This window comes from Asterias rubens, chromosome 21 (genome assembly GCF_902459465.1).
Source record: "Asterias rubens chromosome 21, eAstRub1.3, whole genome shotgun sequence".
Classification (NCBI taxonomy): domain Eukaryota; kingdom Metazoa; phylum Echinodermata; class Asteroidea; order Forcipulatida; family Asteriidae; genus Asterias; species Asterias rubens.
Window position 1 is genome coordinate 8,643,681 of NC_047082.1, and position 140,603 is coordinate 8,784,283.

The window sequence follows — 140,603 nt, forward strand, 5'->3', positions numbered from 1 at the left end:
TGTTTTTTGTTTTTTTTTTACTAATAGTTAAGATCAACTTCAGAGCTACTCTGCAATATGGGGTGTTCTATATGGTTTTTTCTACATTTTCTTACCAAATTGATCCTAGTCATACTGTAACTGAGATCCATTTGGTAAGAAAATGTAGATAAAACTATATAGAACACCCCATATTGCAGAGTAGGGTTGTCAAAACCAAAGATAAATGTATGTAAGCAGGCTTCACACTCGGAAGCTTTGGGCTCGCAAGCTTTCACGCTTTGCGCTCATAGTTCAGTGGGTTTATTCAACGGCCAATCACATCCCTGTTTTAATCACCCGATGAAATCTGGTCTGTTCCTTTTAACCTTGCGTGTGATATTGAAAAGCCAGATTTCGCCATTTGATTGTATTCTGCGACAATGCGCAAACAAAATGCATTCAATGTTTGTTTTTTAAAACACACATAAATCCTTGTCATTCGAGAAAACAAATTGATTGAAATTTAATTTGTCTTGTTTTGCCATCACTCAATTAAACATGACATTATGAAGATCTTGTTAAAAAGTTCTGGATTTGTTTGATTTTATTAACGCATAGATGGAAATAATAATCATTAAAATTCATACTATTTTCTAGGAATAAGTATTACATTCTCTTTGTACAATGATCTTTAAACTCTTGAGTATACATTAAAGAATTAACTTTCCTTTTTTGTAACAGGACAAACAAGATAGGCAGGGTACCCCCTATCAACAACAGCAGGAAACCATGCTTGGTAGCTCCTTTGCATTCACACCAGGGGGAACCACTCCTATGCACCAGCCAACAATAAGCACCTGGGGATCGACATTTGATACAACCCAGTACAAAAAACAGGTGAGTTAGGTTTGTTGTTGTAAATAATAATAAACAGCATTTTAAAAACACAGATTCCTCAATAAGCTTTACAATAGAAGCAAAATGCAAAAGATTTATTACAAAAAGATTAAAGATATTGACAAAAAAGGGAGACTGCTAGATAGCACTTTAACCTGGAGGTTGCAAGTTTCAGTCCTGCTCAAGTAAATTTGCCCTTGTAAACAATATTAGAAAGACTTGCAATGCGCACGTTTCCAACCTGTTGGGTGTTCAAGGCGCAGTATAAAAAAAAAATATAACTTAGTCCTTGAAAACCTGTGACATAATTTTGAGAAGAGATTTGAATTTTGTGGTACAAAGACAAGATATAAGATTAAGTGGTAGAGAGTTCCAGATGCGTGCTTGTTCAAGGCATGATTGTTCATTAATTACTACTGACATGAATATTGTTCATAACAGTATGTTACGATTGTACTCTGACTGGAAACAAAGCAAGAAATCTGCATGAGATACAAATGTAGACTGCTTGTAATGTGATGGCATTGTCGCACGAGGCAACTTTTCCAGACAACTTGTACGTAACCAACTTCAGTGCATGCTAAAGGACCACTAAAAGCCCGGTTCATACTTCCTGCGAATACATTACAACTTATGACGTCACAGGACTGTTTTTGCAGCAGGAGTTGAGCACAAAGTCAACTGACGTGAATTATTCATTGCGAATTTGTGTCATCAAAATTCGTATTGCATTCGCAGGGAGTATGAACCAGGCTTTTAGGCAGCACACGGGTACAGTCTTACAATCCCCAAGAAAATGTTTAACAATCCAAATGTGACTGCCTTTTTTTCTTGGCGATTGCCTGTAACTGGTTGCCTGTAACTGGTTGCCTGTAACTGGTTGCCTGGAACATGGCCCTTACATGTATGTTTTAAGAGGGGATTGCACATTTTTTAGAAGTACAAATCTCTGGCACTAATTGGATTTTGCTTGCTGGTATGTATATGTGTGTGTGTACAATTTGTAGCTGAACGTTTCGTTTCCGAACCAGCCCCAGGGCCCACAGATGCCCACACCGACCCCTGCCCAACTTGAATCCCCCGGCGTGGTATGTATTCAATGCCGAGCCAGAGAGCAGGCATCAAACCTTCGTTGTGTGACTAACCTTCGCAGTGACAACTTGTTACACCTAACCATCACACCCCTTCATCCATAAACCACCTAAGATTGTAGCTGAATTGGCGGTTACAACTAAACTTCTTTTTTTTTTCTTTTCTTTTTTCTTTTTTTACTACTCATCAAGTAAACAAGAAGCTAGTACCTAGTGAACTACTTTTTATCAACTTTTGACATAAAGAAAGTCAGCACATCTCAAAACTTGCGCTACTGTTACTTTTCGTAACTCTTGAACTTATGTGGAAATTATACCACAAAATGTAACTCATTCAATATGACCATTGTACATAGTGTCTTGTCTGCCAGAAAGATACTGAGTGGTACAAGAGTCACTGTTTTTGTAGTAAGTTATTTGGTCTATACAAACAATGTTTGTAAGTATAGTGCAATCTCCAAACTTAAAAAAAACACATTATTACTTGAGATGAGGGACCATCGACCCATGGTAACAAATACGGCTGGTCCCGAGAAGACCCGGCGATCAAGCTCTAGCCCTAGCCGTAGCCGCCAATTCAGCCACAGCCCAACTTGTTGAGTTCTAGATTTTGTTTGATTTCAGTGGCCACGGTGCTGTATACCCAGTCAACTTTTGAAACATCGGTTCACTTCATTAACCCCACTTCTTTTGTTATTTATTTATAATCAAAGTGGGTGAAATTTACCAACCACCTTTATTGTGTTTCTGGTAAGCTTTGTTTTTTTATGATGCAGCATTTATGTGGCATGTTGTACCCCCCTCCCCCATATCTTCTATTGTGTCTTCATGGTGCTCTACGAACCCTGGGAACTCTATAGAGGAAAAGAGTACTTTGCGGTACACTAAAGCCTGGTTCATACTTCCTGCAAATGCGATGCGACTTTGACGTCACAACTCCGTTTTTTTTGCAATATTCGCAAGAGGGTTGAGCACAACTCAACCCCTGCGAATTATTTCTTGCGAATTTGTGACGTCATTATTTGTATCTCATTTGCAGGAAGTATGAACCAAGCTTAACATTGTGGGGAGACCACCCTCTGGTAGGATGCAGCGCCTAACAATTCCACCTGCAATGCACAAATTTATTAAACTAAACTGTATACCAAGAATATGATTAAGAAAGAGTCACAGTATTAACGAATAACATTGGTGTTGTGTCTAATACATCTGTATTTGTAACTAACTTTCATTTACTAAAGACATTTTTTTTTTAAATACTCTTTGCATACATCATGAAGTGTAATTAATTTTATGTTTTCTACTACTTTATTATGAATTTTCTTCAACCACCATTTTCTGATTTTGTTTTTGGTTCACATGATAAAGAAAGTTTCATTATTGTGGTAAATAAATAGTTCTTAAATCTCATCTTTAGTAAGCAAATTAACATAAGTCTCTAATTAGGACTGCTCCAGACTGGGCCGAATTTTATAAAGCTGCTTAATGCTCAAGTACGAAAAGCAGCTAAGCACACCAAAATTATGGTTACTAAAGTCACCAGCTATTGTTGCTATTTCATAGGGCTGATTAAGTTTAAAATGTTGCTAAGCACAACAAATTTGTGCTTACCAGAGTAAGGTTACCATTGAACCACCAGGTCACTTGTACAATTTGTGAGTGCTATTCTGCTCATTTCCGCTAAGCAGGTGTTATCCTGCTCATTTCTGCTGAGCAGAAAGTTGTTTAAAAATTTTTGTTTTAAGGTCTTTGAGAAAGACTCTGCTAGTAATAAAAAATAATAATATTAAAGACTTGTAATGCGCCCATATCCACCCTGATGGGTGTTCATTGCGCGGTAAACCAAAAACAAACGAAAGAAAATAGACACAACTAAATTAGTCTTTGAAATGTCAGGCCATTAATTATTTCTTTGCATAGATGACAAACATTATTTTGATTTTGTTTTAGATTTCCTTCTTGGCTAACCGATCGGCAAAGGGTGTACGAAGCCTCGGTATGTCCATGAATGGGACAGGTTGGACTCCACCTGGGGCTTACTTCCCCAGAGCGTCTACTCCAAGTATTGCACTGCAAGCAGTAAGTTCACAAATTCACCCTTTCAGGCATGACATTCTTCTGATTTCCAATCCCCTCACATGTCAGAAAATTAGCAAGATTATTGCTCAATATCCCAAACGGGCTAGCTTGGTTGGTTAGTGGCTAGACATTAGCTATAGCAATGAGCAAGTTCGAGTGCACACATTTAGTCGACCCATGTTCTGAGCAGCAATGTACGTGCGCAGTGACGAACTCACTTGAAAGACTCGTTTGGAAATCTAGTCAACCATGGTATTCAACACTTCCATTGCCTTCTGCCTTTTCGCTAAAGAGTCACTGGTTCCCCTCTGTACTTTACACATGTTAGCATGGAACAGGCTATCGGGACCACTCAAGAAACCAAATGTTCGACCACAGTAGTCAGCAATGGTCGACCAGCCTGAGTTGGAGTAAAAATAGTCAACCTTTATTTAACCACCGAGCGCACTCGAACCTGCTAATTGTACAGCTGACCATTTTGAGCAATTTGATCTGTATTACACTGGCATTAAGTAGTACTTCTGGAATTGTTCATAGCTCATTGTTTTTTGGGAAATGATTTAAAAAGTTGATTTGTCATGAAACTTCCCCCATCCAACAGAGTAAGGGTGGCACGGCCAACTTCACGTTCAACCCGCCGGCATCGCAGAAGAAGTCTACCGACCACCGGCGTGTGGTGGCGCTCTACGATTACACCTCGCAACGATCTGACGAGCTGAACCTCTGCCAGGGCGACTGGATCGTGGTTCTCCACGAAGACAATGAAAATTGGTGGATGGGGCAGCTGGAAAACGGACAGCAGGGTTACTTTCCGGCCAACTACGTCACTGAAGAACGTAAGAGTGTAGGAGCAGAGATGTGATTCTTCCATTTTCATTTTTCTTTTAACCCCCCCCCCCCAAAAAAAAAAAAATTAAATAAATAAATAAATAAATAAATAAATAAGAAAAAAATACACTTATAAATAAAAATAATATAATAAAGTAAAGTAACATAAAAAAATAAAAAAATAATAGATAAATAAAATAACAAAATTCTGCTTATGTAATGGGGAAGACATAACAGCCGTTTTTGCTGCTCTGAGCATACGTACAGATGCTCAGTATTGCGCACCTAGTGCTGAGCACTACTGGCGAGCACTTCTTGCAAGAACTGCCAGGACAGTCCAACAGTATCCCATTGAGGTCAAATTTATAAAATAGGTAGAACGCCCCCAGATTGCAGAGTAGGGTTTTTAAAACAAGCTTTCATGCTCGCAGGCTTTCACACTTTGCGCTCACAGTTCAGGATTTTTTTTTTAGCAGCCTGTCACATCCCTGAGTTGGGAAGCGAAAGGAATAATATTTAGGCTAAGTTTGATTTGAAAATGTGTTAATCACAAAACTGAATTTGACCTTAGGGGCCTTTGAAAGGGAAAGTTGACCTTTGGTTTTGGGAAGTTACTTGAAAGGGCAAAATTTAGATTATTCTTTTGAAATCTTGATCTACATGTAGATCTTCAAGAGGACAACCCGGAGGAGAGAGGGAGTTACACTGAGATGAGGGAGGAGGGAGTGGATGAGATGGATGGTGACACCACACCACGAAGGAAGACCAAGACAAAGAAAGGAAAGAAGGTGAGTCGGATAAAGACATTGTCTTCCTGTCAGTGTTTTTGCAGTATTTTTAATAAACCATTAATAATAATAACAATAATTAAAGTAATAATAATATAAAATGTATCCGCATCAATTTGACCCACACTGGTGATTCCTGTGATTAATTGGTTGTCGTGGTTACTTACTCCCTAGATGACGGCGGTAGTGAGTAGAAGTGGTCAACTGAAGATCTTGTCGGCGCCGGAGGACAGTGATTTGGATCTCACCCCAGCAACAAGGTCAGTAAGAAAGCAGAAGCTGCTAGAGGAAGTTTAAAGCAATGCAATGGCCGTGGGTTCAAATCCCATCCCAGGGGAAATCCCACTTCCAGAAACTCGGGAAAGTCCTGAGTAAACGGTGCTTTTAAGATACACATTGGCGTATGGGTAAATGCAATAATATTATATTCTTCATCCCCGATGCAAAAACCAACATCTTTTACAACAATTGTTTATTCATGTTACTTTTGATTTAGCCAAAGAAAAAAGAAGAGAAAACCGTTGGCGCGGGAGCTCGCTCTCGACATGAGCGAAAACACCGACGAAGCGGACACGCCTCGTCGTCGACGGTCGAGAACACGGTCAAACAGCACGCAACGAAAATTACCATCTACTGTTGATGGGTCGGACGTAGGGATCCCACCGAAGCCACGGAAGAAACGATCAAAGAGCGCCGAGGGTTTGCTCTCAAATGATGAGACTGTGGTGGGTTCGAGGTCGGCTCCACGCCTTGCCAAGACGTCCTCGAGGGAAAGACTGTTAGACCAAGAGGAGGGGGTAGAAGGAAGATCACCGAGGGATAAGAAAGGGGGAAAGAGGAAACAGAAGACAAATCATACTGAGAGAACTGTCTAGACTTCTGTCCAATTAAACGCCTTGAGTTTTGCAAATTTGTGATGGAGTTCAACATCTCGAAAATCAATGGAAAGACTCTCAGACCCAAGAGGAGGGGTTGGAGGGGAGAGGTTTCCGAAGGATAACAACGGGGGAAAGAGGAATCATACTGAGAAAATAGTTTAGACTTCTGTCCAATTAAACGTCTTCAAGAAAAGAAGTTTTTTTTTAATTTATCAAGGGCAGTGGACAATCTTGGAAGTTGATGGAAAGACTCCGACCAAGAGGACAGGAGGATTGAAGGCAGATCAATGAAAGAAAGGAATAAAAGGGGAAAGAGAGAAAATATGAAGTCTTAATTTCTGTTATAATATTTGCTTAGCAGAAATTTGTTAAGCAGTATTTTCTGCTTAGCAGCTCTATGAATTTTTTTCCCCGTAAAAATCATAAGATTAAAGCGGTTTAATTAATAGCTTGCATGATGGTATTCTGCAACATCAAACATTTTATTTAAAAAACAAAATTCTGATTTTATTTTGTATTTATTGTGTTAATTTTGAGTTAATTGCGAAGTGTATTCTGGAAATTTATTCATTTTGCTTTTTAGAATGGACCATTATCTGAAATAATTTGGTCTGAAAATTTGGAAGGTCTCAAAATGGTTTAGGGTTTAGTCGATTTTTGTAAAGAATTTTCCCTCAGCCGTCAGAATACGTTGAACTATTACCAAGGCCACCACCAAAAGCTTGTGATTAACGCAGTGTAAATATTGTAAATATTTGTAAAAGATCATGTACTTTTTATTTATTGTTTTCATCATTTACTATATTTTATTTTAACAAAGTTTGATTCACCGAAGGGTTACGTATGTAGAAACGGTGAGAGTGCTCGGTTTGAGGCATATCTTTGTTTTTATACGGACATTTTGGATGTCTTGCCTTTTCTTACATTTGCCCAGCGTTGCAGAAAAATAGTTTGTGTCTCACTTGTGTAAACGACTGGTTTTGCTTTTCTGGACAAAGTTTAAATTCTCAGACCGATTTATACTCCATGTAAATGGATTATACATCCACACAACCATTCCATCGAACCCACATAGATAAAAAGCCCTACCTCCTGTAAAACTTTATGGTAAAGTTATTTGTTATCAATGATAAACTTGCTAAGCAAGAAATGAGTAGGGTACCAGCCGATAATATGGTAACTATATGGTATTCTGGCTGGTAACCTATTTTTGCTTAGCAATTTTTATTTTTTTATTTTTTTTTGCCCTGCAAGTGAGGATAGTTAGCCTTCCAAATGATGTCATAAGGTCAAAGGTAGACCTCTTATTGGCCGAGTGATAGCTATGCGCGGCGCGTACACCGGCACAATTCCTTTTTTTCTTTGGCAATAGTTCTGATTCCATGGTACATTCTACTTAGTACTTCGACACAGCAACTAAATAAACAAACACAATTTTTCGTGCTATATTTTTTGTTAATTAGAAACGTTTTATTATATACACCATGAACAATTTTATACACATTTTTTAAAACTTTGTTAAAGGCATTAATTATTGCAGTGTGCTACTATATAAAGTCAAAGTTAAGATGTTGCAAAAGGTTGTTTTTTTTTGTACACAAATCTGGCCTTAAATAAATGCTTAATAAATAAAATAACCAATTAAATATGCCTCTAAAGTAAAAAATCACTTGATAAGTTCTGCATACGATAAACACATTGGCATGTCTGGGGAAAAATGTTGCTTTTTTAAGAGGAAGTTTTTGAATTTTAAAAAGTATCAATTTATTATCAAAGGCACTTAATTAGCTGCTTTCAAAGCTGAATTGTCACGGAACTCGAGAAAGTACTGAGTGTATTTTACATATCGGTGCAAGGGTAACATGGGTAAAAACCAAATTGTATAAAGTTAAATTATTTACTTTCCTTACGTTTAAAAGTGATTCTAACAAGGGTTGCTTTATCAAAGGGAGTATACCGGAATGGTAACGATAAAAATCATCATTGTTTAATTTGAGTCTGAAGTCTCACTGACTATGTAAGAAATGATAATCTTTTACTACTGTGCAATTAGTTGTGTGCTTTTTTGTCTCTCTAGAAAATTCTACATTGTACTTTTGCGTAGTCTTGCGAAGTTTGGCTGAACTTCATGGCTTTGCTTACCATGAGCAAATAACTGACGCTTATATCAAGCTTATTTCACAAGTTAACAGGGAACTTTTGCTTGTGTGCGTGCATACTCCAAGTTACTAGGCATTCTTTTCTTACACAGTTAGTGTAAAAATTTGGTGTGGTGAAAGTAAGCGCAGAATTCAACGGTAAGCAGAGCCACGAAATTAGGCACTATACAGAGCCTAATTCCATAGCGCTGGCCACAACTGAAAGATGCACAAATTTACGGCACAAAGAATAGACTGTAAATCTAGCATGTGTTCCAACATTGAGTCCCATTAGAGTTTGTTTCCTTCACACCTCAAAGCAACAAATGTGGGACCCAAATGGTCCCAAAATGTTTGAATTCCTGGCGAGACATGAACAGTCTACTTTGACATTTACAAAGCCATAAAAATAAGCTGAGTAAAGACAAGGTACCGATACACTTCTTTTGTGTGTACGTGTATTTTATTCATCTGTTTTGTATTATTACCTACCGTTAAATGGGACATTTGTTTCCACTGCCTACAGACTGTTGTCATGTTTTCATTTATCTGTGACTAATAAACTTTTCTGGTATTAAATTTCAATATACCAACTCTTCATTTTAGTAGAATCTGACAAAAACTATTGTTTTTTATTTAAACCCAATGTAATGGGTCACATTATTGTTAAATTTCATCGTTAGATTTAGTTATGAACTAATAAGTTTTTTAAAAAAGATGCACATTTTGTACAAATGTGCTGATTGATAGTGTAATTTCAAACGATTCAATGCGACAGTTTGACAATCAAAATAGATCCGAAGTGACAAAAGAGCAGAGAAAACTCTGCCTCATCTTTTAGATGTGACCTGTATGAAACAAAGTCTTTAGTTAAAAACACAAATATAAACCCTGTAAACAAAGGGAGATTTTGATTCCACAACTTGGACGAATTCTGTCCTAGTACTCGATAAAGCATTTTTTGTCTAATACCGAACAAGAAACTAAAATGGTCAAACGCTCCTCTGACCCAACTCGAATCTTCCTGTTGTCTATGTAGTACGAAATGCCACAGATTGTGTGCCATCTAATTATAGACAACAATACTGTGGAAACATGCACACTCATACCAGGGCCCAATTTAATAGAGCTGCTAAGCACCAAAATTTGCTTAGCATTAAATTTCTGCCTCGATAAAAACTGGATTACCCACAAAATTTTCACATGGTTTTCATGATGAGCAAACATCAGTTGAATACCAGTAACAAGCAAAATGCAACAAATGGAAATTTGGTTGGTAATCCTGTTTTTATCAAGGAAGAAATGTCATGCTAAGCAAATTGTTGTGCTTAGCAGCGCTATGAAATTGAGCCCTGATGCTTTGTTGTTTCTGAATGGGCAAGGGCACCGAGGCATGATCTCATTGGTAAAGGGCACCTCTATGAAGAAATGAGAACATTTCAAGGGGCACCAAGTCAATGACATGGGGGCAATTGCCTCTGTGAAGTATCAAGCTTGCACACTAGCACTAGCAGTAGGGCTTTAATTACACATGCTGTGAATATCAACAAAACCACTATAGAAAACGGGCAATTAGCCCACTATGTTGTCCTGAGCTCACAACAAAAACTTGTTTCAGTTGAACCCATGAACGACATTAAATAAGCTACTGGACGGAGGACACTCATTTCAATTTCATCTTTAAATTGTTGAATATCTGACAGACAAACAGTGTACATACATAATGTGGCATGTCATTGCCAAGCCGTTAAGAGCAACGGATTTTAACTCTGGTGTTTCTGATCAGCAGAGTGTGGGTTCGAGTCCCAGTCGTGACACTTGTGTTCTATAAGCAAGACAATTGACCATGATGCTTCTTCCTTCAGATGGGACGTAAAAACGTTGGTCCTGTGTGCTGTGTAACGCACAAAAAATGACCCAGTGCACTTATCGAAAAAGAGAAGGGGTCCGCCCGGTGTTCTTGGTTTGATTGGCAGCATATTGCGCCAAAGCACCTCGTTTTTTTTGCGAAAGTCCACACTTACAGCTCAAATCAAATAGCACACAGTATTGATGACACAAGTCTGAACCATAGGTTGCGATCTTTTAAGGGGGTTCATCAAAGATCTACAAGAGTACAGTCGTTGGCACTGTGTGGTTACCGTTCATAATCAGGTGAGAAGCATCACCGTTGGATAGACCAAGAGACGTCGTCTCTCGATGATGAACAGGATGTCGTGAGTCGTGCATCATCATTACTCTACGGAGGAAGAAAACAAGAGATGAAGAAATTGTTTCGTTCTTGAAGGGGCACGGCAACTTCTTGTAGGAATATTTTATCAAGTACAAGGGCTAACCAACATGTACATAATGGTGTAGGCTTTAAAAGACATTTCAGGCTGTTTAATCACAATTTTTCAGATTTTTCTAAGAAAAAAAAAAATGGCAAATCAGACTTTTAGTAGGACGAATATTATCATGTCTGCATCTCATGCCGCTAAAAATTAGTTCTCACCTCGCTGATCGTTCCAAGTCACTCTGACTCTTCCTTAGTAGTCCAGGGGCCACTATTTGCCTCATGGGGACCGTATAACTTTGAGAATCCTTCAGTTTGGACGCCGAGCTCGGTAGACTCTGAGACTTGGCCAAGACGGCCTCGAAACGTTTCTTCCCGCCGACCATACTTGGCATGATGTAGATGTTCTTTAGTCCACTATGCTTGGATTTGGAACCTTTGGGTGGCATGACCGGAGGTAGCTCACGCCCTGAAGGAAGTTTATTTGGAGAAATTTAATTTTATTTCATTTATTGATTATGATTGTTAAACAAATGACGCTCCAAAATTCTAACTTAATCACTTTACTAGAGAAGAACCAAATGGAGAGAAGACAATGAAGAAGTTTCAGTTTTAGATGTGAGAGGCAATCTCCAGATAATTATTTCAGGGAAAACCCATGCAGTCAGGTAGGGAAAGAAACCCAATCCACGTAGTGCCCTTGATGGGATTTGAACCGGGGTCACAGAGGTGAAAAGCGAGGCAAGACATTACTATACCAACCTGCAAAGTGCCATTGTTTGTGATTGGGCCAATGTGAAGAAGACAACTCAAATTGAGAACAGTGCAACATTTTTGGAAAGGTAAAAAGAAGGCAAAGTGGTGCGCTCATGTGATGAGACAGGGAGGCCTACCCGGCGCAGTATGGTCTGCCTACAGGTCGGCTCGGGTGCCAATTGGCCGGTCGGGTGTACAAAACACCTATGGATCCCGCCACAGCAAGCAACAAATGTATAATGTACAGGGTTTGGGTAGCAGCAGTTACCTGAGCCACTGATAGGTAGTGGTGGTTGACCGACGCCATCAAGATCTGGTCTCCTCTGCTCTAACTCTTCTCTCTGTTTCCTCTTCATCTCCTTTGCTTCTTTCCAACTCATTAAGAAAGCCTTCTCAGTCTGGTTGATCTCCTTCCCATCCAAGACAGCTTCAAAGAATAATAATAACTATAACTTTTAGGTTCTAATATAGCGCTTTATCACACCACTAGGGGCGTATCAAAGTGCTTAGTATTTTTTCCTGCAAGGTATGCGGAAACAATATGGAGCTCATTCCCTAAGGAGGTGAATCTTTCTCCATCTTAGCCAAGTTTCAAGAAGAACTTCAAACCTTCTTGTGATTTAGTTGGGAACTTATATTGTTATCTTTCTTTGCATTTATTAGATACCAGTGTGGTTGTTATTTGCAGAATGTCCTAATGAACGTTAATAACAAAAATTGTCTTCGTGTTCCATGTTTTTATCGTAGGTCTTTTGTGGCCTTTGTGCCTTTTTTATATAAATATTTAAATGTTAATGTTTGTTATTCAAATACAATTCAGCTTTTTGCTGTGACTTTTGAAATGTTTTTAATAAACCATAAAAATAAAAACAAGTTCATTGGTACTTAGGTGTTGGAAAAACAATGTTATAAACTATAACTGTATAAAAAGTTTCAGCAAGTTAAGGAATGATAGCCTGACAGCCAGACTTACCCAGCGACTCATTCATAACAATCACCCTGTCCCTGTACTTTGCCTTTTGACACAGTGGATTCCCCGTGAGGTCCAGCCTCCAAAGGTGTGGCCACCAGGCAAGCACATTGCCGAGTGTCTTAAGGTCTCGCAGCTTGTTGTCTGTGCAGACAAACTGCGTCAGGTTCTGAAGGAGACGCAAGTCGGTGATGTCATCGAGACGGTTTCCGGAAACGTTGAACACCTGAAGACATGACTGGAAAATTTACGAAGCAGAATTAATTATTGAAAGTATTCAGTTCGACAAAGAAATAATCCAGGAAAGAGAAGGAGAGGTCATCCAGCATCATCATCGACGAATGACATAAAGAAGTGGACTGGAAAGGGTATGGCAGCTGAAGACTGCTATGGGCTTAACACAAACTCTCAACTTGCCCTGTGGGCTACTAAAAACTGTTCAACCTACTTGTTTAGAATGCTCGTAATTTTATTCCATGCAGATGTGAATAATACAATTTTTAAATGTGTTATTTTTTTTTTTTTTTTTTAGTGTAACTTTATTTGCCTACACTTTAGAGCTGGTTTTGATTGCTACCATTAATACATCAGCAAGATACTGAAACTTCCTGTGGGCAAGCTAATCCCAGAGCCTAGTTGACTATTTAACAAAAAGCTTAAGAGCAAGGCCTGCTTACCGAGAGTGCGGCAAGAGACCGTGGGTCGAATAGAAGCTTTTCTCCCTTGGGTATCCTCTGTTGTTCTACATGAAGTTCCGTCAGTTGCTGCAATTTCTCAAAACCTTCAAGAACTGTTATGCAATTACCTCCAAGATACCTGTCAATATAAGAATACAAAAAAAACAGTATGTTAAATTTACACCAGGGATAAAGAATAGTAATTTGGGTTTATTAAAATTGAACACCTATTAATGGTGTGTCATGGTCTAGCGGTTCAGAGCACCGGATTCAAGCTCTAGTTTTTCTGATCAGCAAAGTGTGGGTTCGAATCCCGATCGTGACGTCCTTTTGCAAGACACTTAATATGATGGCTTCATAAAAGTTTGGGAGGTAGTGCTCTCTGCTCTACCAGCCAGGCTACTGATGGATGGGCCCCTGGAAAAAAAATTTGATTTGTAGCCCACACCGTGGCCTTCAGGCCTTCTATGTCTGACGACTTGCTTAAAAAAATAAAAAATAATAGAAAACAAAATGAGGAGTTTGATTTGCTTACAATTTTGAGAGTTTTTGCAGCGGTGATAACAGTTCGATCTGTGAGATGAGATTATTCTGCAGGTACAGATGGGTGAGGTTGGCGGCAAAGCCCAAGTTGGGGACTTTGTTAATATTGTTGTCATAGAGATACAGCACCGAGAGATTCCGACATTGTGAAAGGTCATCCTGTAAAAAAAGGGAGAAACATTTTTTTTTTTTTTACTTTTTAAATTTTATGTACAATTTAAATTTTGGTCAGAGTTGCATTGTGATTGAACTAAGTTAGTCCATGGGTATGTTTTTAACTTTTAAGTAACCCTTTATAAGGCACTGGTTACTATTGGTAATTACTCAAAATAATTGTTAGCATAAAACGTTTACTTGGTATTGAGCAACGGTGAGCTGTTGATAGTATACAGCATTGTGAGAAACGGCTTTCTCTGAAATAGCATAGTTTTTAGTAAGACTCAAGAATTTGTATATTGTTTTAGTGTTTTCTCAAAAAGTATAAGCATTTCATGGAATCATATTTCAAGAGAAGTCTTTCACCATTACCTTCTGTAAACCCTGTAAGTTATTGTAAATCTGTGAACTTTTATTCTTGTTTCAGTACCGAAAGGGAATGGCTAAGGGAAGGATCGAGGAAAAAGTGGGAAAAGTAGAAGCCACTTCTATTAACCTGATTAATAGTAATATTATCTTTAAAATCATACATGTTATCTTAATACTATCATGTAGTCCATACATTTGAATTATAAAAGATCTATTAACTTATTGACAAATCCAATACAACGCATTTGATTTGCTACTTTGCCCATTCACTCCTGATGTTACCTAGGAACCAGATTCTTTCCTCAGTCATTTATAACAAACAGCTCACCCAGGTCAATAGAGCCTTTATTTACATAAACTAGAAACACAAACACAGGTAGACTATAAAACCAGCCTGTATAAAACCTAATGTAAATATCTGCCCGTATAAATGCTTGTAACAGATTGCACCCGTAACAGATACTATGTACTTGTTTAAACTCTTTTCTACCATCCCATTCCAATCGTATTTTTACTGGCAGCCAGTAACTTTTTCTCTTGTTCTTTCTTGTGGTCTTTTATGAGGATTATTTTGGGATATGCGCTTTTGTAAATTATACAATTATATATCATAGGGTAAATATTGTTTACTTAAAAGAGCATATAAAGAGGCTGAACTTTTAAAATTTGTTTTTACTGTTTTAGCATGTTCGGCAAAGCAAATTTCCATTTTATGGCCCATTTGGTGTGGTCCAGACACTATTTCACTCCTGACAAACAAAGTTAGCAATGTAACATAAAACTTAAGAATTTTAAAGCTCATATGTCGGCAATTAGTCAATATCCTTGCTAAACAGCTCTTTCAAAAGTAGTGTTTATTTCAAAAACTGTTACTTAGATCATGGAGGAAGGAGTACCTCCATGCTTTGATTTATAAGTTTTCCCAAAGCATACAAAGTTTCCATTGGCAGTTGTGTAACTAGGAGGGAGGTGGGGGGGGGGGGGGGGTGATTAAAAACAAGCGTGTGTTCCATTGGCAGAGGTTTCCTAGCTTGATAAATTGGGAGCCTCTTTGAGTAGAAATTCAATCACAAATCCTAAACACTATCAGATTCAAAAACAGCTTGCGACTGGAAAGAAAACTTTCTAACGTTTACTTTAACAGTCTCCATTGTTAGCAGAGGTTTACTCAGATTTAGGTTTCTTACACTTATGTACACAAACTAAATACTGTGGACAAAACCCGACTGAAAGTGGCATGAAGGGAAATGTAAACATTAAATGAATCCATTGTTATTAGATGCTATAAAGGTAACCTGCACAATAATTGTGGTAAAAAAAACACGGTGTGAAATAAAAAGTTGCCTGGTTGCCCGGGGAAACCAAAAAATAATCCGGGCAACCCGTTGTTGCCCTTCAGGCATACCCTGCTTATTATTGTCCCAGGGCTCAAAAGAATTTTCCACATAAAGCACAAAACTTGAATAGAAGCTTCAATCAAAGACCAGAGTGGTGTAGCTGGCTAGTTCAGTGTTTTGTTTAAAAGCATCCCTGTTTCATTTAAATTATGGACAATTGAAAGATCTAATGTACTAGTAAAAAGACAAGTTTTAACTGGTCCTGCAGGCCAGTCACTAAAGAGGTTAAGGGCAAACCCTGAGGTAGACAAGTTTTTAAACATCTGTCGCAGTGATAGCGTTCCGACTCTCTCGGCGATTCCCGCAACACTGGCAATATTCTTACGAGACTGCCGGCCCCTGCGAGACAACTGCTCTCGCGTTCTCAGCCAGCAGCCAGCAGCCTCGGGTGAGAGCAGTGATCTCGCAAAAGTAGTATTCGATCGCGGAGACCTGAATCTTTACGCCACCATTATGACTCGACTATCACTGCGACAAACCATTAACGACTTGTCCAGTGTCCACCACAAGAAACCGCTGAGGTCAAGACAACTTACAATTTCATGGATGTTCCTTTCTGCGAATGATAAGTGCGTTAACCTCTTGAGATATTGCGGCACACCCTCTTCTCGTTTCTTCCTCGTGCTACTCGACGCCCTTGCAATCAAATCTATGGTCAGCTTTACCATGATGTCAAACTGGTTTAATCCGGTCCGATCTTGTTGAAACCGGCTTCCATGTGATAAGTGGCATCTGGTTCATCTAGGAATGTTTTGTTTTAAAATGCAGGTCCACCAATTTTTATTTGCCAATGAGCATGACGTTGTTCGGAGATGACAACTGGATCTCAAGAAGTGTTTCTCATCCCAGCTGTTGCAGTAGATCTCGTCTTCCTAAAACTCAATCAAAATATTGAAATTAAACATAACACTTTAAAAAATTAACAGATCCATTCAGTATCAATTCAAAGCCTGATCCCCTTGACTTTTTTGCTTTTTATAAATTAATCATGTATTAATTAAAACAAATGCTTGAAATGAATGCCAATGAGCCAATGATTGTTTTTTTTTTTTTTTTTTTTTTTTTTACAATTTAATTTATTAATAACATAATTCATAAAGCTGTCTGCGCTGAGGAAATTGACTGTATCATTCAATTCAAAGAATCAAGGAAAGTAACACTGCTTTCATGAAGTGCAAGATTATTTTATGGCAAAATCATTCTCAGGTAAAACAAAACAATCATAAGTTGATGTTTAACTTTAATTTTAAAAGTAAAACTACCTCCATCATGATCATGTCCATCATGATGGATGAGCAACAAATACAATTAATTGTTCGTTGACCAGTAAATACAGAATATTAGCAAAAAGTTTCATTCTATTACATGATTGATTTGAAAAAATGTCGATTTTAGCTTACCTTTTTGAACTAATTTCCTTCAGTAAATTCAGTAAACACACATTATCAAAAGAACTCATCAAGCTAGCTCCAACTAAAATTCCTTACTTTTTTATCATGGTTCATTACACTGCTCCCGGTTGATTTAAATCCATTACCTTACGTACGTGTCTGTTGACCGGATACCAGGCGAGCTGCTGCGCAGTCAGTCACGTGACATATGTAAACGTTGCTACGGAAATGGGTTATCTTCAGAAACTTTAATATTAAACCATATCTATTGTATAAATGCATTTTTAATAATGTTAAGTAACTCTTTGATATATTATTTACCTCTAAAACTGTATTTATACATTTGTTAAGATAATAAAAAACAAACCACAAATTTATTAAACGCTGAAAGAGGAGAACGGACTTTTTAGCTGGTAAACACTCAGTAAACTGCGTCATTGCAGTTGAAATAAAATTTTCTCTGCGTACCAGTGCAGTGATGTAATCGTGGCGAAAGCAAGATGGCGACCCACTTAGCTGACCTGGATTTTCCTCCCTATGTCATAAAATGCGTCGACGAAACACACTTTCTGGTTGCCGGAGGAGGTGGTCAAGCACGAACGGGTGTTCCCAATGCAATAGTGAGTTAGTTGTTGTTAAGATTTGAAAGAAATCACTTTTTTAAAGTTTCAATTTGAGCATCAAAAGGGAGCTCTTTTTGACAGTTTATCATGTGTTTAACCCAAACGCCTCTTTTTCCGACACTTGTATGAGGATCGAATGACGATCGAGGTGGGCGGGGCGTACTCCAATGCCAAGGCGGTCAGTTGTCCCTGGCTGGATCCGTCCCAAGTCCCTCGCCTTCCACCTCTGGGACCCGGTTCGATTTCCACCGGGGGCACTGTGTGCATTAATTTTGGATAACTTTTCGTATGGCGCCACCACTTTTTCACTCATTTTTACAAAATGGGATATCTCATTGAGGTAAATTAAATTATAATTAGATATTATTTCATGATACGAAATGACTATTGATGAGGGTTGTTTCACTACCGTCTCCATGCTGACCTCTCACTACCGTCTCCATGCTGACCTCTCATAAAAGTCATAGAAACTGTAATGTCATTGTCAATGTCAGGAATGCCATCAAAGGATTTTTGACATCGGCAGTCGGAACTTCATACATCTAACCCATTTACATTATTCAGTCATCAGTAGTATGTCGGAACTTCATACATCTAACCCATTTACATTATTCAGTCATCAGGGTGCACCCCCAATGGTTCAGTGGGTCTGCTTCCCCCCTCTCCCCCCAAAAAGAAAAATTAATAAATTAATAAATAAATAAAATTTAAAAAATTACACTTTTTTTAGAACCATGGTGTAATAAATATCTCTTTCATTATTAAAGGAAATATTGGAGGTGCAGCGAAAGGGTCACCGTTTGTTAACCGAGAGCAAGTTGAGATATGATACAGACAATGGGGAAGACAGAAGTGCCATCATGAATGCTGCTTTACGGTAAGTAAAGTAAGGCTTAAATTGACAAGTTAATTTGTCAGGTATGAAGTCTTTTAATATTATTTGAGTGAGAAATTGCCTCTTTCTCAAAAACTACGTTACTTCAGAGGGAGCCATTTCTCACAATGGTATATAATATCAACACCTCTCATTTTTTTGTTACCAAGTAAGTTTTTATGCTAACAATTATTTTGAGTAATTACCAATAGTGTCCAGTGCCTTTAATTTACTCTACAGGTTTGATGGCAAGGAGTACCTTCTAGCAACGGGAAAAGAAGAAAACTGTCAATTCTATAAATTTGTCAAAGCTACAAAAGTGTTGGAAGAAGATGGGGAAGACGTAGGGGTTTCTCAAACAAGCCATAAAAACGATAAAGGAAACGATGCAGGTGAGAGACAACATTTTGATTCAGGGATGAGAATTTTCAGACTTTTATCTGTATTTTAGATCTTTTCATGCTTAGATCTTTTCAAGCCTGCCTGGTCAACATTAAAATGCTGTATTTTTCTCCTTGTTAAAGGGTTTTGATACCTTTCGTAGATCAAGTTTTTGACCATGACGTGATTCCCTACTTCCTGTGAATGAAGATGTATGTAATATAATTTACCTCTAAAAGTTTCAGGGTGAAAATTACAGGTCAATATTTTCATGGAAATAAACTGTTCACATGTAAATTAAGCATTATGGCTGAACGCAAAGCAATAGTTTCAAATGTGTATACTGCCCAATAAGTATTGAGATTGCTTTCTTTACCTGTCCACATTTTTTTACCAGGAACAAGAAAACGAAAGAAGGGAAAGGATTCCAAACAACCCACCAACGCAAACAACTCCAAGCCAAGTACTAAGCCCCAAGAGACAGAGGAAGACTCTAAACCATCGGACAATAATTCCAAAGAGCCCACCCTTGTGACAACGTTTGAGGTTGAGAGGTTAGAGTCGGTCCAGACGGACTTCACAGAGGGTGAGAAGTACCAGAAGACAGTCTGCTTCTCTCCAAATGGACTTTTTTTCACAGCGGCTGGAGCCGATGGGCACATACGAATGTGGTCTGTAAGTAACATGTATTTTATTTACTACACACCACCAGCACAATTAGCGCCAATAACAGGATGAGTATGATACGGGAAGAAACGCTCAGTATTAGATGCGGGAGGAAAACGCCAAACGGGGAGAACCCACAATCTAGGCCCAATTTTCACAAAGCTGTCAAGTAGAAAATACTGCTGGACAAATTTCTTTGCTAAGCGAAAAACAAATGAGTGGGGCACCAGTCACAACAAATGTAAACCTAATGTAAGTTGGCTGGTAACCTGTTTCTGTTAAGCAACACTTTTCTGTGCTTAGCAATTTGTTTTTGCTAACAGGCTTTATTAAATTCTGCCCAGGAGGATAAGGAATTTTTTTACAAGATGATTTTCAATTAATGTCTTCTTCTTGCTCCTCTTAAGTATCCTTCTTGTGAGCAGCAGTACGAGATCAAGGCTCACTCCAAAGAGGTTGATGACATCATCATTAATCCCCTAGGAAACAGGGTAAGGACAAACAATCGTTTTTCTAGGAATTCCCATACTTCACCTGTAAACCTCAAACGCTATTCGTTTTTGAAAGTTATAATTCCTTTCACACTACAATATCTAACACAGAGAAAACTTAACCCAGTTCCATACTAACGCCAAAAGTAGTGGCTTAACCCTATAACAGGGTTAGATTTTAGCCCGGTATATAAATGATGGCGCTGTCTCGTTAGGTGACCCTCCAACACTGTTGACTTGAGCTTTACACAAATTAAATTTGTACAGGTTCTATCGGTGGTTGTCAACGTCTGGGTATTATGTTTGTAATTTTGTCAGGTTGACAGGAGTAGTCGACAAACATAAAGTCTAAAGAGGACAAGAGGAACCGAGTGACAAATGTGTCAGTAAATGCATTTTTATGAGAGACCGCATTGATATTTTTTCTGATCCTCTCTTTTGTAGGGCCACTGATTTTCCGTTTCAGAAAAGTGCAAATTCCGTTTGGCAAAAACATGAATTCCGTTTCAGGCACAACAAATTCCGTTTCATGTTTTTTTAATTAGATAAAAGGTTGTTTAATACCCAGGGACACACTTATAAAAATCAATTTGAGATAAGTTGCACTGTTGACTTCGTAAAATGTTCATTTGAACTGACAAAAGTTCAAAAAAATACTTTTTTTATAATTGTGGATTATTTTGTATACTGCTGTTCTAAAAAGGTTGCACTGTGACTGCAGTATCAATGCACATGATATGATAGACTTGATTCCAAGTCTAAAACTGCAGTTGATTCTCTGCATCAGCCACATTGTAGGCTAATGACAGGAGTGTATCCACAAGAGGGCGCTGTTTCAGCATGATCAAAGACTTGGGAACAAGTCTATGGACGTGACCATTCTCCATCCACAAACAAAATGTCAGCCATTTTGTTTTCGCTTTGGCGACAGAATGTTGACAGTTTACGGTTTTATTTTAGACCTTTCCGAGATGAAAAAACATTGTATGTGTTCTTATAGATCATAGGTAAGCTAGTTTGTGTATTATTGTTGGTAAAAGAGAGGGAGAAAATGCAATTTGGGTGAACAAAAAATGTTTGAAACGTGCCGCGAATAATGCCCTTCGCTTAACCATGTTAACAACGTGTGTACATCATGTGTGTAAACATTGAGGATGGTGTGAAGTAGAACAGAATGATCCACGGTTACGATCTCGTACTTTTTAATGGTCTGATTTCTGATGCCTTTTTAGTTTAACAAAAAGAATCTTAATAAAGAATGCAATTTCAATAGTTTTGGCGTCAAGAAAAAAAAAAAATCAAATTTTCTGAAATCCCGTTTTCCGTTTCAAAGGGCGGATTCCGCGAATTCCGTCCGTTTTCCGCGATCGCGGAAAATCAGTGGCCCTACTTTTGTAGCAAAAATAGAACAGTTGTTGGCCACTTTAAATTGTGATACTACTGGCGGCCAGCTTTTAAGGAAAGAAGATAAAATTCCCAGAAGAAAGGCCCTTTTTATAGAACCCAGACCGTCAACAGATCTTTTTGTTTACTTGGCCCTATAGCTGGTATCTGTGTCTAGAGATTCAACCGCTTCAGTGTGGAAAACAATAGACGGAAGCAAAGTTTGCGATCTGATATGGGATGGGTTACCTGCCGAGCAAGCCAGTGGGTACAGGGTCAGATGTTGTAGGTGAGTACAGTTGGCTAGGCAAATTTTATCTAATACAGCTAAGCAAATTTTATCTAATACAGCTACGCAAATTTTATGTTCTCTGTTCAAATCATGTCATGCTCCCAATAAGTTTCCCTCGTTGTTAATAATTAAACTTTTATCTTGCTTTCTTACTTGCTTGTCGAGTAATGTCCTTGAATCCGATGGTTCCCCAAGCCTTACTGTCCCCCATTGCCGACTTGAAATCTGTTGATTTCAGACCCGTGTCCATTTTAAGAATGTCAGTGTATGTTATTACAGGTCTAACAGGTTTCCTCCTCCCATCCATGAAATATATAACTCTAGGGGTTACCAAAAGGTGGAAATGTCATTTCAACATACCTCCTAAAATTTTGACCCCTCATTTTAGACCTTTTATGGTACTTGTTTTTTCTAGGTTTGGCTTCATAGAGAATGACCCCAGTAAGTCCAGTATGTACACAATTCACGTCCCTCGAGTCCAAGGCAAGAAGAAAAGCTCCTATCTTACACGATGGAATTCCCTCAAGTTCACCACGGAGAAGACAGTCTGTACAGGAACAGATGCACTGTCAGCAATAAACATTAGGTAAGACATCAATAGACTGGACTGAATCACTGACCTAGATCGTTGGTTATAGACCCCTTGCGATACGCGCTGTGTACTCACATGTCCCTATCCTGGGTGTCATTTTGGGTGTCAAACTCATATACAAACATGCACAAAAGAGAGTTTACACCATAGAGTTATATATAAGAACTACAGGGCGCAATGGTCTATGTACGCGACCCGGCATGCGCGCAGTTCAAGTTGAACAAACAGGCATTGCTTAGCGTGTGTTTGTGCGGCCATTTTGCTGACAAAACAGCATCGCGTAGCGTTCAATAAACACAAACTCCAACATGTGTTTCATATTCAACGCGCATGCAGAATGATGCGCGCGTGTCTCCTTGCGCTCCTGTCGCGTTTGTGCAAGAAGTATCACCAGTGCGCCCTCTAGTTCTTATATATAACTCTATGGTTGACACCCAAAAGTATGCGCATTGTTCGGAAGCGCGTTCTGTATTGCGTAACAAATCATCAGCTCCCCCCTTGGATAACGCGAAACTCTCCATTACTCAGTACCAAGTAAGTTTTTATGCTAACAATTATTTTGAGTAACTTACCAGTAGTGTCAAGTGCCTTTAATACTAATACTTGTGTTCTAACCCTCTGCAGTCATAGTGGTAACTATGTAGGCGTGGGAACAATGGGAGGTTCTATTGGAATCTACATCTCTTTCAGTTTAAAAGTAAGTTGGTACGAACTCATTTAAAAACAGTACTTTAAAATAAACATCTCTTTAAGTTTAAAAGTAAGTTGATACTAACTCATTTAAAAACAGTACTTTAAAAATAAACGCACACAAGGCTGGTACAAGCAGATTGTGTAAGCCTTGTGTGTATTTGAGCATTTGAATTGTCCATTGTGTTTGTGATTTTTATTTGCTTTTTGACTATGATTTTGACATTTTGATTTTGACTATTTTCTAACGGTATTGGAAAAAACCTCCCGATGCTCTTGTTTATTATCTCCTATCTTATAGCTTGGAATAAAATGTATTATTATTGTTATTATTTCTTGACATTTCTATTTTGCAGAAACTCCGCCTAGTGAGGGATGTTCATGGGATATTCGTGACGGGTCTGTGTTTTATTCCAATGACCAAGACGACCAGAGAGCTACTTGGTGATTTGGAAACGGCTGTCTTGAGTGTTTCAGCCGATAAAAAAGTATCAATTGTTGCTATCGAGCCCTCAAGTAAGTTTTTTAAGAGAACATATACCTTTAGATTTTAGAACCGTTCAATTGTTTTTTAGGCGCCTTGTCAAAACCTCCTGGGCATTCCTCCGCTGACAGTCTGCGGACTGGACAGCAAATACCGCCGTTGCTAAGGACCTCGGACAGTCTGCGGAAGAACGGCGATGTGCGTTGAAGCGCGGCGAAGTTAATGAGCTATCCTTGCCGGGCGCTATTGTTAGTATAACAATAAGTTTTATGAATAAACAAGTTGTATTTTCAGGTCATAAATATCAGCGGCTTGGACGCGGACCGGCCGTGCTCTTCCAGAACAATACATTTTCTACTCATGAATAACATCCTCCTGGAAGCGGACAGGCCGCACCGACAAGACAATTACACCATCCAGCGCTTGTGATAATCAGGGAACGATTTCGCCTGTATCACATCGCAATTTGTGATGCAATTTTGATGATTTGCTATGCAATTGTAAAAAGTGCATCGCAAATGTTGCGATCCAATTTGCGAAGCATAATTTGCAACATTTATGCTTGATACAAAAATATCGATTTTTAACTTGAAACCATTCACATTTAATCGATTTTCCCGCAAGAAAAACGATGCTAAATTAATAAGAAATCACCGCCGCCGCGACTACTTAACGTTTTCTTCCATGATGTTGAATACAATATGCTGCTCTGGCAGTAGGGCAAAATCGACCAATGAAAACATTCGTTACGCGCTATATGTACATTCAACAGCCAATAGAAACACCGGTCTCTAAAACTGTGGCTCCCCCCCCCAGACATTGGACAAACCAGACTATCTGGTTGTTTTGACATGTAGACACACTCGCACAGGTGTGTAGATTTGTTTATTGGTGACGGTGACTTGGGATTTTATAAATAAGAAACTAATGTTTTCCGCTTGGAAAGTAAGAACGAACAGTTAAAATTGTCCCCTGGATACTCTGACAACCCTCTAGTCACTGCACCGCCGGAGTTTCTGAAAACCAATTTTTCCAATCGTCATTAGCTTCGATGAAATAATTTAGCTCATACAAATTAGTAAACACAACGGAAACTGTATTTATTCATCATTAATATTGATATTGTCGAAAACTAACGCCTTCGCATTTAATTAGTATGAGCATTGAGCCAGATAAAAGCCTTGAAAAGCTATTGTGTCCATTTTATCCTTACAAAAAAATATTCGAGAGCCGATTATTGTTCCCAATGGGAGCTTGTACTTTTATACAAACATTACCAAAAGGGTAAAAAAATGTGCATAAATATTAAGCTATCTTTTAAAAATTGAACTACGATTCCAGTTGTTTACTGCAAGAATCTTGAAAAATTGGTTTTCAGAAACTCGGGCGGTGCAGTGACTAGAGGGGTTTGCACGTAGCCTGGAACTTTTGTCGAATCCGGGAATAAAGACAACCATTTTTAAAATTCATGTTTTGGTAATGTAGGCCCAACCAAGTCTTAAAAATCACACATTGGAGGAAATGGATTTTAGTTACACATCCACCCTCGCTTTGCTTTTTAATCTGCAAATTAAGGTAAAACCATTGTTAACCACCTACGTTCTTTCGCGGTTCCGCCGGTCAGCTCATAAGCTGGACCTTACAATGGCCGACCGGTCGCTCCGCGGAGCCCCCGGAATATTCATGTTTATTGACATGTAAATGAGCCGTCGTGGCCGTGGACATGCCCGGTTGCTACGGGTTCTTTTGTTACAAAAATCCGCAGACTCCCGCAGAATGCACGCGGAATGGAACAGCTTGGAGGTTTTGACAAGGCGCCTTAATACTTTTTAACTGTAATAGATGGAAATTTGCAACAGGGATAAAGAATATATTTATAGCACTGTATACTCAGTACTCTCCGGAGCTCTGTGAAAAACATCACCAGTATAATATTACTCTAGTTGGTACGATACTGCTCTAGAATTGCAAGGGTCGTGGGTTCGAATCCCACCGGAGTAATATGCTTGTGATTTTTTTCACAGAGCTCGGGAAAGTATTGAGTTTATAGTGCTAACACACATCGGTGGGTAAAACAAAAATTAATATATATTAATGTAGATAAAATTAAATACAATAGAACTAACATGTGAAAATTTCATTTTAAAAGGTGGGAGGTTTTTTTTTTAGATATCGCTGAAACTCCAGAGTGGTTCTGTCCCTGCAGGAAGAATAATCCGCTGGTGGAATACACAATCTGAGAAACTTTTTTTTATTTTTTTTTTTATTTTCATTGACGTTAAAGCCATTATACACTTTCGGCACAGGAAAAAAAAAAAGGTTCGCAGATTTACAAATAACTTACAGGGTTTACAGAAGGTAATAGTGAAAGACTTCTCTTGAAAAATTATTCCATGAAATGCTTTACTTTTCGAGAAAACATTAAAACAATTATCAATTCTTGTTGACGAGAATTACGGATTTATTTTAAACACATGTCATGACATGGCGAAACGTGCGGAAACAAGGATGGGTTTTCCTCGTTATTTTCTACCGACTCCGATGACCGATTGAGCCTAAATTTTCACAGGTTTGTTGTTTTTTATATCAGTTGTGATACACGAAGTGTGTGCCTTTGGACAATACTGTTTACCGAAAGTGTCCAATGGCTTTAACAAATGTTTCTATCTTTCGTTAATTTTTCTCCGCAGTGGAGTTTCCAGCTTGGCTGGTGTTCGTAGGTGCATTCCTTCTCATCGTGCTCATCATCACCGGACTAGGTGCTCTGGGTTTTAACCTTTGAACTCTGACCTCTTAAGGTTCCAGCAGATTATTGTTGATGATTCAGGTGACTTTCAATTTCAAGAATAAGACTACTTGGTACCTGAGACTTAGCTCCTTGGGACAAGGTGTCCCTTAGCCTCCTTTGGTAACGGTCCCCATTCAAGTCTGTTTGGCGCTAGTTGCTCCGCCTCAGGAAGTGGAATTTGGACATCTTCCTGGACTTGATCTTTCCAGCGCAATGGTGGGCGTCCTTGTTGGTCTGGTGTGATGAAATGTTGAAGTAGAATTGGTACCTCGTTAATTAATGTGCTGTTTGAATACCAGCGCAATGGTGGGCGCAATGGTGGGCGTCCTTGTTGGTCTGGTGTGATGAAATATTGAAGTAGAATTGGTACCTCATTAAATAATGTGCTGTTTGAATACCACCTGAGTAACCCTAGGGTTTTTTCGTGCCGGCCTCGCAAAGCAGTGAGTGTTGGGCTCTTGTACCATCGTCATACATAAACACTTGATGAACAAAATCTATAAGTGTTTAGGCTAAAGGCGTTGAAGTACATGTTTAAATTTGAATCTGTTTGTCAAGGTGTAACTTCAGAATGTGACCTTCTTAACTGCCGTTTCTGTTACGCACTCAAGGGGTCACACAGCAGGCCATTGCCCTCAAAAAGAACATAAATATTTCCAGGAATCCAGAATTAGTAGTGTATTGATGAAAGTCGTGTTTTTATGATTTTTTTTTCTCTTCTGTTTAAAACAGAAAGTGTCTCTCAATCAATCCCGTGGCGACAACCAATTCTTGTTGTTGTCTGGATTTTCAGAACAGAAGTGTGTTATGTGGGGATTGGATTGGTCATGATAAGAGTGTGCTGTTAACTATTTCATGTTTATTTATTGTATTTGTTATAAATAGAACAACTTTATAAGTTAATAAGCACTATTGCATAGTTGGGCCAAGTATAACAGTGCTGTTTAAAGGGGGATGTGTGGTCATGATTATAGCAGGCTTTTGGTTGCACATAAAATTATGACCTGTCACAAAGAACAATATTATTGATTTACTCCTTTCCTAAAAACTATGGCATTTTAAGCAAAACTATTTCAAGGAGGTTTCCCACCATTAGGCCTAATATTTATACCATTTAAGTAAGGTCCAAATCTGTGAACATTTATATTTTCATCTTATAAATGTTGTACACACCCTGTGAGTTCGATTTCTTATTTTCATTTTTACTTGGGAAAAACTTTTCTGGAATTTATATTTAAAGTCAATATCATGTGTACATGTATGTCAGTCCATGTACAGTAGGCCTACTCGATAAAATGTTCCTACTTTTTTCCCAAATGACCAAACACCATGCTAAAAACACATACCATTGTTGTGGCAATTTCGTGTGCCCTTTACAATTTTCTTCACCAAGCAATTACGTGGTTGCCAACCTAAAGTCTACTCCAGTGAGTCTATACTTATTGATTGGCGAGGCAAGGCCGCTATTAATAATTACACAAAATATTCACGGTGAAGGAGAAATAATATGCACTCTTTCTAAGAAGCGGACATGTTTTCTTTCCCATTTAAAATCAATCAAACTAAAGTGAGGCTCAGAGGAAAAAATAGACTGGCACCTTTGTTCATATGATGAGAATCAACATTTAAAATCGATGGGTGTATTCAGGGAACCTGACATCGATAGTTGCAGCTTCTCATTTCTCCACACTGATGTAATGTTTCAAATGCTTGTGGTAGTTGCCCTTTTATGCATTTTTCAAAACCTTTTTGAATCCCTGTAGACATGCACATCTGTCAAATTCTCACGCCAAATTAGCAGTACTATGAAACATGTATGGGTTTATTGATTTAAATGAGAACAAACGTCTTAAGCCATGTAAAGAGACTTGCAAGTTTTTCATTAGTACAGCTACATCATTGGTAATTAAAAGGCCATGGTAGAGGAGGAATTCATTAATGATGCATTGAGCTAGGTTGTTTGTGAGAATTTATGTGCAGAACATATTTGTGGACTTACTTTACACATTATGAAGTATTTATGGGGTTGACTCAAATGAGGACAGACATTTTGAATTGAAAAGGGAGACTTGCAACATAAGAGTCTCGAAATCAAGCATCTGAAAGCACACAACTTCGTGTGACGGGTGTTTTTTCTTTGATTATTATCTCACAACTTCGATGACCAATTGAGCTCAAATTTTCACAGGTTATCTTATGCATACACTTTTTTGAGATACACCAATTAGTGGTGAGACTGGTCTTAGTGTCCAGTGTCTTTATGTTATTTGTTGTTAAAACAAAACATACAACATACAAAACATGAGCCATCTTTGTAACTTTAAGTTACAAACCGGACAAGCGAAAACATTGCGCGCACAGTTTTTAGTTTCAGGCGCGGGTGTGATGCAAAGCATCATCATTATAGAATGAAACGATTTAATATGTCGGTGCTTTTTTCCACAGAACTCGGGTAGTGAGTAGTGCTAACACACATCGGTGTATATGGGTAGAAACCAAAATGAATAGAATGAAACGTTTACCCTTTATTTAATACTGACAGGTTTCATTTACAAGAAGTAACGAGTGAAGACGACTAACTAGAAACATTCCTGCTGTGCGATTCTGTAAGCATTTCAACTTTTTAAATGTTGGCGCCCTTTTGATAGCATTCCAGGGCAGTTTTCTTTTCAGAGAAAAGTATTTCAGAAACGTCAAATGTTTCTTAGTGTTTTCTGTTGTATGAGGTGTAGTGCCCATATTATTACCACCCCACCCTATCCATGAACTGTAAATACAAAAATAAAGGACAACTGTTGTACATATTATTTCATCGTAAAATTACTCAAAATATTATTATGTATACGCTAATGTTGTAGCAGACATTACTAGTTTAAAACAGTACTAATTAACTGTTAATTATTTGAATGTGATTATGCTTTATTGATCATGAGTGAGTTCAATGATTTCGGAACAAGATAGTAACTCCAACTGTGTTTATATCTCTGATTATTTTGATTTGATTGATTAAAAACATGATTGTAATAAAGATTTTGCTATGGTGCAAAATGTTCTATGAAGTAACTGCCATTGTCCACAGTGAATCGTTATTTCGTAAGACCACCCCCCCCCCCCCCCCCCTTGGTGCAGTAGACCATACGTTAAAGGAACACGTTGCCTTGGATCGGTCGAGTTGGTCTTTGAAACGCGTTTGTAACTGTTTTTTATAAAATGCATATGAGTAGAAAGATGTTGTAAAAGTAGAATACAATGATCCACACAAACATGCCTCGAAATTGCACGGTTTTCCTTTTACCTCGTCGACTAACACGGTCGGCCATTTATGAGAGTCAAATTTTTGACTCCATAAATGGCCGACTGTGTTAGTTCGCGCAGTAAAAGGGATACCACGCAATTTCGAGGCAAACTTGTGTGGATAATTGTATTCTACTTTTAAAACATCTTTCCAACCATATGCATTTTATTAAAAAAAACGGTTACAAACGCTCAGTTACAGACCAACTCGTCCGATCCAAGGCAACGTGTTCCTTTAAGGTTAAATAGAAGCCTAAAGGCAGTGGACACTTGGTAATATTACTCAAAACAATTATTAGCATAAAACCTTACTTGGTGACGAGTAATGGGGAGAGGTATAGTAGTACAGTATAAAACATTGTGAGAAACGGCTCCATCTGAAGTGTGGTAGTTTTCTAGAAAGAAGTAATTTGATTTCGAGACCACAGAATTTGATGTCCCTCAATCAAGCATCTGAAATCTCACAACTTCGTGTGTTTTTTCTTTTATTTTCGCAACTTCGACGACCGATTGAGCTCAATTGTTCACATGTTTGTTATTTTATGCATATATTGAGATACACTAACTGTGAAAGATAGTCATCTACAATTACCGATGAAAGGTTTAAACTTTCTCAAGTCAACCAAATACCTTTTCAAAATGTAATTAAATATCTCTATGGCAACCTGGATAGCCAGTCATGTGCCCAGTTTATTGTTGATATTGTTGTTGATTGATGTTATGCCGAAACCAGCCTTGCCCCGCATCAATTGTTTTATTCTCCATTTGACTCTGTCTGCGAACGCTCAATAAACATACAAGGATCCGGATGAGTGATGCATAATTGACCCTCGACTCCAGCAATTAGCTTTTGCAATTAATTTGATTGATTTAGCATTGTTGCAGGAAACTGCTATTAAATTCATAATTGATGAGATACTGTAAGTGGCTATAACAACCATTGAAAGGACGTCCATTTAATTAAAGGCAAGGTAGTTCATATTGATATTTTTATTATTCTTAATTATCACAAGAAAATTTGAATAGTCTTCATAAGACGTATCCACATAATTTGATGACATTTCCAGAAAGCCAGTATGTTTTGTGTATTGTGAACCAACGAGCGGAACAATAAACTGTTTGTGCACTCTCCTGGCACTCTACCGAAAACCAATTAATATTACCCTACTCGGTGGGCGTTTTATACGGGGAGGCTTTGAAACCTTCCAGGTGAAGGGTGACATTGAGGCAAGGCATTGAGGGTTGTTTATCGTGGTTTATTGATCGAGCTATAGTCCCTCACCCCTTGGTGTCCACAGACAGGTTTGTTTCTGTAGTATAGATCTGCCATCCTCAAAAATTTCCGGATTTTTTGTTGAAGGACTTCCTTTTTTTGGATCGATTTAGAAGAACAAAATAATTTCCCCATTGAAAAGCAGTGGCAATTTCGTAGTGAGAACAAAAATCTTACTGCAGAAAAAAATATTAGTGGCGGAAAAAATACACCCCCTCCCCACAGCGGTGAAGGAGTGACATTGAGCGTTGTTCAGCGTGGCTTATTGATCGAGCTGCAGGGTCCCTCCTCACCCTTGAGTGTGATCGACCCCCCCTCCGACCCTAAGTGGGTGGATCAAGACCTGCCCCAAGATATAAAATAAAGTGAACATTTTAAAAACGACAGAACATTGTCTTTAACCATCCGACTATAGTTCACAGTGTGTTTAAGATCAACAAAAACGACACAACTTAGACTAGAGAGTGACGGTTTCGAGAGGTATGTGGGTTTTTAATTTCGTTTCAGTGTTTTGAGTTTGTCTGATGTGATGTATCCCTAAAAATTTCACAGATTTGTATATGTATTATGTTGGGATGAACCGAGTGAGAATACTGGTCTTTGGCAACTTTTACCAAAGGTGTCCAGTGTCTTAAAATTGAATAAGTCTCATTGAAAGTAGCCGAGGAAAACTGAGTTTAAATAGAAATAGTTAAATGAGATTGTCCGCAGTAAGTTGTCAAAGAGACGGAAATTGGACAAACTCACAACAATATGCGTTCTTTATTTTGTATTTATTAATTGTTTGGGTTTTTATTTCTACCTTTTGTTCTTTCACTATAAAGCATGAAGAAGTTCGGAACAATCACGTATTTGACAGTTCTGCATTTCATCTTATTGACTGCACCAGGTATAAACTCTTAAATTAAACAATATTCTTTCAGACTCGGACTAATTAATCACTGTTTCATATTTTTTGTGAAATAATAATATTTAAAGTGGCATTAGAATTACACAAATAACGCAAACATGCAAGCAATCATGATAAGTACAGTCTTTCAAAACAGCATAATATAAGTCTGTTTCGAACTTTATGGTGTATTTTCGAGGCTTTTCTACGTTTCATTTGCAGGATTGTTTGCCTTTTAGAAATAACCAAATAACGCAATCATACACGCAATTACATGATAAGTATATCTTTCAAAACAGCATAACAAATTATTATAAGACTGTTTAGAACTTTATGATGTATTTTCGAGGCTTTTCTACTTTTCATTTGCAGGATCATTTGCCTTTTGTCAAAAACCCGGTCTATGTTAGAAATTCGTGGATTTATTTGGGGCATGAAGTCGTTTAGTGAGATACAGATTGTTATTGTTTTTCTTAATTCCTAACTTCTTGGGGTTGGGTTGGGGGTGGGGGTGGGAGAGTGGGTCCCCTGTTGTATTTGTTTAGCGTAATTTAAACATTTTTGGAGACTTTCTGTCCACCTTTTATTTGCAGGATGTTTTGCCATTGGTCCAATATACAACCTGACCAACAACGAAACAGGACTTCGGTTTATGGTCCTGGACAAGGCAGACGACGCCGACACTGTGACCGAGGCGAGAGTGAAATGCAGGGCGATTCACATCCTAGCGGACGTGGCAGAACTCACCAATGCTAGCGATGACGTCATTGTTCAACGACTAATTAATATTGCTGATGATATGTATGTAGTTAACTATGTTATCTTTTAAAAACTAATGAAAACAAAACTTTTTCATTAAACTTTCATGGCCCTGAAAGAAATTTGCTGAAAGAAATTTGTTTCAATCAGTTTTTTGTATGTTTTATTAGTCTGAACGAATTTGATGGTTGTACACCAACAAATGTATAAAAAAATACTCCAAAAATTACAAAAAAACTTACTTGGTAACGAGCAATGGAGAGCTATTGATAATGTGATAAATGTCTCCCTCTGATGTAACGTAGTTTTTGAGAAAAATGTAATTTCTCACTTAACTACTAAAGGCCTTTTCAGGCCTAAAGTCTTTCATAGGCATCTGAAAGCATACCACAAAAATCGCTCATTATTCTCTTGCAACTTCGATGACTTTTACTGAGTCCAAACTCACAGATTTTTTATTTCGTGCATAATATGTTGGCATACACCAAGTGGGAATAAAACTGGTTCGGTGCCTTTAAAAGTCTCGGCTTATTGAAAGCTGACGACTTTTTGAATTGCTTATTGTCTGTTTTTAGATCTGGCAACCACTGGCTCGGTATTTCCGATGTCTTCACCGAAGGGAAGTTCCTCTCTCTCCGGACCGGACAACGCTTGACCTACACCGCCTGGAAGGACGGCACACCACCCGAAGACATTAACAAGAACTGCGCTATCCGAAACTCCGTTAACGGGGAGTGGGATCACGAGAGTTGCCACGCCGGGAGAGGCGTGCTCTGCAGTCTTCCTGACCCGATCCCCCCGATCGGTGAGGCTCTGATACCTGGCGGAGATAATCCACGAGGTATTAGAAACCATGAATACATTGACTTCATTTCATGGTTCTTTTTTTATAGTGTAAAGGGGTGAAAAAACACTAATTTTGTCCGCCGTACCACTCTTGCAAAGGGCATGATGGCGGACAACTCGGGTGAGAGTGAAAGACGGGTGATAGTGAAAGACGGGTACTTTCAACTCGATAAGAGTTAAGTTTGTTCAAATTTCACTCAAAAGGAGTGACACTGATTGACTTTCATTCTCAAAAAAGTGCAAACTGACACCACTGGTGGTTTAATACGGGCCTGGAAGCTTTAGCATTTCGAGAAACAATGATTTCACTCCAAAGGAATGTGGTTTCAGACAGAGGGATTCAGAAATATTTGAATCTGTCAAAAGTTTCGGCATGAAACGTTTGTACGCCTCACAAAAATCCTTTATTTCAGTGTGGAGGATGTATAGAATTTGGAGCATATGCATGGGTTAAATCTACTGCGGGTCATTGTACAACTTAACTATTATTCTCAACTTGGCCGGTAGGCTATTGCTAAAATACTAAGTAGTGAATCACTCGTGACTTGAAATCTTTTTAAAGGCACACCCGCACAAAATGTTGACAAACAGTGAGACCGTCACATTTATAGCGCAGTTTGGCGTTGGTTCAATCCCGCGCCAGTCAATTGTCTTTGTTCAACCCCAAACTGTCTTCGTGTATAAGGTACACCAATATCAATGAGAACTTTCTGTGGATATAATTATTTATTTCTAGAAACATTGTCAATTTCTTACAGATTGCCTACCAACATGGATACCCTACAACAATTCATGTTATCTTTTCCATCCACACGGGGATAAGATGAACTTTAATGAGGTCATTTCAGAATGTCAGGGTGGTGAAATGATGGTCCCGTACTCGCCTGACGATGTCAACTTTCTGCAGCTGAATGGACAGTTGTCTGGGTAAATAAAGAATAACAATTTAAGGTAGTGGACACTATTGGTAATTACTCAAAATAATGTTTAGCATAAAACCTTTCTTGGTGACGAGTAATGGGGAGAGGTTGGTGGTATAAAACATTGTGAGAAACGGTTCCCTCTGCCTGAAGTGCCATAGTTTTCGAGAGAGAAGTAATTTTCAACGAATTTGTGTCCACTGCCTTTAAAATAGAGAAAATAATTATTAGCTGTTGCAAACACTAACTATTTTTTATAAGAATGGACTATTGTGATTTTGTTCTTTCTTAACAGCATCTCAAGTATCTGGCTTGGTATTTGGGATAAAGGACATGGTACAGGAAACTACAGAAGCGTCTATTTGTCCGGGGGAGCTACTCCTTATTTAAACTGGGCTAGCGACGAGCCCAAAACTAACGATGGCCACGATAACTGCGTCGTCATGGAAACTGACATCAGTCTCTTCAAAGCAAAATCATGTACCGAAAATCACGGCATTGTGTGTAAGGATTTCCAAGGTATGTTTGGTTGCAAATATTATATGAGTTCGTTCTGTTTGTTTGTTTATTTCGTATAGTTTGTTGTTCTTGAACGTCAGATGCGCTGATCAAAACAAATTGGAGCGCTTTGGGCGTTTGAAGTATGCGCGATTGCGCGGCACCCCGGCGTCTTATTCACCCAAAACAGGTTCTTTACACGGAGGAGCACAGACTAGTGGTGCATCAGATACATACAGCCTCGTCCCCACAATATAGCTTGGTCGAACAAACTGATCGATGTCGACAGCATGCAAGGCGACTGTGATGTTGGCGTCCCTGGACGGTACTCAAGAATAAAGGTAGGCCAAAAGTTGTAATTTTCGAACTTGAATTTGTGTGCGTTTTCTTGTGAAAACATACACAAACCAGCGCTTGTGTTGATCATGGATCATGCTGTAATTTGAAAATTTGCAGTATTTTTTTAAATTCCATTAAAATCATTTTGCTGGGTGCTCACTGGTCGTCTAATATTAGTGTCTGATCTGATCTCACTGGTGGATAATATTAATAAAGGAAACCACCAGTCGTACTTGTGTGATCTATAATTAGTGTGATTAGTAGATCCTAATCGAATTAACAAAAATACTTCAGTTATGGTGTTGTTAGAATAAAAAATCACTGCGGAAAAACACGTCTCTGCACATGGAGGGAGGTCAGAAATAAAATATTTGCCCTACTTGCCCCAAGAAATAAAACATGTGTGGTGTGCGTCACTGCGAAAGAGGAACAAGGTTCCTCGATTGGGCCCGGCCAACCGCTCTGCAACGCAAGCCGGTGCGCACGGTCATCAGTGGCGGCCGTGACCTAAACTTTGCCGAGAGAAGCTTGACTTGAGCTATACAAATGTATGATAAGGAACTGTCAAATTTAGACCCAATTCCTCACCAAAATAAACAATTTCATGCGGCGACTAGATTTTGTAAACGGTTTTATTCAATACTTTGTCTAAGACATCTCCCCGCGGCCCCACTCTTACACCCAATATTGTCCCCGGTGAATTATTTTTATTATGTAAAGTATAGAATTGCCAACCTGAGATTATTGTTCCTGATTTTTGTTTTCAAGGATTCCCTTTTTTAATTGGCTCAGAAGAACAAATTCCACATTGAAAAGCACTATACGACACATTTTGATGTGCACACATTACAGAACAAAAAATTGTTCTCTCTGACCTTCTCGTCAACAGGTCAGGCTGACCTCCCATGCCCGCTTTCTGTCCATCTCTTTATCAATTATCCGGTAATTATATCACATAGATCGGAGAAAATTGCAATGAATGAGTTATCTGAGATAAATAATAAGTTGAGACAAATAGGCCTAAGGTCTGGCCTTTTTTAAACTGATTGTGCCTAGACCTGGCACCGGGCCGAGAATATTATATACAACAAATTTCCGGCGACAGATTATTGAGCTCACTATATTATAAAACTATGGCTCTTTCAGTACTACATCATCCAGAGGCATATCGGCTGATTTACCCACAAAAGCCTCATAATTCCTGCAAATAGAATGGATGTTCTAATATTTATAAATATTATAGCCATTATGAATGTTGCTTGCTTCCACTTTAGTCTATAAATAACCAAAAGCCAATGATAAACTCGGGACGTGACTTTGTTCAGTTGGCCGAGGCCAAATTAAAGAAACAGAAAATCAAAGTTAGGTGTTGGGGTCCTCCACATTTCCCTTTGTTCAAACCAATATGAATGTGAATCAAACAAGAAATTAATGTTTTTATTTTATTTCTTAAATCGGTAAGTATTTTGGAAATTAATCTTGGATTCCATCTGGCTAATTTGGGGATTGTATGAGTGATCTGGGATGGTTCGGGGAGTTTTCAACCGGGGAGGGAAACTTTATTTCCCGGGTGCACCAAGTCGCCGGTTGTGACTCCTTCCGGTCGTCGTTCGTTGAGCCTGGAAATTATTAGTGTCAAAAACTACTTTCAAAACTATGAATTAAACGATATTTGAAAACATCCATTGAGGTCATGCAACTTCAAAATACTAATTTGTGAGTATTTTGGTCATTTAATAGTTCATGTAAACTAAAAATCAACGATTTTCTGGAATAATGTTTTGGAGTTGAACAAAAACAATAACGAAACTTAAAAAAATCATGGCGTCGGCTGGAGAATTTGTTACTTTGACCATCAAGTTGATACTCTAAATTCCGCCTGAAGTCGATGTTGTTTTTTGACGTTTTTCTCAAAAATTTAAGATTACATATCAAGTTTTAATTGTGTCAACGTAAATAAAATGAAAACGTATGGATTTTGTAGTAAAACTCAGTTAATTTTAGGTTGTGATTATTTTTTTTCTGATTTTTAGTTGCACGTAAATTTTCCAATTGAACGTGAATAAATCCACTGGAAATCTTTACACCAGAAAACGCATTGAAGCCTATTGTATCGAATTGGACTAAAAAATGCCCCTTTTGCAATTTAATTTAGTAGAAAATCTGGCCCCAAAAGAAGGTACTAACACATCAATTTCTAAAAACGCCATTTTACATTGTAAATTGCGGCAGGTTCAAGGGTAGTGCGAGTGCCTAATTGGGTGATTTCCCACACGTCCGCAACCAACGTATAAGTGGAGAGGGTTGCGTTTCCCTGGCATTACTCCCTGAACTACGTGTACGACAAGTTGAAATTGGTGTGAATAAGTGAAAATTTGATCGCCATGGCCGAACAAACCCCAGCAAAGACGAAGAAGGCCCCCAAGCCAAAGGCACCGGCTTCTCACCCTCCACCACAGCAAATGGTCACCGCAGCCGTCACTGCTCTGAAGGATCGCAAAGGCTCTTCACTTCAGGCAATCAAGAAGTACGTGAAAGCCAACTACAAAGTTGGAGACAACTACGACATCCATGTGAAGAGGTGCGTGAAGAACATGGTCGCCGCTGGCAAACTGTCCCAGACTAGGGGCAAGGGTGCAAGCGGTTCCTTCAAGCTGGACAGCAAGTCCGCTAAGGCCGATGCCGCCGCCAAGAAGAAGTCAACCACCGACAAGGCAAAGAAGGTTGCCCAGAAAGAGAAGGACAAGGCCAAGAAAGCTGCAAAGAAGGCCAAGGCAGCCGCCAAGAAAGCTGCCAAGACCACGAAGAAACCAAAGTCTCCAAAGAAGAAAACCCCAAAGAAGGCCAAGAAATCACCCGCCAAGAAACCAGCAGCGAAATCCTCCAAGAAGACGGCCAAGTCGCCGGCAAAGAAGCCTGCTGCCAAGAAAACCACCAAGTCACCAGCCAAGAAAGCTGCCAAGCCAGCGGCCAAGAAGGCAGCCGGGAAAAAGAAGGCCAGCAAGGGCGCCAAAAAGTCGAGCAAGAAGTAGACGATGCGTCAACCAAACAACAAACCCAACGGCTCTTCTCAGAGCCACCACAATTTCCAAAGAGAGATGATTACCACTTGTCTGAAAAGTTATCTTTTTGTTTTCTGGGCTAATTATTAAACAAAACGAAAATGTTAATTTAAAGATAATTCCCAAATGCAATTATGTTGATTACCAATCTAATTTAAAGATAATTAACAAATGCAATTACCGTGATTACCAATCTTCACTGGGCATTATTAACGGTTGAAGAGGAAACTTGATGGGTTCGCAATTGCAAGAATATTGGAAATAATATTTCAAAATCCGTTCTTTTTGGGGGAAAAAAGCTGGAATTATGAAAACCTTCCTACTTGAAGTCTGTTTGCATTTTTTTTTGCGCCCTAGGGAGAAAACTTATGAAAAAAGCATGACAAAAATAAAAATAATTGCCATAAAAATAAATGCTTAACACAGCATGGGTGTGTATTAGGTCGACCCTTTTACTCACGGTAGCAAATATCATGCATAGAAAATTCGTAACGCGGAACTCTGGTATTGTTCTTAAATCAATTAAATGGTGGGCTTTATTTCATACGGAACATGCGCACCACTCCTTTAATTTTAATGAATTGACGATACATCCACATGGCGGCTGTTGTTCTCGCATGATACTATAATTATTTCCACCATCGATTGCGGTATTTCATTTGGTTCATTGGTTATAAAAAAAATAATGATTTTCTGGCTTGGCTTTTATTGACATTCCTAGTTTTATTATAAAAACAGTTGGGGCCGCATGAAAGCTACAGTCGATGTTCTGGCGATACAGCGGATAGTTCAACAATTAAACAAACCTCTGGTTTTAACCTTCGCGCAGGTTTTGTTCATTTCGTAGTCTTACAAAAAACACAGGAATGTGCCTGTGTCACGGGGCTTAAAATGGGCAGACTGGTTTGCTGTTTGTTTGTTATCGTCGGCTCTCTCTTTATGTCAGGTAGGTAGTTCCATTTCTTTGTTTTAGGGTAGGAAGAACAACTTCAAAGCGGCGTTCCATAGCCGTTCTAAACATGGCATGGTGTCACCACAAATTTTAGACTTAAATTTATGAAAAGATAATAGGATGATACAAAATTGACTGTCGGATGTTAAAATACAGTCTTTTCCCACTTGTGTGACTTTTTTAGCAACACGGTGTTTTGCGTGGTGACGACTCAGCAGCAGGTGACAAATTCCGCGAGCCTGACTCGGTAATGAACTTCCCGCCTACCACAAATTCTGTGTTCTTGCAATTGTATTTCAACATTTGTTTACATTGATGTTTGTTCAAGCACTGTATACAAAGAACTCAATATTATACGTTCCCGAACTCTGTTAAAACGATTCACAGGCAAATCACTCGTGTTCGAACCCACGACCTTTGCACTGCTCGATCACATAACTACATGTATTTTGTTTTATAGACCATCGAGCTACGCAGGTGGCTGGAGGCAGTTCTAATGTATTTAGCAGCGGGTTCCGCAACGATCCTTGACCAAATGTCTTGGGTTCGAATCCCATCTGAGTGATTTTCATATGGGAAAAGTACTGAGTATAGATTTTCCTTTAGAATTTCTTTTTCACAGAGTTTGGGAAAAAGTACTGAGTATACAGTACACGAGTAGATTATACTTTTATCCATCAGATCCAAAACTAACATTATATCAATTTGTATTTTTTAATTATAGGCGTGAAGTCTTTCACTTCGCTAAACAACAGTGCCACTGGATACACCTTTGTAGTGTTCGAAGATAGTCTGTACGACACAGACTCCTGGTTTGATGCTAGGAAACTATGCCGCACGGACGTGTCCCCGTTCGCCGACCTGGCAGAAATAACGGACGAAAGTGACGTCACGACGGTGGAAAATCTTCTCTCGTCTTCGGGCGCCTCGTAAGTGAATTATTAATTTGCTCAAAGTAAAGCACACATTTTGGGTTTTTGGTGAATAGTAAACTAGTAAATGGAACTATTTATGTTCATTCACCAAAACGGCATTGATTATGGGAGGCCTGCCGAGCGGCTTAAGTTCTGATGGCAAATACATCAGGGTGTGGGATCGAATCCTGGTCAAGACACGTGTGTCATTAGCATTTCAGACAGCATAAACTTCTCTTTCTCTCTAAGTCCATACACGTATCTTATGGGGTTGTCGTGGCCGTTGAACAGGTAAAAGAGCACCGAACTCAAGCACTGGTGTTTCTGTTGAGCAGAGTGTGGGTGCGAGTCCACTTCGTGACACTTCTGTTATTAAACTATTATTGCTTCTCCCCATCCCCATGGGGTACCTGTGAGTGAGGGCATGCTGTGATTGATACAGCTTTGCGCATCTAATTGTTGCACAGGCTCTCTCCAGGGAGACGGGATGGTTTAAAACAATTGCACAACATCGGTAAACAGTATTGTCCAAAGGCCCACACTTCGTGTATCACAACTGATAAAATATGAAATAACAAACCTGTACAAATTTAGGCTCAATCGGTCATCGGAGTCGGGAGAAAATATCGAGAAAAAACTCTTGTTTCAGCACGTTTCGCCGTGTCATGACATGTGTTAAAAATGAATCTGTAATTTTCGCTATCGAGAATTGATATTGTTTCAATGTTTTCTCAAAAAGTAAAGCATTTCATGGAATAATATTTAAAGAGAAGTCTTTCATTATTACCTTCTGTAAACCCTGTAAGTTATTTGTAAATCTGTGTGAACTTTTAATTTTTGTTCTGTTCAGAAAGTGTCCTTTAAGGACTGAACTAATTCCCAAGTGACAAGTGTATAATATGATGTTGGAGTGCCGCTTTGGAGCAAAGAAGCCCTTCGGCTGTTTAAAGTGCGAAACCGATTATTATTATTTATTGATCTTCAGGAACCCAGCCTATTGGCTCGGAATCCACAACTTGGAGGTATATCCATCGGCACGCTTCACCGCGTCCCTTCAAACAGGGCAGCCCTTAACGTTTGACAAGTGGGATACTGGTAGACCCAAGTCTGACGGCGTCAGATGTGGTACCGTGAAAAAAGACAACAACAATTGGAGAGACGAGAGGTGCCACCTGGGATCCCAGTTATATGGTGTTCTCTGCCGTCTCCCAATGCAACCTTCCCCTATTGACTCAAACACAGGTAAAACAGAAACAAACTTTTTTTTCCGCGCTTCTTTTAGAAACGTCTCAATTTTCACATAGTAAATTTTTGAGAGAAGTCATATTATTTTACATGGTGAATTAGAAAAATTCACAGAACTTTCACGAAGTAATTTAGAAAATTCCAATTTTCGCAAAAGTGATTAACAGTGGTTAATTTAATACTATTGGATGCATGCAAGTGCGTAATGAAGATCGACTGCACATGACGTCATTGACCGCCATCTTGGAAGGAAACGTGCACGTGATACGCGCCGCGCACGACTCTATTATTTTCAAGGAACTTTCTGTAGAATCAGGGAGAGTTTGCAGTTTAGTTTAACAACATCTGTTTTGTGCACGAAATTCAGGTTGTCCACCAACAATGGTACCATTCGAAGGGAAGTGCTACGATTTTCACATTCTATCGAATGCTTGGGTCAACTTTACCACGGCGAGATCAACCTGTGAAGGGTTACCAGGGGGCAGGATGGTAGTACCAACGAGCACCATGCAGGAATTTGTGGCGCGCTACGCCATTCTGTCAGGGTAGGTCAACGGCACGACAGAGGGAGGGGGGGAGGGCTGGGTTTGGACACTATTGGTTTTGTCAAAGACCAGTCTTCTCAGTTGGTGTATCTCAACATATGCATAAAATAACTAACCTGTGAACATTTGAGCTCAATTGGTCGTCGAAGTTGCGAGATAATAATGACAGAAAAAACACCCTTGTCACACGAAGTTGTGTGCGTTTAGATGGTTGATTTCGAGACCTCAAGTTTTAAATCTGAGGTCTCGAAATCAAATTCGTGGAAAATTACTCCTTTCTCGAAAAACAATGGCACTTCAGAGGGAGCCGTTTCTCACAATGTTTTATACCATCAACCTCTCCCCATTACTCGTCACCAAGAAAGGTTTTATGCTGACAATTATTTTGAGTAATTACCAATAGTGTCAACTGCCTTAAACAAAGTAATAAAATCCATTGTAAGACAAATTGTCAGTACCACCATCCATAGTGAGTTTTATTGTGACAGTGACGTCACACATTATAACAACGATTGATTTTCAGTTAAGATCAATCTTAGCTTTTTAAGAAATCGGCCCCTGGTCGGCCATATCATGAAAAAACAGCCAAAATGTTGGTTTCTAAAATGAAATCATTTCTTGGTAAAATTGAGGGCGGTTCGAAGGCTTATGTGAATAAAGCTTTTCCTAGCTTTGCCACTATATGTTATTTTGCCTTTGAATCTCCTTAAACACAGGGGTCGATTTTACAAAGAGTTGATACTAAAAAACGTAAGTCAGGATGAGTAACTCGTCCTAACTCGAGATAAGACTAGTCTTACCTCTTTGGGACCACGAAAAAAAAATTATATTTGTTTTATCATGACGTACAATGTTTAAAGCCATTATACACTTTCGGTAAACAGTATTGTCCAAGTCCCACACTTCGTGTATCACAACTTATATATAAAATAACAATTCTGTGGAAATTTAGGCTCAATCGGACATCGGAATCGGGAGAAAATAACGGGGAAAACCCACTCCTGTTTTCGCGCGTTTCGCCGTGTCATGACACGTGTTAACAAATTAATCCGTAATTCTCGCTAACGAGAATTTATATTGTTTTACCGTTTTCTCAAAAAGTAAAGCATTTCATGGACTAATATTTCAAGAGAAGTCTTTCACCATTACCTTCTGTAAACCCTGTAAATTATTTGTAAATCTGTGAACTTTTTTTTTTCTGTACCGAAAGGGTCCAATGGCTTTAATCTTTAATAATATTTTGTTTCCAATCCCAGCGTGCTTAACTTCTGGCTTGGGGTTACAGACCAGGAAGTTGACAGGGAATTTAAGGGTGTTTACGGGGAGGCCCTCGACAACCCGAAATGGGACACAACAGATTGGGACTATGGCGGACAGGACGGCGAGGTAGATTGCGTATTTTTCGATACCAGTGATGGATACTGGCTCACCAACGATTGTAACGCAGATCTCCATGGAATTTTGTGTGTCGTGGATCCGCTTGTCTATGCAGGTGGGTTTCTGAAGCCATTTGCTGAAGTTAGATTTGAATAAATGCTGGACAAAGACACTGGACACCATTGGTAATGGTCAAAGACCAGTCTTCACACTTCGTGTATCTCAAGATATGCATACAATAACAAACCTGTGAAAATTTGAACTCAATAATAAAATTGGTCATCGAAGTTGCGAGATTTAATAATGGAAGAAAAAAACACCCTTGCCACAAGACGTTGTGTGCTTTTAGACGCTAGATTTCGGGACCTCAAAATCTAATTCTGTCGTTTCGGAATCAATTCAAGTTATTTTAGTGGAAAATTACTATTATTAATGTTTTCTCCTATCAACAGCTTTCGATATCGAGAATACTTAGGTTTTTTTTTTTCTGTTGTCCTATCCTCAGCAAGTACTCCTGGGCAGTTTTCTCCCTCGGCGGTCTCCTCGGCGGCCTCAGCAACTGTAACCCCAAGCGTGGGCTGTAAGGAAATCCGTAGATTGTTAATAAATCAAGAACCGTCCTTCTGTCCGTTAATATGTTGGGCTGTCTGTCTGTCTGCTTGTCTTTCTGTTCATGTAGCAACAACACGGTGATCGATGATTTGTGAAATTCCTCTTTTGCATGCGCCGCTTTTGCGTTTTTTAGGGATTTTTTTAAGTTTTTAGTTCTGAGTGGTTCGGCAAGATCTGGATCATCTTGTGATTATTCATACAGGGAAGTTACATCTTGAAGACGATTGGTATGAAGGTAAGATGTTAGGGTGAATAAGGCCAGTGTCAAACGCAATTGTGTCCGCCATGCAATACTGTCCGCTCCGGACACTTTTGCATATGCAACCGTGTCCGGGGCTATGCAAAAACCGTCAGGTGGACATGTACATGACTGTACATGTATAGTGCGCGCGTAGTAAGCGAGCGTGCATGCACGCGTATTATGCAGCATGAATATTCACGTATTTTATGATTGCAGCGAATACCCAATGGCCAAACACTTAGCTTGTAAAAAAATGGCGAACGTGTTCCGTCGACCAAGGGCGTTTAAGTACTGCAAGGACGGTTTTGCACGGGGCGGACACAACTGCATGTATGCACACACAAAATGTGTCCGGGCGGACACAATTGCATTATGCAGCAGCGTCCGGGCGGACACGATTGCATATGCAAAACCGTCCGGCGAACATTATTGCATATGCAATAATGTCCTCCGGATAGTATTGCATAGATGACATAATTGCATGCGACACCTGTCTCCAATGGAAATCTGTCCTCTGGAGATTCTGTCCCCCCAATGGGAGACTTTGGAACGCTAGGTGGCAGCAGACTTACCAGGTAAATTTCCATTGTTTACGTAGTTCTGAGCGTGCGCACATAACCGAGAACAATGGATTTTACCTGGTAAGTCTGCTGCCACCAAGCGTCCCAAAAGTCTCCCATTGAAAAGTAACGTGGGCTACAGGAGGATGTTTCAAAAGAGGGCGCTATGAGAAGTAGTTGTGTACACAGTTAACCACTTAATTTTTGGGGGAGGGGCGGGGACAGAATCATTCGGGAACAGAATCTCCTGCCACACCATTATCCGAATAGTTGGCGTCTACAGCTGTTTACGGTTACAGAAGGGTTATGCTTAGGACGTGCAGTACCTCAATGCATGATGATGCGGAAATGTAGCTGTAGTCATAAAGCTGTATAGTCGCCAATTAGTACACAGATAGGAACCTGTCTTGGATTACTAATTTGTGTCGAGAAGTGCCTCTTTTCTTGTAAACTGTTAAAGATGATCACTCAAACTTTGGAAGAGACACCGATCTGATGGGGTTGTTGTCTTGAGCCACAACAAGCTGTGATGATGGTGGAAACTCCATTTTGGGCTTCCTTGGCACTTCGATTTCATCAATGTTTCGGTCGGATTGTCCGTAAAGTCACCTTCTCCCCCAGCCTTGCAATACAGGGGGACGGGAGAATTGGACCGTTGATGGGGCATGCATCAGCCTATGCCAAAAGACCAACCATGGAACACTCAATCAGGGAGTGAGAGGAATAGCACAATACTCGTCGGCATACTACCAACTTCAATCAGGTATAACTCCTTTGGTAACGTAGACTAGACGTGTGGACAACTCGTTGAAAACGGCGAGAGAAACGATTTTCACTCGCCATACTGCTGGGCCCAATTTCATCAATAGCAGGAAGTACTGCGTGACAAACTTCTTTGCTAAGTAAAAATTGAGTGGACACCAGTCACAACAATGCAAACTTAGTTTTTGGCTGGTAACCTGTTTGTGTTAAGCAATACTTTTCTTTGCTTAGCAAGTTTTCGTGCTGACAGGCTTTATGTTCTCATAAGATAGCAGTAGTGTGAGCAGCAGTCCCGCGCAATCCCGTAGTCTTGCGAGATTTGCAAAAGAGCCGTTTCAGACCGCGACAGACATTACGACTTGTCCACAAGTCTATAAAACGACGCGTGTAAAATAAAGTTTTCGTTTATAAGCTAATTAATTAGGCTCTTTAAACAAGTTCAAAGTATATGCAAACATTTTGGTGGCATGCGTCAAAAGAAAACTTTTTCAAGAAATCATGATTTTTTTATATTATTGTTATTAACGAAATTTTTCGTTTTGCAACCTTTTAGGGCAGATCTCCATGAATAAGAATTAAAATACGTAATTTCCGATTTGTTTTCCCGCTCCGTATAGATCGACTGGCGCCTTTTGTTCTTTGTGGATAGGTTCCTCGCATGACGACTGGGGGCTTACTCCATGCACTCAAGCGGCCATGACGCTCGGTGGACTCAAGGAGGATAGAAGCCATTTTCGACGAACAATAGTTTTGAACCTTTGTCGAGACTAAAACCTTATCAAGATCATTCATGCCTTGTACTATTTTATACAGCGATAATCTGTCGTTTTGTCGATCCGATGGACCCATCGGATGAATTGATAGTCTTAGCAACTTATTGACAATGTGAGTTTGGATTAAATAGGCGATTTGATTGGATTTATTAAAATAATTCAGATTTTTATTTCCATGATCAAGCTATTAAATCAAATGCTCCACTTCACAGTGAGGGGGTCCATTAATTTATTTTTTAAATACTTTATAATTCTTAAAGGCAGTGGACACTATTGGTAATTGTCAAAGACTAGCCTTCACAGTTGGTGTATCTCAACATGTGCATAAAATAACAAACCTGAGAAAATTTGAGCTCAATCGGTCATCGAACTTGCGAGATAATAATGAAAGAAAAAAACACCCTTGTCACACAAAGTTGTGTGCGTTTAGATGGTTGATTTCGAGACTTCAAGTTCTAAATCTGAGGTCTCGAAATCAAATTCGTGGAAAGTCACTTCTTTCTCAAAAACTATGGCACTTTAGAGGGAGCCGTTTTTCACAATGTTTTATACCATCAACCTCTCCCATTTACTTGTTACCAAGAAAGGTTTTATGGCAATAATTATTTTTAGTAATTACCAATAGTGTCCACTGCCTTTAAATAGTTTCAGGTATTGTCAAAACATGTCGAGTAGTACAAGTCAAGCGTTTTAAAGGGACACGTTGCCTTGGATCGGTCGAGTTGGTCCATGAAAAGCGTTTGAATCCATTGTTATAACTGGCTGTTTTATACACACAAACATGGCTCAAAATTGCGTTGTTTTCATTTTACTTTGCGAACTAACACGGTCGGCAAAACCATGCAATTTCGAGGCATATTGTAATGTAGATCATTATTTTTTATTCTACTTTTGCGGTTATTATAGGACTATGAAAGAGTAAATAAAGTGAAATCTGCTTTTCCGGTAGCAGAAAAGCAGAAAACAAAATGGAAGTTAATGCACTTTCACAAACGTTCAATATCATTTCCAGGTAGCAAAAAAATAGAAAAGTGCAAACATTTCAACGTTAAATCTGTCTTTTTCTGGCAATTCTGATAGCACTTTTTGGTCTTCATGTGGCGTAACGTATACTATTACGCGTGTGTATACGTCTAGTGGATGATGCGCAGTTATATAAAACAAATAATTGAGTGGCTTTAATTCGTGGAAGGATTATTATCGCTCGGTAAAATTTGGACTGTACCATTTCACTCGGCTTCGCCTCGTGAAATGGAACAGTCCAAATTTTACCTTGCGATATTCCTCCCATTCCACTCTGAGCCACTCAATAATTATTTTTGTATACTATAAAAGGCCGAGTAAAAAACAAAACATGTTTAGCGTCAGGGTTTCTGAAAAAGAAAAAAAAAGTTTTTTTATTAATTTATTATTATACCTTTTTAAGAAAAATATTTTGCTCAAAAGAAAAGGTGGGAAAAGTGGCCTCTGAAGGAAGTGGGCGGGGCGGTAAACATGTTTCTTCTTAAAATTTACTTGCCATTATAATGTCATGGAAATAATATTGTAAATAATTTTAGTTATGCGAAATGAAATTACAATAATATTTGACTTTTGAAATTGATCATGGTTTGTTATAAGTTCAATTTTGTTTACAATAAAAACATGACTTTTTTATGAATGAAACATTAATGTCAATAACTGTTTATTAGTAATTTCATAGTTCGTCCTCTGCTAAAAAAAACATGAATTTAACGCTTTAATTAGACGTGTAGTTTTAACTTGGAAACGAGAGAGGGCGGAGGAAATGGGCTGTTGCTGACGACATGTGTGTTTTGTAGTTTTCTTAACCCTGTCCCAATAATTAAAAACTAAAAGACAAACAAAAAATACCAGTTGATCGCCCCCCCCCCCCAACCACTCCCTCATCCTTTTTTTTTTTTGAGGCCGCATCCTTTTTGTACTTATTTTACGTTTTGTTTGTTAAAAAGACACATTTACTGATGAGTAGATTTCTCAATAAACTTACTTATCTTTGAAGAACAAACATTAGTAAGCGATGACTGAAGAATATTGGTATAGCAGTTTGAATAAAAAAAACAGTGGTGGCCACCTTTAAACTAAAAAAAATAAAAAGGCCCCCATCCACTCCTCTAATCCCGGACGATCAACTGGTGTTTTTTGTTGTTTTTTGTTGTTGTTGTTGTTGTTGTTGTTGTTGTTGTTGTTGTTGTTGTTGTTGTTGTTGTTTTTTTCCACTTGACCTAAGCAAGTTCCCAAGTGATCCCACAAAGTAGACTAAAAACATCTAAAGCCAAGGACCAAAGATCATCTGTTGAAAACACGAAGCAGGAATTTAAAAAAAAGCGTGTTCAAAACACCAGCAGTAACATAATGAGCCCATTATTTAATTATGCACAAAAAAACTTGCTTGGCACCCAATTCTAACAGTAGAAACAGTTTACCAGCCCAATTAAAACAATTATTGTAATCGACCCGACATTTTGGCTAAAATCTGTGTTCAAAAATAGAGAACCAGGAGTGCTAGAATTAAAAAAAAAACTTGTGTGCTGAACTGCTTGACACAATAGTAGTAGTTCTTTGCTGAGCAAATAATTACATTTTTTTTAGTCGGGTAAAAAAATAATGTCGGGTCGGGACGATCACAATAATAGTGTCAAATCAAGTCACCATCTAGATGAAGTATTCAGAAAAACTGAGGGAAAGGAAGACAATTATTTGTTAATAATTTGTTTTTGCATTGCCTATAATATTATTCTTCAGAATATTCTCGGTTTCATGAATTCGGGCGGGGGGGGGGGGGGGGGGGGGCTTGCACTGTTCAGTCCGACTCACTGGAGGGCGCTATAACCAATCACCGGTAACTAGTTGCTGCTTGAGTTTTGTGCTCATGAATCGAATCTCCACACACACACAGGCCGTCCGTGGACGATTTTAACTGCCTGTGTTTTTCCACGCAAAAAAAAATGTGCAATTTATACAACCAGTAACTCAATTTACTCTTCCAAAGATATGGTAACTGTGAGACAGTGTAGTGGTACGACGTTCCATGTAAGTAGTATTGTCTTTTCCACCCAATTCTAAGAGTTTTTTAATATTTTCTGTGCTTCGAGTAGTTACTACGGACCGGGTTAAACTGTTTGTTTTTTGTTTGGGCGGGGTCGTTCAGTTCAGTACCACACTGTGCAACATGTATTTACCATGAGTACTGAACGTTGTTTGCTAATGCTAGTATTTTGATATGTTTGGCGCTATACAAAGTTGTAGAATTCTTTGAACATCCATGGATGAGTGTTTACAATTGGTGTTTTTGTTTCCATGTCGAATGTTCATTTACCGTCCTTTATTTAGGCAGGATAGGCTTAGCTAAGGCTTAGTGAATTGTCTAGAATTTAATTAAATTTATAAATGGAGTCAGACAGTTCATTGACCTGTCTGCTGATATAAAAATATGGTATGATTGATGGATGATGAACTGAGACCCTGCTCTACTTTCCGGATCACGCCACCACTTTTCACCCATGGCCATTTGTACACAAAACGTAAAAATATGTAAAAAGGATATCTCATTCTCATTGAGGTTAATTAGATACTTTATATTATTATTTCAAATCGATGAAAAAGTGGTGGCGCCATACGTAAACTTTCCCTTTCCGGAAAAGTTTCCGTATGGCGCCACCACTTTTTCATTCGATATAAAATAATATAGTATCTAATTTACCTCGATGAGATATCCCTTTATGTAAAAATTTGTGAAAAAGTGGTGGCGCCATTTGTCAAACTTTCCCATTTCCCTTTGTGTTTCTATCTTCTTGTGGTTTTGGTCAAACCAGTCCCTTCCCTTCACCCCCCCACCCTTTTGTCTTCCTATTCATTGTCTACCCCTGCTTTTTCTGCATGATTTCTGACTCCATTCATGTATTTCCACTTCACTGCTTATTTTATGTTAGACTTAGCTACTGCTAGAACTATGCGGTTTTGATTCGCTATATTGTCTCCCCGTAACCTCATAGTCATAGACGTACATCTCTCACGAAAATAACGAGTCTGCTTTTTTCCGGTTCTTTTATAACAAAAAATTTTAATTTTGGCAATGCAAATCTTTTGTTTTCTTTGTTTATTCATCTCGCCAAAATTAGGCTCTGTGTCCTTTGAACTCTCATTGGCCCTGGGGGCTACAGAAAATCCACTCCGCAATCTCAAAAATTTTTAAAAATGATAAATTCTTACCGTAACTCAGTCCCCTACTTCTCCGTTTTACCACTACTACACTACAAATGTCGATTGTCCCCGACCATGCGCGTATTTTTTCCCACAGGACAAACGTGGAGAATTATCTGCACACATTCGTCCTGGAAAAAAAAAATACCTGATCCGTAGTTTGTGTAAAAAACATATTATGGACATGTGTCTGGGAACACACTCTTCGTGGTTCCCAGACGCGTGTTGATAGGCCTACCACCTTACAGGTATGTTAAAAAGTTGTGAAAGTACAAAAAAACACAAAGAAATGCAAGAAAATAAAACTGGGTTTTATGTTAAGTTGTTTATTTTCAATGATTAACCACTTTCGGATGTAACTTATCAGGAAGGAAGTTTCCAAAATAAAATGCAATATATTTCAGCATTTATTTATTTTTTTTTTTCCCATTTTTTTTTCACCCTTATTGGCTTGTTTGGGCTTGTTTGGGCATGTTTCTCCACTGGTATCAAAATAAATCATTTTTCCTGATCGCATCACGTACATGTCAGCACAAATGGCTGTGCCTTTGTTTAGCGCCAAGGTCGAACGTGTGTACAATCTATTTTATGTTTTCCAAAAGGGCCACTATCGTAATCTGTTTTATGTACGGTACTCAGAAAGAGTGTCATCAACAGTACATTATATGACTCATAGATTTTGTTTGTTTGTTTGTTTGTTTGTTTGTTTGTTTGTTTGTTTGAATGATCTTCACATCAAGGGAACTCGGCAAACTCCTACAAGGGATATAAACACCAAGCTGGCAACAGCCAATCTCTCTCTTACAAACATTGGTTTAACTTCTATGATTATGAATTACACAAATCAAGAAACTGTGATTCATTAACGAGACGACAATATTCATTCTAGTCAGTGTGAAATCAGAGGTTAGCTTTGGGGATTCGAACCCACAACCTTGTGATTGCAAGTCCTACAGTCCAACCACTTGACCACGGTGACTTAATGATATACTGTCGGCCTACTTGCACAAGACGGCATTATCACACAATAATTACTAAAATAACTATTTTCCAAGAACACCCAAAACAGTAAGTTACATTTTGTTTTGTGAGAAAGCCTTGTTAATATTTTAATAATATAGGTTGTTTATTTCATGTTGTATCCAAGGCTACCCCTTTTTACAGTCTCGGTTATTGTTGTGGGGGAAAAAATGTAATAAATATTATCCAACCTTTGCTTGAATCTTTAATATTTCATTTCGCAACGACTAAAAATAATGAAGACAGGTGCATCTTTGCAAATTTTCAAGCCAAGTTTCTAATGCACAGACTCTAATATAAGAACTGTACAGCGTATGTTTGTCAATTGTCCAACACCCCAAGAACCACATCCATACCATTGAGTCACTGTCAACAGACATGACAGATTGTTTTAAATGTAAAGTAAGCTTTACTTTGTAAATCATCAATCATGAGGAAAGATTTTGTTTGTTTAGTCCGCTGTTACCAAGTGAACTTGTATTGAGCTAAACTGTAGGGCCTATTGCAGCGTGTCCTGATCAAACAATACACATGGCATATGGTTCAGGCTATGGCTTATGGGTCCCTACAATCATAATACAGTACATGAATACAGTCCCTACCTGATTGAGTGGGTTTTCCAATTGGGGTTCAGCGCTTGAAATTAACGCTGGAGGGCAGTGATTTTAGAGTTAATAATAATAATAATAATATCAAAGTCTTATTTATAGCGCACGTATCTACCAGACAAGGTACTCAAGGCGCTGAGTATAGAATACAAACTTCCAGAAAGATAGGTTAAATTGCAGTGATGAATTCTGAGACTCAATTATTTAGCACCTTATAAGGGTTAACAAGGTGCTACAGCCAGGAACACTGAGACAAACCCCTTCTTTTTTCGATGAGGGCACTGGGTTCTTTTCTATGCGTTAAACAACACTTGGGATCAATGGCTTTACATCCCAATTTACCTCGACTTCGTCTTGGTAAAATTCTCAAGAACCAGGCCTCGTTGGGATTAAACCGCTAGTTTGATTCACCACACATTGATTCCCTTATTATAGTTAGAAGTGCATTGAAGCTCTTCATGAAGAATTATTTTTTGTTTTTTTGTTTTTTTTTAAATCTGTTTTCTTTTTGCAGTTCCTCATTAGATGACAGTCAGTTGATAAGTGGAAAGATGAAAATCTCCATCGGTTACCGAGATGACAACCAGCCGCCCGGCCTACGCGCTGAAGAGGTGCCTCTCCAGTTCAGGGAGCCGTACGTGGAGGTCGGCTACCGGAAGCCCTACCAGCCTCTCACCTTCTACCTTAAGAGCTTCTTCCAGATTCACAACGAAAGCCTAAATGTGTGGACCCACGCCATCGCCTGCATCGCAATCGTATTCCAAGGAATCCGTTTGTGCTCCATGATCGACATGGAGAGGGATCCGTACGCTCCAATGTTCCGGATGTTCCTGATCAGCAGCGTGACGTACCTGTTCCTCAGTGCATGCGCACACTTGTTCCAGTCCATCAACGAGATCGGCCACCACGTGTGTTTCTTCATCGACTACATGGGAGTCAGCATCTACTGTTTCGCCGCCGGGATGGCTCAAGTTCATTTCTGCTCTCTGCCCTGGGTCTACAACCTCCTCCAGGGGTTTTACGTACCGCTGCATTGGCTGCTGTCGTTCCTCGTCTGTTTCTGCTGTAGTTACTCAAAGTATCGCTACAAGCGTCCGTACCCCTTTGCCCGAAAAGTCTGGCAAATGTCGTCGGTCGCGGCGGGGTACATCGTCGCCATTCTACCTATCTTTACGCGTCTTCTCTTCCAGGGTTTCTCGATTTTTCATGATATCGCGATGTTTTACCACGTAATCCAGGTCGCCTGTTTTCTGATTGGATCATTCTTCTTCGCCGCGCCCTTCCCGCAGAAGTTCTCGCCTGGTAACTTTGACATCGTCGGTCATGGCCATCAGCTCTTTCATATTTTCATGGCGCTGGTGTCGTACACGGAAGCAGAGGCTGTGTATCGAGATTACATCGACCGGAGGAACGTCTACTCAAGTCTTTTTACCCCCACACCGTCACTTGTGTATGGTTATTTTGTTCTACTTGTGGTCGCTAATTTCACCGTTGTTATTGTATTAGGACATAAAGTTAAGGCTAGGTTAGACAGGGAAAAAGAAGAATGAAAACTGGCCAAGTTGAATGGGAAAATGGTTTCCACAATGTAAGCAAAAAGATTACGCTAAGCACATGTCTGAAAACAAAACAACAGCGAGGGCCTTATTTCATAAAGAGATGCTTTTAAGCATGAAACATCTTCTGCTTACAGGAAAATGATTTCCACATTATCATCTACTGACTAACATGTAAGCAAGAAGATTGTGCTAAGCGTGTCTGATATGAAAACAAAACAAAATCCAGGGCCTTATTGCACAGAGATGCTTTTAAGCATAAAACAATTCTCTGCTTAGTAAAATAAGCAGGAAGGCAGACATGTGAAATTGTGGAATTCATTTTTTTCTTTCACTTTAGCATTTTTTTATTATTCAAGTTATTATTGTACATGTATGTAGAATGTACAATATGCATTCACCATGCATATAGTCCTTGTAATAATTACCATCGACTGGTTTGACATTTAATTATGTGAGATCATTAGCAGTACTGCATTGCATCAGGCCAGACCTATCAATCTTAAAGTTGTGAGAGTAAAAACAAATGTTGGTTGGATTTTGTCAGCAAGATGATAATTTCCTAGCGCAGTTTAATATAATAGTGAAAGCTTTAAGGTTCTTGTACTATAATAAATAAGTGCAATTCTTTTGACGCAGCGAGTTACATACATGCAGGGAAATTTACGACACAGGGACATAAGAGATATCCTGCACGCACTTTTTATTACAAAATAAAAAATTGTAACTAACGTAGGGTGCGTCGTGCATAAAGCTGTGTTTTGTCTCGGGCCAATAATATTATCTAGACAAGAAGGCTGCCTTAGCCTAATCAGCAAAACTAACTCTGGAAAAAAAATTGTGTTTTGTCATATTTTTTTTGTATCAAAACAACGATCACCGTTATCAATATATTACCTTGGAGAAATTTTGTTTTGACTGCAGCCTCTACATGAATGGTTAATTATGTGAAAATGTACAATGTACAGTGTATGTGGACAGTTTTTGTTCTTAAATACGATTGTCCAAGCTTGTATCAATGCTTTAAGGTCCGGACTGGAACTCTCAGTATGCTGATCGGAAATAACACCAGGGCCAAATTTCATAGAATCGCTTCTAAATGCGAAAAATATTCCTTTTAAAAACAATTGTGTTCTAAGGAGAAATTTAGTATTTTATCAGTTCCATTTGTACACGCGACATGATACAATGTAGTTTGGCTGGTAACCTTATTCTGGTAAGCATAGTTTTGTTGTCCTGAGCTACTCTTTAGTAGGATTTGAAACTTGGGAGGTTTGCGGTAACCCCATGTGAACACCATGTGAATATCTCTTTTTGAGTAGTTTTGGTTCTGCAAAGAACAGTTGGTTAACGGCTCTAATTTTTGTGCTTTCAAAGCAACTCAGTAACTCAGAGCCTAAGTCTAGTGCGCTAGACCACTCGGCCACGACACGACACGCCACTGGAGGTTCCACGCCTATGCCATCTCACCATCCACACATAATTATGTTAACCAACTATTTCTTACTTGGCAGTTGTGCGATGAAATTTAACCAAAGGTGTTTGCCTAGTGTTAGATATAAGTGTCAGATCAAACACTTTGTCATGAAGTCTCTCCGACAGACAAACCATGTAAATGAGAAATGTTAATTTTCCCCATTTGCTATCACCTTGAAAATATCATTTAAAGGCATTGGACACTATTGGTAATTACTCAAAATAATTGTTGGCATACAAATTTACTTGGTAACGAGCACTGGAGAGCTGGTGATCAGTTGATAGTAAAAGTACATTGTGAGAAACGGCTCCCTCTGAAGTAACATAGTTTTTGAGAAAGTAAGTAGTTTCTCATGCAACTACTTGGGCACACTCCATGGCTGTTTAGGAGTTATCCCTTTACATCGTTGCACTGAATTTCCTTTACTTTAGCCACGGGCTGTTTGTGTAGTAAAAGCTTAGTGATATCAGTCATTTGTATGTGCTCACTAGCACTAGCAGTGTTCTACTCTTGACTTGTTTATCGGCAATCCCGCTGTAAACTTGTATCTGCAGGATGGAAACTAATGGCTGCCTAGTAACCCTAAATTGTCTCGCAGGAAATCAGTCGCGGTCACCAGCTGTTCCTTGTAGACACGATACATTTGTCGTTGCTTCGTAACAAAGCATGTTTTTTTGTGTTACTTATGAATTCATATACCATGATCAGTCAAAGTTCCATGAACATGTTTGTTTGAGTATAGGCTATGCTTGACTGCTTGCCGCGCTTGACTGATGAATTATTCTAAACCTAAAAATGGTGAATGATGTATTACTTCATGTTGCTGAGGTTTTGGGTATTGGGGTTTTCATCATGAAATACTTCACTGCATAATGGTTGTCTGAATTTGCATTATACATTAATACAGAGATTTGTTTCATCATTTTGGTACTTCAGATTCCCACTGCTTGTACGTATTTAACATAGTGCACAAGACGCCTGTTCATATGTTTTGATTTGTGTCGGAATTTGAAAAATGTCTTTAATTGCTGTCACAGTGTGTTGAGTTACTCTCCGGTATGAGGAAGTTGCACAGGGGGATGTTTTTCATTTCCAGTGGAGATTCACAAAATGAAAATCATAGAAAAATTAAATTGGCAAAAAACTTATCTTGGCAAAAAATAGGTTACCAGCCTGAGCCAGAACATCATACATAATAATAATAATAATAATAATAATAATAATAAGATTTATAACGCGCACGTATTCACCCTGACCTGGGTGTTCAAGACACAGAAACCATTGCTGCGACTGGTACCCCGGTGGAAACTTGCTTAGCTGAGAAATTTGCTATAAAGCAGAATGTTCTGCTCGAACAGCGATATGAAAATTGGCCCTGGGCTGGACGACTGCACAACTTATAAATATTTGTCATTAAAAAAGTGAATGCATAGTTCTAATGCAAACGCAGTCACCTTTATTCCACACACACACACACACAGAGCAAACCAATTCCACATGAAAAAATAAAAATGAGTTAAATCCTTCAGGCTATGTGCGAGCCATTCTCAATCCCTTGAAGTGATTTCACGGGATTTTCATTTCTATATTCCAGAAATAATGTTCTCAATGAATGGTTTACTCCTGTATTTTATTTAAAGACACTGATCACTATTGGTAATTTATTGTCAAAGGAAAGACTAGTCTTCTCACTTTGTGTATCTCAACATCTATATGCATAAAATAACAAACCTGTGAAAATTTCATCTCAATTGCGAGTAATAATGAAAGAAAAAACACCCTTGTCATGCGAAGTTGTGTGCTTTCAGATGCTTGATTTTGAGACTTCAAAATCTAATTCTGAGGTCTCAGAATCAAATTCGTAGAGTTTATTTCTCAAAAACTACATTACTTCAGAGGGAGCCGCTTCTCACAATGTTTTATACTATCAACCACTCCCCATTACTCGTTACTAAGTAAGGTTTTACGCTTATAATATTTTTGAGTAATTACAAATAGTGTCCCCTGCATTTAACAGATGCTGCTGTTTGCTGAACCCTGTCTTTTAAAACGGACGGCCTTCTTGGAGTTACTTACCCCTGGGAAAATAATGTAATCTAAACGGCCAAATCACAAAAATCTAATTATAGAAGAAAAAGAAGAAAAAAACAATACCCGGGAACCATCACCTCTGAAGTTTAGTTTTCATGTTTTTATTTTTGTTGCAAGGTCTGTTGGTTCATTAATACTAGAGTAGTTTTCTTTGCAGGTATTGTGTCTATAAATCAGCATTAAATTGACAAAACCAAACAACTCTACCTTTGACATAGTGTAAAATCTACGCACTTTCTTTTGAGCGAACCTTTTTTTTTAATTGTCTGTAGCAAGTCCTTTTAAACCCAACATCCTGAGTTCCGTAAAATATTCAGAAACTGTGACTTGTTTTTGAATTCAAATCTCTATTTAAAAAGCGCCCGAAATGGTTTAGAAATGGTGTGTACACACATCACAATGTCAGTGCTTCATTTGTAATGTAAATTATACAAGTGCCAAGTTCACTGTAGTACCCTCAAATATTATAGAACCATCGACAAATTCCGAAAGATTCTGAAAACCCCTGAAGTCTTTTTTGTTAAAAGATTTGAGAAATCCATGTAAAAAATCGCCTGTACATTGTTAAAGTGCAAAATTCACTCTCTGTAGTACCTTCAAATATCAAATAAATAAAAATATAAAAAAACCTGAAATCTATTTTGTTAAAAGATTTGAGCAATCCAAGTCTTAAATCCGAAATTTGCTGACTAATGTGGCATTGTTTGTCTGCGTGCGGTTCACATGTACGTGTATCAATTATCGTCTACTCTGCTCCTAATACTACTGATTGAACGATGAAGCGTGCATCCATATCTAGGCACAAGAGAAATAATTGAATTTGCAGACAGTGTAAGTAAATCAGGCACGATAAATCACTCTACACTCTACACACAGTTGGTTTTTCAATAGAAGCGTACACACTGAACCATCTAATAGCAGGATACGTATGTCTTTGTATTTTTAGATATTATTGAGATTATTAGATGAGATATAATGTCAAAGTTAATTTTCTTTCGAGAAGAATGTATAAGATATTAAATTATTGCGTATATTTTTTTGTGAGTAAGGAAAGAATTAACTAATTTATTTGTAGTCGTAACGGTATTTGAAGTAGTACTTTCACAGCTTATTGAGTCAAGATCTTTACCACATACATCAGCCATCTTGTTTGCTTCCCATAGGAATGTACACAAACCAAAGTGAGGCTGGGAGGGATTTTGTTTAGTCTGTTCCCATTTGTGTGCATGCTTATGGTACCTCCTGATTGTGTTGTGTATACAGGGAGCTTGACTTTGATGGACACAGTGTGAGTTAACTCGGCTGTAAACTAAAAAATAGTACTTTTCAGTTGGAGCAGTGGCGGAGCCCGACTACTTCAGCCATGTCTGAATTGGCGGCTTTGGCTATGTATGGCTATGGCTGTTCCTATGGCTGATGCTAAAGGCATTTTATGCTTCAAAACAAAGTGACCTAGCCGCAGTCACCAATTCAAAGGCAGCCAGAAACAGCTTTTTGGCTGTGGCTACAAAACAACATACTAATGAAGAGAGTGGTTTATTCATGTTGCAGTAGTGCTGGCCTCTAGTGCATAATCCGACTGAAATAATCAAAGTATAATTTATAAAGATTGTCTGCCCACTGAAATTATGGAAACTATGGTCAGTTATCGCTGAAACTGAAAAAAAAAAATGTGATAAAAATACTCTCCCGAAATAAGACAAAGAAAGCAACTGAATTAAAGAAAAAACTTTAATTTATTGTATAAATATAAATTGTATTTGGATAATATTACACATTTTCAATGCTACGATTATGATGATAATATTAATAACCATCTATTTTTGTTAATTTAGTGGTGATGGTTCTTTGAAAATATATAAATTCATGGTGTGAATTTTAGATTTCTTCTCTTAGTGCTAGTGTTAAGTGTGTTTAGAAATTTAGTGCAATTGTGTTTTGAGTCGGGAGTGCGAATCGTTTTGCAGTCACTTTCGTAGCTTTCTTTAGAGTTCAGAGCAAAAAAAAATGCAGATATAACCTATGGGAAGAAATTGATTGTAGAATTTAAAATAAGATGGTGGTTTTGTAACATCAGGCAGAAAGCATTGTGTGTCATTTTGAAGGGCTTTGCAGAGGAGCCAACTTCTGTAAGCAAATTGTCATATTATTTGCTCAATTGGGACGCCCACGTTTGGGTTGAACACCCATGTGTGACAAAAACAAAATAGCATCTTGGCTAGATTTTTCAAACTAATTTGGTGAAATTTTGAACCAAATCCTTGTTTGATTTGACTCATATTTAAATGACTTTTTGGTATAATTCATATCCTCATTTGACATGTACAAAAGATTTAATTGTCCTATTTTCTGTAAGTTTAGGGTTTTTGATACTGATAACTTAATCGATCATACAGGTGTGAAAGGAATAGGGGTGGAGGTTGAGGTACATGTATAAAATGTGATAGTTACATGTACTGCTGCGAATGGACTGGTTGTGGGAGGAGGTTGAAGTACAGTGTGATGAATGACACGTACTGCTGACGTCCCCTCCCCTTCCCCATCCTTCATCCCATATTTTATAGGATTACACTTGGTAACTATCCAAAGTAGAAAAAGGGAACTACTTTCAAGCAGCTTTACATCCAGCCGAATTGATTTGATGTGCAAACGCAATTATCATCGTGGTGTTTGTATAATTGACAATCATATTTTGGCCAAAAGCTTGCAATGTGGTTAAAATTCCATTGTTGTCGCTTCTATTGTGAGTCTGCATGTAATGCCCTTAAGTGGCAAGTAAAGGTTAGTTTTCTACGCAAAGACAAGTTTGACGCATTTTTTTAAAAGCAAATACATACAGATACTTGTAGCTTTTCTATTTTTTATTTCTATTTTTGTTAAAGGTGTCCCAGTAAATGTCAGAGGATCATGAGTGGGAAACAAAATGTCTGTGAATAGTAAAGGCCCGGTCACACAGGCCCTGATAACGAGAACGAAAACAAGAACGATCAAAATGCATGCCCTCGATTGGTTGAACGAGCGTGGGTGAATTCTGCGTGGAGCATTTCAACCAATAGGATGTGTTTCTTTGCGTCGTTGTTGTTATTGTTTTTTGTTACTGCTCCAGTGTAACTTGGCCTTAAGTCTGGTTTAATCACTTAAAAAATAATGAAGATACATCATTATAGAGCCAACAGGAAACATCAATCAAGATATTGTCAGTTCTTTGAAGGTCAAAAAGAGTTTTCAATACTTTCTTTCTACTTGCCTCTTCAATCTTATCAGGCCTGTTTTCTGTTAAATTCAAAAGTTATGTCAGTATTATAGTTTCCCATTATGTTTAACGACTCAAGACTATTAATGATCCTCTGATATTTTAATATCTCATTGACCTTTATAGAAGGTATATACATCATGTAGTTAAAAGTGTAAAATGTTAAGATGTGACTATTCGTGTCTGGATATTTGATGTTATATTCTTTATACTTAAAGATGAAAGCCTTCTGAAAAAAATAATATGCAATTTGTAAAAAAAATTATAATAATAGCATCCACAGCGCTTGAATGTTATTTTGCCTTTGTAAGACTTTTTGTTACAAAACATCAGGCCACTATTCTTTTGCATTTATTGTGGTTCGGTTGGATGGTAAGCATTTTGCCACAGCTAATTCTATTTTCTCACTATTTTGTCAAACACGTTACTTGTTATCTTTTTTGTGACAAAAATGAATCATCACACATGCAGATTGTATTTTAAGTGTGGGTAGAAGCTCTCTGGAATAGACCTTTATCATGGTTCAGCCATCTTGAATTTTTGTTTCAAATTGGTATCAATGTAATCAAACCGAGGCTGAAAGAACAACATAGTCTGGTTCCTATTCTCAAAATGATTATGCAATTGTTATTCGATACAAGGAACATGACCAAGATGGAGACAGCCTGATTGAGGTCTATTGACCTTACTCATTTACATAAACATTCAAAAACATAACTTTTGTTACCTTATATTTTATTTTGAAACAGTGATATAAACATAAAATACATCAGTATGTACATTTTGTCAAGTCAGGTGTATATTTTAGTAAAAATTTAAGTTGATCTTAGTATATCAAAAGGTAGTTTTATTTTGTTTATCCTTTGTTTTCTTCAACTATAGTAGGCATAAACAACTTGTGAAATTTATGAAGTTTTTACAAAATTTGAAAGAATCCTTTACACTCCAGACACTTTCCTTGAAGTCATTTGGGTTCCCCTGAATGTTATTGCTGATAACTTTGTACTTGGGACACATTAAGTTATGTGATTGTTTAAAGTGTGTGTACTTGTTGTGTCACTTGGGTTTGTATAATTGTGTGTCTAATAAAACAGATTTCAAGTTGAATGCTGTGATAAATTTGTGTTACTTTGTACTATGTGTTGCTTTTTTATACGACTGTTTTGTGTTTGATTGTATTCAGACATGCAATGTTTTAGATAGTCAGCTATTTACCTTTTGTTGGCGTTTATAGAATAGCGCCATAGAAAACTGAAGGGTGAAAAAAAAACATTGGAAATGTTATCATGGTCGTTTTAGCTTTCACAGTCTAACAAAATAGCATTGTTTTTCGTTTCCGGATAATAATTCAAACATAGGGCGCTTGGAGTTACAACAAAGAGTTCAAAGTTTAGACCTAGACAAAAGGCTAAGTGCATTCATTTTAAACTTACTATATAGTTAAATAGTACTTGAAAGCAGATAACAATGTTTTTGTAGTTTCCATTTAATAACACACATTCCTGAGAGGTCATACAAAAAGAAAAATTACCTCCCGAGATTTTAGTCGTACAAATTCTATATTTTGCGTTACTTTTATACAAAGTAGGCTAGTCTTATGTTCAGGCCTGTAATGATTCGTTGTTGACGGAAGGTCAAGCACCAAGTCATTTTCTCTTCGGTAAAGGGCACCCTATGAGGAATTTGTACTAGAACATTTCATGGGCACCAAGGCGATGACCAGGGGGCATCGAGGCATTTACCTTTATTGTCTACGTGATGTATGAAAGATAAACATTGGACAAGAATAATTTTAGATTGCATTATATCTTTACATCTTCCCAAAATAATCAATCAAGTTGGCAAACTCGTTACTTGTGTCTGTATTTTTTTTTTTTTTTTTTTTTAACGAAATCGTGGCGCAGAAGTATTTTCAATCAACATTTTTGAGACTGCATCTGCTCGGAGGTTTTTATGAAATTAGCCCCGTAAGACTTCACGATCGAATGGCGCCTCTTCCTGTCATTAGGAATTCATAACCTCGGTGTAGCAAGTTCACATGTAATGATGATCAATCGAAAAAGGGAAGTTCTGGAAATCAATTCAGTTTTAAAGGCACTGGCCACGGTTTGGTTAATAATGATATTATCAAAAAACAGTTGGTGTTCCAACATAGTACGCATTAAAACGATGAACATTAATTTTGCTATATTGGTCATCGAAGTTGCAAGTGAATAACGAAAGATAAACACATAATGTTGCAAAAATTGTGTTTGCTTTCCCCCCAATTATAAGAAGCGTTCGTTACCGCGGTAACGCTTCTCAGATTGTACTTTTTGGTACCACCGTGCCTCCTGCGGTGGACAATAATTTATTATTCGCTCTGGATTTTTCGGCGATTTCCCAAAAATGAAATGATTTTTTTTCTTCACATTTTAATATTTTTATTGTATACAACTAGAGTTATTTAGGATATTATTATAACGATCGAACGGTTTCAAAAACCAAGGGTATAGTTTGGCTCCAACCCCTCCTCTATGTTGAATAGTGTCGACAATCATCCGTGTACGATCTTCGCAGCGCTGGGAACTATTTCCGGGAAATTGTATCACTTTACCAGTTTACAGAATCGCTCTCGATTAATACTCCCATAGGCCCATATGTCTTACGGTTGCGTGATGCATTGTCAAAATTAACCATTGGCGCCTTTATGGAGTCAGACGGTGGCAGAGTGCTCAGCAGCTGGAGATACGGGGGCGCGAAGGCCGTGTCCGAAACGGCGACTTCGGCTACAGCTACGGCTAGATCGCGCGCGTCTGCCTATTCTTCAACACTCAATCTGGTAGACGCGCTGATCTATACGTAGCCGGCTGTAGCCGAAGTCGTCGTTTCGGACACGGCCTAATTAGAGATTGCAGCAGTCACCATGATGGATGGATGGATGGATGTCTGTTTGGCAAATATTATTTGAAAAGCACTTCGACAGAACCAAAAATTGCCTGGGGGGTGGGGCGGGGGGCGGTGCGGTACTTTGACAATCCCTGGCCAATAAAAAAAACCGCACATGCCACACCCATCTATCTACCAGCACCTTGGTGGTAGCCCGCCCCCTTGAGTCCTTCTGAAAATCCAACCTCAAATTTTAGTTTACCACGCGCCGTTAGGACCAATGAACCAACACAATGCAGTACGACCATGGTCCGCAACAGCAGTAGGAAAAGAAACCCAAATACAATCCTCCAACAACATGGCGTCGAATGGGAAAGGCGATTCAATGGAAACTTCTGCAAAGCTTTTTTACCCCAACCCTGACATTCAAAATGGGGCCCATGTTCGCTCCATGGAACAATACCGTGAGATGCACAAGCAATCCATCGAACAACCTGACGTATTTTGGGGCGAGATAGCCGAGCAATTTCACTTCGAGAAGCCGCCGACCGAGGGGAAGTTTTTGGAGTACAACTTCAACGTCAAAAACGGGCCGGTGTTTATCAAATGGATGCAGGGCGCCACCACTAATGTTTGCTATAATGTTTTGGACAGACATGTTAAAGATGGCAAGGGTAACAAGATTGCTTTTTATTGGTAGGTATACAGGTATAACCTGCTGACATTCTGCATCCGATATCCGCACCTCTTTGAGGATCTCCCTTCATTGATTTAGGTTGGGTCAAATCATGGAGGTAGGATTCTACCTCCATGGTCAAATTAATTACATACCCAGCAGAATGTAAAATTGGGCTGGGCTGGGGGGGGGGGGGGGGGGGAGGCGTTAAAATTCATTCAGCTGTCACATCATCATCATCATCATGATTCATGGGCAATCAATCAATCTTAAAGAATGTCCCTACTGACAGTGACACCTCTCATACTCTACTACCTAGCTAGGGATAGGACTATTATTATTATGAAATTTGTTGGAGACTTACTATCCTGACGATAGCTGGACCATCCATAAGGTTTATCGCGAATAGCAAAATATCAAGAGAGGGCGCTGTTGAACCCACACAAAGGTATAGGCGTTGCGTGCGCGAGTTGTAGAAACTGCATAGAAACCGCCCCATATTCCTTCCCACAATGCATTGCATTTCTGAATCGCGATAAACCTTATTTTTTATTGGAGGATGCGAACCTCAGTCAGCATATTTAGTTCTAGAATCTAGGTATAGGACAACTGTATGTTTGATGTGACCTACAACAAAAATGAAATCTAATTTTTGTATGAATTTTTCATTATTTACAAGTAACATCATTTCATTTTTTCGTAACATTCTGACGCCACAAACGAGTCAAAATTTGTTTTAAAAAAATGCACTACCCTCTGTGTTAGTTCATACATGTATTAAAATTGGCCGTGAGCCAAATCACTTTGATAACAATGCATGAAGCAATAACTATTGTGTGGCAAAGATGGTTATTTCCAGTATGTAAAAACACACTCATGGCCATGGGGTGCAGTCATTTTACAGTAGAAGTAACCTGTATCAGTTCTACTATGGAGGTAGAAATAGAAGGAGTTGGAACGAAGCAGGGATCAAAGGTTCAATGTCTAGTGCCGCAGTCGTAAAATCAGCGGGAGTAAACATCAGCCACTAATCCCATTAGCGCCTCTGGCCGGTCGCGCCCCGGCCGGGCCCAAACACTCACCTCCATGGTTCTACAAAGCACAACAAATTCAGATCTCAGTGGCCCAATTTCATTGAGCTGCTCAGGCAGAAAATATTGCTTAACAACTTTCTGCTAAGCAGAAATGAGCAGGACACCAGTCACAAATTCTACTTGTGGCACATGGTTTGGCTGGTGACCTTATTCTTGTAAGCTAAGGCAGACCTTTTTGCAGCAGCTGTTTGAAACTTGGCCCTAGTGTGATTATGAATTCAATAGACCTAAAGTGCTGCAGAAAACCCATTCAGAATTCATTCAACTATAACAATGGGGAACACAAGCAAAATTAAATTCCGAACAGGAACGGGGGGCCATGTATACACTAAGGAGGCTGTATGAAGTGTCGTGGTCGATCGGCTTGGTTACATTTCTGGGTTACAATTTGTATTTCATTTATTTATTTATTTTCTTATTTAGATACGACTCTTTTTTTATTTTATTTTTATTTATTTATTTATTTATCAATTTAATGCCAGTCCTACCATGGAGGAAATTCACTATGCATACATTATTACTTTTAATACATACGATGTTGATGAAATTTGTCCTTTCTTTTTCTTCCTATGGGGCAGGGGGGGGGGGGGGGTTCCATTCTATTGTACCATCTCTCAAACTTAATTTGAAAAAACTTTTTCTGAATCAACTATTTTATTTTTTTTAACTTTTTGGATTAGGCAAGGGAACGACCCAAATGACACAGCAAAGATCACCTATGGACAACTTCTTAAAGAAGTCTGTAAATTCTCCAATGTTCTCAAGGATATGGGTAAGTAATCACTCATTTTGAGTTTTCCCCCATAAATTTCGTTTTTTAAAAAAACACACGTGTGAGTTTTAAAAACTGAAATTACATTTCCTTATAATAATGTGACACTTTTAGGACACTTGGGGGCAGCAGACTGCAGCCTTTCCATTGTTCCCACTTTTCTAAGAACAATGGGCGCTGCACTAATAAGATCCCAATAGCAACCAAAAGGTACTGGACACCATTATTTCAAATGGTAATCACTCAAAATAATTGTTAAAGCATAAAAACTTACTTGGTAAAAAGCCATGGAGAGCTGTTGATAGCATAAAACATTGTGAGTAACGGCTCCCTCTGAAGTAACATAGTTTTTGAAAGATAGGTAATTTACTACTCAAATAATAAAAGACCTCAAGCCTGAATTTTATAAGGCAACAAACAAACCAACAAACAAATTTGTGTTATTTCTTTCATTATTCTCTTGCAACTTCGATGAGGAAAAGGAGTCCCAAGTTTTTAGAGATTTTTTATTATATATGCTGGGATACACCAAATGAGAAGACTTGTCTTTGATATTTTTACGAAACTTGTCCAGTGCATTAAAAGTCCTTCATGACTTTTTATCTATATGAAAAATGACATCGACATTCTCATTTCTTCTTTCCATATTCAGGTGCAAAGAAAGGAGATCGAGTCGCCATCTACATGCCGATGATCTTTGAACTTGTTGTGGCCATGCTGGCTTGTGCACGACTTGGAGTCATCCATTCAATAGTGGTTTGTGTTTGATTTATTTATTGTACTTAATAACATAGCTTTTTAAAACTATCTTAAAATTGGAAATATGGATATTTGATGGTAGTTCATGAGACCTGAAACTTCATAGAGCATGTAGAGGCAATTAAAATTTGCCTCCATGCCCCTTGTAGAGTTGGAGAAAAAGTTGTGCATTCATAATAGGCCTCACTCCGTCCCAGTGCCAAACTTTTAAAGCAAATGGCTTAGAGAACAAACTGTTTATTTTTTTCTTCTGTTGCATGGGATGATACCGTCCTTCAATATTGTTGTTACATGTGGTACTCAAAATGAAACAAGGGATGCCTCGCAATTGAACTTAATCATTGTAGCTCGCAAGCCTGTGATCAAGGGTGCTTGCTACTTGTATGTGAACCAGAAACACAGCGACTCTTTCAGGATAAGTGTTCTGGGTTCTTTTACATGTCTCTACCAATCCTGTAACACAGAACCTATGGCTAATAAGCAATTATGGTAATCTTGCTCAAGTCTCATGACCGGGACTCGAACCCACACGCTGTTGATCAGAAACAAATGGGGTGCGTTTTTGTGGTCACTGATTAGTGTTTAACCAATGGCCAAGTCAACCAAACAGTTATTGGTTACGACCGCCTAAACGCACCCCAGAGCTTGAGTCAGGTGCTCTTAACCGCTCGGTCAGGACACGCCAATAAATCCCCTTTTGTTTTTTTGTTTCATAGTTTGGTGGTTTTTCAGCGGACTCTCTCTCCGGTCGAATGATAGACGCTCAATCTACTCTTCTTATCACAGCAGGTGAGTAAAAACTTCAAAAGTTTTCTCATTTTTATAATTTTTTCATAAAAATGATATGATACCCATGCCTACATCCTTATACGGGTGGTGAAGGGGGTATTAACAGTGCCAACTCTCCTTGATTCCACAGGACCTGAAAACAAACCAATCTTTCAATATTCTAGCGAACAAATTTGAGAGTAAGTCTCCTCAATTATGGAAACTTTTTCTGTATTATGTTGAATGTAATTTTCTGCATACAATATATTCCTGAACTTTGTACAAAATCTCCCTTTATCAAAATGCAAATAATGGCAGCTCTAGGGTTTAGTCCATTATTGGAGTAAAAAATCTGAGAAAAGGATTTTATCCAGAACTGTTTCTGAGACTTGCATTTCTCTAAACCACGTTCCGTAAAACTTTAAAAGGAAATGAGGATGTTATCGTTATCATTAGCTGCAGTGCTTCTTTACATTTAGTTTTCACGGTCGTCAATCTTTTTACGAGTAATTACCAGCTCTGTGCTATGGGGTGATAATTTTTCTCTGTGGGCGTTCGTTGTTTACACATCGCTATGGCAACTAAGCCGAGCAGAATGAAACATTAATGTTAGCGGTATTACAATGGTACATGAGTGCCTGTACAATGGCCTTTTTAAATAATGCTGTTATCTGTCTTTCTTTGGCCTTGATCGACATGTGTAGCCAGGACAAAAGGTTTGCAGTAGTCCACACCCCCTGTAAATGATAAGGAATGACAATAACTTCGGTTAAAAAAAAGCAAACAATAACGGCTTTTTCATTCACTTTGTGATACAAAATTGCAAAATGAAATGCTTGTTCAATATATTTTGGCATTTTACATGTGTAATTTGTTTTCATTTTATTTATTTTTGTTTTATTTCACCACTGTTAGCATGTTTTGTGGGGGGCTTGTTTATCCGAGCTAAATATTTCGTTGTTTTTAAATAACCAGAAATAATAGTTAGGGTAAAAATAATAAACAAGATGGCAATTGTAAGGCTTTAAAAAAAAAGTCCAAGGTACCGGTCCTAAAGAAATTGAAGTATACTGAAAAATATTCTCATACCAGGCCCTGAAAAAACCCACGGCACCCTCTGCATTTGCTGTGGTGCTCTCTGCAAAGTTTCAACACAAACTTACATTTTCCTGCCTCTAGCTACCGGGAAATCTCGGTAGTCTAGTTGGTAAGACACTGCTCTGGAATTGCAAGGGTCATGGGTTCGAATCCCACCCGAGTAAATATGCCTGTGATATTTTTTTAACAGGACTCGGGGAAAGTACTGAGTATACAGTGCTAACACACACCAGTGTATAGGTAAAAACAAAAAATTTGATTACATTTTCCTCTGAGAAGTGCCCCTTGTTAGAGGAAAATTGCTGTGTCCCTCCAAGAGTGAAGTTCAGGCGAACCCCTTCCCCGTCGAAAAACCCCGTCGAAAAACCCCTGCTTCCTCCTGTTAACTACTTTAAAGACACTGTACACTATTGGTAATGCCCCTTATTTTTGACCGCGCGAGGGCGCTATAAATAGTATTTTGATCACTTCCGGGGGTACACGCGATTCGCCCTGCACAAATTAATAGGCGTTCTGTCACTTTTGTTGCGCCGTAGTTTCAATTTGCTTTAGAGGTGGATTATAACCGCTCCTTTAAAAGTTTTATTGTCTGTGATGGATTAGATGTCTGTGGTTATAATGTGTTCCAATCTTTAAAAACTGTTTTGCGTATGAATGAATATACCCCCGGAAGTGATTGAGAGCGCCCTCACGCGGTCAAAAATATGGCCCATTGTCAAAGACCAGTCTTCTCACTTGGTGTATCTCAACATAATTAATAACAAACCTTTGAAAGTTTGAGCTCAATTGGTCTTCGAGGTTGCGAGATAACTGTGAAAAAGACAAAAACCCTTGTCAGACGAAGTTGTGTGCCTTCAGATGCTTGATTTCGAGACCTCAAGTTCTGAATCTGAGGTCTCGAATTCAAATTCATGGAGAATTACTTATTTCTCGAAAACTACGTCACTTCATAGGGAGCCGTTTCTTACGATGTTTTATACTATCAACCTCACCCCATTACTCGTTACCAAGTGAGGTTTTATGATGAACATTGTTTTGAGTAATTACCAAAGGTGTCCACTGCTTTTAAACTACAAATAAATATACAGCGATGGTTATTTCACAGACGGGGTCTATCGAGGAACCAAGCTTGTTGATCTGAAACAGATAGCAGACGACGCAATCGACCTCTGCAAAAAACAGTAAGTAGTTTATGAGATAATTATTCAGCTGATTAGAATATTCATTATTCAGTATTTCACATGTTGGATGATTTAGTTGGCTGGTGCACAAACCTAAAATGGATTTCTAATTAATTATTCAGACAACCGGTTAAATATTCATGAGAAGTTTGTGGTCAAGGCGCCTGGGAATAAATAATTTGAACCTTTTGAATAAACATGAAGTAGTATGAATGTTAAAGGAACATGTTGCCTTGGATGGGACGAGATGGTCTATACAAAGCGTTTGTAACCATGGTAACCATTTGTTATAAAATGCATATGATTGGAAAGATGTTTTAAAAGTAAAATAGAATGATCCACACAAATTTGCCTCGAAATTACGTGGTTTTCCTTTTACATTGCGAACTAACATGGTCGGCCATTTATGGGAGTCAAAAATTTGACTCCCATAAATTGCCCGACAATGTTAGTCGACGAGGTTAAAGGAAAACCGTGCTATTTCGAGGCATGTTTGTGTGGATCATTGTATTCTAGTTTTACAACATCTTTTCAACCATATGCATTTAATAACAAACGGTTACAAACGCTTTCAAAGACCAACTCGACCGATCCAAGGCAACGTGTTCCTTTAATAAGTGTATGAGGAATGAAGTATCAGGCGTGATACTTCTTTGAGGCGACGAAGGCGATTGCCTCCATGCCCCCTGGTCATTGTCTTGGTGTCCTTGAAATACGGCAGTAAGGTGCCGCCGTGGTGCCCTTGCCCTTTTATCAACAAAGCATAAAGGCTTGAAGTATCAGGATTTTATCTTGCAGAAAAAATTTCCTATTTGGATATAAAGGAATGACAGAAAATGTCAAAATTTCAGAAAAGGAATACAGCGCCCCAGTTACTGGGTCTACTTAAGACCTTTGAACGTTAAGGTTATGTAGCAAATTTTGTTTGTACAACAAGTCAATAATGCAAGCTTGTTTTATGTATCTATTGATATGGACTCTTTTTATTATAAATAAAACAACTAAATTGTTGTGTTTGTTCTTGTTTTTATTTTTATTCTTATTTATTTACTTGTTTTTTGGGGAGGGGCCTTGACATGTAAGCAGTTTTTTTTTGGTTCGTGGAAATTAAAAACCACTGAGGCTGAACTAAAAGCATGTTTTTATGTCCAAAAATGATTAAGTCTAAATTCTCTTTCAGGTTGAAGTGTGATTAAGCTTTAACAACCCAAAGCCAATTTTCCAATATATTGCAGGCAATGCAGCGTTAAATGAGACATGCCTTTCCTGTAATGTTGATGACAAAGTGTAATTATACCTGTGTAGTCTGGCTGGAAGAAATGTCTGAACAGGGCAATATTTTGACAAGTTTGTTAATTTATTGGCGAGTCATGGCTGAACGGTCAAGGGCATCGTAGCTCAGGTGTTTTGGGTCAGCTGATTGTGGGTTCATGCCGCATAACAGTTAAAGGAACATTACAGAATTGGTTTTGCAAACAAAATAGTTGCTGGCAGTGTAAGCAACCATAGTTGTAATCCACCATATACATAAACTGACAAACCTGTAGAAGTTTGAAAGCCATCGACGATCTGGGTCAAAAGAAAATAGTGAAAAAAAAAACGATTTAAATGCATTTTGCTTGACATTGATGCAAAACAGAAATGAATAAAACGCTCACTGAAGGTGAGCGATAAACCCCAAACGCGAATCAAATTTGACATTTCAGACAGAAATGTTTCAAATGATGTTTTAAACTCCCATCATCTTTAGACCGTGTAAGTTTTGTGTACACCTGTGATCTTCTTGTTTTTTTGTTTCTTACCAATTCTGTAAAGTTCCTTTAAGACGAAGTACACTGGTAGTAAAAAAAGGCAAAATATATATCAAAGCCTTATGCCAAACAAACAAAAAAAAACAGTTGTTTGCCCCTTCCTCATCCTGAGGTGCAAATGGTGATGAAATTATTACCCGCCTTTGAAACAGGCTTGAAGAAATAATGCAACAATTGATCATCTTCGTTTATTTAGTTTATTTACATTATTGTTTATCTTTGGGCATTTCCAACAACTTTATAAGACAAAATTTGTATACAATTAAAAGGTCTGCTGATAACACAAAATTGAACTCAATATGTTGTAAAGTTAAAACCATCCTCCAGACAATCAAAATTATATCCAAATATTACCAGACAAAGATTGTGCACATTAATCTTTAATAAGGTGCAGTGAGCCAATTGCAGAGGTTTTAAAGGTCAACTTTTAAAAATCCACTTAATTTTAATATTTTTGCAATTAATAAGCATATAAAGCCACTGGACACCTTATGTAGACCAGTCTTCTCACTTAGTGTATCACACTTAATATGCATAAAATAAAAAACCTGTGAAAATTTGAACTCAACTGGTTGTCAAAGTTTTTAGAGAATTGTGGAGGAAAAAAACAACGTTGTTGTGCAAGTTGTGTGCTTTCAGATATATGCCTGATAAAAGGCTTCAAGTATTTTGAGAAATTACCTCCTTCTCTTATAAAAATATGATGCTTCAGATGAGGGAGTAGTTTTCTACAATGTTTTGTACTATAAACAGCTCTCCATTGCTCATTAACAAGTAACTTTTTATGTTAACATGTATTTTCAATTTATTACCAATATAAAGTTCAGAGCCTTTTGTATGTATACAATATAAAGTAATAAATTAAAAGTAAAGTTTTTTTGGGCATCCTATTAAAGCTGTACATTAATAAATGCTGCCTTTGTGCCCCGACGTTTGACAGGTTTACAATCCATTTCTTGCGATGTTTGATTCGCTGTAGCAGGGGCAATGGTAGCCTTACAACACGGGAAGTAAGGGTTCAACAACCGCTTTGTGGCAGAACGAAACGAGTGGTTGAAAAAACAATATATGAACACATTGAAGAAGCTGTTGCATATCGCGAAACCCTTTGTGATGAAAATGAGCCAGTTCTTCAATTGTTTCTGGTTTATCGCAGCAATGATCCGTGCAACTCGTAACGGCGTCCAGCAGACGGCAAACAGAACAGTTATAACGAGGAACGACCGCAGTGCCTTGTTGTCGAGGAAATTAGGATCGTTTTTACAGTCTTTGTTTTTGTTCAACATCACGGCGTGATTTCGACTGAGCTTGATCAGCCGCCAGTAAATAAGAATCAGAACGATCAACGGTAAGATTACAAAGAACACTAAAATGGAGACTTCAAACAGTGGACCGTTGGAGCCCACGACACAGAGAAGTACAGCTTTAAAAATGAACTTGTCCGAGTCTTGCTGGATTAGCGAAAGGATTATCTGAAGTGCAAAGGATAAGATCGACAAGAGAACGACGAGGTTGATCACGCGATTCTTAGCGCAAAGACTTGGGAATTGAAATGGCATCGTCACGGCGATGTATCGCTCAGCGTTCATCAATACAATCAGAATGATCGACATACAACAACAGGTTGCATCCAGAGTAGCGTTGATCGAACAGTACAACTCACCGAAAGGCCAGAAGTTGAACGCCGATGCGATGACATTCGGTAGGGAAATAACACCGGTTAGGAGATCATAAGCTGCGAGAGATATCATGAGCACTTTCGTGCTGTCCGCAAGTTTGGGCATACTGCGCGTAACAGTGATTGATAACGCATTTCCTGAAATGATCATGAAGACGACAGCGGCAACGAAACAAGTCCGCAGAGCAATCAAATACGGCGACAGATATTCTTCCGCTGTAGTGTTATTCATCCTGAACTCTTGATTTCTTGAAAGAAGTAAATCCTTCTGTTCTTAAAATGTACTAAGTTCTTCTATAAAATGATCAATTCAAACGTCAACAAGAAAAGTTTTCCCCTTCGTAAGCACTTGATTACTTGCTAAGATAGCTTCCTCAAACGTTAGCTCCTAAGAAAAGTACAAGTAAAGTCTAGTTCCCTAACTTCTTCTTTCTTTCGTAGGCACTTGACATTCAGCAAAGACTGTTTATATTACTCCATTTGTGTTTTTGTTTTGTCTGCAACAAGCATGGGCTTTTCTGGTTATGCCCCCATTTCCAATTCTCCGCTTACTGTTCTTTCTTATCTTTATTTTAATTCTCTGTTGGAATGGAAATAAAATGAGATGAAAGAAGTCTTCGTTCACAACACTGATTGTTACTGTCGACGGACGTCCAAAACTACAATGGAGATCCTATTTCAAGTGTATGAAAAGTTTTCTCTCCACATCACAGCTGCCGTGTTAGTTTGCCTTCAAGCCTCACTTTCAAACAGGCTGAAAAGTGTCTTTCAGATGAAAGCAATACTCGTAGAAACTTCTCCAATCCGGCAAAATAAGATGAAGTGTCCTTTTGAATCAGGAGCCAATATATTTGTCAACAGTGGTAGCCAATGGTTCGATTACTTTCCTATTGACAAAATACAACAGTCGTTACTGAAGTTTGACGATCATTCGCCATTAACATCTTGCAAACATCCCTCAAAATATTACCATGCACGAAACACACCCATTTTATATTTGATAATGTATTGTCGCTCAACCGATGACACAGCTCTATAGAGATAGTCCAACAGGTGAATTGCGATTAGAAGTTTTGACATACATCAGTAGCTTTTATGGTTTAAACCATAAAGAAGGCAATTAAGCCAATTAAATGTTTCGATCAGTTCTTGTCAGCTTCATTTATTGCTCTTGCCTCTTTTTCCTCGCTGATCAAAATGTCAGCTTCACGCTTGATTCTGATTGGTCGGTGTCCCCCTCATAGTCGTTGGTAAACGCTGCATTGTTTCCCCTCTTTATTCAGCTCATCCACGCTGCCCCTATTAAGTATTGATGTTTCTAACAGGTTTTCTCTTAAGAAATTAATCGGATGCGGGTAAATTGCTTGTTGAGTTGCCTTGAACGGGTACATGTTTGGAAAAAGGCCCTTGTGCATTGAGTAATTTACTCATAACAACCAAATGGATCACCAGCCAGAACTATGCGTAATGTACCTTTTATTGGGGGGGGGGGGAGGCTGCTCATTTCGACCTATAAAGATAATGTCACTGCACTTTTTTGTTCATTGTTGGTTAAAAAAAAGTACATGGTGCATGAACAAATGAATGTTACCATGGTGATGCAAAATTAGCAATGGATAAAAAAAAATTCAGTTTCATTTATGCTTGTGACAGTTAAAAGGACACTTTGCCTTGGATCAAGTTTTTCTATGAAAAGAGTTGGAAAATGTTTTTTTGTAAAGATAATGCCTTTATGTTATGGTTAGAAAGATGTTTTAAAAGTAGAATTAATAATCCACACAAACATGCCTGGAAATTGCACGGTTTTCCTAAGTTGTGAACCAACACGGTATGCCAATCTTTTGAGTCAAATCATTTTTTTTACTCCACAAACTGGCAGACCGTGTTAGTATTTGAAGTAAAAGCAGATAATTTTGTTTTTTTTGTGAAACGCTAGGACCTATTTATTCTACTTTTATAGTTTTAAAACATCATTTCTAACCATTATGCGTTTGAAATGGTTTCAAACACTTTTCACAGACAAACTCGACCTATCCAATGCAACGTGTCTCTTTAATATAGACCTTTAGCATTGACCTGTAAGCTTATAACTATGGAAACGTTCAGTGATGCTGATAATCTACATACATGTAACAAAATTATGAGCTGTCTCCTAAAACCAATGGTTAATTAAGCCTATTAGTAAACAAATTTATTGCCTTGGTGACAATAACAAAAAAGTGCGTTGAGCCATTAGCAATATTCTCAATAATTCCTGGGGGAAAAATTACATAGTTAGTAAGATGTGAATGGGAGTCAATTTGTTTATTGTTTCACTTACCATGGTTACACACTGAACAGCGCAGCGCGAAGAAAAACAAAAATAAGAAAATTTGTTCAGTTTTCGATGTGGGAAGAAAACCCTTTTGGAGAAAAAAAAAGCAATAAGGGACTGAAAACCATTGAAAGGCTCCCTCAAATCAGTAAAAGGGTCCAAGTTAGGGGCCACAGAGGTGGAAGTTAGGCCAAAGAAAAACCCTAGAGCTAACTTGATCCCCCATGTGGTATCCTTTATATCTAGTCTCTCCTCACTAATTAAAAACAATTTTTTTCCCACATGTTTTGTTGTGTTTTTTTTTATCCTCAATGTTAACTCCTTTTGTTTTCACACATTTTACCCAAACTCGTGTTTCACTTTTCCATTCACAAACAATTCTTTATATTTATCCAACGTTTCAATACTCAACCTTTTTTTTGAAATCTCTAACCTCTAGAATATAAACACATGATCTAATTTCCTGTCAGATCTTTTTTTTTTAAATCCATAATGTACAATATTTTTTTTTTCGTTCTTATTTTTAAAAAGTTGCTTTTTTAAACTGTGAAATTGATAAATTTAATCTATTTGTTTTGTTATGTAGGAACTTTATTGTGGACACTGTAGTGGTTGTACGTCACCTGTCACCAGACAGCCCTAGTAGAGACGCTCCTGCCGATCATGGGGCAGCTAAGAGGCCCTGTTTTAGCCTGAAGGTAAGTCAGTTTCATCCACAGTCAAACAAAGACGAAACTTAAGGGCGTTGGATTTGAACCTGTGTCCTTTTGATTCAAGTATGGATGGAAACTCTGCCATTAATTTATATAGTTTTTCAACTTTTTTTTTTTTATATTTTGTCTGTTCTAATGTTTTTCTTTTGAGGGCGATTGCTGTTTAAGATATACTCTAGACTTGTGGACAAGTCGTTTAATGTCTGTCGCGGTGATAGCGTTCCGACTCCCTACCTAGATTCCCACGGTATTCTACTACTGCTGTCATGACTACGAGGTCAGCAACTACGTGTAGCAGTTCACACGAGAGCAGAGATCTCGCCATAGTACCGCCATAGTACCGCCACAACTCGACTATCTCACCGTGTGGGACCATTAACGACTTGTCCACAAGTCTATATATATTTCTCTGTTTTTGGTAGTTCTTGGTCAGATTGCTTGTTCTCAGTCTTCTGTTTATTATTGTGTTGTGAAGCTTGACCGAATAAATATTTATAAGTAAAAGCCTCTTTTCGTTCCCAGACTAACTTTGTAGAGGGTCGTGATCGTTGGTGGCATGATGTCATGACTGGCGTTACCGATGAATGTGATCCGGTGTGGCTGGAAGTGGAAGAACCCCTCTTCATGCTGTACACAAGGTACAACAACTTCTTCTTCTTCTTCTTCTTCTTTCTTCTTCCTTTCTAGTAAAGTCTTCATGATTGAAGATAGTCGCACTGCCTGACACACTGAGACGTACTGGTGTCTTTTAATTGGGTTGACAGGACCTACAGCTGTAAAACAAAAAAACTTCTTCTTCTTTCTTCTTCCTTTCTAGTACAATCTTCATGATTGAAGATAGTCGCACTGCCTGACACACTGAGACGAACCCCTTCTCTTTGAGATAAGTGTGTACTGGTTTCTTTTCCTTGTGTTGACAGGACCTACAGCTGTAAGTCCAATCCGAAGGGTGAAGCAATGGTTAAAGGAACACGTTGCCTTGGATCGGTCGAGCTGGTCTTTGAAAAGCGTTTGTAACCGTTTTTTATAAAATGCATATGGGCAGAAAGATGTTGTAAAAGTAGAATACAATGATCCACACAAACATGCCTCGAAATTGCGTGGTTTTTGTTTTACCTCGTCGACTAACACGGTCGGCCATTTATGGGAGTCAAATTTTTGACTCCCATAAATGGCCGGCCGTGTTAGTTCGCACAGTAAAATGAAAACCACGCAATTTCGAGGCAAACTTGTGTGGATCATTGTGTTCTACTTTTAAAACATCTTTCCAACCGTATGCATTTTATAAAAAACGGTTACAAACGCTTTCTATAGACCAACTCGTCCGATCCAAGGCAACGTGTTCCTTTAAGTGTCTTGCTTAATTAAGGATACAAGTGTCACGACCGAGACGTGAACCAACACTTAGATCAGATACAGCAAAGACACTAAGTATTTTGTTTTCATTTTGTTATAATGCAGTGGTTCAACTGGGAAGCCGAAGGGTGTTGTACACACGCAAGCAGGGTACCTACTCTACGCTGCGACAACCTTCAAGTACTCCTTTGACTACCACGAGGGAGACATTTATTGGTGTACGGCAGACATTGGGTGGATTACCGGCCACACCTACGTGGTGTACGGGCCGATGGCCAACGGAGCCACCAGCGTTATGGTTGGTTTCTTAACACTTGAGAATTTCAAGAAGTTCTTTAACTACACAATTTCTTTACCATTGCATTTAAAAATATTCAATATTTCTATATTTGCGTGTCATTTTTCGTTTGTAGTTTTGTAGTGATTTTAAACTGATTTCTATACTTTTCTTTTTAATCATGATAATTACTTTGTGTTTAAAGTTTTTTTTTTTTAATGTTACTCTGTAGAACCATGGATTATGTTTTTTTTATGGATTGGGCACTTTATAAATTTTTGCTTTGTTATTGTAATTAAGAAGAAGAATCTGTTTTGTTATAAAGTTCCTCACATTTTCTGTTTGTTCGTGTCCACAGTATGAAGGGGTACCCACTTACCCAGATGCAGGGCGCTGTTGGGAGATTACCGATAAGTATAATGTAAATCTCTTTTACACGGCGCCCACCCTCATCCGATCTCTCATGAAGTTTGGGGAGGAACCAGTAAAAAAGTGAGTAACAACATCGGTGGGATATTCTTTTTCTTGTTTTTTCTTTTTTTCGCTCCAGGAGTCACAATTTGGATAGATGTCATTTATTTTACAAAATATTTTGTCAATTTATTATCTTTAATTTTAAAGCCAGTCAGAGCAAATTAGTTTTACATTAATTTGGAGGTTATTCGTTCTAATCCTGATCTGGTAAATCTGTCTTTGTTCAACTGGAAATTATTTACAACCTACCCAGTCAATTTTCCCTCAACCTACCCAGTCAATTTTACTTGAAACAAAATGAAATTAAAATAAGATTTGTACCGTACACTTCTCCTTTGTTCTGTAGGTACAGTCGCAAGTCGCTGAGAGTTCTTGGGACTGTAGGCGAGCCCATAAACCCAGAGGCGTGGTTGTTTTATTACAACGTCATCGGAGATGGTAGATGTGCAATCAGCGACACCTTCTGGCAAACAGAAACGGTAAGATGATGGAACGATAAATCCAGTCACTAAAGCAGGGATGTGATTCCTCCGCTTTTAACCAGAAATCCTTTTTTGTTTTACCTCCACCCCCAAGAATAAATAAATAAATAAACAATTTACAACATACAAAAAATTTTGTTGAAGTTTTGTGTTGTACATTTTTTGTTGTCTAAATATTATTCCTTTACCATGGTTACAGGGAGGTCATACTGTGACTGCGCTACCAGGCTGTACACCCATGAAACCTGGATCAGCAGTAAGTTGTTCAGATTTTGTTGTTGACTGTTGTACGTTCAAATGTTAATGTCAACAAGTTATGTATCATTTTGGAGAGGAAACACTCTTTCCAGCCATGATACTCTTGTCAAATTTGGTGTATGTTCAGTATTTTTTACTATTATCCAAGAAGCAACTTTTCTTTTTTCAGTTGTTCAAGTATCTTATTTTCTTGTTTCGTCCATTTAACTCTAGATTATCATAATGGCAGCTATTAAAGTAAGAAAGTCTGATATCATAAAAAAGAAAATTGTGTCCGGTATAACATTATAATACAAAGTGTTTTTGGTGGTGATTGCATTATTTATTAGATAAATATTTTCAGAAGTGTGAGTGAACATTGCGTGTATGTGCAGGGGCTTAGGCACATACAAGCTTTGATGGATTAAAAGTAGTACTTTATTTTAAAAACTGGCCTTTAAACATATATCGTAGTAGAACTCAGTAGCTGAACACAAGAGATCAAACAAATTGAGCATTTTTAGAAGTCTTGATTGGTAACCAAAAACTCAATTGTTTTGTTTGTGTTGTAGTCCTTTCCATTCTTTGGGATTGACCCTGCTGTGGTTGACGAGAATGGTGAAGAACTCAGTGGAGCGTGCGAAGGATATCTGGTAAGTTAGAAAGCAGGCAGGCCATGCTTCGTTTTTGAAGGATGCTTGATAGTCAAAGACTGTACCACGTTTGGAACAATTCAAATCTAAACTTAAAACCCATCTTTTTAAATGCGCTATACAAGAACTGCTTTTTATTATTATTACTTATAATTTGTCACTAGGTCTTCAAGAGGCCATGGCCCGGAGTAATGAGGACTGTGTACGGAGACCATGCTCGCTATGAAGGAACTTACTTCAAACAATTCCCTGGATACTACAAGACTGGAGACGGTAAGAAACTCAACTTGACCCAATTTCATGGCTCTGCTTACCGTAAGCAAAGAAGCTTACGGAAGCAGGGAATGCTGCGCTAACGTCGAGCATGTTTCACGGTAAACAGGAAGTTTGTGCTCGTGTGTGTGCAGACTCCCCATTATAGGCATCCTTTGCTTACGCAGTAATATGGCGCGTGCACAGTAAGCCTAGAATGCAGAATTGGCGGTAAGCAGAGCCATGATATCAACGGTTGTTTTCCCTTGTTTCTCTTGATGTCTTTCTAATATACATTAACAAACAGTAGCCAAGAACACAAGTAACCAAGAACACTGTTTTTATCCCAGCATAAAACTTAAACCCTGTTCAAGTTCTTGTCATGTTTAGGCTGCCAATATATCTGTTCATAAAACTCAAACCATGTTTTCTTGTCATGTTTAGGCTGCCAATATATCTGTTCATAAAACTCAAACCATGTTTTCTTGTCATGTTTAGGCTGCCAATATATCTGTTCATAAAACTCAAACCATGTTTTCTTGTCATGTTTAGGCTGCCAATATATCTGTTCATAAAACTCAAACCATGTTTTCTTGTCATGTTTAGGCTGCCAATATATCTGTTCATAAAACTCTAACCCCATTTTCTTGTCATGTTAAGGCAATCAACATACTTAGTACATAAAACTCAAACCCCATTTTCTTGTCATGTTAAGGCAACCAACATACTTAGTACATAAAACTCAAACCCTGTTTTCTTGTCATGTTAAGGCAATCAACATACTTAGTACATAAAACTCAAACCCTGTTTTCTTGTCATGTTAAGGCAACCAACATACTTAGTACATAAAACTCAAACCCTGTTTTCTTGTCATGTTAAGGCAATCAACATACTTAGTACATAAAACTCAAACCCTGTTTTCTTGTCATGTTAAGGCAATCAACATACTTAGTACATAAAACTCAAACCCTGTTTTCTTGTCATGTTAAGGCAACCAACATACTTGTACATAAAACTCAAACCCCATTTTCTTGTCATGTTAAGGCAATCAACATACTTAGTACATAAAACTCAAACCCTGTTTTCTTGTCATGTTAAGGCAATCAACATACTTAGTACATAAAACTCAAACCCTGTTTTCTTGTCATGTTAAGGCAATCAACATACTTGTACATAAAACTCAAACCCCATTTTCTTGTCATGTTAAGGCAATCAACATACTTTGTACATAAAACTCAAACCCTGTTTTCTTGTCATGTTAAGGCAATCAACATGCTTAGTACATAAAACTCTAACCCCATTTTCTTGTCATGTTAAGGCAATCAACATACTTAGTACATAAAACTCTAACCCTGTTTTCTTGTCATGTTAAGGCAACCAACATACTAGTACATAAAACTCAAACCCTGTTTTCTTGTCATGTTAAGGCAACCAACATACTTAGTACATAAAACTCCAACCCCATTTTCTTGTCATGTTAAGGCAACCAACATACTTGTACATAAAACTCAAACCCTGTTTTCTTGTCATGTTAAGGCAACCAACATACTTAGTACATAAAACTCAAACCCTGTTTTCTTGTCATGTTAAGGCAATCAACATACTTAGTACATAAAACTCAAACCCTGTTTTCTTGTCATGTTAAGGCAATCAACATACTTAGTACATAAAACTCAAACCCTGTTTTCTTGTCATGTTAAGGCAATCAACATACTTAGTACATAAAACTCAAACCCTGTTTTCTTGTCATGTTAAGGCAACCAACATACTTAGTACATAAAACTCAAACCCTGTTTTCTTGTCATGTTAAGGCAATCAACATACTTAGTACATAAAACTCAAACCCTGTTTTCTTGTCATGTTAAGGCAACCAACATACTTAGTACATAAAACTCAAACCCTGTTTTCTTGTCATGTTAAGGCAATCAACATACTTAGTACATAAAACTCAAACCCTGTTTTCTTGTCATGTTAAGGCAACCAACATACTTAGTACATAAAACTCAAACCCTGTTTTCTTGTCATGTTAAGGCAACCAACATACTTAGTACATAAAACTCAAACCCTGTTTTCTTGTCATGTTAAGGCAATCAACATACTTAGTACATAAAACTCAAACCCTGTTTTCTTGTCATGTTAAGGCAATCAACATACTTAGTACATAAAACTCTAACCCTGTTTTCTTGTCATGTTAAGGCAACCAACATACTTAGTACATAAAACTCAAACCCTGTTTTCTTGTCATGTTAAGGCAACCAACATACTTAGTACATAAAACTCAAACCCTGTTTTCTTGTCATGTTAAGGCAATCAACATACTTAGTACATAAAACTCAAACCCTGTTTTCTTGTCATGTTAAGGCAATCAACATACTTAGTACATAAAACTCTAACCCCATTTTCTTGTCATGTTAAGGCAACCAACATACTTAGTACATAAAACTCAAACCCTGTTTTCTTGTCATGTTAAGGCAACCAACATACTTAGTACATAAAACTCAAACCCTGTTTTCTTGTCATGTTAAGGCAATCAACATACTTAGTACATAAAACTCAAACCCTGTTTTCTTGTCATGTTAAGGCAACCAACATACTTAGTACATAAAACTCTAACCCTGTTTTCTTGTCATGTTAAGGCAACCAACATACTTAGTACATAAAACTCAAACCCTGTTTTCTTGTCATGTTAAGGCAATCAACATACTTAGTACATAAAACTCTAACCCTGTTTTCTTGTCATGTTAAGGCAACCAACATACTTAGTACATAAAACTCAAACCCTGTTTTCTTGTCATGTTAAGGCAACCAACATACTTAGTACATAAAACTCAAACCCTGTTTTCTTGTCATGTTAAGGCAATCAACATACTTAGTACATAAAACTCAAACCCTGTTTTCTTGTCATGTTAAGGCAATCAACATACTTAGTACATAAAACTCAAACCCTGTTTTCTTGTCATGTTAAGGCAATCAACATACTTGGTACATAAAACTCTAACCCCATTTTCTTGTCATGTTAAGGCAATCAACATACTTAGTACATAAAACTCAAACCCTGTTTTCTTGTCATGTTAAGGCAACCAACATACTTAGTACATAAAACTCCAACCCCATTTTCTTGTCATGTTAAGGCAACCAACATACTTAGTACATAAAACTCTAACCCCATTTTCTTGTCATGTTAAGGCAATCAACATACTTAGTACATAAAACTCAAACCCCATTTTCTTGTCATGTTAAGGCAATCAACATACTTAGTACATAAAACTCAAACCCTGTTTTCTTGTCATGTTAAGGCAATCAACATACTTGGTACATAAAACTCTAACCCCATTTTCTTGTCATGTTAAGGCAATCAACATACTTAGTACATAAAACTCAAACCCTGTTTTCTTGTCATGTTAAGGCAATCAACATACTTAGTACATAAAACTCAAACCCTGTTTTCTTGTCATGTTAAGGCAACCAACATACTTAGTACATAAAACTCCAACCCCATTTTCTTGTCATGTTAAGGCAACCAACATACTTAGTACATAAAACTCTAACCCCATTTTCTTGTCATGTTAAGGCAATCAACATACTTAGTACATAAAACTCAAACCCCATTTTCTTGTCATGTTAAGGCAATCAACATACTTAGTACATAAAACTCAAACCCCATTTTCTTGTCATGTTAAGGCAACCAACATACTTGTACATAAAACTCAAACCCTGTTTTCTTGTCATGTTAAGGCAACCAACATACTTAGTACATAAAACTCAAACCCTGTTTTCTTGTCATGTTAAGGCAATCAACATACTTAGTACATAAAACTCAAACCCTGTTTTCTTGTCATGTTAAGGCAATCAACATACTTAGTACATAAAACTCAAACCCTGTTTTCTTGTCATGTTAAGGCAATCAACATACTTAGTACATAAAACTCAAACCCTGTTTTCTTGTCATGTTAAGGCAACCAACATACTTAGTACATAAAACTCAAACCCTGTTTTCTTGTCATGTTAAGGCAATCAACATACTTAGTACATAAAACTCAAACCCTGTTTTCTTGTCATGTTAAGGCAACCAACATACTTGTACATAAAACTCAAACCCTGTTTTCTTGTCATGTTAAGGCAATCAACATACTTAGTACATAAAACTCAAACCCTGTTTTCTTGTCATGTTAAGGCAACCAACATACTTAGTACATAAAACTCAAACCCTGTTTTCTTGTCATGTTAAGGCAACCAACATACTTAGTACATAAAACTCAAACCCTGTTTTCTTGTCATGTTAAGGCAATCAACATACTTAGTACATAAAACTCAAACCCTGTTTTCTTGTCATGTTAAGGCAATCAACATACTTAGTACATAAAACTCTAACCCTGTTTTCTTGTCATGTTAAGGCAACCAACATACTTAGTACATAAAACTCAAACCCTGTTTTCTTGTCATGTTAAGGCAACCAACATACTTAGTACATAAAACTCAAACCCTGTTTTCTTGTCATGTTAAGGCAATCAACATACTTAGTACATAAAACTCAAACCCTGTTTTTTTGTCATGTTAAGGCAATCAACATACTTAGTACATAAAACTCTAACCCCATTTTCTTGTCATGTTAAGGCAACCAACATACTTAGTACATAAAACTCAAACCCTGTTTTCTTGTCATGTTAAGGCAACCAACATACTTAGTACATAAAACTCAAACCCTGTTTTCTTGTCATGTTAAGGCAATCAACATACTTAGTACATAAAATCAAACCCTGTTTTCTTGTCATGTTAAGGCAACCAACATACTTAGTACATAAAACTCTAACCCTGTTTTCTTGTCATGTTAAGGCAACCAACATACTTAGTACATAAAACTCAAACCCTGTTTTCTTGTCATGTTAAGGCAATCAACATACTTAGTACATAAAACTCTAACCCTGTTTTCTTGTCATGTTAAGGCAACCAACATACTTAGTACATAAAACTCAAACCCTGTTTTCTTGTCATGTTAAGGCAACCAACATACTTAGTACATAAAACTCAAACCCTGTTTTCTTGTCATGTTAAGGCAATCAACATACTTAGTACATAAAACTCAAACCCTGTTTTCTTGTCATGTTAAGGCAATCAACATACTTAGTACATAAAACTCAAACCCTGTTTTCTTGTCATGTTAAGGCAATCAACATACTTGGTACATAAAACTCTAACCCCATTTTCTTGTCATGTTAAGGCAATCAACATACTTAGTACATAAAACTCAAACCCTGTTTTCTTGTCATGTTAAGGCAACCAACATACTTAGTACATAAAACTCCAACCCCATTTTCTTGTCATGTTAAGGCAACCAACATACTTAGTACATAAAACTCTAACCCCATTTTCTTGTCATGTTAAGGCAATCAACATACTTAGTACATAAAACTCAAACCCATTTTCTTGTCATGTTAAGGCAATCAACATACTTAGTACATAAAACTCAAACCCTGTTTTCTTGTCATGTTAAGGCAATCAACATACTTGGTACATAAAACTCTAACCCCATTTTCTTGTCATGTTAAGGCAATCAACATACTTAGTACATAAAACTCAAACCCTGTTTTCTTGTCATGTTAAGGCAATCAACATACTTAGTACATAAAACTCAAACCCTGTTTTCTTGTCATGTTAAGGCAACCAACATACTTAGTACATAAAACTCCAACCCCATTTTCTTGTCATGTTAAGGCAACCAACATACTTAGTACATAAAACTCTAACCCCATTTTCTTGTCATGTTAAGGCAATCAACATACTTAGTACATAAAACTCAAACCCCATTTTCTTGTCATGTTAAGGCAATCAACATACTTAGTACATAAAACTCAAACCCTGTTTTCTTGTCATGTTAAGGCAATCAACATACTTAGTACATAAAACTCTAACCCTGTTTTCTTGTCATGTTAAGGCAACCAACATACTTAGTACATAAAACTCAAACCCTGTTTTCTTGTCATGTTAAGGCAATCAACATACTTAGTACATAAAACTCTAACCCTGTTTTCTTGTCATGTTAAGGCAACCAACATACTTAGTACATAAAACTCAAACCCTGTTTTCTTGTCATGTTAAGGCAATCAACATACTTAGTACATAAAACTCAAACCCTGTTTTCTTGTCATGTTAAGGCAATCAACATACTTGGTACATAAAACTCTAACCCCATTTTCTTGTCATGTTAAGGCAATCAACATACTTAGTACATAAAACTCAAACCCTGTTTTCTTGTCATGTTAAGGCAACCAACATACTTAGTACATAAAACTCCAACCCCATTTTCTTGTCATGTTAAGGCAACCAACATACTTAGTACATAAAACTCTAACCCCATTTTCTTGTCATGTTAAGGCAATCAACATACTTAGTACATAAAACTCAAACCCTGTTTTCTTGTCATGTTAAGGCAATCAACATACTTAGTACATAAAACTCTAACCCCATTTTCTTGTCATGTTAAGGCAATCAACATACTTAGTACATAAAACTCAAACCCTGTTTTCTTGTCATGTTAAGGCAACCAACATACTTAGTACATAAAACTCAAACCCCATTTTCTTGTCATGTTAAGGCAATCAACATACTTAGTACATAAAACTCCAACCCCATTTTCTTGTCATGTTAAGGCAATCAACATACTTAGTACATAAAACTCTAACCCCATTTTCTTGTCATGTTAAGGCAACCAACATACTTTGTACATAAAACTCAAACCCCATTTTCTTGTCATGTTAAGGCAATCAACATACTTAGTACATAAAACTCAAACCCCATTTTCTTGTCATGTTAAGGCAATCAACATACTTAGTACATAAAACTCTAACCCCATTTTCTTGTCATGTTAAGGCAACCAACATACTTTGTACATAAAACTCAAACCCTGTTTTCTTGTCATGTTAAGGCAATCAACATACTTAGTACATAAAACTCTAACCCTGTTTTCTTGTCATGTTAAGGCAACCAACATACTTAGTACATAAAACTCAAACCCTGTTTTCTTGTCATGTTAAGGCAATCAACATACTTAGTACATAAAACTCAAACCCTGTTTTCTTGTCATGTTAAGGCAACCAACATACTTAGTACATAAAACTCTAACCCCATTTTCTTGTCATGTTAAGGCAACCAACATACTTTGTACATAAAACTCAAACCCTGTTTTCTTGTCATGTTAAGGCAATCAACATACTTAGTACATAAAACTCTAACCCTGTTTTCTTGTCATGTTAAGGCAACCAACATACTTAGTACATAAAACTCTAACCCCATTTTCTTGTCATGTTAAGGCAACCAACATACTTAGTACATAAAACTCAAACCCTGTTTTCTTGTCATGTTTAGGCTGCCGTCGTGACGAAGACGGTTATTACTGGATCACTGGGCGTATTGACGACATGTTCAATGTCTCTGGCCATCTCTTGAGTACAGCTCAGATTGAAGCATCTCTAATGGAGCACCCAAAGTGTGCGGAGGCTGCGGTGGTGGCCTACCCTCACAAGACTAAAGGAGAATGTTGCTACTGCTTCATCAGCCTGATTGAGGTCAGTTTAAAGAGATGTGGTTTCTCCGTTAGTAAGCGGAATTTCTTTTTTTCTTTTTTGCCCCGAAAAGAAGAAAATTACAGGTTGTTTTTATCCGTCCCCCAAAAAAAATAAAAATAAAAAATAAAAATAAAAAAAATTCAGAAACACCATGTGTATTTAATTTGCTGTGTAGAAACAATATCCCTCGATGTGTATTTAAAAAATATTGATTAGTACATGTAACTTTTTCTTTTTTAATTAGGGAGCCGAGTTCACAGAGGAACTTGTTCACCAACTCAAAGATATGGGTAAGCTTCTTAAAGATGAAATATTATTTGCTTTTAACTAGCTCTCATTTATGGACTGTCCTCTCTTTTGCAGAGGGCACTTCATCAGATTTAATATAGTTGTGGTAATCAATGTAACAGACATGTAGTAATTATTTGTCAAACTGTCTCTGTTTTTTTTTTTTTTTTACAAAGCTGGAATATAAATACCTGTTTACGTTGTGTTACTCTGTGACTAAGTGGTTTTGTTTTGGTGGGTTTTTTTTTTCTTCGATAGTGCGTACAAAGATTGGCCCATTCGCTGCGCCGGACGTTCTTCAGAATGCTCCGGGCTTGCCAAAGACGCGCTCGGGGAAAATCATGCGCCGCGTTCTACGCAAGATAGCGCGTAACGACCACGACCTGGGAGACGTCAGCACCATGGCCGATTCAACGGTCGTTGAGGTTCTATTTGCCAATCGACCCGACGTGGAGAAGTGGTCGGGATTGCACAACCAGATTGTCCTGTAGAGTCATTCTGTAGAGTCATTCTGTAGAGTCTTTATGTAGAGTCATTCTGTAGAGTCATTCTGTAGAGTCATCCAGAGAGCCCAAAAGGAGTACTGTAATACATGTATATTGCCATATTTTGGTGAGATGAACAATTTCATCTGTTGAGCAGGGGGAGGAAAATGGGCTAGACGAGTAAAAATTGCTGTTATACTCAAAAAATTACAAGGAGATCGCCAACACATATAGCTCAGTTGGTGTCTCAGTTGGTGTCTCAGGGAAACCTGTCCATCGGTGATTCTGTCCCTCATATTATGGTTAAATGGAAAAGTTGTACACTGTTCCCCGTACATGCCCTAATGGGGTGGACAGAATCTCCTGCTGCCACACCAGCACGTTAATATGGAGGTTGTTGGTTCGAACCCCACTTTAGTAAATTTGTCCTTGTTCAACCCCAAATTATTTAAAATTTACCCAGTCAGTTTCCCCTGTTGTTTATTACTTGATACTAAAATACTGGTCAACTCTGTTTTGTTCTTTATTGGGCTGGATCAAGGGAAGTTGTGTTGAAGAAATATGAAAGTATTATATAAAAGATGAGTAAGAATAAATTTTAGGATTAGTCAATGTTATTTTTTTTTTTAGTTGGAATCATTTTTTATTTTTTGGGGAAACTGTATTCAGAGGACTCCTGCCTGCTTAAAAAAATGTAAAATGTTACCATGGAAATACAATTTGTATTGCTATGTACTAACTAAATCATAAAATTTCCTGTTTTTGCCATTTGCCAATTCTTTATTCATCTGTCAAATCTCTGCCCTGAAGAGGGAAGACTTCTGAATTGTTTCTTAAACTTAATGAACTGGGCTTTCAAAAATATGTGCACCATAATGATGTATTGACTCATGGTGCTTTTATTACTTAACAGTATTTGGTTGCCTTGGAAATTATGTACTTTTCTTCATTCTGTCATCGTAATAAAAACATGCCATAGAAACAGATATTATTTTACATGCAATATAAACTGCCAATATTCAATTTCAAAAACTTTTATCCATTATTTTTTCCCCAGAAAGATGCTCAATAGGCCTTACAGTCTTATTATAATGCCACCATATTTTAAATCTTGCTCCCTGTGTGTAAAAGCGAGTAATACCGAGTCTCAAATTCACTGGAAAAGCCCTATGAAAAATACCCAATAAATTGTTTTAAATTATAGTTTTTTTGCCAATTATAGTTTTTGCTAATTAACAAATTATCTTCAAAGTGCATTCCTAACTACATTCTAACATACATAGATTGAAGGTTTTTGTTACAATTGGTGTCACGATGGAGCTGAGGAATTTTCTGTATAAATTTTGGAGCATTTGATTTTCATAAAAGAAAACCAGCTGATGTTAATTTTTAACTTTTGATTAGGAGTCGCTCTTTGTCTAACTGCTAAGCATAATTTAGTACGGTATTGGTACAAACATGTTTATTATTACATATTAGGTGATTGGTAACATATTTCTGCTAAGCAGATTTTTTGCATCAATCAGCTTAAATTGCATTGGGCAAATCCAAGGACATGCAATAAACCACGCCCCTCCCTCACTAAACAAATTAATTGGAATGTGAACATATTTGTGTATTTTTATGTATTTTATAGAAACCAGTGAATACATAAGCTTATGAGGGAAGAAAAAAGGCAATTATGAAATAGACTTGTTCCTTTCAATGTGTGTAAATAATGTTCTTAGATTATCGTTCTTAGTACCATATACATTGCTATAAAACTGTGCAAGGTAATTAGTTTGATTGATATAGTTGTAGAGAAATCAGAACTGCAGAGGTAGATTGTAATAGCAGTTTATTGAGGATACCTAGTGAGGCTGTTTAACCAACAATGCGCACAATCAATCGCAAATTTCGCATGAATATGTAAAGCAGTTTGCATAATTAAAAGAGTGCTGTATCAAAGTCTCAGTTCTTGCGACAAAAATAGTATTGAAAACATGTAAATTGAGGCTTTTTAACCAACAATGCAAGTTCCACGTGAACTTTATAAATTAATGGGTTGCATAATTAAAAAGACCGCAAAATTTCATCTCTTTTCAAAAATAGTATTGATAATAAACCACTGTGTAAATTAAGCTTTTTAAAGAGGCTTTTTGTTGTACACGGAGTTGTGAACTCTCACCCAGTTACTAATAACTGGGTAAGAGTTGATGTACCATGTACAGCCAGAGACCTGTTTTGATCTTGACGACAAAGCCCCTTTAAGTGTAGCAAAATATGGCTCCCATCTTTGAGAAACTCGATTTCCAAGTTTTAAAAAGTTTGGTGCCACCGTGCACTTGTGTAAACATTCTCCTCAAGTTTGTTGATAGTTCAGAACGAGAGGTCACGGAGGTCATGACCTCTGTTGACCTGGTCTGTCCTTTGTTGACCTTGTCTTTGCCCCCTTTTAATCAGACAAAGTACCTGGGCCATATTTAATAAAGCCTGTAAGAACAAAAACTTGCTAAACACAGAATAGTTTAGCAACACAGAAACAGCGATGGTCTATTTTTATCAAGGTGTGTACATTTTTGGAGCTGTTAAGAATTACCAGTTTGCATTCAGTGTTAGCGTTTACAATTAAGGCCGGGTCGTCGCACAGGCCCTGATAACGAGAACAAAAATGAGAAAGATAAAAATGCACGCCCTCGATTGGTTGAAAAGCTCCTTGCCTAAGTGCATTCAACCACTCTATGATTCAACCAATCGAGGGCGTGCATTTTTATCCTTCTCGTTTTCGTTCTCGTTACCGGGGCCTGTGTGACCGGGCCTTTAATCAAGTTATGTTTAGAAACAACAATATTAAGTTGTTTGTGCATCTGAACATGTCAAACATTTTTGTAGTTTTAAATATTCTGTACTAAGTTTGTTTGCAAAGTGCAATCTTTAAACTTAAATTTTAGGACTGGTCAGAAATTTCCAACTTACATTGTTTTCAAATGCAAAAACAAAAACTTATAACTTCCACTGTATTCTACTATTTTGTAATTTTTCTATTGATTATTTAATCAAGATTACTGCATCAGTTTCATAGGTAATTATTTGATGTATTTCTGTACACAGCATTTATATATCGGACTGACCAATAAATTTTCAACTCTTGTAATTTACTATAAAAACCGCGTGTATGTAAGATGATATAATTGTGTTCCAGATCATCACAATTCTAACCCTAACCCAGCCTCAGCCCAACCCAAAACTTTTATCTGAATTCAGACTTTTTATGTCTGCATGATGAAGAAAATTTGATGTTATTTTCTCCAGATTTAAATATATCCTGCTATTTAATCTCCTTCTCTAGCGCTTAGGATACTCTTCCTAGAAGCCCCTTGAAATCTATCAATCATAGGGGGGTTATCATGGTTAAATGGTGGCATGGTTGGCGTGGTGGCATGGTTGGCAGGTGCGTAAAGCACTCGCCTCTCACCCTTGTTCGATTCCCGGCCGGGGCCATATTATGTGAGTCGAGTTGGTTCTCTGCTGTGCCACAAGGGTTTTCCAGTCCATCCGGTTATCCTCCCTCGGGAAAAATCAAACACTTTCGATCTTGGCTGTGCTCCGTGGTCATAATGGGTTGATGTGGCTGGCAGCCAGAGGCTCCCTTGCATGCCTGCTTCTCGAACACGTTGTAGCCGCGTCCTTCGCAATTCAGCTCTTAGCTGCGAGTAAGGATGATTAGCCCCCCAAATTAATTATTAATATCAAAAGGCTGAAATGCCATTATTCCAATATACCTCCTAAGATATGGATCCAGTTTTGGACCTTTTTATTCAATCGAAATTCAATCGAAATTGAATGAGCTGTACGTTGAATTGGATGACTTTTTTTTTTTTACAACATTCATTTTGCCTGGAAAAAGAACCAAAGGATTGATCATCAGTCCTAAAATACTCAAAAATGAAAGAACTCAAACAAACTAGTGTTGTTTCAAAAAACACTGACTGTATTTATTCTGAAAAAGGCACATACAATGATTACATGATTTGATCATATAAAAAAAGCCTATTAACATGATATTTGGCCCTTAGAAAAAAATGGGAATTTTTTTATTGTGTACGAATGGTACTAGGCCTATAGGCTTTTTTATAACAACTTTGCAGGTTTTTTTCTGAGGGCCAAAAAACAGAAATCAAACTTTTAAGAAGGAAGAATACCTTGCATGATAACAGAAAAGTTTGGATACATGCTTGTAACAAAACATATGTTTATATATTTTTGGTTTCTAAAAAAAAAAAGATAAGCTGAAGTTTGAACTGATATAAATATTTTTTAACAAATTTTCCTCGCTGAGTAAATACATAATGTGCATGAGAAGAAAAATGTGTTGGATTTTATACGAGCTTTTCAAAGAAACCATCCAATGCAGAAACAAACTGATTATCTAAAACTTAGATAAGTAAACGTGATTTTTACCTAAATTTTGAAAACAGAACAAAAGCTAATTACAACACTGTTTTTGAGAGTATATTTCCATCCTGTCTGTTTCAACCAACCAGCATTAAAAAAAATCCACTTCTGTCGGCAAGTTTAGTTTAAAGAGGGACTTAAATTCGGATTCAGTTTCATTTCTTTACTTTTCTTAATAGACAGAGTCATTGTGACAGTGGAAATTTCTTTTACTCTGACTCCAACTCCAAAGGGAAAGTATACCTTTTAATTTGTACGGTATTTTTTACTATGTTGCCGTTATGCTATTAAGTCAAAACCTCTGTGGGACCAGTCCTATTTGGTATACATTACTCGGTAACCAGTTTCCCTCGAGATTTTTCTGTTCTAAGCAATTCTTTTGCTTTTAAAAACAGCTCAGAGAAGCAGGTATATTTACAATTGGAAAAATGGCATCTAATACTCGAGTCACACTGAAATATCCCAGGTCCTCCCCACTTCATACCAGGGGTGCCCCTCTAACAATCCGAAGGTCCCCCTCCTTGGTCAAAGGTTTTCCCCCTCCTTGGTCAAAGGTTTACCCCCTCCTTGGTCAAAGGTTTCCCCCTCCCTTAGTCCAAGGTTCCCCCTCCTCCCCCAAGGTTTCCCCCTCCTCCCCCAAGGTTCCCCCTCCTCCCCAAGGTTTTCCCCCTCCCTAGTTAAAGGTTTTCCCCCTCCCTAGTCCAAGGTTTCCCCCACCCTAAGATTTTTCCCCTCCCCAACCCGATCATCAAGGTTCATCACGTATTGCTCACTCAGATATTTAGCTGTCCGTTGACTTATAGTGATCATCATCTATCGTTGAGTAAATATGTCCCTCGTTGCTAAGAAACTCGAGTGCTTCTCTGTATAAAAGAAAACAAGAGAAAAGAGAGAAAAAAATGAGGACCACGATACAAGACATACGACTCGAGCTGCCTTCGATAGGCTTGGACTGTCACTGATGTCTCACAAACATTCTTGTCTTTGATGCACTTTTGGAACTCCCTGAAACTGTGACACTTTCAAACTCACTTGGCATGTAGACCGTATTGACTAACCCCTTTGTTGCTATGAAAATCGCCATATTGTAGGGCAAACCGTATGCGCCTCTTAGTGCGTACATCAAAGAAGCACGCAGCGTTCCCGGTTTGATTTCTACGGCACACGCACACGCTCTCAGGCGCCATGTGGTACGGCAGGTCTTTGAATGGTGACGTCATATTCAATACCGTCTATTCAAGAACAGTTTAAAATCCTAAATGTAGTAATGGAGGTTTATCCTCCAGTCCTACTAACCTGATTTTATCTTGAGAAACTCGCTTCATGCTGGACGCTAGGTAGTTGACGCTTACTCCTTGGTCGTCGTTACATTCTGTGATGAGTTTATGAACCTAAACATAAAAAAGAAACCATGATTATCAGCGTGTCATGGTCGAGAGGAGTAGGTCTTATAATTCAAACGCGATCTCACATACCTTGTAGGAAAACACTGTATGTTAAAGCGCCTTGAGCGTCACTGAGAGACGGATATGCACTCCATATAAGAAGACACATATATTATTTACCTGTGATTGTGTGTCGTTAAGTCCATTCGATGGAGCGGCAGAAATGTAACCAGAGGTGCTTCCCATTCCGCCCTTTGCCGGTGTCATACTGCCTCCAAAATCACCGTTCGCCTGCTATGAAACAAACATCGAAACAAACCTTTAGATTTATGATGTCAAAATTGGGTTAGGTCTGGGGCTCAAGTAATTCATTGCTCAATAAGTTTGGTGTGATATTTCAGATGGTTTTGGTTTGAACAAAGACAATTTTAATAGAGTGGGATTCGAACCAACGACCTCTGGATTAACATGCCGGCGCTCTACCAACTGAGCTATCCAGCCCTATGTTGACGATCTCCAGATTTTGTCAATATCTTTGTTCAAGGGTGCCAGTCAGAAGCCATACGACTGTTAACTGCCGTGTAACCAGGGATCACACCTAAATATTTCAGATTCAGATTTTGAACTTCGAAGGGGTTTGTTCTTGTCCGTCTTACCGAGTGTTTCCTCTTAGTCAGAAGCATGTGTGTGTGAACCGTCTCCAGCATGTGTAGTGTCAGATCATTCATGTCTGTGATTGGTTTGATCTTGAACGGTGCGATGCTCCTCTTCCCGCCGAACGTCCGGATGTTTCCAATTACTTTGACGTAGGTGTTCTCACCGAGTACATTCGGCTGAACCTGTTCTTCTGCGTTTTCCTTTGAAGTATAAACAAGAAACATTGTTATCCACTAATATTCGCTCAAATGTAACAAACGACCATGATATTGTGAAGCAATTTTACAGGCTATGTTGTTCCTTAACTGAACCTCGTACTAAGTAAGTTTATATTGCCAGTAATTATAATTTGTATTGCCAGTCATTACCAAAAATAAACCAGACCGATTACTACAGTTTTCTACCCCCTTCCTTCCAATATCACCATTGTACTCACATCACTTTCTACCCATTGTCTGACGTCCAATACGGGACCTGTCCTATCGTCTACTTTGTAAAGTATGTTGGTTGCCGCCATCTCCACACTTCGAATTAGCCCAACGACTGACACCTGTAAGGTCAAGGGTCAAAAGGTAAGGTTCAAGTACACAATGCACAACTGAGAAAATATCAGAGGATAGTCCAGGGCTCAAGTTTCTAGAAAACTGCCTTCGGGAAAACACAGGACAGTAGGATCTCTGGACGCTGGCCAGCGGGTCAAGAACGTTAAAAAATAAGGACACAAAAAACAATGGCCTTTTACCTGATATATCTCCACCTCTCCGATTTTGAAGTGATCATCAATCTGTGTTGCTTGAAGGATTTGTGCGATGGTACAAGGAATGAGATTCTGAACTCTTTTACCCTAAACAAAAGAAAAGTAAAAAAAAAAAAAGTAATAAATAATGACACTGAAACATTTATTGTTTCAGTCACAGTTTCAAATTTTATAGCGCCGTTTCAGAGGAACAAATTTGTGAGGGAAATTAAGTGGGAGGCAGCCATACACAGGCTCGTAAAGTTAGATCTGAAATCTAACAAACCTTTGCAGTAACTCTTTGTATACACATGGCACGGGTTACCTTAGTCTGTAGTGGTAACCAAAATTAGTAGTTGGGTTTGTGCTTTTATAGCTCAGTTAAGTCGCGACTATTTGAGGCACGGCTAGTGGAGTAATAAATTTCACTAGTCGCCCGGGCTTAGACATGGGATAGCTGAAGGTGGAGAGAGCGGGAGGGGGACTCGGGTGTCAAGTAAAAGCCATGTATGTACCTTAGTTCCTCCGCCAGTAGATGGTGAACTCAACTGTCCTGCATTACCTCCTTGTGATTGATAGTAACCACCGCCCTGACTGCTCTGACCTTGGTCTGAGAAACCACCTGTGTGGGAAGTTTCAAGAAAAAAAAGACTTAGTACAGTCGTCTTCCGCTACCTATACGAACTCGGGCCTTTGTCTTTGCTTTGCTTTGCGACGAGTGAATTGTGTTCTGCTGCTGACTGAGTGCTGTCAAGTCCACCGCGGAACTTGGAAGATGTCATTGTCACCCTGTCACCTGTACGGCATGTTCTAATGATGGCGTAGCCGTATTTATTATTTAGAGTTTGCTAAACTTAAGTAAAGCCTAAGGAAAGATCATTGGGGCGTAGTCATGCCTCATGGTAGTGAGAACAAAAAATATGGGGAGACAGCTCCGTTTATTAGTATTACTAGTAGAATCAAATGTATGTAGACAGTAGGTAGTGTCCACCGAAAGGAGGCCGTTATTTAGGGCTAGCACAGCAGCACACAGGCACATCCATGACTGACACACTGACAGTGACACAGGCCTCAGCACAGCCATGACGACAGCAGATAATCATTTCAATTTTCATTCAAATATCAAACAAGATTTTGCACACACAAAAAACACCAAAAAAACACACACAGAAGTTTAGCAACCCAGCATGCTTCAATTAAACAAAGCATACTTCAGAAAACAAACAACGACCCTACCATGATCACAAACAGTGACGATAATGACATTTCAATGGTACTGTCTGACTGACATTTCAATTAAAAACAATACCCTCTATTGTCCGGAAATTGGCCCACTTAACAAAACGTTGTTTGAAAACACCATAAAGTTCCCACATGTTTTTCTCCAATTAAAAATAGTGATTTATCCACCGAATAGATAATATGCATACAAAATTACCTCCTTGGTTGTTCCACATTTTCTTCTCAGATTTCTCTAGAACAATGGATGATAAAGATGAATTTTAACGTAAGCCTTTCCACGATCTCTACGGACACAACGCAGTTTGAGTTCGCGGGGTTCAGCAATATGGCGCGCCATGTCCGGACCAATCATCCAATCACAGCCCCCGTTAGAAGAGCTCTTTGAAATTTGCATATTTAGAACGGACACTTACTGCTGAAAATGTACTAAAACACAAACATTTTGCAATTCAAAATCACACAAAATAATGAGGTTAGTTATATCAGTCCATAAGATCAATAATTTATTCCAAAGCTTTTAATATGAAAGTTGACAAAAGTTGAAAACGGTCGGCTTATTAACCCCATCCATCCCACATCAACTACACGTAGACAATGTTTTTAAGGCACGACACATTTTTTTTAATATAATCGCGATCGGAATGAGGTCAAGGCTCACACATCATAAACAAAGTTAAAAATTCATTTTTACTTCCAACCAGTTCTAGTAAGCATTGCCAGTATCTGAACAGAGTTCCTCACAGCTTTTGCAACTGCCAAGAGGTAAGTTAAAAGTACGATTACTGCCGTAAAAACGAGAAATAATGAGCTATGTAACTAGCTAGGTCCGCAGGATTGTTTTGGTAAATCGTGCGATGTAAACAAGTGCACGTGCTGAATGCGTGACCGAATTTCTATTATGGATCTAACTGGCGCCGTTAGTTTGTGCACAGAGAACACGTAATCCATGGGCGGGCCGGGTAATCAACGACTGAAGAAACCAGAAAGGGAAGGTTGGGCTCGCTTTACGGCCCCATGCGTTAAATCATTTTCCGTATTTTTACACACACCAGGATTGAACTAAAATATAATTGCTATTGTCTTTGTGGATAACTTTCCGTATGGCGCCACCACTTTTTCACTCATTTTTACAAAAAGATCATTGAGGTAAATAATATACTATATTATTTCATATCGGATGAAAAAGTGGTGGCGCCATACGGAAACTTTTCCAAGAGTTTTTGTTGGAATGGGTAAAATGTTATATTCATCTACATTAATAATATAACAGGACTTCCCATTTTTCAATATTTTAATATTTTTTTATGTCAATGACAATAGATTTTAAAAACGTTTTTGTGTAGCCTTCTGTTTATCATAATTTCAACGCCTGGTTTCAAATCTGTATATTTTATCTTTTTCAGTTTTACTTGTTTGTCTGCCTACACTACCCTGTTTTTAAATTGTTTTAATTGTACAATATATTCCAAGTTGAATTTAATTTAATTCAATTTAATTTTGATTTATTTGTAATTGTATTGTACAGTAGTAACAAAATGTACCATACGTACTGACAATTTTTTTACAATTTTTATTGCAGAATTTTACTTGATTTTTGCATTTACTCCCAAGTTTTTGATTGAACTATGGACCATAGACCATGTAGTAGGTGCATAGAGTAGGGAGTCTCCACCCTTGCTCTATAGGCATGAACTGATGGAGGAATGGTTGAAGATAAGGTCTGCCTGTGACTGTGAACTTCTTGAATCCCTTAAATTTCTCATGAGTTCTTTGTTTTTCAAGAATAAGTGGATCTATATAATGTGAATTTTGTTAGTGTTTTTATTTCAATTGAAATAATTTGTTTACGTTGACCATTATTTTAAGCTGTTTCCGAAAATGAAACTTGCCCTCAAGGCAATAGGCCTATTATTATAAGCAAACATCTGTCAACCATCCGTTTAAGGTACCAGCAACTTTTCATTTATAAAATGGAGGGATTATTTACAAAGTCAAGTTTTTTTAGAATCCAGCCAGCAGCCTTCCTTTTTCTGAAGCTTGTTTTTCCTCACCAAAAAGTATTTCCACTGCTTGTGTTTTAAAACCAGTATCCTATAAGGGGTTTGTGTGAGTTGTCATTTTAAATGTCAACTTAACTCACACTAAAAACAGGTGTGCTACCATTTTAGTAATTGAGATAATGACTACTGAGAGGGTGGAAGTGTGAGGCCATTCAGTTTGTTTTTACTCTAAGCCCTTTTGGTTGAAAGACACTGCTCTAGTAGAATTTTAAAGGCCGTGGGTTTAAATCCCACCCGAGTAATATGCCTGTGATTTTTTCATAGAACTCTGTAAAGAACCGAGTTTACAGTGCTGTCACACAAGGGTAAAACCAAATTTAATATTCTTTATCCCCGATGTAAATTTCCATCCATTAACTCTTTTTCTTGTAACTTTAAACCACCCATAGTCTATTATTAAGGACCAGCCATGCATGAACTGCGTGTTCCAAAACAGATGGTTTCCTTTCTGTATCCTAGCTTTGTTGACGCAACTGCCAATGTTGTAAAACCAATTTACGTTTTTCTTTTTTCTATTGTTATCTGATATATGGCATATAAGATTTGTGTCAAATCTATTACCAAAAGCTCTCCAGATAATTTGTATTCCACAATTTTTCTGAAGTTCTCAAAAAGACAAAAAAAATCATTTTATAAGTTTAATAAAAAATAAATTTAAAAAAAATTAATTTTTTTTTAAAGGGTACAAATAATATTCTATGATCCTTTGTGGTGCAGAAAGTGTGGTGTCATTGGTCGAAAAAACCCAAAAATACACTGTTTTCAATCAATGCATTTTAACTTGAAGAACAAATAAAATTGTGATTAAAATTGTTTAAAATTTGACGAAATTACTTTAAAAGGTGGAAGAGCTTATTTGGGAAGCTTGATCTCTTTCCTGTTGATTTTGAATTGACTAATTTTTTCTCACTAAAAATGAACAGCCAAAAACCTAATTGCAATACAATGTAGTGTATTGGTAACAGTTAATGGATTTCATCATTATTATTACTCTAATAAATCAGTTTATACGTTGAATGCCATAGGATCAACACAGTTATTCAAATTCATTCAATCATTCATTCATGACGTCTGTTGGATGTCATTTGTTCAAAACCTTGGGGCTCCTTGCCTCACTGCCAAGATGATGCAACCCTACTCTGAGGCCTAAACTCTACCTGAACTGGAACAGTCAAACATAGAATGTTAAAAAAATGCGCCCCCAGTGTCAGGTTGAGACAGGCAGTAATTATTAATGTATACAGCTGACATTTATAAATGGCAAGACTTTGTGTGTGGTGCTGCTGCTGATGTAGAAACTAGTAGCAAAAGATGATGCAATCTTGTTTTTGTTGGCCAGTGTGTGTGTTTATGCATGGTTTATGCAAACCAAGGACTTTATAAATTGAACAAAGACATGAAGGTCATTCTTGGGGGTGTGTGTATGGGTGATGAAATGGGGGGGGGGGGTTACTGGTAGGCAACCATACTTAACTTACATTCTAGTATTAGAAGAAACAAACGTAATCGCAATAATTTATTCAAATAAAGGCGTAATTATAATCTGGTGTCAGTCGGAAGCAATTCAAGTGCCATATAACCAGAAAACCAGAGTAAAATTTGACATACATGTAGATAAACAAATTTAATATTTATTATTTATTATTTCTGGACACAATGTATTTGGGCGGGTCTTTTATTTTAATCGCAACCTAATAAAGTGACCTACATTATACATTCAGTGTTGACCAAAACATAGCAATGCTGGCCTTGACATCATTTCAGTTACGCTCGAAAGTCTAATTCTTATTATTAGATCAAGCTTGCGAGGCCGTGCTCACGAACGTCTACGTCAACCAGTATGCTGGTGTGTCCTTACTCTATGGTGTAATCAACCTAGACACTGCCCAGCAGGTTTCTGGGTCGAGTATGACGTAAAACTAAAAGCATAGATGAACGGCTGATTCAAGTTCAGCTACAAACCTTGGAGCTGTGCAGTACAAACAAAACACCCACGTTCATTCTCAGAAAGAAGGCCTAGCCAGTTTGTTTACATCCATAGGATGGGAGAAGTGTAATTGCTTCGGTTTGGATTTGAGCTTGTTGGAGATTATTTGGCAGTTGTAAGTTTTTGTTTCTCCAGATGTATAGCATATCTATAGGAGAAGTGTAGGAAGAGAGTTGGCTTAGATTACGATTTGAGCTAACTTAAAAGTTGTTTAATATTTCACTCACTGTTAATGTTTTTTGTGTCGTCATTTAACCTTTGAGAAAGACTCTGCTAGATGTCGAAACGTCAGACCATTAACTATTTTTGGCATTTATACATCAGTCCTTGTGGTTGGTAAGTTGTTTGTAACAGCTAATTCTATTTTCTCATTTACATAGGTAGATAACATTTATCAAGCGGATATCTCAAGTTCATCAATCTGCCATCATGAGTGCCAGAGTGCTCAGTATGCGCTCCTTTGTCGCCCTCATGGGCCCTGCGAGACGACACATCCACCATCAGAGCGACTCATCCGGTATCCAACTCAGCGAGACGGCCAACAGTCGTTACATGGATGAGCGAAGGAACACCGCCCACGCCAACGAGTTTGTACCCATCGAGGTCTTTAACGAGCAGGTTGAACGACTGAACCTGAAGGAGTTGAACGGAGGCAACCTCTATCTCGAGAAGGATCAAGAATCTGGAATAGCTACAATTACTATTAGTAATCCGTCAAGTGCCAATGCTATCACAGGTACGGTTAATTTGCATCTCTCAAGTATGATAGTCTGATTTCTAATAATGTCTTGCCCTTAGAAAAATCAGAAAAACTGTGATCAAATTGTATATCGCAAGTTTTGATCATAGCTGTTTATATTTGTCCGATTTAGGAAGTATGATGGTTGAGCTATCCGACATGGTAGCAGAGTTAGAGAAATGGCACAAAGGCAAAGCCCTGATACTGTACGGTGACCCAGAAGGCAAGCATTTCTGCGCCGGTGCCGATTTGAAAACAGCCCAAGCCCTCAGCAACCCGCAGGCCGGCGTGATGATGTGTCTCTACATGCAGAACATCCTCTCTAGGCTTCAGCGACTCCCGTTAATCAGTGCAGCTGCAGTCAGCGGTAATGCCATCGGTGGAGGTGCCGAGATCACCACGGCCTGCGACTTCCGCCTCATGACGCCGTCGTCCAAGATTCAGTTCATCCACACCAAGATGGGGTTGTCACCTGGGTGGGGCGGTGGCACCAGACTGGTGAATCTCATCGGTCCACAGAAAGCTCTGAGATTAATGGCGGGTGCTGAGGTCGTGAACGCAGAGGAAGCTGTCAGACTGAATCTCGTGGACGATGTGATACCGGGAGGGGACATCTTGAAACAAGCAACTACCTGGTTGGATAAGTACATCTCAGAACCAGTGGAGGTGGTTCAATCCATTAAGACTGTGGTTACAGCGGCTTCACAATTACCTCAAGATCAGGCGTTATCCAAGGAGAAAGATGTCTTCGGTGGTTTATGGAGAGGTCCGGCAAATAATGCAGCTCTTGCAAAATCACTCTCCAAAAAATGAAGAAATATTTAGTGTACATAAGTGAGATTTTATTGGGGTGCTTTTTTTCTCTGTTTAGACTTTTATTTAAATGGGCATGATGTTCATCTTACCTTAAGCCCAGTTCATACTTTTGCGAATGCAGTGCGAAGCAAAATTAAAAAAATTACATGACTCGCAAGAACTGAGCATGCACAGCTCGACTGTAGCAAGTTATTTGTTGGGAACTTGTGACATTGATGTTTGCTTCGCATCCGCATTCATTAAAGCGTAAAATATCATGCCAGTTTGAAAGATTAATAATAGTAAGAGGATTGTACAGTTAGTCCTGTGGTAGATAAGCGTTTAATTGTATTGAACAAATTTATAATCTAGACAACTTGACTAGTCCAGTTCTCTTGATTATACAAATTTCACTAATATATTTACCTGGATGACGGAGAATATTCATAAATGTAAGCTTTGAATTCTGATTAAAATTATCATAACACCTTAACCAGCATCTGAAAATAATATGAAGAGTTTCTGAAATCAATCATTGTTTGTTGTCACAGGTGCAATTATAAGCTAAGCAGTTTCTGTGAAATGAGAACTATTTCTTTATGCTTACTAAAAACAGAATCAAGCAAGTCAGAAGAATTAACTGTACCAATAGAACTAAATAAGATGATATCTTTGAATTGTTTATGAAAAGAAGGATAATTTGCCAACAATTCTTTTTGAATAAGGGGAAGCCATTGTCGAGTCAATGGCAAAGGGCAAGTGCTGCATTTTGGAAGCTCCTTTCACATCTTTGCCCTTCTTTTGTTTTCGGTCACTTTCCTTTTTATGCCATCAGGCTTGTATACTTTGTGTTTGAAAGGGCAAGGGCACCAATGCATTTTCTCCGTGCTCAAGGGCACCCTTTGAGGACATTGTAAGTTTCTACTGGAGCATATGTCAAGGGCACCAAGGCAACGACCAGTGGGCATTGATGCATTCACCTTCGTTGTCTCCGTGAAGTATTTGGCCTGCGCCATATTTCATCATAGTTCATTTACTATTAGTTAATGATAAAAACAAATTGTGCTTTGATATTGAAGTTTTTTAATTGAATCGGTGACAATGATCAGCTGAAAATGAAATATGAAAGCAATGTGTTTAAAACTACTGAAAATTTGGTTTTGATTTGAAATGATAACACAACTGGGTTTTTTCTTCTTTTTCTGCTTTTACACATAAAGTGATATCTTACGTCAAATTTAACGAATTTGTCGACTAATTTTGCATTGCAAAATATTTAAACTGAACTTGGTTATTCCACACTAAATGCTAAGTAGCAATATGATGATTTTGAAACAGCTACTGAAGCATGTAGCATTTTGCTGAGCTGTATAACGGAATTCATTTGTTTGGCATTGAAGACCAATGTTTAGATCTAGGTTTCTATAGGCTTGGCGATTGGTGTCTCTTATTGCAAACAATGTTGGTAAATATTTGTGTTGGAGTGCCTATCACCTATATTGTGAATATGTAAATACTCTAATAATTAGTGGAGACAAATTAAATGTTGAAGAAAAGAGAATGACAGTGTGTGTAATGTAACTTAACTTAACTTAACTTGAATGCATTTATAAAGCGCTTTAACACTGTTTCAAAGCGCTGATGTATTCTTGAAAATGCAAAATGGAAGATTAAAAATGTGACAAACAAAATGTATTAACTTTGTAAGAAGTGCATGGTCGGCAGACAAAAAAAAGTACTTTAATAGCTGTGTGCGCCATGTTTTTTATATAGGTTTCATTCTCATTATTTTGTAAATGTGCTGCAAGTATACAAATAAAATAAAAAGTTCATGTCTGGTAAATAAATAGACAAATAAACAGTACTGACTGCCAAATTTAAGTATTCATAAACGAATCCTTGCTACAAAGCCTACGGTTTCTTCCTCATTTTCAAAATGAATGAGCTTTTGAACTGAAATGGTGGCACTGGGCGGTCCGAGGTCTTAAGCAGTTTTATACAAAGCCTTCTGCGTTTTCTCACCCCACAGTATAGCTGTCACTAACAGTCTTTCGAAATTTAATGCACATTGTTAACATATACAAGCATTATAACACTATGTCGTGACGTAATGACACATTAATGTACAAGGCCATGCGGTGCACTCAGTTCACTTTGGGTGCCCTTACTTTGATCATGGAGGAATATTCCTCCATGCTTTGATTATGATATAACATGATCCTTCAGATAAATTTTGCCAGACGAATTACGTCAGATAAGCCTTTATATTTCGAAGAATTCCGGCGAGAAAGGCTGAGCCGGTATGAGCCGGTTGTCGTAAGGCCATTATATCGTCGTGTGCCCGGCAAAAGGGCGTAAGGCCTTACGCCCTTTTGCCGGGAACATAAAGTAGTTCGTCCCAGTAACAAAAGGACGTAAGCAACAAAATGGCTCCTGACATGAAAAATATGTCATTTTTGTTTGTTCTTTTGCTAGAATTACCCTGAAGACATGTTTCCCCATTCCCCATGCAGAATTTAACCTTTCTAGAATGACTTTTGCATGGCAACAAATTTACCAAACTTTCCCGCTCATAATTCTTGAAACACAAATTTTAACATAAATTGCTTACGTCCTTCTGCCGGGAACTTTCCCTTACGTCCTTTTGCCGGGCACACGACGATATGTAAATTTATGGTTATCCTCGTCAACCATCGAGGTAGGGCAACCTTGTCTCGGAAAAACTTTTTTTTTTTTTTTACATACGCATTCATTCGTGTCTATTGTGTACTTTTATTAACATTAACGCTTGAATAACAGGAATTTAATTCAACGTATAATGGAAATAGAAATTGAAAACAAGCAAGTACTGTCGGTCGAAATTGTATAAAATTAAAATTACTATCAATCAAATTTGTCCACATTGCTGGTGATCCTAGACTATAGTCCTCTGTATGTTTGCCCGAAGTGTGACCTCATGATGTGCAGATCAGGTGGTGACCAGATTTAACCAGAATTTAACAATCGCATTACATGGGCGTTTTCATGATCTAACGCTTGAGTTAGAACACGATGTGTATTTTACTAACGGGTGGCTCTATTTATTTATGGGCTTAACTCTCCAGCATAGACAAATCTTTTGTGCATCGTTTTATGATGGAAGTTATGAAGGAGATTGTAATGAACATAACGGCATCAGTAACCCATACCAGGAACACATTCGGGCAAAGCGACAGCAACAAGCGAATAACCAGTCTCTTGCAGACCAACAAAGCATAGTGATCGAAACGTCGAGTTGTGACCGATTGCAACCACTTCTTTCCAGAACCACTAGATATAGAGAGAATAATATAGAGAGAAAGTCTTGTGTCAGCAACTGCCAAGTTCTAATCGCTTCAGTTCAAGGTAAATTTTTACTTCTGCCTAAATTTAGCGATATTTTTTTTGCATAACCTTTTAGGCAAGTTTTCTACGTGTTGTTTCTCAAAATGCATTTTACTATCCAAATCTGCTGTTCTTCTTACCACATACCTTTTTATCCATTCATTTCAGGGTCATACAAACCCTCTAAATATTTTTATTTTTTTTTTTTACGCAGAAAGGAACAACTAGTGAAACCAACAAAGATGTCCGATGATTTACAAGGAAAGATACTCACAGGTAAGCAATTGAAAAGGTCTACAACTACTCACATGTCCAGTTATTAGAATCGATACTTGACACGACAATAATATTGAGCGAAGTTCTAAAGAGAACTAAATAATCATCAATACCTTATTCATAAAAGGAGGGGTAGGCCTACACCGTACCACAATATCCAACGCAACCATTCATTTTACAAGACTCATTTGTGCTCCTTTTTTCCGCTTAGTTTGTGGACCGATCGAACCACATGAGTTAGGATGCACCATGAGCCATGAGCACCTGTACGCAGACTTCACGTGTTTCTACGAGAAGCCGAAGACACCAGATGGACACAGGATGGCTGCATTTCCCATCACCACAGTGAACAATCTACACTGGCTTAACCAAAATCCGTAAGATTCCTCTTTTTAACCACGAAGAAAAGTCCATTATTTATAGCCATTCATATCAACCGTCATGTTGTGCTTGGGCCCATCATGATTTCTAAGAGAGATAATTAACTGTAAATGTTTCTCTAAATCTGCTAAGCAGAATGATGAGCAGCCTAGAACACCAGACAAAATTGTACACTGGTGGCATGGTTGCCTGGTAACCTTTTGGTTTATTAATGTTCTGCTCTATCATTGTTGTGTTTCTATTTATACCTCCCTGGTGCAAGCATGCATCTCTCGTGAATCGGCGTTTTGGAGATGTTAAATTTGTAAAGAGTAGAGAAGTTTGCTCTTACCCTGGGAAACCATCTGACTCAATGATGAACCCAGAATGGATTACATTTCATTGCCTGTTGACACAAGCTGATTGCATTGTTCGAAGTTGTCAGGACCGTTAAACTTAAACCGACCTCCATGATTAGGGACCTAACAAAAATAACCATAGACTTTGACCCGCGGTGTTGTAACAAACCACTATCGAAGTCTTATAATAGCGCACGTATCTACCAAACAAGGTACTCAAGGCACTTGTGACGTCATTATGGCCACGTGCCGATTCTAGGCAACTTCGGCTACAGCTATATCCAGCGCGTCTGCCAGTGTTGAAAGAAACTTAAGCCAAGGAAGAGAGACTAATTAAAAACAAAACAAAAATGCTTAATTTTCACCAGGTACAGCAAGTTGGAGAATATGAAGCTGGATGACGACGACGCCATTATAGAAGAGCTTCATTATTTGAAAGAAAATGGCTGCCAATCGGTGGTGGAGTTAACGATTCACGGGTTGGACCGAAACGTCGGGAAACTCATTGAATATTCAGAAGCTACTGATTTGCATATCGTCTCAGGGACAGGTGAGGTTTATCAATGGCATTGTCTTTAAAGGCACTGGACACTATGGTTACTCGAAATAATTGCCAGCATAAAAACGTATTTGGTATAGAGCATAACACATTGTGAGAAACGGCTCTCTAACTTTTTTTTTTCTTTTCTTTTTGTAGAGGTGATTTCTCTCTCAAATAACAAAACACTTCAGGCCTCAAGCATCTGTAACTGTGCAACAAAAGTATTTTTTTTTTTTTTTGGTCAACTTCGATGACCAAAATAAATATCTGAATGTATTGGCTAACTGTTTTTTCTTTCTTTCTAAGGTTACTACACAGCAGACACGCATCCACCAGAGCTAGACAGAATGACGCAGGAGGATGTGGAGTTGATGTTTACTTCTGAAATACTTGAAGGGGCAGATGGGAGCGCTGGACGGTGCGGGGTCCTCGGAGAGCTCGGGTGCTCCTGGCCCATTGAAGGTTGGTGCAAATGAGCGCGAGCAAAAAGATATTCACAGATCAGAGAAAACAAGCAATTTGCATTATTATAGGGTGCGTTCGTTTAGCTTCCCTGGGTCGACCCCGGTGTGTGGCGTGTTTTTTTCCAGGACAAACGTGTGCAGATAATAACCCACGTTCGTCCTGGAAAAAAAACCGCCACACACCGGGGTCGACCCAGGGAAGCTAAACGAACTCACCCAGTATTAAATATATATTTACATTATTAATGTCCTTCACTTCAATTCAATTCAATGAAACAATATCCGTACTCACATTGACGACAGACTGAAAATTTTTGACAATTATTAATATTAAAACAAAAGCAAAGAGTAAACATGACCTGTGAAGGTAAAAAATCAGCCGGGACTATAGTATTTATTATTAAACGCAGTGGACACTATTGGTAATTGTCAAAGATCAGTCTTCTCACTTGGTGTATCTCAACATATACATGAAATAACAAACCTGTGAAAATTTGAGCTCAATCGGTCGTCGAAGTTGAGAGATAATAATGAAAGAAGAAAAAATCTTGTCACACGAAGTTGTGTGCTTTTAGATGGTTGATTTCGAGACCCCAAATTCTAAACTTGAGGTTTCGAAATCAAATTCGTGGAAAAATACTTCTCTCTCGAAAACTATGTCTCTTCAGAGGGAGCAGTTTCTCACAATGTTTTATACCATCAACCTCTCCCCATTAATCATTACAAGTAAAGTTTTATGTTAATAATTATTTTGAGTAATTACCAATAGTGTCCATGGACTGCCTTTAAGTTTACCACCGCGGAATGTGTTCTAATGTATCAACTCAACGTTTCGACTAGCTTGCTCTAGCCAGCGTCAGGAGACAAGTTGTACTTATTGTCTTTCCAATTCCCTTGCAGCTAATGAAAAGAAAGTTCTTCGGGCCGCGGCTAACGTCCACTCTGAGCTTGGGTGTCCCCTCACTATTCATCCAGCAATGAATGCAAATGGACCGGATGAGGCAGTGAGGGTCTTACAAGAAGCTGGAGCAAAGATGGAGAACGTTGTCATGGATCATCTTGATGGTAACCATACAGGGCAACAAATCACTATACTGATGCAATAGTATGGCTCGATCGACCCTCAGTTAAAACTCAGATTTTAGTGAACGAAAAATGTGGGGTTTTTTTTCGAAGCACATCACATTGATGAACAAAATGGGTTACCAGTCAAAAAAATGTTTCGTTTTTTTCTTTTCTTTACAATTAAATAATTCATGATAATACTCTTTCAAAATATCCACAACACTAAATCTAATTTTTCTTTGTCTTTCAACAAAGTGGGTTATCTTTCACGGGAGGAAGTCTTGGAATTTGCAAGGCATGGCACCTATCTAGAATTTGACTTCTTCGGTTCCGAGAAGGGCAACTGCCAGTTTGCCGAGGATGTGGACTTCTTAAATGATGCCCAGAGGATCCAGACCATAAGACACCTTGTACAAGAAGGATTTGAAGACAGGATTCTCCTCTCTCACGATCTGCACGCCAAGCATCAAATGGTAAATTTAAAGATGATGTTTTAAATGTTTATATCAAAATATTAAACAAATCAATTTTTAATGGAAGTTACGAATCACTCTAAAAAAATTACTGGCAATAAAAACTTACTTGTTTGAAGCACACCGCTTTCTGAAACTACGTTTGGGAGCCGTTTCTCTTAATGTTTCATACTATCAACAGCAGCTCTCCAGTGCTCGTTACCCTGTAAGTCTTTATTTTCTTCAGTACTGAGAAGTCTTCGTACAATCCGATAAAATCTACTCCGAATAAAAATAGCAAAACTCTACCTGGCAAGTATGATACACAATTAATACCTCACCATGCAATGCTAAGTTTTTATGATGAGAATTATTGTTAGTAATAAGTGTCCAGTATATATTCTCAACGACTCTTTCCTTTATTCTTGCAGATGAAGTACGGTGGATTTGGCTTATCACACATCATGCTTTATGTCCTTCCAAAGATGGAGACCAGAGGTTTATCAAAAGACGTCATCAAGAAATTCGTTGAGACGAATCCACAGACGTGGTTGACATTCACAAAATAAACATGATTTTATGAGCAGAGCTGCGCCTCAGCTTTTTGAACTCAAATTGGTCGTCGAAATTGCGATGTAATAATGGAAAAAAAACATAATACCCTTGTCACACGATTGCGGGTTCCCTCTCCCCTATAGGGTTTCTGTCTGCCAGGAGGAACTTTAGACTGAATAAAGTAATGAGTTATATTTTTTATTATTTTATCATCATTTGTTTGTCTCTGTGTGTGACACTTGTTATAAATAATTCCTAATAAGTCTAGATTTGTTAACGGGTTTGCAAGCGCTTTCATCATGGAGAAACTGAAGTGAGCAAAATAATGACTATTATACTTTTAAAGAAGTTTCGGTAGGCCCACGATCGGAACAAAATGAGTTTTCAAACAACTCCACTCCCCTCACCATCCAACATCGGTGGAGAAACAGTTATCTTGCACGCCAAGGCTTTCACAAAGTTATTCTGGTCTCACCAAAGATCATAATCAAGTGTTGGGTCACATAACCAGGGGAGGGGGGGGGGGGGCTTGATGCACAATTTGAATAATTCTGCTCGGTCATCTGGCCCTGCTTACCAAAGAATGGGCGCTAACTTGATGTGTGCAAGCGGAGAATGGTGATCAAGCGCAGGTCGGTGGAAGAGGCAACCCATGAAGTAGACCCAGTAACTGGGGTGCTGCTTGTACTCCTTTTTTCGAACATTTTCGCTCGACGACCAAGAATGTCAACATTTCGAAAAAAAAGAGTACAACGCCCCAGTTACTGACCAGAGGAAGATTTCTTCCTCCCTGGTCTACCCATGAAGTTGGGCCCTGATTGTGCGGGCTTCCGACGGTCCATGTGCCTTATTTGCCCAGCTCCCTCTCTAACCCGTTAAAAAACTTTCAATTAAACAAACATAGGCCTATCATAATTTTTGCAATTTTTGTTGAAACCAAAGTCATCACTCCTAGTGCCTTTTATTATGCTAAAATCTAACGCCGTTCTCGTATAAGCCAAAACAAAACAAAATAGAACTGCAGTTACCACAGGAAAAAAAATGTGCATCCACTCGAAAGAACTCCCGAGGAACTTAAACCAAGAAAATAATGGAAATGTTGAAGGAAATCCCCAAATCATCCTAATGAAATTGTGAACCTCTGACCATGGAGGTAGACTGAGCAATCTATTCCTCAATGGTCGATATTCAGACTCTGAAATCCACCTGCAAAAAAAGAATGGGACACTTTGGGCCTGCTAATCCTGCTCACCCTCTTGCAATCTTAAATCCTATAATAAACGGTTTTGTTTTGAGGCAAATCAAAGGCAAACTAGTGGAATTGCAAAACAGATGGCTCTCATGCCCTTTTTTTATTGTGCATAAAATATAAAAGCGCACTGATTGACAATAGCGCCCTCTGTTGTCGGTTGGATTCAATCTTGGAAAAGCAAGAAAAAGATGAAGGGAAACAGCTAGGCGTAGGCGTGAGAGAGGATCTTCTCTAAACAAACAAATAACGGTAATTTTGTTTATATCTTTAATTATGTGAAATTATTTTTGAATAAATGCATACTGGATGAAACATACTTGGCCCATAGTTGTGTTATTACATTTTGAAAGTATACAGAAGGGCTGAAATTAAAAACATTACAAAATTCTGACGACGAGCCAACTCGACATATGCAATTTCATCATATAATATGCATGGGTAGACGGTTAATTGGGTCAACTCGGTCCAAAATGAACTCGGTCCGAAAAATTTAATAAATTGGAGCCTCATAAATTGAGGGGAAAAGTTTATAGGAACTTTCCTTAATGGCGCCACCACTTTTCACTCATTTTTAGGCCCTATGGTATGCTATCTCATTGATTGAGGTAATTAGACTTTTTATTTAGTCTTTTTTTTATTAATCGAAAATGTTGACAAATATTTTAATATTATTGTCAAAATTTTGAAAAAAGGAATCTAGTCTAGCACCCGCCCCAGTCACTGGGTCTAGTGGCGCCATAGGCCTATACAGAAACTTTTCCAGTTTCTGTATGGCGCCATCACTTTTTCATTCAATTTCAATATTAAGTTTTAAATAGTTTAACAAATTATCCTCAGTATACCTCAATGAGATATTCCCTTTTTGTAAAAATGAGTGAAAAAGTGGTGGCGCCATACAGAAAGTTATATCCGGGAGACCGTACTACTTTTTTTTCAAAATGTGTAGTAATCAATCTTACTTGCTTTCTAGTAGTGTTTTACATCCAGGCTTGAATTACGTGTGGACAAGCGCGAGTGGAATACGGAAAAATATAGCGCTTCTGCGTCCCATATCCAACGAGGCCGAATCTGCCAGTCTCACTTGCAACGTGCAAAGTTTAGCGTTATTTCACGTGCACAAAGTTTAGAATGTAATTTTTTCACTGTCCGTATACGGAGCGTGACAAAATAACATTTCACTATACGCACTGTGTAATAGAAACAGAGGAATTAGGATATAAAACAGAGGTCGTAGCATGTTTTTATCCCCCTAGTAGTTCGAGCTGCTGATCGGTGGATTAGCGCGTACTGGAAGATAAAATAATAAAAAATACTAACAACAGTACAAATTGTACAGACAAGTAATACTGGATTTGTTTTCTTTCTCAACAGACAAAATTGTTGTAAACATGCAGCAGAATTGATTGACCAATTGAATCTCATTAAACCGTGTAACCATGGCAGCTACTTGGAGCAAGAAACAGAAAGCATTTCTACTCCTCCTGGCGGTGTTTCTTATGTTGACAATTGTTGGCCGGTTGTCGTACTCAAAGCAATTTCATGGATTGCTGTGTGCAGCAAGAACCTTTCATCATTTCGTCACTAGCGACACAAATGGGCCAGTTATACCCAATGAGAACGAGGACGGAGTAACTTTCTGGACGGAAAATGGCAAGCCGAAGAAAAGCATGCCCAGGAAAATTAGTGGTGCGAAAGCAGAAAATATACAGCGGCAAATCAAAATGAAAAAGGCATCGAAACCCCCTAAACCATCAAAAGAGATACGCATAGAGCTTGCCACCGGTGGAAAAGCGCAAAGACTACCACAGGCGATCATTATAGGCGTCCGGAAATGCGGTACGAGAGCGCTCTTAGAAATGCTTGAGACCCATCCACAGATTGCAGCATGTGGACCCGAAGTCCACTTCTTCGACAAAAACTATAAGAAAGGTCTGCAATGGTATCAAAACCAGATGAAGCCGTCAACTCCTGACCAAATCACCATCGAGAAAACTCCTGGCTACATTATTGCGCCAGAAGTTCCTGAGCTGGTTTACAAAATGAACAAAAACACTAAATTACTTGTGATCGTCCGAGAGCCAACAACTCGTGTTATTTCAGACTATACTCAACTGAAAGAGAAATCCACTTCATGGCTGAGTAAGGCAACATTTGAGAGTGCTGTACTTGACGGCAATCAAATAAGATCCTCTTATAAAGCAGTACAGATCAGCATTTACGTTAAGCATGTCCTGAACTGGCTAAAGTATTTCCCGCTAAGTCAAATGCACTTCGTAGACGGAGATAAACTAATAAGCAACCCGCTTCCAGAGTTGAAAGCGGTGGAGAAGTTTCTCGGAATGAGAGATGTCATCTCATCGGACATGATATACTTCAATGCCACGCGTGGTTTCTACTGCATGGCTTCCGAGTTTAACACTAAATGTTTGAACTCCAATAAGGGGCGGGAGCATCCTTACGTCTCCCCTGAACTTATGAAGAAGCTTCAGGATTATTTCCGGCCTTACAATGAAAAGTTTTTCAAGACAATTAATCAGCGTTTTGACTGGCCTTAGAATGACCAATTAGAGCAAGTTTGAGTGTGCATCATGGTGAACTAAAGTAGGCCAGCAGCCGATTTCACAAAACTTTACGCAACTGCGTATGTCCACTTGCGCAACGTTTATGGCGCAAAGGTTCCGAAGTGGACTTGCGCAGTGGTGTTTTGTGAAATTGGTTGCTGATACTTGAGGCGATTGCCTCCATGCCCCCTGGTCATTGCTTTGGTGCCCTTGAAATACTCCAGAAATTTACAATTTTCCTCATATGGTGCCCTTTACTAAGGAGAAATGCCTTGGTGCCCTTTCTTAAAAGCATACAGGCCTGTTAATGGTTGACTATTTTGACTCAAACGCAGGCTAATGTTCAATGTTAATCTGTGGACATTTGTGTTTGTGTCGTACTAATAGTATCCAAACTCTTTACTACCCTAAAAGACAGACAAGATAATCTTGGAACTCGTATATATTCTTAGTGCAATTATCATTCAAATTAAAACAGTTAAATACTTTTTCTCAGGAATTTTTTTCCCATTTTGATTCTGGTCTTGCTAGATCATTTCTGATCCAGCAAACCTTTTTTCACAAAATAAATGACCTCTTTCTCTAAAATTAAAAATTTAAAACCTTCAAGTGGGTTGTTTCTAACAATAGAGAGGTTTCGCAAGCGTGCGGCAGCAGATACAGATACGGATATGATAACCGTATCCGTTCACGCCAGCCGCGTGTTGGATTTTGTTTCGCAAACTATAGTGATGAGTGCGCTCGCATTCATCCTGAGTGTTTTTTCCCGACAAGCATGACCTATACAGACCCGTGTTATATACACTGCATTTTAGCATTGTTTTGCTTTTAACCAACAATTTTCTATCTATATCAAGCACAGTACCAGTGAAATCAATTTCGTGGGAAATGTGTTTGGTCCAGGACAAAAAGACAACTTAAAGTCGGCAAAACAGTATACGTTTTTATATGACGTGTATGAGCTCATGTATCCGTTGCTAACGTGTGTGCAAAATACGATGGTAGCGGATACGCGTCATGTGAACACACAAACTGTCGACGTATCGGTTTCTGTATGTGTATCGGTACACTTGCGAAACCTCTCTATTGTTTTATAATCGGGTGAGGTTTGCGGTAGCACCATGTGTAATCATCTTTTGACGGTTTCTGTATGTGTATCCGTACACTTGCGAAACCTCTCTATTGTTTTATAATCGGGTGAGGTTTGCGGTAGCACCATGTGTAATCATCGTTTGACGGTTTCTGTATGTGTATCCGTACACTTGCGAAACCTCTCTATTGTTTTATAATTGGGTGAGGTTTGCGGTAGCACCATGTGTAATCATCTTTTGACAAATATTGATTCCGAGTAGAACCAGTGTTTGCCATGTTTTATAACATCAACAACTCTCAAGTAGTCTTCACTAAGTTTACTTTTTATAGTCATTATTTTTTGCAGTAATTACCAAAGGTACACATGTACCCTCACTCAAAGGTTAATACTTTTGTAGTTTAGTTTCTTCTTTTTTAGTTTTGTACTAATACAAAGTCAATAGAGTTAGACTAATGACTCATTCTCTAAAAAGTGACAATTGGTAAAGCCGGTTGTTCTGTACAGTAATAGACTCAAGCCAGGTGTATACTTCCTGCGATTGCGAATGCGAAGCGACATAATCAGTACGGGCTCCCTTTCCCTTTGTGACGCAACCAAATTCGGATCGCATGAAGCATTAGCAGGAAGTATGAACCAGGCTTTAAGGTCTAGTTATTTTTAACATCAGGTGGGTCTTTCCTAAACTTGGAGGTTGTTTTTCCTCAAAGATTTGTGGAATTATAACAATTATGTTGAGTTTATACCTTTCAATCTGATCCCAGTCTTATTTTCTGTTATTACAGCACAAAAGTGCAAACATGCACCTTAAAGACTCTGGACACTATTGGTAGTTGTCAAAAACTAGTCTTCACAGATGGTGTATCTCAACATATGCATAAAACAATAAACCTGTTAAAAACTTGAGCTCAATCGGTCATCGAAGTTGTGAGATATTAATGAAAGAAAAATCATCCTAGCTGCACCATGGTCACACGAATTCGTGTGCTTTCAGATGCTTGATGTGAGACTTCAAATTCCAAATCTGAGGTCTCGAAATCAAATTCTTGGAAAATTACTTTTTTCTTGAAAACTAAGTCACTTCAGAGGGAGCTGTTTCTCACAATGTTTTATACTATCAACCTCTCCCCGTTACTAGTAACCAAGAAAGGTATTATGATAATAATTATTTTGAGTAATTACCACTAGTGTGCACTGCCGTTAAGAAAATCCACGATATGGTTATTGTAAATAATGGCGGTTTTGTTTATTAACACTCTGAAATAACTGATGTTTATTTTTTTACAATTGTTGATGTTGAATGGTCCATTATTTATGTTGTAGAGAGGAAAATCAATGTCCAAGCTTGAAAGTAAAAAAACATCAACGTTCTGACCCAAGATGGTTCTCTTTATCATTGCAAATGCTATTTGCTATCAAATGCCAGCAAAAATCTAGTCTTGGTGCAAGCAATCTTAAATTGCTACACATGTCGCGACTATTCCACCAATAGAGGGTGTTTCTGTTAGTCCCTATCCCGACATAGACCTTTTCGTAAATACCGGGGTGCGCGCGTAAAGCTTGAAATTAGGTGCATTGTGGTCCAGCTGGTATCCAAATTTGATCCATATCAATCCCACAATGCACCTCATTCAACAGTCTGCGCTTGCGCATTGGTATTTGCGATAAGGTCTATGAATGTGCTGTGGTGATCTGGATGATTTCTTACAGCGCCCGCTGACGTTCGATAGCAATGTGCGCGACGAGAAGTGGATCGAAATCGCGATAGTTGAGTAGTAATAGCTGATAATTATAAGCTTAACGCAATGAATGCTTGCACACATATTATGCCGGTATTTAATGTAAATTGATTGGATAGACTGTAAGAGGGTTAACTGTGGACTGTAGATGCATTTACTTAATATGAGGACACATGCTAACAAAGTTAATTACCAAAACCAAAGTGGATGACATTGATTGACCTGCCAGTAGGAGGGTCCACTGTGGACTCTAGATGTATTCACTATTATATGATGACATAATAAATGGAAGTTGACAAAGTTTATCATTCATTCAAATGAGGTGTGGATGATATTGAATGTCGGATAACGGGAGGGTTTAAAAGCAAATAATACAAATGGGCAAATGAGTCTTGAATACGTGGTGAATTTTATTTTCTCCTGTTCACATCTTTATGATACACGTAAAAATCTCAAACCAACCAAACAAAAGTCAATCAAGGATTCATTTAAAAATTAAAATGTTATAAAGGAAGATAAAATCAACCAATTAAAAACACTCGCATAAAAACTTTCTCTAGACGAGGCCCAATTTCATTGAGCTGCTTGAGCATAAAATTGCTTAATCAGTTTCATCTACATGTGTTAGCAGAAATGAGCAGAACATCAGCATAACCTTATTCCGTTAAGTATAATTGTGGCGTGCTGAGGTACTTTTTGTTGCCTTAAAGTGGCTCTATGAAATTGGGGCCTAGGTCTGAAGGTACAGTGGAGATCACACCTTGAAAAGGGGACTATGTTGTAGTTGCTGTTAGTACATTGCTACAACTCTCAAAAGTGAAGTAAATTTTTGAACAGATCACCAGAATAAAATATTCACTTAAAAAACATAAATAGCAAATATTTTAAGAATGAACTTTTTATAGCTACATATAGTAACAATGGATAGGTATGGGTGTACTTGTGGTAGCAACCCTCGAAATAGATAGAAAATTGTCTCCTGTGCACACCCTCTGTATCAGCTGTGGACATACCGTGTGACAGTAGGCATGAATTGTCTCAAATGATATATGGACAGATATTTTCACTGCATTCTCCAATTTCTAGTTTTTACCAAAAATGTACAAATTCTTTTTCCTTTTTTTGTTTTGAGAATTGGCACTGTGGCTATAATGACAATCTATTTTATTTTATAAATCAGTTATTATTTTGATATCATTTTCACCTTTGACGCTTGGCGATCAATAAGAACAGAAATGTAAAATAACTAATTACAAAGATTTATTCATAGGCACTGTGGAAAACTACAAATATATACATAAAACATCAGTTACTTCGTTACCTTAGGAAAGTTTAAAAATATGATATCATGCAGACGCTCTACCATGCAATAAAACGGATCAAATTCGATAAAACTGTCTTGGGAAAACTCTTTAAAAATATATATTATTTAAAAGTTCTGTGAAATACATAAAAGAAGTAAAAATCACCACATTGTGTACAAACCTGTATTGTAGTATTTCTTGTCATGCACAGAGTCTGTAAACCACACAAATTGTAACATCTGGGAGTTTTTTTTATGAATCTCTGTATTTTAAACTCAATTCAGCTTGTAGCTGCGATGTTTGAATGTGTTTTAATAAACCAATAATAATAATAAAAAAATAAAAAAATAAAAAAAAGGTTCCACGCAGAGAACACATGTAGGGGAATCCAGGGGCCGATTTCACAAAGAGTTAGGCCAAGGAGAATGATACTAAAAACTTAAGGCTAGTTCTAAGTTGGAACAAGTAACTCATCCTAACTCAAATGAGACTAATCTTAATCCTTTGTGAAATCCACACAAAGCCCCTAAGCCATTTTCAGTAATTTTCTCATTTTGGCAAATCTCATCCCCGACGAACAGAAACACACAACTTTAGGTTTGGACATACTGTGGAGCCGTTACCAAAAATGGGTGAAAAACAATCAGTCTCATCTTAAATTCTGGGATACTCCAAGACATCTTGATGACACTTACAATCGGATCTTGAAAGAACTGTGAATTGAAACAGAAATAAGATGCAACTTTAGATATGAGCTTGTCAGATACAGTTGGTTGGTCTCGCCGTATGGGTAAAAAAATCACACCATTTGGCAAATAATAAATATATAAAAACAAATATAAAATTTACATATTTTTTTATTCAGTGTTCTAGGACCTAACACGATATAATTATGCAAAAATATAGTTAATCGCCTGGTTTTTGTTTTTAAACAAAGAAATTATACCTCTGATATTATTATAACTCACTTTAAGAAGTCGGGTGATTTGGAAATCACATGTTCAAATTCAGCAAAAGACAATGCATCATCGTCATCCAAATCAGACTCCGACAGGACCTGAGGGAAGAACAAATACAAAAATTGAAATCAACAAAGTTCTTTTTATATCGATTGTCACTAAAGAGCTGTAGATTATTTAGGTTCATCTTTAGCAAATCGAATACAATTTTATCTTGAATTATCAAAAGTCGCAGGAAAACTTTTGAAGGGCACCAAGGCCAAGACCAGGGGCAACGGAGGCCATGGCCCATGTGTCATGTGTGTAAACCAAGGCCTGCCTCATTTACTCTCCAGTGGAATAGAGTTTGTGGCGAGCGACCCACTTTGGTGCAACTCAAGATTTCCCTACTGCCCTCTAAAGATCGATTAACAACACACTTGAATGCTGACTTATTCTCACAGGTAGTTGGTAATTAATGGGTAGTACACGAAACAAGGTGAATGTCTTAACGGACAGTGACCTCTTAGTCTTAGTGTATGACTTCTAGAAAACAACTTTTTATCATCATGGTTTTCACTTCCTGTGAAAGGAACAGTGTTGTAGCTATGGTTGGCGGTCCTGAGCAGGCCTGCCCAGGACCAACTTGTGCCAGGCACTCTGAGCATTATGTTTTGGTTTGTTTTGGTCTTCAACATTGGTTGGTCAAAGCACTCGGTTCATCTACTTTTCTGTTTGCTTTGTTTTTTTGCCAAGTATTGTTGCAAATTATACCAGTCCGGATACTTCACTGAGGTAACAAAGGCGATTGTCTTGATGTCCTCTGGTCATTGCCTTGGTGCCCTTGAAATGCTCCAGTAGAAATTTACAATAGAGGATGCCCTTTACCAAGAAGAAAATACCTTGGTGCCCTTGCCCTTTCAAAAACTAAGCATACAGGTTTGTAACACCCTTTGACCTTTTATTTTGGGCTGCAGGCCAAAGAAGAAAACATTTTGCTAAGTAAAAAAAAATAAACAAAAACCAGAATCTATCTTTGTCATCACCAACAGGTGTCTTTCGGCAAATAGCAATTTCCTCGCTTACTTCCCGTGTAATTTTTTCCTGGGGTAGTATTATCTCTTATAATTGGTGATGAGCAACTGCTCTGAGCCCAGACTTCCTGCAGGCATGTTTTGAGCACCCTTATTCCTCATTGGAAAAAAAAAACATTAAAAGGTTTTGATTCCTTTTGTAGAAGCCCAAATTCGCAACTAACCCGAGAAATACGCTTGCAGTAAGCACAGAATTCCCTGCTTCCATAAGTGCTGATTCTGTGCTGCTGGTAAGCAGAGCCATGAAATTGGGCCCAGTTCTTTTCAGAATCATCATTACTCAACAGAGGTTGACACAAGGTGCTACCACAAACCTCACCTAATCTTCATTTCACATACCCTTTTAAGTGACCCTCACATAACCCCTTTGTCCTTAAATTTAACCCTAACTTTAAACAGCAAGTCAGACACAAAAATAACAAAGACGCCCCATGGCTAGCGACAGTGTCACTTACATTATCAATCAACTGCTGCATGTCTTCATCCGACAAATGCTGCTCCCCGGTCAGCTTATTAACGCATTCACGCAGGTCTGCGCTGCTGATGAAATCGTCATCATCAAAGTCTGCAATGGGAAAAAACAAATGACATTTCCTCAAAAGGGTTTGGTTTTTTGAAAATAGCTTGCTTAATAAGGACTCCCTGTTATTCTTTGGATATGATAGGCAGACATACTGTAGACGCTGCCCACTGACTTGTCTTGCTCTGTCACCATAAACTGGGCCAAATTTCCTAAAGCCTGTTAAGGCACACAAATGCGCTAAGCATCGAAAAGTCTTGCTTAGCAGAAATTGGGTACCAGCCAAATTTCCATAAAGAATGCTGTGTCATTACTGATGCCCTACTCGATGTTTGCTTAGCAATGAAATTTGTCAAGCAGAATTTTTTGCTAAACAGCTTTATGAAATGTATATGCCCAGGTAGCTCAGCATTTGCTTCTAGGCTAAATGGTGCTTTCAACTTTTGAAAATAGCTTGCTAGATAAGTACTCCTGCAATTCCATGTATATTTGGAGACAGATTGTAGACACTGCCAACTGACTCGTCTTACTCCGTCACCATAAACACTAGTTTAGCATCTGCTTAAAGGCTAAATGAGGCTTCAATAAGTGGTGGAGGATTGGATTGGGGATAGGGGGTCTGGACTCACCACTGTGACACATCAGGGTGCTTGTGGTGAAATTGAGTTCAAGGAGAACAAGGTCATGAGCCTTTTTGAGGTACGGTGGCCTCTATAGGAGTGCACTGTGTGGTTTGGGTGTATACCGATTTAAGCAACCTTACAGTGTTGTAGTAACGTGTCCACCGTATCTTAAAACAGCTCATGGAGCCCAATAAAATTGAAAACATGCACCGTTTTCTCAATATTTGTTAAAATAGCTTGCTAAATAATGACTCCCTGTGATTCCACGGGTATTGGGAGACAGATTGTCACCATCGCCAGGTAGCTTTTAAAGGAACACGTTGCCTTGGATCGGTCGAGTTGGTCTTTGAAAATCGTTCTGTAACCGTTTGTTGTAAAATGTATGGTTAGAAAGATATTGTAAAAGTAGAATACAATGATCTACACAAATATGCCTCGAAATTGCGTTTTTTTTTTTTTTTACCCTGTCGACTAACACGGTCGGCCATTTATGGGAGTCAAATTTTTGACTCCCATAAATGGCCGACCGTGATAGTTCGCGACGTAAATGGAAAACCGTGCAGTTTCGAGTGATACTTGTGTGGATCATTAAATTCTACTTTTTAAACATCTTTCCAACCATATACATTTCATAACAAACGGTTTCAAACGCTTTTAATAGACCAACTCGTCCGATCCAAGGCAACGTGTTCCTTTAAGCAAGGCTAAATGAGTGGAAGGGGGATGGGGTCTGGACTCACCACTGTGACACACCAGGGTGCTTGTGGTGAAACCAAGTTCATGACTGGTAATTTTATAGAGTATAACATGGTGGGCCGAGGCCATTGAGGTCAAGTCTATGGAAATCACAGTACTTTTGGAAGTGTAATTAATTACACAATGGCAAGACAAATGCATATCAGTATTTGGAAAGCTTTTGACTTCCAACCATGAAGGAAAGCAGCAGAAATTTGTTGTTGTTGTTGAAAACACCTTTTCAACACCTGTTCGGGGTGTTTATGGCAGCCTCTTTTTTACACTCTAGTCTCATGGAAAAAAGATTTATCCCAGTACTTGCTTTTCTGAAAAAGTAACTTTTCAAGTAAAGCCCAGTTCATATCCTGCAAATGTAAATGCAATACAAATTGTTATGTATTCGCAACAAATAACTCCCAACAGTGGAAATGTGGCGACAAAATCTGCTTCGCATTCGCAGGAAGTATGAACCACGCTTTAGGCTGTTTGCCATGGGCCCAGGGTACTTGAGCGAGTCTAAGGCCGTGTCCGAAACGACGACTTCGGCTACAGCTACGTCTAGATCAGCGCGTCTACCAGTGTTGAAGAATAGCAGACGCGCGCGATCTAGCCGTAGCTGTAGCCGAAGTCGCCGTTTCGGACACGGCCTAATCTTACCGTATATCTGAAAGGCATACTCTGCCTTGACACTCTTGGGTGCAGCGTCGCTGAACACTGACATCATATCCAAGAAGTCTTCAAACAGTAAAGAACCATCTTCAGCTGATGAGAAGACTTTACAAATTCTATGACGAAATGGATTCACCTAAAAGTGAGAAAATAAGAGTGACGAATTCAGAATAGTCAATGTTTAAAAAATGTTGAGTTTGTTTTTCGTGAAATTGGGTGGATGTGTCAAACGAAATATTTTGTTTATACCTGAAAATCTGAATTTGGTTTAACCATTATTTACAAAAAAAAGAGAAGACGAAAAAATACCCAGCCAGCCAAGATCGTTGATTTCATCCTGATTTAACCAGAAAAAAACCTTCAATATTGAAAAATAATGATGTTGGAGACCTTTGATCTAAAAACAGGTGCTACAAGTTGTACTACAACAAAAGAAAAAAAAAGCAAATTCCTTCAGTCTTTTATTTATTTTCAAATTGAACTTTACTTTAGGTAATCCCTAGTCTCTGGGAGTCTTTTTTGTACCATGTGTCATCGGATGTTTGGTGGTAATGTTTGGCACAACTTACTGGACAATCATTTTCAGGGAATTAAACGTAACTTTTAATTTAATTCTATTTCTTGTTTGATTTGAAGCTTTGCATGGTGTGAAGGATAAAAAAAAACTACAGATAATAATTATTAATATTAAACTCTTATTCTCTTTTGTGGGAGTGTTGGCTGTGAAGAGAAAAGAGTCTGTTTGGTCTCGAGTCTCGACGTTTTGACCAGTTTACTCTGCTCGTCTTCAGGAGAAAGCTGGAATGCCAGTGAGTGGTGATGCTGCTTTAATGTTTGACGAATCCACATTTTGGCGAGAAGTATACGAGTTGTTCGTGATTATGTTCAGAATTTATTTCTGTTTTCTACCTTGAGTTCTGGCAGCTCTAGAATCTTATCCATTGGAAGTCTTGCATTCTTGTTGGCCCTCACTGCTTCTGGGTCTAGTAAATGGAACCTCTTATGTACACTGGAAAAAAAAGAGCAGAACAGAAAAATGAGACAATCATAAAATGACTGGCATTTTACACCCCCCCCCCACTCCCAAAGGGTTCTTTGGGATCTAATAAATCTCATTTCTACAAAAACACAGAAAGATACAACCAGAACACCATTCAAGAATGAAGTTGCGGTCTTAAACATTATTGTTAGTGACTCACGTATGCGATGCTACTATTTCATTGATTAGCGGGTGTTCGCTAGAGTAGAAGTCCCAAACCACGATTTCACTGATAGAGGCCCAGAGGGTGCTCGCTTAGAAGTCACAAATGAAAACTTAAGTTTTTCCAAACAGCGCCCTGTCTCGTTTGATGGTTTGTGTAAGAGTGTGCCCGGATAGTGAGAATTGCGATAGTCAAGTGATTTGAGGAACAAGGTCTTGTACCAATACCAAGACTAAATATCTATGATCTCAAACCTAACAGCCCTTTCTGTTGCACCCATCACTCACTAAGAAGGGTTTGAAGTGTCCCTGTGTGTAGGATAGGATGAAGAAATGCAAACTTCAACATTATTCCTTTAGGCAGAGGTCTTGAAAGTCAAATCGACCTCCTTTTTTTGAAAGAGCAATCACTTACTGTAAAATTTCTTTCTTGCTGAAGAATGTGAGCTCCTAAAAGATAAAGAAAAGCAGAGAAAGATTAATCTTATGTGTCTAGGGAAAAATTTCCATATCTTGACATGACATAGTGCCTTCTTTAGTTGCGATAACATAACCCTCCTCCCGTCGTCGGGAGGAGGGTTACGTTCGGGAGGAGGGTTACGTTATCGCAACTAGCCATCTTTAAAAAAATAACATTACTCACTAAAATAAGACATTGCTTTAAGTTTTGGGTAAAAAATTAGCAGAAAAAGTGGTGACAGGATACGGAAAGGGGTTACCATAAATACCAGCCAAAATATCATGTTAAACCCTTCTCTATGTATGGTCAAACGTACAATTTGTGACCAGCTCATTTTCACTTTATATATAGTTGCAAATTAATTTTCTGATGGGAGTGTTGTTGGTTGGGCTAGTCTACTCCTAGAACTATTTGAGGTTCGTTCCGCTATCGCCTCCTTGTGCAAACAATAGCAGAACGAACCCTCGTAATTCACTTCTAGGAAGAGGCTAGTAATGCTGTTGATGGGCTACAGCTGTGCAGCCGTGTCACTGTCACTAGTGTCAGTGTCATGCTTGCTATGAAATTGGAACAGGAGTTGTCATGATGATGATGGTTGTGACTTGTGTCAATGAATGTTTTAAATAAGGGAATCAATGTGTGGTGAACAGGTCATCAACTAGTGGTTTAATCCCCACGAGGCCTGGTTCTTGATAATTTTACCGAGACGAAATCGAGGTAAATTATCAAGAACCATAGAGGAAGAAATAGCAGTTATCCTACTGAAAACACATGACACCAGGATACAGACACAAAACAACAACTTCCACTTGTCGTCACCGCACGCGCAGGTCGGTTAGTTTTTACCTGGTAATCACCAAGTTCTTCTTCCGTGAAAACACTATGCGATCCCCCCATCTCAGATGTACAGATACTGTTCACTTCCTCTTGTGTTTCTGCTGTCAAGTCTCTGGACGAAATCAGCAAATCTTACATCCTGTCTGTCGTCACACAGTTTACGATTCGGTCGGTGACGATTGAAGTGTTACGCTGATCGATTGTGTTGGAAATTCCTGTTTATTATGTCATTCCTTTCAATGGTACCCGCTCAAGTAGTTAAGAATGAGATGTTTGTGTAACCACCGTAATTGGTTCGCAACAGGTGGGCCGGTAAACAGCGCCCTCTTTATTTCAACCAAAAGTTCGCGTTGTTTCAAGTGATCTTATGAAATGGCACAAAATTATAGGACGTAACGTTTGGCTGACCAGGGGTCGATTTCACAATAGGACTAGGTCCCAACCTAGGACTTGTCCTCAGGATATTACAAACTTAAGGCTAGTCCTAAGTTAGGAAGAGTAACTCGTCCTAACTCGAGATAAGACTAGTGTTAACTTTGTGAAATCCACCCAAAGAAGGATTGGCAGACTGCTGACAATTAAATTAGAAGATAACGAAAACATTGAATTGGCTGTACAAAAGATTTATACTAGCCGCCGCGGCGGCTCAACTAACGTTTTTGTAGCATCTTTAGTTACTACCATGTGTGTTGTGTTCTAGCCATCGGGATGAGTGCGAAGTGGTTTGAGACCATTAGACTAACTAAAAGTTTGTGTCTATTAATTCCTCTCACAAACATTATGCTGTGAATAATCATAGTTCTAACCCGAGTTTCTCAGACAGGTAGTCTAGTGTCAAACTGACGCCGTCCACACATGAGCAGGGTCATTACAGGCACTCCCCGTTTTGCAACAAACTCACTCAAATTATTTGGTTTGCGGAAACACAATGTGTGTATCTTCTTGCAAGGTAGAGTTTGTTCTTATATAGAGAACTGTCTTGCTTTATTCTACTACCGCGGAGGATGTTACTGTCATGCTTTTTAACTATTACCCGGGCGGGATGGTATTGAAAATAGGCTGGGACTACTTTAGCTTGCAACTATAACGCCAAGTCAAACAAATAATTGCGTGCGCATGGGCCATGCCCCCGTGGCAGACTGGCGGCTGATTCTCAGCTTGCCTAGTTTATTCGTTTCCTGTTATGTCGTATTTTGTTTTAAAGAACAACAAACAACACAATTTCACCAAACGCACATGGAATGTTTTCCCGAAGTTCAAACCAGCAAACTAACGCCAAAGTAAAAAATGTCATTCCTTGCATGGGGTTGCGTGATTGGCCCCTTTCCAAACATATTATTTTTTAGAAAGGGGAAATTTTGTTTACAAACCGCGCGCAAAACACTTAATTCAAGCTTCAACACAGTATTAAGCTTGCATACCAACTCGGCTCCAACTGGTGACAGCTAAAGCAATTGCCCTATGAAAGATGAATTTCAGCCTTGACTATATCCGACTCGTTAAAAAAACTATGGGATAGCCCACGGACATTGAACTACACACTGTGTGGGTCAGTTCAAGAAGGGAGCCTCGTGCCTAAAAAGTCACAAGTTTTTTGCAACAATAATAACATACTATTATGTAAAAAGGCACCACCTCAAAAGTTGCAGAACGGGCAGGTCACGAGTTTAAACCGGTCACAGAAAATAGAAATTCTTTGTGCACCATCGTGCTTGAATTCAAAGATATTATGTTTGAAATTTTGTTTACTTGCTGGATTCATACAGCATGCAAGGCTTTTTGCGATTTGCCGGAATAGGTTGTACAAAGGAACAATGAGCGATCACACGGAAAGAAAAACACACCTAAGTTTTGCGACACCTCCATAATGATAAGGCACTGGACAAGAAGTTGTCATCGACCAGTATTTCCACTTGTTATTCAACGAATTGCAATAGAATAGTGAAAGAAAAACACTCTTGTTGCAAAAGGTGTGCTTTCAGATGCAAAGGTCCAGGCCTGAAGTAGGCCCATTTTTATTATTATTTTTGAGTGCGGAGAAATTAATTCTTTCTCAAAAACTACGGTACTTCATCAGAGCTCAGAGGGAGCCGTTTCTCACAGTTTTTTATTTTACCAACAACTCTCCATTACTCGTAAGTTTTTAAGGCTCACAATGATATCTTTTGACATTAACAGTAGTGTCCAGTGCCTTTTGTGTCGTTGATTGAGTGTTGCCTATAATTTATCAACTACACATTGTTAAAAATGGGCGTCAGCAGAGTTTGAACGTCTCAGAAACAGCTCGTTGCAGTTCCTTTAAGGTATTTTATTTAGTTTAATTGGTGCAGCGGCAGTTTTAAGTCACGGTGACGCCATTATGCAATTGGTGCTTGTTCTTTTGTGGTCATGACATGTTTTTTTTTTTCTTTTTTTCTTTTTTATAGAACCCTGACTCAAAGAGTCAAAACGCGAACTCACTGAGACTGAGGAGTAAGAAGTTCTGGCAATTTTTAAAACGATCACCTGTTTATTTTTTACATCATACCAAGTAGTACTGGTCGTGATCTTCCCTTTAGCTAAACTTCCATCGTCTTCAAGGAGGTCAATAAAAAGTTGAAAACAACACCGCAAACAAATTGAACAGGAAAATTAAACAACATCCCTTATATAACATCACCTTTCTAAACCCTTAAAAAAAACAAAAAAAAAAACTCTTTGCACAAAATGAGAGCCTGTTGATTAGACTCCCTCGGTGATTCAGGTACTTGGGTTCGGTGAGATGGTGTGATAAACAGGTGTAGGGGAAAAAAACACGCCTTGTTTGGCGAAACTCACTCAGCATCAGTGAGGATGTTTTTTTTGTGCACTGACACTTTTTGATTCAGACTGTCTCACATGCAATCTCGGTGGTCTAGTTGGTAAGACCAAGGAGGTAGAAACCTCTGCTGTAGAATGGCAAAGGGTGGGTTCGAATCACACTCGAGTAAAAATGGCTTGTTTTTTCTTTCACAGTGCCAACACGGTTGTAAGGGTTAACCAAAAGAAATATTGCATATAAACCCCTCACTAAGAGCATAGAGTAAGTCCTTACTCTATGGAGTAAGTCCTTAAAACTCTATGCTAAGAGTAAACACGCTTTTTGCAAACTAAGCATCAGCAATGAGTGTGCACAGGGGTAACTTTTTCGATCAAAAATAGCACTTCATTGTATATAAAACAGCTCTGAACATTAATGATAATAGCCGTAAACAAATTGAGCTTTATTGTTTGTCCATGTCCATTGTGAGAGCATGGCGGAGAGGGCACTTTCAATTCACAATTCACAACTATTATTCAGTGCTCACAGGGCCAATCCAGAAAAATCCAGTCTATGCCGACCGGTTCAAACCAGTGCCTGTGCGTGTCGTCTGCAAAATAATCAGCTGGTTGTCACTCTTTCTCATCATAACCCGCTAAAGGAGTAGGGAACCAGTGGGGTGTGACCCGACGATTGTTATGCGCACAAGGAGAAAATGTGATTTCTGCGCAGACACAAAGGAGGGATGACACAAGCTCCTCTTGTACACAAAACCGGGACCCCGGATCGTCTGCACCCAAACCCGCCCCATCGATGCACACCTGCATATAAGTGATTGAGCGTCTCTCTGCTAAAATTGTAAAGCTTCCACTCAAATCAATGGTTTATCCTTATCTTCTTTCTGAGATATGAAAATGTAATGTTCTGAGCAGAGCATGCAAGGACCAATATTATTGTTTAACAAACGGTCGCTGTCAAACGGCATATGGTTGTACTGTATAGTTTACATTTAATACAGTTGAAACGAATTGCCAGTTCACTTTCCCACTCGTGAGCACCAGTACACTGCAAAAAAACAGTTGAAACTAACTTTGAATAATTAGTATAGGAACGTTGACAAACTATATAGTGACGTTGAAATGTGCGTTCCTTGCCAGCAAATGCAAGCTAGTAGCTCAAACACTAACTCGCCACATACTGCTCCTGTACACCCCGACAACAACAACACGACGACCAATGGAGACCACCACCACCACCGGGGCCTTGTTGTCCCAACACATACCGGCTACGACCGTCTCAGCCCGGCGCTTCGAGCCCCACACCAGCCCGATGTCATCATCGGACATCTCCTTCAGAAGCGAGAATGTCCGGACTCAAACACCCCAGAAACTGATGCTGAACACCGCTTGAGTCGGCTCACCCTCGCTAGACTCAAAGTCGACTCTTTCCTTGATACCCACTGGGGTTGGGTTTTGAGTGTTTCAACATTCTTGATGTTTTTCATGATTGTTGGATGGGTTGGCTGTTACAGTGTGTTATTCATCAGTCTTCAGGATGAATTTGGCCGAAGTGCTACAGAAACAGGTGAGAATAGTTCAGTTTTTGTTTATTCATGATAAGTTTTAACTTAAGTGTTTATTTTTATACAGTCTGTTTTCAAATAAATTTGATCTGTGTCATGTTATGCAGTTGTTATCTGATAATAACACACCCTTTTATCAGTATTTCAAACAATTTTTAATATTAATATTTGATATATATTATCTCTCTTTACAAGTGTTGGATTCCCAAGTGTTTACTCAGTGCATTAGAAAAGTGACACTCAAATCTATTTTTATCTCTGTGTCCCATGTTGAAGATTTTGATTGATGATATTCTTTTGTGAGTTGACAATAATATTACTATTATTATTATGCACATCAATTTGAATCATTACAAATCTTTTTGCCTCAAAACAATTATTTAAAAAAAATTGTTTTGTTCGCTCATGTAAAGTATGCATACTTTCAGACTTATTCTTGTGTATAAACCATTGAATTTGTCTATTGTTTAATTTGTGTAAGTTATGAAGTCAAAATAAATATTGCTTTTTTATAATTATTGTTTAAAGCAATGTTTATTTTAACCTCTTAACTTTAAAAAATGTATTTGCAATTAGTCTCAAGTTATTTCATTTTATACAATACAATCCTGTATACCATTTGAAGTTATTGGATTTTTTTTTTTCCAAACTGTGAGTGTGATAATATGTTTGTACAACTTCATAACTTTCCATATCACGCCACCCTTTTTCACACATTTTTACAAAAAGGAATATCTCATTTAGGTAAAATTTCCAAGTTTGAATTCTGTGACTGTTGTTGGAGTAAAAATTCCAGAATAGTGACCCCATGGTCAGACTGACCTTTTATCCCTGAGCCATTGTATTCAAATTCTGGAAGAAAAACCTGTCCTCCCTTTGTGGTTAATTCATTGTGTTATTGCGCAAACCATTACAATCATGTGTCAACACTGAACAAAGTTTGTACAATACAACAAATCTAACACTACCAGATGCATGCACTTGTCAATGTATCGTAAATGCATGAAAAACTACACCTGGTAAAACCTGACAAAAATTGAATTTTTTAATTTTTTTTTTTTTATTTTACCACAATCTTGTTGCAAAACATTTACTCAAAGGCAAACTATTCACATGTTTAATAAAACACTGAAACCATTAATTAAAACCATAGTTTCCTGATTGGTTTTACTACCTTCCAAGTGGGGAACTCTCTATTAACGCAATTGATACTTAACCTCAAAGAATAATACTACTGAGTATTACAAAGGGATCCCTAATGTTTAAACCCAACTTTCCACAAAACAACTAACTTTATTTTTCAGAGGTATCAGGTTTGTAGAAAATATTGAAAGAGTGTGTGATTTGTGTGTATGTATTGCTTCTTACTTGCGACTGTTTCCCACTTCAGCGTATAGAGCTCGTGGGAGAGACACTATCAATGCATTGTCATGGAAATTGGTCTGAAAAATATCAACCAGATGGGCTTGTCTAGATGGAACATCCGATGGGCTACACAAAGGATGGCAGATTCGGAGAGAAAGTGATGTGACGAACGCAATCTATCTGAGAAGCATTGTGAGATCGTGAAGTTCTTCTTCTTCTTACTTCTACGTGGGAGTTTCACCGCTGGCATGGAAAAAAAAATCAACTACCCCACACCCTTCATCACACCAAGCCAGGTCTTTCACCATGCCGGACCTCTCACCACATCAGGCCACTCACCACGCCAGCTCTCACCACGCCAGGGCCACTCACCAGGCCAGGGCTTTCGTCACACCTCGGGAGTCTTGGCTGAGCAGTATGCTGTAAAAACCGTGAAATTGTTTTAATTTTAAATATTTATTTTATTGTTATGTGATTGTACATCAGACAATCTCTTTGAGCAACCCTCAGATAATTATCAATGTAAAAAAAAAAAAAAAAAAAAAAAAAAAAAAAACTATGTACACCGGATGAACATTATGTGACAATAATAACTTTTCTTTCCCATTTAGCAATATATGAATCAACGGTTGGAGATGAAGTGCAATTTTTCTTTAAGTTATTTTAATTTTATTTGATAAACAATTGGGAATACTTTTTTGACCAAAACAAGAGCAATTGTTTTTTTATTCATGAAAAAAAAAAAAAAATGGAAGTGATTATCAATATAATGATAATGTAGGCTACTGACTATAAAAATATAGAAAACCAAAAACCGAGGTTTTCGTTAGGCATAGAGAAAATTTCTTGATTTTTCAGGGGTTGCGATATACAAAAATTTAGTTAACAAAAATTTCTCCTCAAGAACATTTATTGATATCTAAGATCAGCATTTTGACGGGTTGTTTACAAGTGTGTTGTTTGTTTGTCTGTGCTTTTTTTAAATAATTTTTTAAGAATTTGGAAATGCAATCCAGTGTGCTGTTTCAAGTTTCAAGATCTAAACCAAATTTGGTTAAATTCCAAAGTTGCTTTAAAAATACCACCTTTAAAAATAAATTAACAAACAAGTTCTTTACAGTTCTTTCAACTTCTTTTTAAAAATAGTGGCCATAAAAGGATTGCATTTTGAAATCTTACTCCGCATATTTGTTTTGTTCATACATATTTTGTGTTAATCCATTTCTGTAGAACACTTCCCTTTCATTCTTTGCACCATGAGGAACATCTTAACCATGATTTTGTCTTCAAAGATAAAACTGAGGCTCACCACAGTTCATTGAAAAAAGCAAAAATAAAGAATAAAAAAATAAAAAAAAGCAAGGCCATTTTCATTTTACAAAAATCACCTCCATTGTAAAATCTTTTGGTCTATATTTGACACTTTTGAAGGGGCACCAAGGTCAAGACCAGGGACAATGGAGGTCATGACCTCCGTGGCCTCCATGTCATTTCAGGCCTATGTCCAAAATGCAAATGTGACGAAGGTTCGACTGAGGAGAGAAAACTTGCTTTCCTGTAACTAAAATCTCACCAATATCAACTCAAAATAATATTACAGACAATAAGATTACTAACAACCTAAGATAGGATCCAGCACAGCAAAGAACTAAATGAATGTAAGAGCAAAAGTTTGAATAATAAGAGAGTCTCTTAATTTCTGAAAAAAAAATAAAACTCCAAAAACTAGTCATTTTGTAAAACAAACTTCTAACATCAAAACACTGAGTAATGCATGTTACCTTAGCTTTGTTCGTTTTAAGATGTCGGTTTGTCTGTCTGTTGTGTCTCCGTCTAAAATTGTGCAAAGGTATCCTGTGTGAGTTTGAAGTTAAAATATGGACTTACTTACCGTTGAAGCATAGATACAAACGGATACACAGAAATTTGGCCGCAAAATGTCCCAACATTCAGAATTGAATTGTTACAAATATTTTGCTGACAATATTATTGTTTGAGTCAAATTTTGATTCTTTTCCATACAATTATTGAATGCAAAGTGAAAATTTTAATCCAATTTGACTAAACTCAGACGATACCTTCTTGTGGCTTTTCTATGTTGTTTGCTTTTATGAAAAAACAAAATTCAGTTTTTTTAATCACTTGTTTGCCTAATGTCTAGTAATTCTTTTTGAAGGGAAGAGGGATCTAGTAATTGCAACACTAAAACAAACCAAAAAGACACTGTCAACTGCAACAAGAATTATGATTTTTGGTTTTGATTTTAACAATCAAACTTTGGCTAGGTTATTAACCCACAACTTCATAAAAAAGTGATAATGACAGTTAAGGCTAAAAGCATGCTGATAAGTTAAACAACAGTTAACAATCACTCTAAAAATCAAGTTGCAATCCCAAAGATCTTTAAACCTTTCAGGGACACCTTTTTTGGAAAACATCTGCTAACAAGTAATTTTTGTTAACAGTTAAAAGTTACAAATCCACAAAACAAGTTCAGTTCTTACAACATCATTGTTCATTTTCAAAAGCTTCCATTACAACATTGCAACAAATCATTCCTGAAAGTAAGGTCAGGTTGGGCTAAAGTGGTTGTTTCCCTCACCCCATAGCTTGTTTCCCTCACCTTCTATACCCAATTATTGGAAACAACTCAAAAATTCAAATGTTTATGTTAAAGGCTTGGAGCACAGTCATGCCCACATTGACCTTACTAACATTGTTATTTGCATCAAGCAATCAACCCAAATTCAACCCAAAGTCAACGCGAAAGAGAAAAAAACCACATCACAGCCAATAAATAACTTGATGAATCGAAGATTAACACCTACTCTTTCTTCTCTTTTTGTTCCTTTTTATCTCTCCCAGGCTGGGTCGGAAACCTCCTGTATATTGTTGGCAGCTTGAGCAGCCCGTTGACGGACTGTTTCCTTCGGAAGCTCTCTAACCGGACGACTTGCATCATCGGTATCATCACTTGCTCAGCGTCTTTGGTTTCGTCTTCGTTCGCTCCTCAGCTCTTCTACCTCTACTTCACATTGAGCCTGCTCTACGGTGTCGGATGGAACCTCATCTTCAAGGGGAGTATGGATCTGCTCATGAGGTACTTTCCGGGCAACAACTGTATGCGTGCCACTTCCTTTGTTCTGATGGGTTCTACTGTTGGTAAGAGTGTAAACAATAGGGACAACAAAAACAGGCATTGCATTTGACAATTACCATAGGTATCCGGTGCTTTTGTTAAAAGCACTGGTACATATAGGTATTGTCAAATACATGTACAATGCTTTTCACATCCGAAGGGCTTCTTAAAGCAACCCTTTATCATTGCCCCTGGCCACTGGGCCATTTAATTCATTCCTCAAACCATCTCAGCTCCCTGAGGAGTATACAGCATGTGCAACCAAATATGCGCTACTGTAAGCTAAATCAATCCATCAATCACAAGAACAATTTCTGCCCACACAGGTACCCATGTACCGCTGGGTGGAGAGAAGCAATTAAAGTTCAGTGTCTTGCTTAGGGACACAAGTGTCATGTCCGGGACTCGAACCCACACTCTGCTGATTAGAAGCATCTGCTCAGAGCTTGAGTTCTGTGCTCTTATCCGCTCGGCCATGACACCTCACTGATTTAGGGCAGTATGAAAGAAGCTCACTAAACAACCTTCATAATGGGCTTGTATATGGATCAAGACCCTTTAGAATGTAATTAAATTAATTTTAATCACAATATCGGATTTCCCTAATAATTTGATTATACACTATTAGTCTCCCTTGATGCAGTATTGTATGTTAATGGATTCGTCCTGTCAATCATGTGATTGGGAAGCTATAGCATTGGCTGTATACATTGATCAAAGTCCGCATCCTGTTGATCAAATTAATAACATGCCTTCCTTGTGACTGGGTTTAAAGGCACTGGACACTATTGGTAGCAACTCAAAAAAGCATAATATTTTTTTGGGTAACGAGCCATGGAGAGCTGTTGATAGTATAACGCATTGTGAGGATGGCTCCTCTGAAGTTCACATACAGTTTAAGAGGTAATTTCTCACTCAAATATTAAGACTTCAGGCCTGAAGCCTTTCATTAGGCATCTGAAAGCACACACATTGGTGCAACAAGGGTGTTTTTTCTGTCGGTATTCCCTTGCAACTTCAATGACCACCATTTTATGCACATGTTGGGATAAACCAAGTGAGAATACCGTTCTTTGACAATTACCAAAGGTGTCCCCAGTGCCTTTAACTCCAGATTATCCCCTTAGAGATCAGTGATCAATCAATCAATCACCTGTCGGGAAGGCCCAGACAAAACAAGGGCAAGTTTAAGTTATAAAGGAAGTTGTAGATTTATCTTGACTCATCTTTGGGAAGCTGTAAATTGTTAGACAAACCATCATGGAGCCAGGGTGAAGAAAACGACCTAGAAATGATTCATTGATAGCGGCTACTTTGGAAGAACTGGCTTGATACTTCACGGAGGCAATGAAGGCGATTGCCTCCATGCCCCCTAGTCGTTGCATTGGTGCCCTTGAAGTACTCAAGTAGTTCCTCATTTGATGCCCTTTATACCAAGGAGAAAATGCCTTAGTGGTGCTATTGCCCTTTCAAAAGTTAAGCTAAAGGCCTGGGTCCAAGTTCCATTGTTTGTCATTGAATCCTGAGTTCCACCCGGTAACAGAATACCTCTATTTTCTCACTCCTTGAAGGCCTCTTCTGCTGGACACCCATCATTACCAAGCTCCTTGATGTAGTGGGCTGGAGGATAGCCTGCCGCATCAGCTCTGGTCTCATTCTCCTGCTCTGCCTCTTCTTCGCCCTACCCATGAAATCTCCACCCCACGACAACAAAAAGTCCTCTGCACCAAAAGACGACACTCCACATCCACATCTTAAAAACTCGCTCAAGAAACCAAGAAAGCTGAAAGATGAGATTGTGTGGATACCACAGAAAGAAAAGAGCATGCTCCGAATGCCAGAGGCCTGGTTGTTTGGTTTAGCCAGTTTGGCTCCAGCTATAGGCATGGGCTTTTTCAACGTGAACCTTGTAAGTATTGCTGTTACACTTACGAGCTTCGCTTTGTCAATTAGGTCCAGGGGTTGAGAAATGCTCAGACATTCAGCTGAACTCAGAAATGTGTTAGTCTGCCTTGAGAGAAACTATTTGTTAGTTTCTCCAGATACAAAAATCTCTCTGAATCCATCAGATCCAGGGGGTAAAGCCATTGAAAATGCTTCTTAAAATTTTAAACCGTGTGTTTAATCTTTTTTGTCAGACTCAAAATTTAGATCCAGGGGTAAAGCCATCTTTTTAAATGCTTCTTAAAATTTTAAACCGTGTGTTTAGTCTTTTTTGTCAGACTCAAAATTTTAAACTATGTGTTTAATCTTTTTGTCAGACTCACGCTTCAAACAGCTATCATCATCTCAAATTTTGATGTTAAAATGTCATTTTTTTATACCCATTATGACCCATGACCCAAGAAAATTTGTACATACATAGCGACAGTGTTTGTTATTTCAAAAAAACAAACTGCAATTATTTTGAGACTTCGGAGATGAAAGTGGGCATCCCATTCAGCGCTTATTTTCCATTGTTTTCAGCGAAGAAAGCAATAGAAAACGACCGTTGAAGGGAGATGCCTGCTGTCATATCAGAAATCTCCCACTATTTCTAAATTGTCATGACCAAAAAACCAAGGTTTTAGCTCATTTGTTAACAATTTGCAGAACTTTTGCAATGGTTTTGGTGGAGTGAAGAATAATTATTATCTAGTAATATTATATGAAGTATGCGGCTAAAACAGTTGATAACGATGAAATAAGGCTGTATTAATTTGTTTTATTACTGAAATTGCTCAATTCATATAGAGTAATTTTAGAGCCTGGATGGTATGTTTTGTGGTTTGTGATTAAGTGCTATAATAATTGCAATAGTTTTAAGACTTAAAAAACTTACCAATAATTCAACTTGTTTGCAAGTACCTTTTTGGCTATTGTGACTAGAACGACACCAGGGTCAAATTTCATGGCTCTGCTTACCGCTGAATTATGCGCTTAGGATCACCATTCTTTGCTTAGAGAGCAAGCGGTAAATTTCTGCACTAGCTGTGTAAGCAAATATTCTCTGCTAACCTGTGAAATACACTTGACGTAAGCAGAGGATTCACTGCTTCTGTAAGTGCTGATTCTTTGCAAAGCCATGAAATTGAGCCCTGGTTTTGATTTTATGGTTATTCATCTAAGTCATTTGTAAAAGTTTAATATCTGAAAGTTGGTTGTTAACTTTGAAATAATATGGTTTATTTTGAAACTTTGTACAATATTATTGTCGGTTAACTTGATAACCATTTTTGTTGAATTCTTTCTTTTGAAGGAAGGACTTTGTGGCTTTGAAACACGACCACTTCACTATTCACTGTGGTGTTTAGGCTTTAACCACTGAGACACTTAGACATGTTTGATTGGACTGGTTCATGATGCTAATAGACTTAACAACTACAGTCAATAGAGGGCGGTACAACAACTCTACATTCACCAGGATCATCATCATAACATAATTTTAACCCTTTCCTTTGTTTGTGATTTTCAGGTGAGTTATATCACCAGTTTGGGCCATTCTAGCCACCATGGTTCAATGGTGGTTACCATAACAGCAGCTTCCGAGACCGGCTCCAAGCTTCTCTTTGCTATTATCGGTGACAAATTGCCTTTCCAAAAAGTGCACTTGATCACCGGTATTAGCTTGATCTCCACTTTGATAACGCTGACCTGTGCATTTGTATCATCTTTCCCTCTTGTCTGTGTAGTTGCTGTAGGTACGTAAGACCGTCGGCTGAACGAACCGAATCGAACCGGATAGAACTGGAACGAACCAGCTTAAACCAGAAAAGACTGATTTCTGCTGCTTGCATGTTTTGAATTGTTCATTTTAGTAGTTAGTGTTGAAGTTGGATGGTGTAAGGGCGTTGTCAAACAAGGCAACTTTTACAGGCAACTTGGAGGCAGCCAACTGCAGTGCATGCTCCAGGACCACTTTGGTAGTAGGCCCTACCCAAGTAATTTTTTAAACAATGTCGTACGAGCCCCAAGAAAAATATGTGAACATTGAAATACAAATGACATACTTCTTTGAGATTGCCTGGAACTGGTTGCCTGTAAATTGCCTTGTATGAAATGGCCCTAAACAACACATTGAGCATTTTTTGAAAGGTTTTTTTGTGTGATCTACTAGTGGAAAGGACAAACTGAAATTCAGTTTAAGTTAACAACTCAGTGAGCTAGCACAAGTTGTTTATGTTTGTGAACTCTTGAGACATATAGACATACACCATCCATATCTGAAACACGTTGGACTATTGAAGAAGCTTAAAAAAACAACTGATGAAATGAGGGTTGAACGTTATCACCTAGCCTGATGGTTTGGTTTAACTTTATTTTCCTTTCTTGAATTTTGTATACACTTTTTGATAATATCCTAACTTTAAAACAAATATTTAGAAACAAATTTGTTTGAGATTGCTATCGGTGAAATATTTATTTATTTGTGAAACAATTTGTTGGAGAATAACATTAACATAATATTAAAGATACTATATTGTGTTAAAGTTGTTTGAAACAAAACCCAACACAAAATTATTTGTTAAACAATCAGCTCTGCCCATTAGACATTGAATGGTTTAATGAAATGCAAAAAAGGCTTTATATCTGTACAAAACAAAATCATTTTATATGAAATATGATTTAACATAAGTTTACACTTGGAGTATACAAGCTTGAAACAGTTGAATTTGTGTAGCACAACCCGTAGTGCAGCTCTTTCCTATAGCAAAACAGCCTAACCCAAATTCATTTTTGTATCAGATCATTTCTGGTTAATTTGTTTTAATTTTTTTTTACTCAAAGTTTCAAAGACAGGCTGTGTATGGATGTGAATATAACGTATCCTAACTTAGCCTTTTTGTGACCATCCAGTGTGAACTCATTTGTTAACATGTTTTGTTTTGTTTTACAGTCTTATAAAAAAAAAGGCCCCGTTTCCCCAAAGGATTTTCTCCGAAGGAAATCAGAAAATAAGGAACAAGAAAGAAAAAGAGTTTTATTGTAATGAGAAACTTCTCTTTGTCTGTTTCAGGAATCGGTTTTGTGAAGGCAAGTATGAACACCTTGCCATTTCCTGTTGGCATGGAGATATTTGGACCTCGCAAGGCCAGCCAATCGTCGACTCTAATTCTTTTCTCAGCAGGAGTTGGAACTCTTGTCGGTGGCTTTATTATCGGTGAGAATTTATAAGAACAATTTCCTTTGTTTACTTATTTAAAGTCACTGGACACCTTTTGTAAGACCAGTATTCTTGTTGTATCCCAACATATGCGCAAAATAACAAATCTGTGAAAATTTTGATTTAATTTGTCAACAAAGTTGCAAGAGATTATCAATAATGAAAAGAAAAAAAACCCTAGTTGCACAAAGTGTGCTTTCAGATGTCTAATAAAAGGCTTCAGGCCTAATTCTTTTAACATTCAAGTGAGAAACTGCCTCTTAATTCTCAAAAACTACTTTACTTCAGAGGGAGCTGTTTCTCACAATGTTTTGTAATATCAACAGCTCTCCATTGCTCTCCTTTTTATGCTAGCAATTATTTTGAGTAATTACCAATAGTGTCCACTTCCTTTGAACAAAAAATCTAGTTTAATCAGGATGAAATCAATGATCTTAGCCAGCAAGGTATTTTTCAGCTTTTGTTTCTTCAAACTCGACATTTTTTAACATTGACTATTCTGAATTCGCAACTCTTATTTTCTCACTTTGTCAACAGTGTCCAGTGCCTTTAAAACGGTCTAAAATCATGAGAAACTAACAAGTATCATTAGTTCAGTGCTAAACTGTCAACTTTGTGTTATTATTTTTACAGGCAGTGCATACGATGCCTCCAACTCTTACAATATCTCGATCTACGTCTGCACGGGCTTCTTCCTCCTGACCAGCGGTGCGTTCCTCCTTATCCCATTGACTGCCAAAATCTACAAGGTCATCGGGGTCAAGGTCAAGGTGGATGAGGTCACTGGGACGGCTGAGATGGTCCCGGTAGTGGAAGATGAAGACTTTATCATCGAGGAGATTGTCACAACCGTATGAGGTCGGAGAAAATTTGAAGCGACTGGTTGAAAGAAAAATGAAAACAGAGACATGATAGAGTTTCGAGGGAAACTGTCTACACAAATAATGAAATAAAAAAAACCTCAACGAAATATTATATAAGTGAAGTGGGATTTTGAGCTGCCATATTTTGTCACACAAAGCATCAATTTTTGCGTTGGATTTAAGTTGAGGAACAGTTGTGTGTGTTGAAACAACGCGTGCCTTTAAATAATTTTATTGTCCAGGAAAATTTTAACATATAGTTTAGGAAACTTGATGGTTTAGTTTTCAAACCAACTGTGTGATTTCACATCATGGTGCCTTAGATTTATCATGAGAAATATTCCCTCCCACTCCATTTGTTAAAAGTGTTTTAAAAATACTAAGCAAAGACTTGCAAAATGTTTGAATCTTGTGGAAACTTTCATTGGAAAAGTCTTTGTATTGGAAGTAAACTGCTCACAAAAAGTAAGGAAACTTTTTTCAATCCAGTATATTTGTTATTATTTAATACTCTCTTTGTATATGGTATATATCATTGCAAAGCTGAACTGTTCCTCTTTAAGATGATACCACAATTGCAATGATAACATGTTGCTGGACTTGACCACGTTAATGAGAATGAGACAATCACAAATCAAATGTGCCAAAATTGGCAATTTCGTGTTACGGTGTATTTAGATCGAAATTGATTTGTCATTAATTCTATACATACCAAAGCAGCTGCCAATTGCTTGTTCTTAATTAATGCCCAAAATGTCTGCAAGATTCGACCTCCTCAACTGGATCAAATTAAAGGCCGTTTTACGAACGGCTGTAAGATTTGACTTCCTTCAGCTGGACCAAAAGGTCAAATTGAAGGTCGTATTACGAACGCCTGCAAGAGTTGACCTACTTCT

The 140,603-nt window shown here is 38.1% G+C and overlaps 14 protein-coding genes across 18 annotated transcripts in view; 11 read left to right on the plus strand and 3 right to left on the minus strand.

Moving 5' to 3' along the window:
• Positions 1-9,237, plus strand: part of LOC117304417 (jouberin-like) — a 23,629-nt gene extending 14,392 nt beyond the window's left edge. For 2 of the 3 annotated variants that reach the window (XM_033788855.1, XM_033788856.1), the window contains 7 exons: positions 703-858; positions 1,890-1,946; positions 3,900-4,028; positions 4,630-4,864; positions 5,523-5,644; positions 5,819-5,904; positions 6,141-9,237. In XM_033788855.1, coding sequence (XP_033644746.1) covers positions 703-858; positions 1,890-1,946; positions 3,900-4,028; positions 4,630-4,864; positions 5,523-5,644; positions 5,819-5,904; positions 6,141-6,519 — 1,164 coding nt within the window. In that variant the 3' untranslated portion in view covers positions 6,520-9,237. The remainder of the gene's footprint in view (positions 1-702; positions 859-1,889; positions 1,947-3,899; positions 4,029-4,629; positions 4,865-5,522; positions 5,645-5,818; positions 5,905-6,140) is intronic. The other variant, XM_033788857.1, reaches the window with a different exon arrangement.
• An 848-nt stretch (positions 9,238-10,085) lies between these two features.
• Positions 10,086-17,297, minus strand: LOC117304512 (protein phosphatase 1 regulatory subunit 42-like). The gene is made up of 8 exons (XM_033789019.1): positions 17,204-17,297; positions 16,340-16,675; positions 13,874-14,040; positions 13,339-13,477; positions 12,665-12,899; positions 11,960-12,118; positions 11,155-11,404; positions 10,086-10,899 (listed from the first exon to the last, which is right to left on the minus strand). Exons 2-8 carry the CDS (start codon positions 16,469-16,471, stop codon positions 10,767-10,769), a joined length of 1,215 nt encoding a protein of 404 aa, XP_033644910.1. The 5' UTR covers positions 16,472-16,675; positions 17,204-17,297; the 3' UTR covers positions 10,086-10,766.
• A 357-nt stretch (positions 17,298-17,654) lies between these two features.
• Positions 17,655-28,614, plus strand: LOC117304853 (prolactin regulatory element-binding protein-like). Its single transcript, XM_033789474.1, has 10 exons — positions 17,655-17,814; positions 18,585-18,694; positions 18,932-19,083; positions 19,470-19,747; positions 20,146-20,229; positions 21,774-21,901; positions 22,320-22,490; positions 23,121-23,193; positions 23,543-23,702; positions 26,361-28,614. The coding sequence occupies exons 1-10, from the start codon at positions 17,695-17,697 to the stop codon at positions 26,450-26,452; spliced, it is 1,368 nt and encodes a 455-aa protein (XP_033645365.1). The 5' UTR covers positions 17,655-17,694; the 3' UTR covers positions 26,453-28,614.
• Positions 28,615-31,850: 3,236 nt separating this feature from the next.
• Positions 31,851-37,332, plus strand: LOC117304806 (macrophage mannose receptor 1-like). Its single transcript, XM_033789419.1, has 6 exons — positions 31,851-31,914; positions 32,508-32,715; positions 33,249-33,514; positions 34,278-34,446; positions 34,735-34,958; positions 37,310-37,332. Exons 1-6 carry the CDS (start codon positions 31,851-31,853, stop codon positions 37,330-37,332), a joined length of 954 nt encoding a protein of 317 aa, XP_033645310.1.
• A 29-nt stretch (positions 37,333-37,361) lies between these two features.
• Positions 37,362-38,361, plus strand: LOC117304855 (late histone H1-like). Its single transcript, XM_033789477.1, has one exon. It carries the CDS (start codon positions 37,661-37,663, stop codon positions 38,306-38,308), a length of 648 nt encoding a protein of 215 aa, XP_033645368.1. The 5' UTR covers positions 37,362-37,660; the 3' UTR covers positions 38,309-38,361.
• Positions 38,362-38,800: 439 nt separating this feature from the next.
• On the plus strand, positions 38,801-44,295 carry LOC117304854 (macrophage mannose receptor 1-like). The gene is made up of 6 exons (XM_033789476.1): positions 38,801-39,284; positions 40,015-40,219; positions 41,190-41,446; positions 41,817-41,994; positions 43,251-43,486; positions 43,877-44,295. Exons 1-6 carry the CDS (start codon positions 39,230-39,232, stop codon positions 44,062-44,064), a joined length of 1,119 nt encoding a protein of 372 aa, XP_033645367.1. The 5' UTR covers positions 38,801-39,229; the 3' UTR covers positions 44,065-44,295.
• A 4,926-nt stretch (positions 44,296-49,221) lies between these two features.
• LOC117304856 (membrane progestin receptor beta-like) lies at positions 49,222-54,980 on the plus strand. Its single transcript, XM_033789478.1, has 2 exons — positions 49,222-49,370; positions 52,683-54,980. Exon 2 carries the CDS (start codon positions 52,720-52,722, stop codon positions 53,716-53,718), a length of 999 nt encoding a protein of 332 aa, XP_033645369.1. The 5' UTR covers positions 49,222-49,370; positions 52,683-52,719; the 3' UTR covers positions 53,719-54,980.
• Positions 54,981-63,728: 8,748 nt separating this feature from the next.
• Positions 63,729-91,500, plus strand: LOC117304403 (acetyl-coenzyme A synthetase, cytoplasmic-like). Its single transcript, XM_033788834.1, has 16 exons — positions 63,729-64,109; positions 65,864-65,955; positions 66,608-66,711; positions 67,431-67,503; positions 69,686-69,761; positions 76,151-76,262; positions 76,800-76,915; positions 77,739-77,931; positions 78,269-78,402; positions 78,731-78,863; positions 79,066-79,122; positions 79,676-79,756; positions 79,921-80,029; positions 87,371-87,570; positions 87,815-87,860; positions 88,117-91,500. Exons 1-16 carry the CDS (start codon positions 63,772-63,774, stop codon positions 88,347-88,349), a joined length of 2,097 nt encoding a protein of 698 aa, XP_033644725.1. The 5' UTR covers positions 63,729-63,771; the 3' UTR covers positions 88,350-91,500.
• A 1,995-nt stretch (positions 91,501-93,495) lies between these two features.
• LOC117304626 (replication protein A 32 kDa subunit-B-like) lies at positions 93,496-97,142 on the minus strand. Of its 2 annotated transcripts, none has more exons than XM_033789173.1 (8): positions 96,994-97,142; positions 96,071-96,177; positions 95,562-95,663; positions 95,256-95,369; positions 94,819-95,019; positions 94,343-94,453; positions 94,074-94,168; positions 93,496-93,640 (listed from the first exon to the last, which is right to left on the minus strand). In XM_033789173.1, exons 1-8 carry the CDS (start codon positions 97,010-97,012, stop codon positions 93,559-93,561), a joined length of 831 nt encoding a protein of 276 aa, XP_033645064.1. In that variant the 5' UTR covers positions 97,013-97,142; the 3' UTR covers positions 93,496-93,558. The 2 variants fall into 2 exon arrangements, with proteins under 2 accessions (XP_033645064.1, XP_033645063.1); XM_033789172.1 differs by having other exon boundaries at positions 94,343-94,456; positions 96,994-97,141.
• A 294-nt stretch (positions 97,143-97,436) lies between these two features.
• LOC117304629 (ethylmalonyl-CoA decarboxylase-like) lies at positions 97,437-104,069 on the plus strand. Of its 2 annotated transcripts, none has more exons than XM_033789175.1 (3): positions 97,437-97,559; positions 101,225-101,580; positions 101,717-104,069. In XM_033789175.1, the coding sequence occupies exons 2-3, from the start codon at positions 101,274-101,276 to the stop codon at positions 102,394-102,396; spliced, it is 987 nt and encodes a 328-aa protein (XP_033645066.1). In that variant the 5' UTR covers positions 97,437-97,559; positions 101,225-101,273; the 3' UTR covers positions 102,397-104,069. The 2 variants fall into 2 exon arrangements, with proteins under 2 accessions (XP_033645066.1, XP_033645067.1); XM_033789176.1 differs by lacking the exon at positions 97,437-97,559 and adding an exon at positions 100,734-100,959.
• A 976-nt stretch (positions 104,070-105,045) lies between these two features.
• Positions 105,046-110,129, plus strand: LOC117304628 (phosphotriesterase-related protein-like). The gene is made up of 8 exons (XM_033789174.1): positions 105,046-105,762; positions 105,956-106,017; positions 106,229-106,394; positions 107,105-107,286; positions 107,584-107,739; positions 108,642-108,806; positions 109,062-109,279; positions 109,690-110,129. The coding sequence occupies exons 2-8, from the start codon at positions 105,984-105,986 to the stop codon at positions 109,825-109,827; spliced, it is 1,059 nt and encodes a 352-aa protein (XP_033645065.1). The 5' UTR covers positions 105,046-105,762; positions 105,956-105,983; the 3' UTR covers positions 109,828-110,129.
• Positions 110,130-110,371: 242 nt separating this feature from the next.
• LOC117304630 (heparan sulfate glucosamine 3-O-sulfotransferase 1-like) lies at positions 110,372-113,837 on the plus strand. Its single transcript, XM_033789178.1, has 2 exons — positions 110,372-111,314; positions 112,437-113,837. Exon 2 carries the CDS (start codon positions 112,502-112,504, stop codon positions 113,618-113,620), a length of 1,119 nt encoding a protein of 372 aa, XP_033645069.1. The 5' UTR covers positions 110,372-111,314; positions 112,437-112,501; the 3' UTR covers positions 113,621-113,837.
• Positions 113,838-118,043: 4,206 nt separating this feature from the next.
• On the minus strand, positions 118,044-125,048 carry LOC117304631 (calcium and integrin-binding protein 1-like). The gene is made up of 7 exons (XM_033789179.1): positions 124,846-125,048; positions 123,955-123,989; positions 123,248-123,347; positions 122,327-122,474; positions 120,247-120,356; positions 118,728-118,816; positions 118,044-118,472 (listed from the first exon to the last, which is right to left on the minus strand). Exons 1-7 carry the CDS (start codon positions 124,894-124,896, stop codon positions 118,451-118,453), a joined length of 555 nt encoding a protein of 184 aa, XP_033645070.1. The 5' UTR covers positions 124,897-125,048; the 3' UTR covers positions 118,044-118,450.
• A 3,325-nt stretch (positions 125,049-128,373) lies between these two features.
• Positions 128,374-139,871, plus strand: LOC117304865 (monocarboxylate transporter 12-like). Its single transcript, XM_033789492.1, has 6 exons — positions 128,374-129,199; positions 133,428-133,724; positions 135,273-135,610; positions 137,156-137,381; positions 138,698-138,841; positions 139,478-139,871. Exons 1-6 carry the CDS (start codon positions 128,755-128,757, stop codon positions 139,699-139,701), a joined length of 1,674 nt encoding a protein of 557 aa, XP_033645383.1. The 5' UTR covers positions 128,374-128,754; the 3' UTR covers positions 139,702-139,871.
• Positions 139,872-140,603: the final 732 nt, after the last annotated feature.

What these genes read in the sequence shown, in the direction of transcription:
- LOC117304629 (XM_033789175.1), top strand. Translation starts at nt 101,274, where the DNA reads ATGAGTGCCAGAGTGCTCAGTATGCGCTCCTTTGTCGCCCTCATGGGC. An exon ending in AAGTGCCAATGCTATCACAG is followed by an intron (nt 101,581 to 101,716) that starts GTACGGTTAATT and finishes TGTCCGATTTAG; the next exon opens with GAAGTATGATGGTTGAGCTA.
- LOC117304512 (XM_033789019.1), bottom strand. Translation starts at nt 16,471, where the DNA reads ATGGTAAAGCTGACCATAGATTTGATTGCAAGGGCGTCGAGTAGCACG. An exon ending in CTGCAAAAACTCTCAAAATT is followed by an intron (nt 13,478 to 13,873) that starts GTAAGCAAATCA and finishes TTATATTGACAG; the next exon opens with GTATCTTGGAGGTAATTGCA. An exon ending in ACTACCTATCAGTGGCTCAG is followed by an intron (nt 11,405 to 11,959) that starts GTAACTGCTGCT and finishes AACTTCCTTCAG; the next exon opens with GGCGTGAGCTACCTCCGGTC.
- LOC117304855 (XM_033789477.1), top strand. Translation starts at nt 37,661, where the DNA reads ATGGCCGAACAAACCCCAGCAAAGACGAAGAAGGCCCCCAAGCCAAAG.
- LOC117304856 (XM_033789478.1), top strand. Translation starts at nt 52,720, where the DNA reads ATGAAAATCTCCATCGGTTACCGAGATGACAACCAGCCGCCCGGCCTA.
- LOC117304854 (XM_033789476.1), top strand. Translation starts at nt 39,230, where the DNA reads ATGGGCAGACTGGTTTGCTGTTTGTTTGTTATCGTCGGCTCTCTCTTT. An exon ending in CGGCTCTCTCTTTATGTCAG is followed by an intron (nt 39,285 to 40,014) that starts GTAGGTAGTTCC and finishes TTTTAATTATAG; the next exon opens with GCGTGAAGTCTTTCACTTCG. An exon ending in CTCTCGTCTTCGGGCGCCTC is followed by an intron (nt 40,220 to 41,189) that starts GTAAGTGAATTA and finishes ATTGATCTTCAG; the next exon opens with GAACCCAGCCTATTGGCTCG.
- LOC117304853 (XM_033789474.1), top strand. Translation starts at nt 17,695, where the DNA reads ATGGCGACCCACTTAGCTGACCTGGATTTTCCTCCCTATGTCATAAAA. An exon ending in GGCACATACGAATGTGGTCT is followed by an intron (nt 19,748 to 20,145) that starts GTAAGTAACATG and finishes GCTCCTCTTAAG; the next exon opens with TATCCTTCTTGTGAGCAGCA. An exon ending in CTGTCAGCAATAAACATTAG is followed by an intron (nt 22,491 to 23,120) that starts GTAAGACATCAA and finishes AACCCTCTGCAG; the next exon opens with TCATAGTGGTAACTATGTAG.
- LOC117304626 (XM_033789172.1), bottom strand. An exon ending in CTACTGGCGGAGGAACTAAG is followed by an intron (nt 95,664 to 96,070) that starts GTACATACATGG and finishes TCTTTTGTTTAG; the next exon opens with GGTAAAAGAGTTCAGAATCT. An exon ending in GAGAGGTGGAGATATATCAG is followed by an intron (nt 95,370 to 95,561) that starts GTAAAAGGCCAT and finishes TTGACCTTACAG; the next exon opens with GTGTCAGTCGTTGGGCTAAT.
- LOC117304806 (XM_033789419.1), top strand. Translation starts at nt 31,851, where the DNA reads ATGAAGAAGTTCGGAACAATCACGTATTTGACAGTTCTGCATTTCATC. An exon ending in CATCTTATTGACTGCACCAG is followed by an intron (nt 31,915 to 32,507) that starts GTATAAACTCTT and finishes TTTTATTTGCAG; the next exon opens with GATGTTTTGCCATTGGTCCA. An exon ending in TGGCGGAGATAATCCACGAG is followed by an intron (nt 33,515 to 34,277) that starts GTATTAGAAACC and finishes AATTTCTTACAG; the next exon opens with ATTGCCTACCAACATGGATA.
- LOC117304403 (XM_033788834.1), top strand. Translation starts at nt 63,772, where the DNA reads ATGGCGTCGAATGGGAAAGGCGATTCAATGGAAACTTCTGCAAAGCTT. An exon ending in AACAAGATTGCTTTTTATTG is followed by an intron (nt 64,110 to 65,863) that starts GTAGGTATACAG and finishes TTTTTGGATTAG; the next exon opens with GCAAGGGAACGACCCAAATG. An exon ending in GGCCCTGTTTTAGCCTGAAG is followed by an intron (nt 76,263 to 76,799) that starts GTAAGTCAGTTT and finishes TTTCGTTCCCAG; the next exon opens with ACTAACTTTGTAGAGGGTCG.
- LOC117304631 (XM_033789179.1), bottom strand. Translation starts at nt 124,896, where the DNA reads ATGGGGGGATCGCATAGTGTTTTCACGGAAGAAGAACTTGGTGATTAC. An exon ending in TAGAGCTGCCAGAACTCAAG is followed by an intron (nt 122,475 to 123,247) that starts GTAGAAAACAGA and finishes TCTCACTTTTAG; the next exon opens with GTGAATCCATTTCGTCATAG. An exon ending in TGCAGCAGTTGATTGATAAT is followed by an intron (nt 118,817 to 120,246) that starts GTAAGTGACACT and finishes TTCTTCCCTCAG; the next exon opens with GTCCTGTCGGAGTCTGATTT.
- LOC117304628 (XM_033789174.1), top strand. Translation starts at nt 105,984, where the DNA reads ATGTCCGATGATTTACAAGGAAAGATACTCACAG. An exon ending in ACAAGGAAAGATACTCACAG is followed by an intron (nt 106,018 to 106,228) that starts GTAAGCAATTGA and finishes TTTTCCGCTTAG; the next exon opens with TTTGTGGACCGATCGAACCA. An exon ending in TGCACGCCAAGCATCAAATG is followed by an intron (nt 109,280 to 109,689) that starts GTAAATTTAAAG and finishes TTATTCTTGCAG; the next exon opens with ATGAAGTACGGTGGATTTGG.
- LOC117304630 (XM_033789178.1), top strand. Translation starts at nt 112,502, where the DNA reads ATGGCAGCTACTTGGAGCAAGAAACAGAAAGCATTTCTACTCCTCCTG.
- LOC117304865 (XM_033789492.1), top strand. Translation starts at nt 128,755, where the DNA reads ATGTGCGTTCCTTGCCAGCAAATGCAAGCTAGTAGCTCAAACACTAAC. An exon ending in CCGAAGTGCTACAGAAACAG is followed by an intron (nt 129,200 to 133,427) that starts GTGAGAATAGTT and finishes TATCTCTCCCAG; the next exon opens with GCTGGGTCGGAAACCTCCTG. An exon ending in TGTCTGTGTAGTTGCTGTAG is followed by an intron (nt 137,382 to 138,697) that starts GTACGTAAGACC and finishes TGTCTGTTTCAG; the next exon opens with GAATCGGTTTTGTGAAGGCA.